Below are 122,293 nucleotides of genomic sequence, written 5' to 3'. Positions count from 1 at the left end.
TCCTTACTAGTGGTCAAGGTGGCCTCTGTAGACCCCACTTTCATAGACAGGCGGATCCTCACCGGGAAGTACTTGTACAGCAATTCAAGAGTTCTGCTGAGTGGTGAAAATTAAATTATTTTTTTAAGAAATAAATCTTGCCCTGGCCAGATGGCTTGGTTGATTAGAACATTGTCCTGAAGCACAGAGGTTACTAGTTCAATCCCCAGTCAGGCACATACAGGAACAGATCAATGTTCCTGTCTTTCTCTCCCTCACTCCCTCCCGTCCTCTCTCACTAAAATCAATAAATAAAAAAATTTTATATAAAAAAAGAATCTTTCCTGCACAACATTGCAACTTTGTATGGTTTTATTTATTTATTTTTAAAGATTTTATATATATTTTTTTGATTTTGTATTTTTTAAGATATTGTATTTATTCAGCTTAGAGATGAGAGAGAGAGAGATGGGAGGAAGAGAAGGAAGCATCAGCTCCCATATGTGCCTTGACCAGGCAAGCCCAGGGTTCCGAACCAGCAACATCAGCATTCCAGGTTGGTTTTATCCACTGCGCCACCACAGGTCAGGCCTTTGTATGGTTTCATAATGAGCTTATAGTTGTGAGACCAATAAAATCTACCCCCTTTCCAAAAAAAGAAAAAACCCTGGTTGGAGAAAGATTCTACTGGCTATGCTATGGTGGCAATTCCTCTCCACATCCAACCCCCCCACGAAAACACACAGTATACTTGGAGATCAGTATGGGAGTCATCGTGCTGGAGCTGTACTGGAAGCAAACTCCTGAGACCTGTAAGAACTTGGTTGAGTTGGCCCGTCAAGGTTACTACAACGGTACCAGAGTCCACAGTCATTGAAGACTTCATGATCAAAGGAGGTGACCCAACAAGGACAGGTTGAAGTGGTACATCTATCATTAGCAAACAGTTTGAAGATGAACTTTATCTAGACTTGAAATTCACAGAGGCTGGAATTCTTGCAATGGTCAATGCAATGGTAATGAGTTCTTTGTGACCCTAGCTCCCACCCAGTGGCTTGATGGCAAATATAATTTTTGGCTGTGTGTGTCAGGGTAGAGGAATGGTGAAAAAAACTCCCAGGACCCCCATGTTGGCAATGTAAAGATCACCAAAGCGGCCCTGGCCAGTTGGCTCAGCGGTGGAGCGTCGGCCTGGCGTGCAGGGGACCCAGGTTCGATTCCTGGCCAGGGCACATAGGAGAGGCGCCCATTTGCTTCTCCACCCCCCCTTCCTCTCTGTCTCTCTCTTCCCTTCCCATAGCCAAGGCTCCATTGGAGCAAAGATGGCCCGGGCGCTGGGGATGGCTCCTTGGCCTCTGCCCCAGGCGCTAGAGTGGCTCTGGTCGCGGCAGAGCAACACCCTGGAGGGGCAGAGCATCGCCCCCTGGTGGGCAGAGCATCGCCCCTGGTAGACGTGCCGGGTGGATCCCGGTCGGGCCCATGCGGGAGTCTGTTTGTCTCTCCCCGTTTCCAGCTTCAAATACAAAAAAAAAAAAAAAAAAAAGATCACCAAAGCATACCCTTCTCAGTAGTCTTGCTGCTCTCTTGGGCATACCAGGTCTCCTGAAATGGCCCAGAGAACTAGCTTCCAGATGACCTACAATGACACATAACTCTAAACTTCATTTTAGCCTTGCAAATCACAAGAGGTAGGGAAGCCTGGAGTCTTTGGTGAGTTAGAGATGAAAATGTATTTTAATTGAGTGCTTCTTTTCTCTCTTCCTGAAGCCTGGGTGGATAGAGCATTTGCAGAAATGCCCATACATGAGCATATACAGGTTACTGTTCACTGCAGATGACCCATACTCTTCTTTTGTGCTGATACACCTGGAACAAAATGAAGCCAACTCTGTCATTTTGCAGTGCCTGACCAAAGTTCTTTTTGTGGAGATTTATATTCTGGACTACTCTGCAGTCTTTGGTAGCTGACAGCCATGGAATTAAAAATCAAGTAGTACCTATCACCTTTTGGAACTCTGTGCACACCCTATTTCGGTCTCCTACACTGTTTTATATTCTCTTTTTTTTTAATTTTTATTTTATTTATTCATTTTAGAGAAGGGAGAGAGAGGAGAGACAGGGGGGAGGAGCTGAAGCATCAACTCCCATATGTGCCTTGACCAGGCAAGCCCAGGGTTTTGAACCAGCGACTTCGGCATTTCCAGGTCGACGCTTTATCCACTGTGCCACCACAGGTCTGTTTTATATTCTCATATCTTAGCAATACACTGTGGCACAGAGAAAGTACATGATTAATTTCAAGATAGAAACCTCAGAAATCATTTTCAACTCATTTATCACATCCAATTTGTCATCAGGCCCTGTACATTTTTACCTCCAGCACCTTTTGAACCCATTCTCTTTGAACATTTTTATTTCTATTGCCTTCTTCCAAGCTTTATTTCTTACCCAGAGTACCACAGCAGCCTCCTAATCTACATTTCTGGTATCATCTGCCCACATCCATAGGCCCTGCCATATCTTTCAGTTTTCAAGGTCTACATATTGTGTTTTCTCTGCTTTAAGCCAGGTTTTTTCTAGACCACTGGTACCTGCTAGGCCAGGGGTCCCCAAACTACGGCCCACAGACTGCATGCGGCCCCCTGAGGCTATTTATCCGGCCCCTGCCGCACTTCTGGAAGGGGCACCTCTTTCATTGGTGGTCAGTGAGAGGAGCATAGTTCCCATTGAAATACTGGTCAGTTTGTTGATTTAAATTTACTTGTTCTTTATTTTAAATATTGTATTTGTTCCTGTTTTGTTTTTTTACTTTAAAATAAGATATGTGCAGTGTGCATAGGGATTTGTTCATAGTTTTTTTTTTATAGTCCGGCCCTCCAACGGTCTAAGGGACAGTGAACTGGCTCCCTGTGTAATAAGTTTGGGGACCCCTGTGCTAGGCGTTTCTTTCCTTTTCTTATTGAGAGGTGGGGAGGCGGAGACAGATTCCTATATGCACCCCGACTGGGATCCACCCAGCAAGGCCCCTACAGGGCAATGCTTGGCAACTGAGCTATTTCATCACCTGAGGTGGAGGCTATAGAGCCATGCTCAGCACCCAGGGCCAACTTGCTCGACCTATTCGAGTCATGGCTGTGGTAGGGGAGAAAGAGAAGGGGAAGGGGAGAAGCAGATGGTTGCCCCTCCTGTGTGCCCTGACCAGGAATTGAATCTGGGACTTCCACATGCTGGGCCGACGCTCTACTGCTGAGGCAAGTGGCTAGGGCTCTTTTCCCTCAACTGAGCTATCTGGCCAGGGCCCCGCCGCAGTGTTTGTAACTAGTGTCCAATGTTGCTTGATACCAAGGCATATTTACAGGCAACCAAAGGCATAAAGAATTCCTGGAACTGTTTTTGCACCATATTGAAAACTGGCAGCTGCTCCCCCAATAACCTAACTCAGTGGTTGGCAAACTCATTAGTCAACAGAGCCAAATATCAACAGTACAATGACTGAAATTTCTTTTTTTTTTTTTTTTAACAGAGGCAGAGATAGACAGGGACAGACAGACAGGAACGGAGAGAGATGAGAAGCATCAATCATCAGTTTCTCATTGCACGTTGAGACTTCTTAGTTGTTCATTGATTGCTTTCTCACATGTGCCTTGACCGCAGGCCTTCAGCAGACCGAGTAACCCCCTACTGGAGCCAGCGACCTTGGGTCCAAGCTGGTGAGCTCTTTGCTCAAGCCAGATGAGCCCGCGTTCAAGCTGGCGACCTCGGGGTCTCGAACCTGGGTCCTTCCGCATCCCAGTCCGACGCTCTATCCACTGTGCCACCACCTGGTCAGGCTGAAATTTCTTTTGAGAGCCAAATTTTTTAAACTTAAACTATATAGGTAGTTACCTTCCTTATTGAGGTAGCGCCCGCACATAGTGTTTTGTGGAAGAGCCACACTCAAGGGGCCAAAGAGCCGCATGTGGCTCGCGAGCCGCAGTTTGCTGACCACTGACCAACTTGACAAAGATGCTACTAGGAGAATCTTGCTGCCTGTTTAGAATGAAACATACATAATTACCCCATGGCTTCAGTGAGTTTTTATGCTTTTTTTTTTCTCTTGTTCTAAAATGGGTATGTTGTCAGTTCCTAAATTTACTTGCAAGTACTGTTAGGGGAAAGGTCCTGGTATTTGTTTGAGGATGACATATCGTATTTTCTCATGTATAAGATGCACCTTAATTATGGGGCCTGAAATTTGAAAAAAAAAATGTATTACATAAATTATTGAATTCAAGTTTTATTCATCATAAAATTCATACAACTTCTCATCACTATTAAAACTCCCATCGATAAGCTTGTCCTTAGCTGTGTCTGATGACAAATCACTACCTTCATATATTGCCTCATCCTCAGTTCCATCTATGGCATTTGAAATGCCGCACCTTTTTGTGTGTGTGACAGAGACAGAGATAGAAACAGAGAGGGGCAGATGGGGACAGATAGACAGGAAAGAGAGAGATGAGAAGCAACAAATCTTTGTTGCAGCTCCTTAGTTGTTCATTGATTGCTTTCTCATCTGTGCCTTGACCAGGGGGCTCCAGCAGAGCGAGTGACCCCTTGCTCAAGCCAGTGACCTTGGGCTCAAGCTGGTGAGCCTTGCTAAAACTAGATGAGCCCATGCTCAAGCTGGCGACCTTGGGATTTCAAACCTGGGTCCTCTGTGTCCCAGTCCAACGCTCTATCCACTGTACCACTGCCTGGTCAGGTAGTAACTTCTTTTTCATCAGCAATTCTTCTTGCCTCATGCTGAACCATCTTTGTGGACACAGGAATTCCAACTGCCCTTTGCTCTTCAACCTATATCTTCAATTTCCTCTCTGAATCAGGCCATTTTGCTGACTTGCCTCTCATGGCCTTCTCCGTGGCATTTTCAGTAGGGTTTCTTCTTTCCGTATCCAGGCTTGGACTGATTTCTCAGTTGGAGAAGGACCAAACTTACATTCAGCAGCACGATTTCCATTCACTTTTGCAAACTAGATCACTTTTAACTTGAATTCAGCACTGTACAAAAATCTTTTCTGAGCCATTTCTGGGCAGAACGTGGCAAAACGTAACCTACCATAATATACCAGTAACAAGTGTGAAACAATGAACGCAAAGACAAGTGCAAAAAAGCGGGAAATGCACGTAAAAATACCTATGACAATGAGCGCAAAAAAAGGGGGAAATGCAAATAAAAAAACCTACAACCACTGTATAAGACGCATCCAGTTTTCAGACCCCAAATTTTCAAAAAATGGTGCATCTTATATAATATACATGGGGAAATACAGTATGTATTGTAGTAAAAGTGAAGACATAAACAGTTTAACAAAAGTATGTTCCATTTCTTGTGGAATATCTAAATGCATCCTGCCTCATGTGCAGCCGATATTATTATTGTTTTTAAAATAATATCGTGAAATGCAAATGTACTTGTTTAACAAGTTAAAAACACTAAGTTCCAGCCCTGGCCAGGCAGCTCAGTTGGCTAGACTAGCATTGTCAAGATAAGCCAAAGTTGCGAGTTAGTTCCTTGTTAGGGCACATACAAGAATCAGCCAATGAATGCATAAATAAGCAGAACAAAAAAATTTATGTTTCTCTCTCTGTTTCCCTTCCTCTCTCTCTCAAATCAGTAAGTAAAAGTTAAAAATTAAACAGTCCAATCCATTGTGGCACTGTGGATAAAGAATTGACCTGGGACTCGGAGGGATTTTTCTTTTTTTTAAGAGAGATAGAGAGATAGGAAGGGAAAGAGATGAGAAGCATCAACTCATAGTTGGCAGCACTTTAGTTGTTCATTGATTGCTTTCCAGTGACCCCTTGCTCAAGCCAGCGACCTTTGGGCTTCAAAGCCAACAATTCCACACTCAGGCCGATCAAGCCCAGACCCACGCTCTATCCACTGTACCACCACCTGGTCAGGCTGGTGTCCCGGTTTTGAAACACGGAGGTTGCCGGCTTGAGCACAGGTACATGGACATGATCCCATGGTCACTGGCTTGAGCCCAAGGTCGCTGCTAGCTGGGCTGGAGCACGCCCCCTCCCTCAGCCACGTATGTGAAGCAATCAATGAATAACTACAACTAAGTGCCGCAAGTATGAATAGATGGTTCTCACCTCTCTCCCTTCACCCCCTCTCTCGCTGCTCCCTGAAATTAAAAAATAAAAGCCCCACTGAGCTCCAAAGAAGTTTCTTTCTTATAATGACCAAGCGGCCTACTAAGCCTAATCTCCAGCCCATAGGAAGTGTTCTGTGGCGGTCTGAAAACCCCCCCGAAAGCACAGACCCTGACACGAGTTCTGGGTTCCACTTGTAGCTTTGACCAACTTGACGACTCACACCTCGCTGGATCTGTTTCCCTTTTGTAAAATGCGGTGGAGACAGGGGCTGGATCTGGAAGGTGTATCAGACGCTAAGTAGCCTCTGCCTCCCTGAGTCGAATTACAGAAGTCACGGAAAGCACGCTGGAGCTCCCACCTTTCCGGTAAGGACGGCCACGAGGAGGAGCTGCCCCGGAGTCGAGCCGCCTTCCTGCGGGCGCAGGCGCAGGCGCACCAGCGTAAGGCATCCGCCGCTCTCCGCCCCCGGCACTCTGGTTCCCGGGCTGCCCCGGGGAGCGCGGTTGGTGGAGACACCGAAGAGGGGCGGGTCAGGAAGTGGGGGCGCGGCGGCGGGGAGCCGGCCTTGAGTGACGGAGTGGTCCGTGCACGCGGAGCGCTAGAGCCGCATCGGTGCCCCCGGCCTCCGCGGAAACGATGGCGGTGGAAGAAGGTGACGGCTTCGGGATCCTGCCCGCCGACTCCCCCGCGGTGGTGGGGAAGGGTCAGGGGTGCGAGGGGCCCCGAGGCCTGGGCTATAGGCGACCGCGCGGGGCGGAGTGGGGAGGTTTGTGGGGAAATTCAGAGGGAGCCGAGGGAATGGCCCGAAGTTTGTCGGCGGAAGTGGAAGTAAAAGTTGGGAATCGGATGTGAAAAGCGAAAGCTGTGGGGGAAGTTGTTGAGAGGGAGGTCTGTTAGCAGGTAGTTTACGGAGTGGGGACAGTGTTTTAGAAGGTGTAGGTAGAGGCACTGCGTGCCCGTTTGAAAGCGATGGCCCTTTCACCAGGTGCGCTGCGTTCTGAGTGCGCTCTTTAGTTAGGTCAGGATGCAAAGTCACCGGGTGAGGGCCGGCGCGCCAAGGGTGCAACGAGAAGCGGGGCTGGGGTAAACCAGGAGAGGTGAATTGGGAGGGGATGAACAGGCAGACACTGGAGAAAGCCAAGTTCACTTACAGGTTAGGAGGAGATGGCAGAAGTAGAAGGACTGTAAGGAGTTGGGGATTCGGAGGCCTGGAGTGCTTTGAGGGTGAAAGTGGTGGGACGGAGAAAGCTTTCCATGGCCCCGCAGGGCCAGTGCCAAGAAATGCATTCTTCCAGCAGTATTTAGTCATAGAAAATGATAGGTATGAGAGAAAGATGGGAATTGGGAGGAACTTACTTAGAGAAACCTATTATAGGAAACATTCATGGCATAATAACTTCATGATACCCATACTAGTTTCAGGAACAGTTATATATGATGTGCCACTTGACTGAGCAGTTTTCATTTTGGTGGAAAACATAGTAACTTTTTATCATATTGAGTGGAGTTTTGAATATGATCTATTTAGATTCTAAGCCTTACTGAACCAAGAGTGCAAGAGAGAGTTTCAAGAATTCAGTGGAAAGTGATTTTTTAAAAAAATTGTAAGAATTGTTAGCTGTTTGTGACTTACTGTCTCGCCTTTATGTTCACACTCGCTTCATATTTGCCTTCTGTTCCTTGACATTTCAGCGTGTTCAAACTGGTTTAAATTTAGAACACTCCACCTAAAAACAACTTCAGAAACAAAACTATTTGTGGTTGATAACAAAGAATGTAATTCCATTTGTTGCTTTGGTTTTATCTTTGGTTGCAGTATATTATTAAAACACTTTTTTTTCTTTTCTGACTAATTGCAAATCTCTGGGAGTAGGTTGATAGCTTGTATGTTTCCATGAGCCCTTTTCATGCTTGTTAAAGCAGTGATATTCAATGTGTATGTGGCAAAAAGTTTAAAAACATGCCAATACCTGACTATGTAGTCAAGGACACTGACCTCTTTTCTCTATTGTCAAATAAAAAAAATGAGAACAGCCAACACAACACACAACATTAGCCATCCTGTGAATGAATCAAAATTAAACCATTTTTTTGGTCAGATTAGCTATATATATGAGATAGGAGAGATAGGAAGGGAGAGAGATGACAAGCATCAACTCCTAGTTGTGGCACTTTAGTTATTCATTGATTGTTTCACATACCTGCCTTGGGGGAGGGGGCTCAAGCCAAGCCAGTGACCCCTTGTTCATGACCCTGGTCTCAAGCTGGAAGAGCCTGTGCTCAAGCTGGAAACTTTGGGGTTTCAAACCTGGGACTTCAACAGCCTCGGCCAATGGTTCTCAAAGTGTGTGCCAGGGCGCACTGGTGCGCCCTAGAAGATTTCCAGGTGCGCCCTAAGGTATTCCAGAGAATTATGTGCCTGTTGGGGACCAAAAAACCAACAGGGTTTTTAGAGTTTAGATTTTTGAGGGACAAGTGTGGGGAATTGGCTGTAAGCTGATAGTCTACCTAACACCCCACCTCACTTGCCTGATTAGGTTGCAAAAGGCTGTTAAACTGTGGTGTTGGATTGTTTACACTACCCCCCATGTTCCCCAGAAAGACTGGAGGCAAGTTTCTTCTATCCTTTGTTTAATGTCAAGTTAAGATATGTATGGTGGGGGTTTTCTGTACTCAACACAATTAAGAGTAAAAAGAGAGGAATTCTTCAATGTATTACGAGGAAATGAGAGTTTGCCTTTTAAATATATGCCCAAACATTGAAGAAATCGCTAGGACACATCAGGCTTATGTTTCTCATAAACACAAGAATGAAAAAACTTAACACATTCGCGCCAGGACCTGCCAAATTTACTAAATCTCACTATGAATGTATCTATATATGTATATATAAAAGATAACATTTTGCTGTTTTTAAATTTTTTAACCCCTCTTTTTTACAAATTCTAAAAAGCATAACAAAAAATGTAACAAAAATGTTTTTTTAATGTCAGAATAAATTTAATTTTGTCGTATTTATTTTGTTTACCATAAAAGCACGCTTGGACTTTATATTTTTTCTTAAATATTTGACTTATTATAAGATATTTCTCAGAAATTTGTATTTGTAGGATTTTAAATGTGTCCCAGCTTCAAAAGGTTTGAGAACCACTGGCCTAGGCCTATGCTTAATCCACTGTACCACCACTGTTCAGGCCAAAAAATATATTTTTTGGTGTGCTGCAAAATTTTAGGAATTAGTTTATGTGTGCCATTAGATGAAAAGGTTGAAAATTGCATAAATTAATACTGGATACTAAAAGTCTTTAATATTGTATGTTATATAAAATGACAGGTTGTTTTAGGACATTACAGTTTTCACGTAATTAATTGAATAGATATAATACGAAACCAATTATTTATTTATTTATTTAGAGACAGAGGGATAGATAGGGATAGACAGGAACGCAGAGAGATGAGAAGCATCAATCATCAGTTGTGGCACCGTAGTAGTTCATTGATTGCTTTCTCATATGTGCCTTGACTGCGGGCCTTCAGCAGACCGAGTAACCTGTTGCTCGAGCCAGCGACCTTGGGTCCAAGCTGGTGAACTTTGCTTAAACCAGATGAGCCCGCGCTCAAGCTGGCGACCTTGGGGTCTCGAACCTGGGTCTTCTGCATCCCAGTTCGACGTTCTATCCACTGCGCCACCGCCTGGTCAGGCAATACGGAACTAATTAAAAAGACCATACCATTGTGTGAAATTCACTTATATGATATAAAATGAATAATGAGCCCTAGCTCAGAATAGCTTGGTTGGTTCGAGTGTTGTCCCTATGCACAGAGGTTGCCGGTTCTATCCCTGGTCAGGGTACATACAGGAACAGATCTTTGTTCCTGTCTGCATGTCTGTCTTACTCCCTCTCACTCCCTTTCTCCCTCCCCCCTCCCTTTCTCCATCTCTTTCTCTCCCTTCTTTCTTCTCTCCCTCTCTCTCTTTCCCTCCCTCTCTTTTTCTCCCTCCTCTCTTCCTCTCCCTCCCTCTTTCTCTCCCTCTCTCTCTTCTCCTTTCCTCTCTTCTCCTTCCCTCTCTCTTCTTCTCCCTCCCTCTCTTCCTTCCCTCTCTTCCTCTCCCTCCCTCTCTTCCTCTCCCTCCCTCTCTTCCTCTCCTTCCCTCTCTTTTTCTCCCTCACTCTCTTCTCCCTTCTTCTCTTTTTCTCACCTCTTTTTCTCCCTACCTCTCTCTTTCTCCCTCTCTTCCTCTCCCTCCCTCTCTTTTTCTTCCTCCCTCTTTTTCTCCCTCTCTCTCTCTTCCTCTTCCTTCCTTTCTTCCTTTCCTTCACTCTCTTCCTCTCCTTCCCTCTCTTCTTCTCCCTCCCTCTCTTCCTCTCCTCCTCTCCTGCCTTCCCTCCCTTCCTCCCTCCCTCTCTCCCTCCTCTCTCCCTCTCTCCCCTTTTCCCTTCTTTTCTCTATAAAATCAATCAATTAAAAAAATTGAGAAATGATTTTTGGTTGCAGAATTACAGATATTTCAAAGGAATTACATACAGCTTACATGAAACATAATAGATTGCAGTTTATTATAGTTTCAACACAATTTTTTAAATGTAACAATATTTTTAATGTCAGAATAAATTTTATTATTATTATTATTATTTTTACAGGGACAGAGTGAGTGTCAGAGAGAGGGATAGATAGGGACAGACAGGAATGGAGAGAGATGAGAAGCATCAATCATCAGTTTTTCATTGCTGTTGCGGCACCTTAGTTGTTCATTGATTGCTTTCTCATATGTGCCTTGACCACGGGCCTTCAGCAGACCGAGTAACCCCTTGCTGGAGCCAGCGACCTTGGGTTCAAGCTGGTGAGCTTTTTGCTCAAGCCAGATGAGCCCACGCTTAAGCTGGCAACCTCAAGGTCTCAAACCAGGGTCCTCTGCATCCCAGTCCAATGCTTTATCCACTGCGCCACCGCCTGGTCAGGCTCAACACATTTTTAAGTTTCATAAATATTTGGGTCCCTGCTGTGGTAGGTATTAGGGTATAATGATCAACAATGAATAATTAAATTCTTATTTATTATAATAATGCTAGTAATGATAATTTATAGCAAGCAAATCTGTGTCCCAGTACATGTTATCTTGTATTGACTGTATTAAAATTAGACTAATTTTACTTGTATCCACATGTTCTATATTCCTTCTTGCTTATTCATATTCACTTGGGTCCTCTTTATTGTCCCAACTTTTCTTTAAACAAATACTATTTAGGAATCTAATCTTCCAAAAAATGTCTTCCTTTATGCTATAGAAGGTCAGGGTGTATTTACTTCTTGAAAGAAATGTTAAAACACAGAAAGACGTGGCAACTTTTTGTAGAGCAGTATTAATACTTCACTTGGAAATTGCTATGTATTGTCTGAATGGATATGTGCAGGTCTCTTTGTAGCCCTGCTGTCTCATATGAAGATCTTTTGACCAGAAATACCAGGTATTTTTGTGGCTATGTTATCGTTTTCATTTAGTTTAACATTTTCTTTGCAATGCTAAAAATGTAAAATAGTGAAAGGAAACTTGGATTCTATTCTAGAGCTTTTCTATCAGAATTAATAATCTAATTTGTCTACTGCTTTGGCCTTTGTTACTTATCCACTTACAGATTCTTAGCTTTGTTTATCAGTTATCAAGTTGAGATCAATATAAAGAAGACAAGGTGATACATGCATCGAATCAGATTGATTACATGGGATGGGTCAAGTAACAAATTAGGGACAAAGTTGAAGAGATTGGCTAAAATGAATACTATATTTCCCAAGTTGTACTTTCTGCTCCCTGAAATCATGTTCACTTTTTTTTGCTTACTGAAATTGGCATGTTAAAATCAGTGCATGAATTTAATATGATAATTTTTTTCCACTTAAAAATCTTACTAGAGTCTGACCAGGCAGCGGTGCAGTGGATAAAGCGTCGGACTGGGATGCGGAGGACCCAGGTTCGAGACCCCGAGGTCACCAGCTTGAGCGTGGGCTCATCTGGTTTGAGCAAAGCTGACCAGCTTGGACCTAAGGTCGCTGGCTCGAGCAAGGGGTTACTCGGTCTGCTGAAGGCCCACGGTCAAGGCACGATATGAGAAAGCAATCAATGAACAACTAAGGTGTCGCAACAGCAACGAAAAACTGATGATTGATGCTTCTCATCTTTCTCCGTTTCTGTCTGTTCATTTCCCTCTCTCTGACTCTCTCTGTCTCTGTAAAAAAAAAAAGAAAGAAAGAAAATCTTACTACACAATATCTTAAAATGTATTACTTATTAGCATTAAGAAAATAAAGCATTATAGATCCTTTGTAGTATATTTATCTGTATGGTCTTTATCATTACTAATACAGACTTTTTTTTCTTTTTGTGACATAGAGAGGGAGAGAGGAACAGACAGGAAGAGAGAGATAAGAAGCATCAAGTCTTCTTTGCTGCTTCTTAATTGTTCATTGATTGCTTTCTCATATGTACCTTGATGGGGGGGGAGCGCTACAGCAGAGTGAGTGCCCCTTGCTCAAACTAGCAATCTTGGGCTCAAGCCAGAGACCTTGGGCTTCAAGCCAGTGACCTTTGGGCTTAAGCCAGTGACCATGGGGTCATGTCTATGATCCCACGCTCAAGCCAGTGACTCCATGCTCAAGCTGGTGAGCCTGCGCTCAAGCCGGGTTTCAAACCTGGGTCCTCTGCATCCCAGTTCAATGCTCCATCCACTGTGCCACCACTTGGTCAGGCACTAATACAGATTCTTGAGAGATGACTGTTAAGATTTGTGTGCTTTATAAATTATTTTAAAACTGAAATTTTTGTCTAAGTTGTACTTTTATAAATAAAAATCCATGTATGTGCACAGAGAACACTTTATTAAAGTCCCTATAAAGTGATTTATTTTATAAAGAATTTTTTAAAAAGGAAAATGATAGCTTTTTGTAAAGAATACTTTTTTTTATGTGAATACTCCCTTTTCCCAGTTTATCTTTATCTTAAATGTGTACTTTTAGATTCTGTCTAGTAAAAAGACTTATCTAATCTATTGGTCACCATACTTTCGTTAACTACCTCAATATATTTGTTAACTTGATTTCTGAACTTACCCAATTAAGTTTACTTTTTTTTTTTCTTTTTTACAGGGACAGAGAGAGGAATAGATAGGGACAGACAGACAGGAACGGAGAGAGATGAGAGAGGCATCAATCATCAGTTTCTCGTTGCGACACCTTAGTTGTTCATTGATTGCTTTCTCATATGTGCCTTGACCATGGGCCTTCAGCAGACCAAGTGACCCCTTGCTCGAGCCAGTGACCTTGGGCCCAAGCTGGTGAGCTTTTTGCTCAAACCAGATGAGCCCGCTCTCAAGCTGGCAACCTCGGGGTCTCAAACCTGGGTCCTCCGCATCCCAATCCGACGCTCTATCCACTGCGCCACCGCCTGGTCAGGCCATTTAAATTTACTTTTAAATCCAGTACTATTAATGTGTTTAACATGCACATGTAACTACTAAGTAAACTTCTTATGGCTATTTTTTCCTTGTATGCTTTTTAAATAAAATTAATAACTATGTGAAGACTTTATTTGGCTTTACATAAACTTCATTCTTGTTAGTCTAACATTTGCTTTAATTCTTAGAAGGGGAAAATTAAAAGAGCCTCAGGAAGAAGGAATATAATGGATATTAGTTGACCCAGATTTGTATGCAAAACAACCTCAAAATTGACAGTATAAAAAAAATTGACAGTGTGGCTTTTCTAATAATATCATTTTATGATATTTTCAGTGGCTTCACTACTTAACGTGACTACATAATAAATGATAGTATAGAAATTGTTAAAAATTAGACTAGTCAAACTTAAGCCACAAAATATATAGTTTTCTCACTATGCCAGTGTTTAAAGATATTTTGGTGAACACGAATTTACTTTGATGCTATTTTGAAATATATATATATTTTGTGTGTGTGTGTGAGAGACAGAGACAGATAGGGACAGGGAGAGAGATGATAAGCATCAATTCTTCATTGCGGCTCTTTAGTCTCCTTCATTGTTCATTGATTGCTTTCTCATATGTGCCTTGACCCTGGGAGCTACAGCAGAGTGAGTGACCCCTTGCTCAAGCCAGGGACCTGGGCTCCAGCCACCAACCTTGTGCTTCAAGCCAGTGGACTTTGGGCTCAAGCCAGTGACCATGGGGTCATGTCTATGGTCGATGCCATGTTCAAGCTAGCAACCCTACGCTCAAGTTGGTGAGCCCCCACTCAAGCCAGTGAACCGGTGACCTCAGGGTTTGGAACCTGGGTCCTCCGCATCCCAGTCCAATGCTCTATCCACTGTGCTCCCACCCGATCAGGCTGAAATATATTTTATTCATTTTCTACAGTAAAGTTAGAGAACAATCCATCTAATCAGCAACAGTAGCTGATTTATTCCTCCCTTTTTTTTAGTGAGAGATAGAGAGAAAGAGAGAGAGAGAGGGAGGGAGAAAGAGAAACAGATGGAGACGGAGAAAGACCCGTAGGGAGAGAGATGAGAAACATCACCTTGTAGTTGTGACACTTTAGTTTGTTGATTGTATCTCACACGTGCCTTGACCAGGGGATCCAGCCAAACCAGTGACCCCTTGCTCAAGCTAGCAACCTTTGGGCTGAAACCAGTGATCATGAGGTCGTGTCTATGATCCCACGCTCGAGCTGTTGACCCCGCGCTCAAGCCACTGACCTCAGGATTTCAAACCTGGGTCCTCAGCGTCTTAGGTCAGTGCTCTATCCAGTGTGCCACCACCTAGTCAAGCCATTTCTCCTTTTTTGACTTCTCTCTTAGGCTCATATTTCATTGCCAAAAACTATCACTAAAAGTAAAGACAAGAATCTGACCAAGTGGTGGCACAGTGGATGGAGCATTGACTTGGGATGCTGAGGACCCAGGTCCGAAACCCTGAGGTTGCCAGCTTGAGCGCAGGTTTACCAGTTTGAGAATGAGGTCACTGGCTTGAGGAAAGAGTCATAGGCTCAGCTGGACCCCCTCTCCCCACAGTCGAATCATGTTTGAGAAAGCAATCAATGAACAACTAAAGCGATGCAAAATAAAAAAAATTTCTTAGCCCTGGCTGATAGCTTGATTGGTTAGAAGAGCATTGTCCCAAAGGGTAGAGGCTTTCAGTTCAATCCTGATCAGGGCACATACAGGAACAGATCTGTGTTCCTATCTCTCTTCCTCTTTCTCTCACTAAAATCAGTAAATGAAAAGACTACTTCTATAAGGAGATAAATTCTTTTTCTTTTTTTTTTTTTTTTTTGCATTTTTCTGAAGTTGGAAACGGGAGAGACAGTCAGACAGACTCCCACACGCACCCGACCGGGATCCACCCGCCATGCCCACCAGGGGGGCGACGCTCTGCCCCTCCAGGCGTCACTCTGTTGCGACCAGAGCCACTCTAGCGCCTGGGGCAGAGGGCAAGGAGCCATCCCTAGCGCCCGGGCCATCTTTGCTCCAATGGAGCCTCGGCTGCGGGAGGGGAAGAGAGAGACAGAGGGGAAGGAGAGGGGGAGGGGTGGAGAAGCAGATGGGTGCCTCTCCTGTGTGCCCTGGCCGGGAATCGAACCCGGGACCTCCGCACGCCAGGCCGACGCTCCACCACTGAGCCAGAGATAAATTCTTGTACCACCTTATAAACTTTACAAGACACTCTGTAACTACACAACAGCAAATTCTACCTCATAAGATAATTAGTTCTAAGGAGGAAAAGTAGTTATGTTAACTATAGTAAATTTCTATTTAATTTGGAATTAGTTACCTGGTTTGAAAGTACTTTATTACATTTTTTTAATTGGCTATATAAAGGATAGATAGTTTAATATTGGGAAATTTTATGAGATTTCCCCAATATAGGGATATTTGTAGGTTCTGCCTATTTTGTTTTTTGGGTTTTTTTAGATTTTTATTTTATTTTTAGAGAGAGGAGGGAGAGAGGGAAATGGAGGAGGGTGAAGCGGGAAGCATCAACTCATAGTAGTTGCTTCCTGCATGTGCCTTGACCGGGCAAGCTCAGGGTTTTGAACTGGCAACCAGTGTTCCAGGTAGATGCTTTTTTTTTTTTTTTTTTTTTTTTTTTATTTTTTTATTTTTTACAGAGACAGAGAGTGAGTCAGTGAAAGGGATAGACAGGGACAGACAGACAGGAATGGAGAGAGGTGAGAAGCATCAATCATTAGTTTTTCATTGTGCGTTGCAACACCTTAGTTGTTCATTGACTGCTCTCTCATATGTGCCTTGACCGTGGGCCTTCAGCAGACCGAGTAACCCCTTGCTGGAGCCAGTGACCTTGGGTTCAAGCTGGTGAGCTTTTTGCTCAAACCAAATGAGCCCGCGCTGAAGCTGGCAACCTCGAGGTCTCGAACCTGGGTCCTCTGCATCCCAGTCCGATGATCTATCCACTGCACCACCGCCTGGTCAGGCATGCTTTTTTTTTTTTTTTTTTTTTAATTTTTCTTAAGTGAGGAGTGGTAGACTCCCACATGCTCCCGACCAGGATCCACCTGGCAAGCTCACTAGGGGACAGTGCTCTGCCCATCGGGGCTGTTGCTCCATTGCAACCACAGCCATTCTAGCACCTGAGGTGGAGGTCATGGAGCAGTCCTCAGCGCCCGGGCCAACTTTGCTCTAATAGAGCCTTGGCTGCAGGAGGGGAAGAGAGAAATAGAGAGAAAGGAGAGGGGAAAGATTGGAGAAGCAAATGGGCGCTTCTCCTGTGTGCCCTGGTCAGGAATCGAGCCCAGGACTTCCATACACTGGGCTGATGCTCTACCACTGAGGCAACCAGTCAAGGACCAGGTCAATGCTTTATCTACTACACCATTGCAGGTTAGGCTCAGCCTATTTCTTTTTCTTTTTCTTTTTCTTTTTTTTTATTTGTAAATACTTTATTTTAATTTCTTTTTATATTTATTTATTTTTTAATAATTTTATTTTTTTAATGGGGTGGCATCAATAAATCAGGATACATATATTCAAAGATAACAAGTCCAGGTTATCTTGTCGTTCAATTATGTTGCATACCCATCACCCAAAGTCAGATTGTCCTCTGTCATCTTCTATCTTGTTTTCTTTGTGCCCCTCCCCCTCCCCCTTTCCCTCTCCCATTCCCCCCTCCCCCCTGTAACCACCACACTCTTATCAATGTCTCTTAGTTTCACTTTTATGTCCCACCTACGTATGGAATAATGCAGTTCCTGGTTTTTTCTGATTTACTTATTTCGCTTCGTATCATGTTATCAAGATCCCACCATTTTGCTTTAAATGTTCTGATGTCATCATTTCTTATGGCTGAGTAGTATTCCATAGTGTATATGTGTCACATCTTCTTTATCCAGTCATCTATTGACGGGATTTTTGGTTGTTTCCATGTCCTGGCCACTGTGAACAATGCTGCAATAAACATGGGGCTGCATGTGTCTTTACGTATCATTGTTTCTGAGTTTTTGGGGTATATACCCAGTAGAGGGATTGCTGGGTCATAAGGTAGTTCCATTTTCAGTTTTTTGAGGAACCACCATACTTTCTTCCATAATGGTTGTACTACTTTACAGTCCCACCAACAGTGAATGAGGGTTCCTTTTTCTCCACAGCCTCTCCAACATTTGCTATTACCTGTCTTGCTAATAATAGCTAATCGAACAGGTGTGAGGTGGTATCTCATTGCCGTTTTGATTTGCATTTCTCTAATAGCTAAAGAAGATGAGCATCTTTTCATATATCTGTTGGCCATTTGTATTTCTTCCTGGGAGAAGTGTCTGTTCATATCCTCTTCCCATTTTTTTATTGGATTGGTTGTTTGTTTGTTGTTGAGTTTTATGAGTTCTTTGTATATTTTGGATATTAGGCCCTTATCTGAGCTGTTGTTTGAAAATATCATTTCCCATTTAGTTGGCTTTCTGTTTATTTTGTTATCAGTTTCTCTTGCTGAGCAAAAACTTCTTAGTCTGATGTAGTCCCATTCATTAATTTTTGCCTTCACTTCTCTTGCCTGTGGAGTCAAATTCATAAAATGCTCTTTAAAACCCAGGTCCATGAGTTGAGTACCTATGTCTTCTTCTATGTACTTAATTGTTTCAGGTCTTATGTTTAGATCTTTGATCCATTTTGAGTTAATTTTTGTACAGGGGGAGAGACTGTAGTCCAGTTTCATTCTTTTGCATGTGGCTTTCCAGTTTTCCCAGCACCATTTATTGAAGAGGCTTTTTTTTCTCCATTGTGTGTTGTTGGCCCCTTTATCAAAAATTATTTGACTATATATATGTGGTTTTATTTCTGGACTTTCTATTCTGTTCCATTGGTCTGAGTGTCTATTTTTCTGCCAATACCATGCTGTTTTGATTGTCGTGGCCCTATAATAGAGTTTGAAGTCAGGTATTGTAATGCCCCCAGCTTCATTCTTTTTCTTTAGGATTGCTTTGGCTATTCGGGGTTTTTTATAGTTCCATATAAATCTGACGATTTTTTGCTCTATTTCTTTAAAAAACGTCATTGGAAGTTTGATGGGAATTGCATTAAATTTGTATATTGCTTTGGGTAATATAGCCATCTTGATTATATTTATTCTTCCTAGCCAAGAACATGGTATATTTTTCCATCTCATTATATCTTTTTCGATTTCCCTTAACAATGGTTTATAGTTTTCATTATATAAGTCCTTTACATTCTTTGTTATGTTTGTTCCTAAGTATTTTATTTTTTTGTTGCAATCGTGAAGGGGATTATTCTTTTGAGTTCGTTCTCAATTGTTTCGTTGTTGGCATATAGAAAGGCTATTGACTTCTGTATGTTAATTTTGTATCCTGCGACCTTACTGTGTTGACTTATTGTTTCTAGTAGTCTTTTTGTGGATTCTTTGGGGTTTTTGATGTATAGGATCATAGCATCTGCAAAAAGTGATACCTTTACTTCTTCTTTTCCGATATGGATGCCTTTTATTTCTTTGTCTTGTCTGATTGCTCTGGCTAGAACCTCTAGTACCACATTAAATAAGAGTGGAGAGAGTGGCTCAGCCTATTTCTAATACCTAAATCTATAAGACTGTTGAGTGATAATAGTACCACAGCATTGTGAAATTCTGCAGAACTTCAGAATTATTTAAAAAATGAAGTGTAGTTTTATGATCGATGTATTTTATTATATTTTGATTTAAAAAATTGTTAGTCCATGAATTATGCATGTAGCTAATAGGTGACGAGTAATATTTGATTAGTTACATAATAGTTTGTTTCCCAATCATAGAAAAAAGTTTAATTATTCTAACTTATTTTGAAAATAGGATCATCTCAAAAGGAGTTAATGGGTTTATCAATAAGACTGAAAGCACATATTGGAGGCAGAACCTATATTGTCTTTTTGTAGGGAAGCAGTTTTATGATGAGTGCTAAAATAATTATGGAAAAAGTTATCTTTGTTATTAAAAGGTCTGTGTGATTTTTTTCTTAGTATAATTAAAGTTAATCATTTGAGTTACAGACAGAATAATTTGATACACATTGCAATAACTTTTCAAATATTTTAAGGATCAGCTATAGAACTGCGCCGAAGAAAAATGCCAAAGTCTTCAGAAGATAAAGAGTCTGCCAAAGAAGAGAAAATTGATGACATTCTAGTTCCTGAAAGACCTCCAAAATGTAAGTTTAATATTTTAAATGTATAAAAATATTTTGTGAATAAAATGTGGTGTAACCAGTCAACTTATTAGGTTTTACTCTAGAACAGCCTCTAAGTCTCACTCATTTACCACAGACATTTATTTCTGATTAACATTACATGGCTGAAGGTTGGCTGATTTAGCTTTATGTGTCAAAGGAACAGCCCCTATATATGGGGCATGTGTTTCTTGTGGCCAAAGAAAAGAGCAGGCTAGCAGGCAGAGCCATGTGGTGCCTCTTAAAGTTTCTGCTGAACTGGCACACTGACACTTGCAGTTATATTTTATTGGCCCAAGGAAGACATATAATCAATCCAGAAAATGGAATTGGGAAAGTATACTCTTGACTACATGGAAACATTGCAAGTCATGGTGGACAGGGATGAATAATCTTTTTATAGGAAAGGACAAAATAATTTGGAATAATAGCAATCTACTGTATTTTGTCTTTTTGGTCATAAATATTTTCTTTTCTTTCTCAGACAAAATATATTTGCTACCTCCCCTACCCCAAAGAAGACACTCAGTCTTATCCAGTCATGGCATCAATCTCAAAGGCCAAGTTCTTATCTACATCAGGGTCCAGTATGACTCATTCTGATCCGGACATTTATAAATTAAAAAGACAAGTTATCTGCTTTGTGTCTGGGATCCCCAAGACCACACCCATGTTCTGAAATTAACTAGAAGGACTCACAGGTGTCAGAATAGAGTCATAGTCACAGCTCTGGTTTACTCTCATTTCTATGATTTACTACAGGGAACAATACAAATCAAAGTCAGTAAAGAGAAAAGGATTATGGGCTGAAGTTTGTAAGAAACTGGGTACAAGCTTCCAAAGTTTCTCTCCAAATGGAGTCACACAAGATGTTCTTAATTCTTTCAGCGTTTCAAATTTTAACATTGGTAGTCTTGTCTACCAGGGAAAGCTCATTAGTCATTCTGCTCAGGGTTTTGGTTTTTTTTTTTCTGAAGCTGGAAACGGGGAGAGACAGTCAGACAAGACAGACTCCCGCATGCGCCCAACAGGGATCCACCGGCACGCCCACCAGGGGGCGATGCTCTGCCCCTCCGGGGCGTCGCTCTGTTGCGACCAGAGTCACTCTAGTGCCTGGGGCAGAGGCCAAGGAGCCATCCCCAGCGCCCGGGCCATCTTTGCTCCAATGGAGCCTTGGCTGTGGGAAGGGAAGAGAGAGACAGAGAGGAAGGAGAGGGGGAGGGGTGGAGAAGCAGATGGGCGCTTCTCCTGTGTGCCCTGGCTTGGAATCGAACCCGGGACTTCTGCACGCCAGGCCGACGCTCTACCACTGAGCCAACCGGCCAGGGCCCTCAGGGTTTTTAATGGCAGCTGGTCTTGTACCTTCTGCCTACTCCATACCAAAATTCTAGACTCCCAGAAGGAAAGTAGTAGCATGAACCACATTAAATTTTTTTTGTTTTTTGTTTTTTTTGGACAGAGACAGAGAATCAGAGAGAGGGATAGATAGGGACAGACAGACAGGAAGGTAGAGAGATGATAAGCATCAGTTCTTCATAGCAGCATCTTAGTTGTTTGTTGATTGCTTGTTCATTGATTGCTTTCTCTTGATCGGGGGCTACAGCAGAGCAAGTGACCCCTTGCTCAAACCAGTGACCTTGGGTTCAAGCCAGTGACCTTAGGCTTCAAGCCAGTGGCCTTCGGGCTCAAGCCAGCGACCATGGGGCCATGTCATTGATCCCACGCTCAAGCCAATGACCCCTCACTCAAGCTGGTGTGTCTGTGCTCAAGCTGGATGAGCCCGTGCTCAAGCCAGCAACCTCAGGGTTTCGAACCTGGGTCCTCCGCGTCCCATTCCGACGCTCTACCGACTGCGCCACTGCCTGATCGGGCTGAACCACATTGTTTGTACAAACAACTTAGGTAGAGTAAACAGCTTTTATCAGTTAAAGAATGTTGGAAACCCTCCTGAAATCCAAGTTCCCAGATACCAGCCAAGAGTCTGTCTACCTTGCAAGCAGGTCTTTCTTAGCAAAGCAATTACAGGCTTGCTATGTTAATTTTTTTCTGTACATGCCCCCGTTCCCAATATACATGTTTTCTATTATATATATTGGACAGGGATAAGATAACCAAAAAATAAATGCTTTCATTCAGAAAGAGAAAGAATGAGACACGTCAACCACTGGTCCATAGCAATTCTGAAATCCTACTAAGTAAATAGGAGGCCTCAGTACTGTGGGGTGGGGGATTTTATTTTTAAAGCTTTTATTTATTGATTTTAGGAGAGGAAAAATAGCAGGGGGTGGGGTGAAGGAACAGGAAGCATCAACTCATAGTAGTTGCTTCTTGTATGTACCTCAATCTGGCAAGCCTGGGGTTTCAAATCAGCAATCTCAGAATTCCAGGTCAGTGCTTTATCTACTGCGCCACCACAGGTTAGGTGGAATGTTTCTTGATTAGGCCTCAATTGTTTTCCTTGGGAGTAGGTTTCCAGTTTATTGTTCTCTGTGGCTTCTCTCTGGAGATTCTTGCTTTTGAACTATATCTAAAGATAGCTTTAGAGAATATTTCATTCTCGAGAATTGAACAGCTTTCTCAAATTGTTTACTGTCCATACTGAGTTGAGAGCCTGTTTATAAATATTTGCTCAAATAAGATAAAGGCAATAGGTCATCTACAGATTTAATCAGAGGCTAGCATGGAGAAAACTTTTTTGGGAGCTGGAAAAATAATCATAATAAACAGTGACAGAACATTTTATAAAACTTTCCTGTGAATAGTTACAATTTTAATACTAACTTCTTATTATTTTATGTAACCAGATTGCAAGGCAGTGTTATTATAGTGTCTTGGTTGTCAGCTGCATTTGATTACAGGAAAGAGATGAATTTAGAACAGAATTGGCTTATTTGCAGGCAGGCAGGAAGAGGAATATAGAGAATCCAAAATTTTGGGGACTTGGATTGAAGTTAGAACTGTGTGCCTTCATATGGGAGTTGATGCTTCCTGCTCCCCCCCCTTCTCTATAATAAATAAAAAATAAAAAATAAAAAAAAAGAACTGTGTGCCTTTTTCAACCAGGAAATAAATAGAATTGGGAAATACTTGTAAGTAACAAAGGTTGAGTAAGAAATATTATTAGGGAAATGACCAAATCAAGGGCATGGCTTTCACACAATTTATTCAAATGTATGAATGGATTAAGGTAGTTTCTAATAAGCTGGACAAAGCACTCAGGGCAAAAGAACAAAGGATGTGGTTGCACAAAAGCTTGATAAGCTCAAAATACATGTAGTGAATGAAACCTTTGAGAGAGACATGTAGAAAAAAATTACCTGACCTGTGGTGGCAAAGTGGATAAAGCGTCAACCTGGAATGCTGAGGTGGAACACTGAGGTCGCTGGTTCAAGACTCTGGGCTTGCCCAGTCAAGGCACATATGAAGCAACTACAAGCTCCCCACTCCTCTTCCCACCTATCTCTACCCCTCTCCTCTCTCAAACATCAATAAATTAAATCTTTGAAAAAGAAAAAATTGTGGTTATAGTGTCTGACCTGTGGTGGCACAGTGAATAAAGCGTCAACTTGAAATGCTTAGGTCACAGTTTCGAAACCCTGGGCATTCCCGGTCAAGCCACACATGAGAAGCAACTACTAGATGAATGCTTCCCACTACTCCCCCCACTTTCTCTCTCTCTCTCTCTCTTCTCTCTCTAAAATCAATGAATAAAAATTTGTGGGTGTAGTTGGAATATGGAGCTGACTGGAATCAAATAAGCAAAAAGCCAACAAAATTGTTCTTTTCTTTGCAAAAATGAGTAATTTAATTTTTTCAAATTAAGATATAATTAACATAACTTAGAATCTTAGATGTTTAATTAAATGAGCTTTGACACTTAAATACAGCTGAAACAAGATATAGAACATTTCTGTCGTCCCAGAAAGTTCCTTTGTATCTCTTTCCAGTAGGTTTCCGTTGTACCCCCCAAGATGACTACTCTTCTTATATTTTTAGTATTGATTAACTTTGAATATATAGAATTTCATATAAATGAAATCATACAACATGTGTGCTTTTGTGTCTGGATTCTTTCACTTAACATAATATGTTGTCCTATATAATGATTCTGAGATTCTTTCATGTTGCTATAATTGCCTATTCCTTATCTTTTTGTTAGACAACGTGAATAGTTTCCAGTATTTACCTATTATGAATAAGGCTACTGTGAACATACTTGTACACATCTTTTTGTAGACATCTGTTTTTATATCTCTTAGGTAAATACATATGAGAATTGCTACCTAAGCTTGTGAGAGAGACATACTATCAAAAGAATTGCCAGCCTAGAATAAAACACAGCTATTTAGGTCGTTTTGTTGCGGGTTTTTTTATATTTGTTTATTTACTTATTTATTTTAGAGATAGAGGAATGGAGAGAGAAATATTGATTTGTTGTTCCATTTACTTATACATTCATTGGTTGATTATTATTACTATTTTTTTTGTGACAGAGACAAAGAGAGGGACAGTTAGGGACAGAGAGACAGGAAGGGAGAGAGATGAGAAGCATCAGTTCTTCATTATAGCACCTTAGTTGTTCATTGAGTGCTTTCTCATATGTGCCTTGACCATTGGCTACAGCCGACCAAGTGACCCCTTGCTTACACCAATGACTTTGGGCTCAAGCTGGTGAGCCTTACTCAAACCAGATGAGCCCACATTCAAGATGTTGACCTTGGGGTTTCGAACCTGGGTCCTCGGCGTCCCAGTCCGATGCTCTATCCACTGCACTTCCACATGGCCAGGCTCATTGGTTGATTCTTGTATGTGTCCTGACCCAGGATCAAGTCTGCAACCTTGGCATATTTGGAAGATGCTCTAACTGAGCTACCCGGCCGGAGCCATTCAGGTCTGAAAATGATATATAATTCCCTAACTTTCTTAATGCAGGAAGCAGGCTCTTAGAAGGATATTTTTCTTAAGAAGTGAGTCTGTTTGTTTTGTCTGTGGGGGAAGTGAATATTTGATTAATATGACAGACACTAGTGGACCCTTTTATTGCTCCCAAATGTTTGCTCCCTTCCCTGAAAATAGGTTATACTTTTCCCATTTTCATGTGATTTGGAGTCTCTCTCTAAAGTATACTTTCCTACCCTGTTATCAGCCTTGTCATTATGACTTGTCTGGGCCAGAAGAATGTGAGTAGAAGTAGCAGTGTACTAGTTCTGACCAGAAAGTGTAAGAGGCATTGTATGATTCTGCCTGTTCTCTTCTTCTCCTGTTATGAGAACAACATATCCCAAATAAGCAATGATCCCAGTCTGGAACTCTGAAGACGATACAAGGAGAAGAGGCACAGCTAATTTGAAGTCTGGAATGAGGTGGAAAGTTACTACTTACTACCTGAAACCCAAAAGTAACAAGATTGAGAAATAAACCTTTATTTTATAAGGCACTGATAGTTGGGGTCACTTTTTTTTTTTAATGATAGTAAAGCTAACTAATAGAGTGGTCACTTAAAGCATTTGGAAAAATACAGGATAAGAAAGGTAATTAAACAATCCAGATATAGCTACTAAGAAATAGTATTTTAACTGTAACTATAAAAATATATTTAGGATATAAAATGTACAAAATAGATAAAAGTATAATAAGAATAAAATGTATGAATAATTCCAATAGATACAACTACTCTTAAAATTTTGACAAATAGCCCTGGCCGGTTGGCTCAGTGGTAGAGCATCAGCCTGGCATGCAGAAGTCCCGGGTTTGATTCCCGGCCAGGGCACACAGGAGAAGCGCACATCTACTTCTCCACTCCTCCCCCTCTCCTTCCTCTCTGTCTCTCTCTTCCCCTCCCGCAGCAAGGCTCCATTGGAGCAAAGATGGCCCGGGCGCTGGGGATGGCTCCTTGGCCTCTGCCCCAGGCACTAGAGTGGCTCTGGTCGCGACAGAGCGACACCCCGGATGGGCAGAGCATCGCCCTCTGGTGGGCAGAGCGTCGCCCCCTGGTGGGCGTGCCGGGTGGGTCCTGGTTGGGCACATGCGGGAGTCTGTCCGACTGTCTCTCCCAGTTCCAGCTTCAGAAAAATACAAAAAATACAAAAAAAATTTTTTGACAAATATTACTTACATTCTTTTCATCATACGTTTGCTTTTTGTGAAATTAAATACTACATTTCTTAACATGTCATTAGCTTTTTCCTGTGCTTTAAATATTACTTAATTATGCCCTATATAATTGATATTAACATTTATGTAGTGTTCTTTTTCTTTTTTGGTGCATAATCAGCATTTTACTAATGAAGGCACTGGAGCACATAGAAGTTAACTGATTAGACTGTTTTATGATGAACAGAACTTAATTGGAAGTTAGATTGTTTATATTTTAGTTTTCCAATAAAAATGATAAATTTCTGCCTGACCTGTGGTGGCACAGTGTATAAAGCGTCGACCTGGAAATGCTGAGGTCACCGGTTCGAAACCCTGGGCTTGCCTGGTCAAGGAACATATGGGAGTTGATGCTTCCAGCTCCTCTCCACCTTCTCTCTCTCTCTCTCTCTCTCTCTCTCCTCTCTCTCTCCCTCTCTGTCTCTCTCTCTCCCTTTCTCTCTCCTCTCTAAAATGAATAAAAAAAATTTTTTTTAAATGATAAATTTCTAAGGCAATAATTACCAGGGTCAGGGTCCCAAGCTCTTTATTTTTTTCTAAAATATGTCAACTTATGTCAAACACTGATAGCTTGATTCCATCTTTTACTCTTTGTAAAAAACTTTCAGAAAGAAAATATTTAATATGAACGTCAGGCATTTATATAGAGATGCTCCTTAACTTACAGTGGGGTAATATCCCATCAACCCATCTTAAGTTGGAAATATCATAACTAGAAAATTCATCACTGTAGATCGTCAGTTGTTTACCCTCATCACATGTCTGACTGGGAGCTGTGGCTCTTCTGCTGTCCAGCATTGCAAGAGAGTATCATACCACGTATCTCTAGCTCAGGGGAAAAAATCAAAATTTAAAATTTGAAGTACAATTTCTACTGAATGTGTATCACTTTCACACCATTCTAAAGTCAAGAAATTGTAAATAGAAATATGTGTCTGTATAAGACTTAGTTGAATATATTCTACTAATAGCACTTACTAATTAGGATTAGTTTGCTGTTGTCTAAGATTCAATAAAATAAAAAACACTGAAAAGATCCACGTTTAGAAACTTTGAAGAACTTTGTCGAGCTGCTGCCACAGGTAAGTTTTTTTATTATTTTTTACTGAGATCTTACTATCTTCCAGGCCAGATGCTTTACACATGCTATTGGAAACAGTAATTTAAAAAAAAAAAATTTTTTTTTAAATGTTCTCTGTTGCCTTTTTTTGGTCTTTATTTTTTTCTATTTTTTAAGTCTTTCATTTTTATTGAATCCAGAGAGAGGAAGGGGGGTAAGGGGAAGACAGAAGCATCAATCTGTTTCTGAATGTGCCCCGGCCAAGGACCGAACCAGCCACCTCTGCATTGCAGGACAATGCTCCAGCCAAGCGAGCCATCCAGCCAGGGCAAAAAAATTTTTTGTTATGCTCATAGTAATATTTGATTTATTGAGTAGTGTTTTCAACCATTTTGAATATAATTCATATTAATTGAGTGATATCTTACTAGTCCTTAATGTCTCTAGTATACTGTGCAAACTAATATTTATGAAATAATGTTCTGAAAATAGGTAATGTCCTGAAAATAGGTAAGATTTTAGTTTAGCTAAACTAGCAAATCAACAAGTTGATTTTTTGTGTGTGTATTTTTCTGAAGTGAGAAGCGGGGAGGCAGAGAGACAGACTCCCACATGCACCCAAGCGGGATCCACCCGGCATGCTCACTAGGGGGCAATGCTCTGCCCATCTGGGGCATTGCTCCATTGCAACCAGAGCCATTCTAGCGCCTGAGGTGAGGCCATGGAGCCATCCTCAGCGCCTAGGCCAACTTTTGCTCCAGTGGAGCCTTGGCTGTGGAAGGGGAAGAGAAAGATAGAGAGAAAGGAAAGGGAGAAGGGTGGAGAAGCAGATGGGCACTTCTCCTGTGTGTCTTGGCCAGGAATCGAACCTGGGACTTCCACGTGCCAGGCCGACGCTCTACCACTGAGCCAACTGGCCAGGGATGATTTTTTTTTGAGAGAGAGAGAAAGGAAGACAAACAGGAAGGGAGAGAGAGAGAATGAGAAGCATTAACTCGTAATTGGTTTCACTTTAGTTGTGCATTGATTGCTTCCTAGAGAGGAAGGAGAGAGAGAGTGAGAAGCATCAACTCATAGTTGCTTTTACTTTAGTTGCACATTGAGCTTCTCGTATGTGACTTGATGGGCCTGACAGTGTCCCCTTGGTCAAGCAAATGTCCTTGGGTTTTTATGCCAGTGACAGATGGGCTCAAAATGGCGAATTGTGGGATTGTGTGGACAGTTCCCTTGCTCAATCCAGCGACCTCATACTGATGAGCCTGAACTCAGAGCTAGCAAATGCAGGGTTTTGAATCAGTGACCTCAGTGTTCTGGGTTGACACTTTGTCCTCTTCACCATCACTGGTCAGGCCAACAAGTTGATTTTTATAAACTTTCAGTCATTAAGTAACAGAGCGCTGGGCTTTGGGCCCTTCAACCCGTACTTATACATAATCTTTTTTTTTTAATTGTATATTTAATCTTAATAGCTATAGCAGGACTAAATCATTCTGTGTGTAGAAAATCCAAATTAATTTTGTTATTTAATCAAGAAGTTGTTATATATGTAACTGTTATATATGATCTTTTAAATACATAATCAACAAAAGTCATTGAATTGTACACTTTAAATATCTATAGTTTGACCCTGGCCAGTTGACTCAATGGATAGAACATCAGCCTGGTGTATGGACATTCCAGGTTCAATTCCCATTGGGGCATATAGGAGAAGTAAACATCTTCTCTTCCCTTTCCCCCTTTCTTCCCTCTTCCCCTCCCACAGCCAGTGGCTCGATGGGTTTGAGCATAGGCCACGGGGTGCTGAGGCTAGCACCCAGGTCTGAGCATTAGTCTCAGGCACTAAAAATAGCTCAGTTGATTTGAACATTGACCCTAGACAGGAGTTGCTGGGTAGATCCCAGTTGGGGCACATGTGGGAGTCTGTCTCACTTTCTTCCCTCTTCTCACTGAAAAAAAATGTCTGTAGTTTATAGTATCTAAATTATTCCTCAATAAAGAAAAAAGTTGATAAGGAGAACATATCAGTAGTAATTCTGAATGAACCTGTTTTTTCTTTAAATATTTGGTAGTACATTTCACTTACTCCTTTTTTAAGTTAATAGATGTTTTTTAAGTTAATAGATTTTAATTTTAAAAATATGTTCAATTTATAGAAGAAATGAGCAGATAGGTTCAGAGTTCTCGTGTTACCATACCCCCACCACACAAACACAGTTTTCCTTTTATTATTTAATATTACTGTGGTACATTTGTTACAATTAATAAGCCAATGTTGATACATTATTTTAAACCAAAATCCATATTTTATTCATATTTTCTTAGTTTTTACCTAATGTCCTTTTTCTGTTCCAGGATCCCATCCAGAAGACATTACATTTAGTTGTCATATCTTCTTATTCTCCTCTGGGCTGTGACAGTTTCTCAGGCTTTCCTTGTTTTTGAGGACCTAGTCAGTGTTGAGGAGTATTTGTCAGGTATATTGTAGGATGCTCGTCTATTGGACTTTGCTGTTTTTCACAGGATTAGACTAGGTTGATGGGTTTTGGGGAGGAAAACCACAGAGTTAGAATGCCATTTCATCATGTCATATGAAGCGTACATACTACCTTTTGATTACTTTTTTTTAATAGAAGTTTATAAATATAGATATCATCTACATCTGATTACTTTTAATATGCTTTTTCAGATGTATTATTTCAGCGCTTTGCAAAGATTTTCATTGGCTGTCTTGCAGCAGTTACTAGTGGTATGATGTATGCTCTGTATTTGTCAGCATACCATGAACGGAAATTCTGGTTTTCCAACAGGCAGGTAAGAAGAAAGACTTTTAAGCATATGAAAGTTATTTTAGTATTTAATATTAGTTTAAGTAATGTGCTTTCTAGGTAGGCAAAAATCTATGTGTGATAGTGCTTTCTTATTTATAGCCATTAAAAACAAAATGATGTAAAAGCTGTTTTGAAAACACTCACAGTATCAACCTTGAAAATTTTAATAGAATTTTTTTAAGGCCATAGAATAGCGACTGTGAGGGTGCTTTTCTTCATGTAATTAATTTATCAGGGACTTTGGTGGCAGTGAAATGGTTTGGAATTTAGTCAGCTCTTTAGTTTTCAGAAACAATCTGTCAAAATTTCAGCATCAAAATATACATATTTTTTTTATTGATTGATTTTTAGATAGAGGAAAAGGGTGGGGGAGAAGTGGTAAGCATCAGCTCGCAGTAGTTGCTTTCTATATGTGCCTTGACCAGGCATGCCCAGGGTTTTGTTTTTTTTATTTTTATTATTATTATTTTTTTTTGTATTTCTTTGAAGTTGGAAACGGGAAGGCAGTCAGACAGACTCCCACATGCACCCGACCGGGATCCACCTGGCATGCCCACTAGGGGGCGATGCTCTGCCCATCCGGGGCGTTGCTCTGTTGCGACCAGAGCCATTCTAGTGCCTGAGGCAGAGGCTATGGAGCCATCCTCAGCGCCCAGGCCAACTTTTGCTCCAATGGAGCCTTGGCTGTGGGAGGGTAAGAGAGAAACAGAGAGGAAGGAGAGGGGGAGGAGTGGGGAAGCAAATGGGCGCTTCTCCTGTGTGCCCTGGCCGGGAATCGAACCTGGGACTCCTGCATGCCAGGCTGATGCTCTACCACTGAGCCAACCGGCCAGGGCCAAGCCCAGGGTTTTGAACCTGCAACCTCAGTGTTCCAGGTTGACACTTTATCCACTGTGCCACCACAGGTCAGGCCCAAAATATATTTTTATATTACATGATTAGAATGGTTTTTTTGAGGAGGAATGACTAACAAGCATAACAGTATTTACTGAGATGTTGCTTCATATTAGTATGTTCAGTGTTTGGTTTTAAGTCATGTCTATTCCACAGACTCTTTAATCACTGTAATTCATAATTCATTTGGCTTTTGATAAGTTTGTTTTTAGCTTACTGTCATAATCAGATATATCTGTATTATGCATTGACAATGTTCATGGTGTTACCATTTGACTCTAAAGAGGTTTTTTTGTTTTGTTTTAGCCCAAACTGTTCTGTTGTTGTTCTTATTTTTGAGCAAGTAGTCACATTGACTAAATATTTGTAAGCCATTGATTTACCTAGTACCACCAAAACATTTAACTGAAAAATCACATATATTGGTTTGACAAAAGCTGTTATTATAGCATATCCTGTTTCTTTAAAAATATTATGCATATTAACTGTTAGTGGTTCTCAATACTGGATGTACAATAGAGTCATCTGGGAGCTTTCAAAATATAACCTCTCTAACAGATTTGTAGATGGAGGGGAGGTGGAGTATCTAGGTTCAGTATTGAACAAAATATTTCTAAGTGATTCCATGTGTAGGCAGCATTGAGAACAACAACTCAATGTTGACAATATAGAGAGAGCTGCAACTCGCTCTTGAGTTGGCCTGCCTCCACTCAGATGTGCACTTTGTGCTTCTTTCATAGTAGTGCCCTCGCCCTGGCCTCTTTCTTTTTCTTTACCTGAATAAAACTTGCTGTATTCTCAAAGAAAAATAAAAGAGGAAGAATAAAGAAGGAAGGAAGAAAGAGAAAGAAAGAAAATTATAGAAGACATTTACCAAGAACATTGTTTTTCAAAGTATTGTGTAAGAGCCAGGAGCATTATCTGCGAGCGTTTTTAGAATTGTGGATTCTCAGCTCTACTTTTAATTGGAATATACATTTTAATACAATTTCTAGGAGTTTCATGTGCACATTAAATCTAAGAAACACTGATTAGTGTTTACACCTTTGAAATCTTAGAAATAAATCTCTTTCCATTTACAAATCATTTTTAAGGAAATATATTTAGATTAATATGCTCTAAATGAGAAAAAAGTATTCACTGGTCAAATACATCTGGGAAAGATTTCCTCTTGGACAGTCACAATGTGTAATATATACTGAAATTCTGAAATTTCTTGCAGTAAAAATACCCATTTAACTTTAGCCTTTTGCAAAATTTAACTGTAGGATTCTTGCTCGGTATCATCCATTATATCTTAGGAAGTCCTGTTGATCAAACTTTGAGGAAATTGCTCTGATAGCTTTTGTTTTTGTATTAATTTTTAATATTATGCATGAAAATAAATTTATTTATTTATGTTTAATTTAAAAAAATTTTTATTACAGAGACAGAGAGAATCAGAGAGAGGAATAGATAGGGACAGACAGACAGGAACGGAGAGAGATGAGAAGCATCAATTATCAGTTTTTCATTGCAACACCTTAGTTGTTCATTGATTGCTTTCTCATATGTGCCTTGACCGTGGGGCTACAGCAGTCCGAGTAACCCCTTACTTGAGCCAGCGACTTTGGGTCCAAGCTGGTGAGCTTTTGCTCAAACCAGATGAGCCCACGCTCAAGCTGGCAACCTCGGGGTCTCAAACCTGGGTCCTGTGCATCCCAGTTCGATGCTTTATCCACTGCACCACCGCCTGGTCAGGCGAAAATAAATTTCATTTTAAAAGATAGATTTTTGTAATTTCCATCCAACCCCTCCCCTTTGGCATCCATCAGCCTGTTCTCTGTATCTGTGGATCTGTTTGTTTTGTTTTATTTTTTTAGATTCCACATATAAGCTAAATCATACAGTATTTGTCTTTCTCTTCTGACCTATCACTTAGCATAGTACTCTAGATCCATCTATGTTGTCACAAATGGCAAGTGGCCATATGTAGAAGTGGCCTCTGTAGACGTGTGCTGGGTTATTCTGGCAGTCTTGTAGGAACCCAGCTGGTGCTTATGGTTTTCAGAGCAGTGGCATATGCATCAGGACCAGCTCTAGGTGGGATGGCCAGATGCATGTAGTAATGCCCTACTGATCCTGCTTGCTCCCTTCGTCCTGGGGCGAAACTGGGTTTAGTTGATGAGTCTGGGAACATGCTACAGCAACCTTGCAGGTAGGCCAGAGCACCTGGATAGAGTCCCTTCCTACTTTGTAGATTTAGAGGGGTCATTGACAATGGCACTCACCAGCACCTAAGGTTTTCTAGTCTTCTCTTTTCATTTCTTTCTCTTGTTCAGAAGCTGTTCAATCAGTCTTCAGTTGTCTTACAGGAGTAATTGCTCTCTATATACATGTATATTAGAGTTTGCTCATGGGAGTGGGAGAGCTCAGAGCTCAGCATCCTTCTGTGCAGCTACCTCTCTAAAAGATTGTAGAGTTATGAAAGCCTGACTCAGCAGGAAAGCACAAGGGTTCTTGGTTCTCTGTAGCCTAATTTTCTGAATTTTAAGATTTACTTCTATTTCTAGAAAGTCATTTGAAAAGCACTGCTTAATTGTCTGCTGCTATTGAAAAGTACTATTAACGGCTTGTTGTAATACACAGGGAAGTGTAATAGCAATAGAAAATTCTACTTTCTTGTTAAACTTAACTTTTTATTATGGACTTCTAACATCTCAACCATTATTTTTTATTATCTGCCTTATTATTTTAGTAGTTCTAGGACATTTCTTTTGGTTTTCCTTCCAGATTTTCCTTATATATAATAGGTAAATGACTTAACAAGTTATAATCCATTTTCAACCTTAGATGTTTTATTAAAATGACTTCCAGATTATTAAAAAGTTTAACCTTATTAACATGGTCACTAGTGAATGAAGGGAAATTCATATATATCTTTGATTAAAAAGATAAATAAATAACATTAGTTTAGAAAATGAGAGAGAAGGAAGATAGAAGTTGAAATTTAGGATGCTGGTATTTACATAATCGTTGTATTTTCTTTTAGGAGCTTGAACGGGAAATCACATTCCAGGGTGACAGTGCCATATATTACTCTTATTATAAAGATATGTTAAAGGCACCCTCATTTGAAAGAGGTATGAAAACTACATTTGTATTTTTAATTACAATATTTTTCTAAAGTAAAACATTGTTCTGTTTTGGAACCTTTGAATATGGAGATTTGTCTCAGAATATAGGTACTGCTCTTTCTTTTTTTAAATCATTTTTTATTTTTCAATTACAGTTGACATATATGATATTATTATTATTTTAGTTTCAGGTATATACCCCAATGATTAGACATTCCATAACTTGACACTACACATATTTATTAAAATATTATGGACTCTATTCCCTATGCTGTGCTTTACATTTTCATGACTGTTCTGTAACACCCAATTTGTACTTCTTAATCCTCACCTTTTCACCCATCCCCCAACTCCTCTCCCATCTAGCAACTGTGAGAATGTTCTCTGTATCTATGGATTTGTTTCTGTTCTGCTTGTTCATTTATTTTGTTTTTTAGATTCAATTGTTGATAAACTTATTGCCATTTTATTGTTCATATTTTTTATCTTTTTGTCTTAGAGAAAATACTGGTTTGGTGATGATGAATTCCTTTAGTTTTTTCTTATCTGGCAAGCTCTTTATCTGTTCTTTGATTCTAAATAATAGTTTTGCTGGGTAGAGTAATCTTGGTTGTAGGTCTTTGTTTTTCATCACTTTGAATATTTTTTGCCATTCCCTTCTGGCTTGTAAAGTTTTTGTTGAGAAATCAGCCGACAGTCTAATGGGAGCTCCCTTGTAGATAACTAACTGCTTTTCTTTTGCTGCTTTTAAGATTCTCTTTGTCTTTGCCTGTCCAGGCTGTGGCACAGTGGATAGAGCGTCAGACTGGGATGCAGAGGACCCAGGTTTGAAATTCTGAGGTTGCTGGCTTGAATGTGGGCTCACCAGCTTGAGCATGGGGTCGCTGGCTTGAGCAAGGGGTCACTCGCTCTGCTGTATCTCCCCAGTCAAGGCACATATGAGAAAGCAATCAATGAACAACTAAGGTGCTGCAATGGAGAATTGATGCTTCTCATCTTTCTCCCTTCCTGCTTGTCTGTCTCTATCTGTCCCTCTCTCTGTCTCTGTCACACACACACACACCCACGCACACACAAAAAATTCTCTTTGTCTTTAACTTTTTGCATTTTAATTATGATGTGTCTTGGTATAAGCCTCTTTGGGTACATCTTATTTGGGACTCTCTGTACTCTCTGGGCTTGTATGTCTAGTTCATTCACCAAATTAGGGAATTTTTCTGTCATTAAATTTTCAAATAAGTTTTCAATTTCTTGCTCTCTGTCTTCCTCTTCTGGCATTCTCATGATATGAATTTTTGTATGCTTGAAGTTGTCCTAGAGGCTCCTTAAACTGTCTTCATTTTTGGGAGTTCATTTTTTATTTTGCTGTTATAATTGGATGTTTTTTCTTCTTTATGTTCCAAATCGCTGATCTGATTCTTGGCTTCATCTACTCTATTATAGATTCCCTTTAAATTATTCTTAATTTCTCTTAGTGTAGCCTTCATTTCTGACTGGGCCTTTTTTATGCTGTTAAGGTTTTCAGTAAGTTAACTGAGCATCCTTATAACCATTATTTTGAACTCTGCATCTAGTAGATTGCGTGTCTTCATTTTGTTAATTCTTTTTTTTTTTTACAGAGACAGAGTGAGTCAGAGAGAGGGATAGACAGGGACAGACAGACAGGAACGGAGAGAGATGAGAAGAATCAATCATTGGTTTTTCATTGCGCGTTGCAACACCTTAGTTGTTCATTGACTTCTTTCTCATATGTGCCTTGACCGCGGGCCTTCAGCAGACCAAGTAACCCCTTGCTGGAGCCAGCGACCTTGGGTTCAAGCTGGGGGGCTTTTGCTCAAACCAGATGAGCTCGTGCTCAGGCTGGCGACCTCGGGGTCTCGAACCTGGGTCCTCTGCATCCCAGTCCAACGCTCTATCCACTGCGCCACCGCTTGGTCAGGCCATTTTGTTAATTCTTTTCTGGAGTTTTGTTCTGTTCCTTCATTTAAATATATTTCTTTGTCTCCTGATTTTGGCAGCCTCCTTGTGTTTGTTTCTATGTATTAGATAGAGCTACTATGTTTCCCAGGCTTGATAGAGTGACCTAATGTAGTAGCTGTTCCGTAGGGTCCAGTGGCACAGCCTCCCTAATCACCCAAGCTGGGCACTCGTTGTGCACCCCCCCGTGTGGGCTGTGTGTATTCTCCTGTTGTAGTTGAGTCTTTTTTTTTTTTTTTTTTTTTTTTTTTAGAGGCAGAGATAGACAGGGACAGACAGACAGGAACAGAGAGAGATGAGAAGCATCAATCATCAGTTTCTCGTTGCGCCTTGCGACTTCTTAGTTGTTCATTAATTGCTTTCTCACACGTGCCTTGACCACGGGCCTTCAGCAGACCGAGTAACCCCCTGCTGGAGCCAGCGACCTTGGGTCCAAGCTGGCGAGCTCTTTGCTCAAGCCAGATGAGCCCGCGCGCGACCTCTGGGGTCTCGAACCTGGGTACTTCCGCATCCCAGTCCGATGCTCTATCCACTGCGCCACCGCCTGGTCAGGCTGTAGTTGAGTCTTGATTGCTATTGGCATATTAATGGGAGGTAACTTATTCCTAGGCTAGTCAGCTGAAAGGACTGGCTATGACCACTGACCACCATAGATTAGCTGTGCAGCGGCCCACCCCACAGAGCAGCAGGAATTATTTCAGTGGGGCTGTGTCACCACTTGAGTGTATCACTTTTATGGATGTGGTTGGTTGGGCATGCTTTGATGGGGTCTGAAGCTGTCCATGTTTGGGAGCCTCCCAGGAGGTGCAGGCCAAGGTCAGCTGCCATTTGTGCTCTGCCTGGGGCCACTGGGCATGAGTTACAGAGTGATCTGCAGATGGATGCTGCTTGTGCTGGGCTTGGAATTGTCAAGATAAGGCCAAGCTGTGAACCAAGACAGGCTGCTGCTAGTGCTGGGCCTGTGGCCAGTTAGCAACAAGTATGAGGCTCACTGAGGCCAGATGCTGCTTGTTGAGAGATTCTAGGAAAATCTGAAGCCTGAGCCAAGGCAGGCCAATTGTATGGAAAAGCCACTGGGAACAGCTTGGATGGGCAGAAAGATGGGTAGGGCGGATCACCAGGGTGGACCAATAGTATTAGCCAGGTTGATGGAGACTCAGATATGGCACCTGCCTGCTGGCTTTTTAGGAAGAGAGCTCAGAAAAGGAACAATAGCCTCTGCCAGCACATTTTGTTTAGGAGAAAGCTGCTTCCCTGGCTCTCATCCTGATGACAGCAATTCAGTTCCTCCCTGTGTGTCCCTGGTTCCTTTCAAGTTGCTGCCCCAGCACTGGAGTTTAGAGGGAGTAAGTTCGAGTCAGTCCATGCATGCTGCCTAGGACTCCAGCTATTCTCTGTCTCCCTTAGCCGCCATCCCTGTTGGTTTTTACAGCCATAAATTATGGGGACTTCTCTTCCTGCTACTGGAATTCCTGCGCTGGGAAGCCTGGTATGGGGCTGGGATCTCTTGTTCTTCAGGGGGTCCTGTGCAGCCAGGATATTCCTACCGATCTTTATCTGCTCTGTGTGTCTGTTTGTGTCACCACCTCTACCTCTGTTCCAGGTCTCCATTCCTCCTACCAGTTTTGATGTGGCTTCTTTAATTCCCTAGGATTTCCTTTCAGCCAGATTTTATGCTGTCCTGAGTGATGGTTCTATAGATTAGTTGTAATTTGGATGTGGTTGTGGGAGGAAGTATTGTGTTTATCTATGTCATCATTTTGACCCTCTCTTTCTTGTACTTAATAAAATAATTGAAAAAATGAGGCAGAGAGTGTTATTCTGAGGTCTTTCTTGATAATTTAAAATATGTAACAACTTCTGAATGACAGGTTCAGTTATAAAAGCAGAATAAATAATCTAAAGAAATTTTTTTTTTGTCTTTAGGTGTGTATGAACTAACACATAATAACAAAACTATATCTCTGAAGACTATAAATGCAGTGCAACAAATGTCTCTATATCCAGAACTTATAGCCAGCGTTTTATATCAAGCAACTGGTAGCAACGTATGTGTTTTTCTTTTGTCTATAGTATTTATTATCTCACATACTTATGAATCCTTAAAATTACTTAATTTCATCCTATTCTCTCCTCTCTCTATTTTGTCCTATTAGGAAATTATTGAGCCAGTATATTTCTATATTGGTATTGTTTTTGGATTGCAAGGAATATATGTTACTGCTTTATTTGTTACAAGTTGGCTTATGAGTGGAACCTGGCTAGCAGGAATGCTTACTGTTGCGTGGTTCGTTATTAACAGGTAAGAAAGATGTTTTTAATTGTTTCACACCTTTTTGTGTCTGCTAGTCAGTTCTAAAAATGCTGCCCCACCCCCAATATTCCATACCCTAATCCCCACCTGGGAATATGATAAGATACCATTCCTGTGATTATGTTATTTTGTGTGGCACAGTTGATCTTAAGGTAGTAAAATCACCCAGTAGGCCTGATCTAATGGTATAAACCAGGGGTAGTCAACCTTTTTATACCTACCGCCCACTTTTGTATCTCTGTTAGTAGTAAAATTTTCTAACTGCCCACCGGTTCCATAGTAATGGTGATTTATAAAGTAGGAAAGTAACTTTACTTTATAAAATTTATAAAGCAGAGTTACAGCAAGTTAAAGCATATAATAATAATTACTTACCAAGTACTTTATGTCGGATTTTCGCTAAGTTTGGCAGAATAAATCTTTATAAAACAACTTACTATAGTTAAATCTATCTTTTTATTTATACTTTGGTTGCTTCGCTACTACCCACCATGAAAGCTGGAACACCCACTAGTGGGTGGTAGGGACCAGCTTGACTACCACTGGTATAAGCTCTTAAAAGTGGAAAGCTTTGCCTGACCTGTGGTGGCGCAGTGGATAAAGCATCAACCTGGAACACTGAGGTTGCTGGTTCGAAACCCTGCACTTGTCTGGTCAAGTCACATATGGGAGTTGATGCTTCCTGCTCCTCCCCCCTTTCTCCCTCTCTCTCTCTCTCTCTCTCTCCTTTCTAAAATGAATAAATAAATTAATTAATTAAAAAAAAATAGTGGAGAGCTTTCTCCAGCTGGTGCAGAAGAGGAAGTCAGAGAAATTCGAAGCATAAGAAGAGTTTGCTGTTTTGTTGCTGGATTGAAGTGAGGAGGAAATGACTTCTCCCAAAAACCAGTGAACTCATAAAAGGACTACAAATCTGGATGAGAACTGCAGTCCTGGCTGATGCTTTGATGTTAGTTTAAGGAGCCCCTGAGTGGAGAATCCATACTCTACTGTGTTTGTGAGCTCATAAATCTATGCTGTTTTAAGACACTACATTAGTGGTACGGTGTATACAGTTTGCCAGGGATGCTGAGGACCCAGGTTTGAAACCCCTTGGCTGGTTTGCTCAGTGGTAGAACATCAGCCTGGCATGTGGATGTCCCAGGTTCGATTCCTGGTGTGGGCACACAGGAGAAGCACCCATCTGCTTATGTACCTCTCCCCCTCCCTCCCCCCCCCCCTCCTCTCCTCCTATAGCCATGGCTCTGTTGGAGCGAGTTGGCCCTGGGCACTGAGGATGGCTCCATGGCCTCTGCCTCAAGTGCTAAGAAGAGCTTAGTTGCTGAGCAATGGAGCAGTGCCCAGATGAGCAGAGCATTGCCCCTGCTGGGCTTGCCAGGAGGATTGTGGTTGGGACACATGCGGGAGTCTGTCTCTGCCTCCCCTTCTCTCACTGAATTTAAAAAAAAAAGAAAAAAAAAGAGTGGGCCCTGGCCAGTTGGCTCAGCAGTAGAGTGTCAGCCCAGCATGTGGAAGTCCTGGGTTTGATTCCCAGTCAGGGCACACAGGACAAGTGCCCATCTGCTTCTCCACCCTTCTCCTTTTCCTTTCTCTCTGACTCTCTTGTCCCCTCCCGTAGCCAAGGCTCCATTGGAGCAAAGTTGTCCCGGGCACTGAGGATGGCTCCAAGGCCTCCACCTCAGCGCTAGAATGGTTACGGCCACAATGTAGTAATGCCCCAGTTAGGCAGAGCATCGCCCCCTGGTGGGCATGAGGGTGGATCCCGGTCGGGTGCATGTGAGAGTCTGTCTGAGTGTCTCTCCGCTTCTAACTTTGGAAAAATACCAAAAAACAAAACAAAACAAAAAAAAGAGCGAATGCCAGTTTTCCTATACTAAACTAAATCATCATATTCTTTCTTTCATTTTTAACTGTTCTCTATTTCTGTACACATGATAGGTTTGTTCTGATCCAACTACTGCCTCCATTGTGAGTTTTCTAAAGCCTAGCTGGAATTAGAAAAGTATGGTCGTTGAATAGAGCTAGTTGACCCACATGAAATAAGAAACCACAAATTAATTTACTGTTAGTAAAAATTGGTTTGCATTTTCTAGAATTTTATATAAATGGAGTCATAGCTGTATGACTCCATACAGCTATGTATCTCTCTTTTTTTTTGGTCTTATTTTTTTTCACTCAGCATAATTATTTTGAGATTCATGTACAGACATGAATCTCAATCAGTACATCAGTAATTCGTTTCTTTTTATTGCTAAGTAGTATCCTATTGCAGTGATTCTCAACCAGTGTGCTGCAAGAATTTTAAAACATGCAATACCTGACTTTAGTCAGGGGCACTGATCTCTTTTCCCTTAGATTGTCAAATACGTAAAAGAATGGCAGCACTCAACGAACAGTGACTGGTGTGAATGAATCAAAATTATACCTATTTTTTTGGTCAGATCAGCAATGATAATATTTTTTGGTGTGCCACAGAATTTTAGTAATTTTGTGTGCTATGTGATTAAAAAGGTTGAAAATCGCTGTCCTATTGAATATAATTGTGTTCTATTGTACACAAATATAATGTCTTGCCATTTTGCTTTTCATCTGTGATTTATTTTAGGGTGGATACAACGAGAATTGAATACTCCATTCCTTTAAGAGAAAACTGGGCACTACCATATTTTGCATGCCAAGTTGCTGCACTTACAGGCTATTTAAAAAGCAATTTAAATACTTATGGAGAGGTAAGATTTTTTTTTTGCCACAAGTTATGATTTATTTCATTAATCATAGAAATCATTTTTTGTGGGGTAAGATACAAATTTATTTCTCACAATTCTGACATATTACAAATCTGGTACAAAATTTTAAAGCTAATCATATTGAGTTAAATTCAGTGAAGCCTAGTTACTACATAACAAAGGATATAGTTAGGTAGTCTTGTTATAAACAACACTGTTACTCTGCAATCTGATTGACAGTAAATTATCTTTGGGAGAAAGGCGATGTTAAATTGTTTTAGTGCAATTACTTGAAAAATCTATGAAGAATATTATTTTGAAAATAAATAGCTCATTATTTTCCCATTTCTCTCATTTCTGGAACACTGTTGGCCATTAGTCATCACAAGTTAAAGAAGCACTGTATTAATGAAATAGAAGGAGTGACTAGAAATGACAAGCAATGATAACTATTATGTTAGCACTTCATATTTTTCTGTTCATCTTCTGTTTCTGAGGTATAGGTATGTTATTGAGCTTCAGGAGATTGTCTCAGATAGTTTAGAGTTTTTCTTTTTTTGTTGTTGACATAAATCCTTTTGTCAGTCAGATGAAGTTTATAGACACTAACTCAGAGTAAGGATTTTAAATATATAAAATGAGGCCCTGGCCGGTTGGCTCAGTGGTAGAGCATCGGCCTGGCGTGCAGAAGTCCTGGGTTTGATTCCCAGCCAGGGCACAGAGGAGAAGCGCCCATCTGCTTCTCCACCCCTCCCCCTCTCCTTCCTCTCTGTCTCTCTCTTCCCCTTCCGCAGCCGAGGCTCCATTGGAGCAAAGATGGCCCGGGCGCTGGGGATGGCTCCTTGGCCTCTGCCCCAGGCGCTAGAGTGGCTCTGGTCGCAACAGAGCGATGCCCCTGGTGGGCAGAGCGTCGCCCCTGGTGGGCGTGCCGGGTGGATCCCAGTCAGGCGCATGCGGGAGTCTGTCTGTCTCTCCCTGTTTCCAGCTTCGGGGGGGGGGGGGGGGGATAAAAAAATATATATATATAAAATGATTATAAAGGTAACCAATCATATTGAAATTAACTGAAATATAGCCGTCTTTTGACAATCTGCCTATCTTGGGTTAAGAATTCCTAGCTAGCCAAAGAGATCATAGGGACCAAGGATAGGCTTTTACTGAACGCAGTTGGCGGGAAATATGATGCACTTATGGTTTTTTCTTAAAATCTGAGAAAAATGCACTGTTCTCTCCTACTTTTAATGATGACAAATGTTCTAAGCATAGCAAAATTTTAATTTCATTTTTATAACTGGTATTTCTCTTTTTATGTAAAATAACAGTAACACATTTCAGATTTGTAAGTTTCCTTTGTTGTGTTTGTCTAAAGAGCTTTCTGAATAAGAGTATTTTCTTTAATAGTCAGGGTGTCTGTAATTTAGTGTTCTGTTAGATTGTGCAGCCTTCTCCAAGAGAATAGTACTGAATTTTTTAATAAAAGAGTTTATTATAGCAAAATGAACTGCCTAAGCTTGTTTATTGATTTTAGAGAAAGAGAGCAAGGGAAGGAGGGTGTATGAGGAAAGAGAGAAACTTTTCGTTCCATTCTTTTGTGTACTTATATGTTGACTCCTGCATGTGCCCTGACCAGAGATCAAACCCACAACCTTGATAAATTGGGATGACATTTCAACCAATGAACTACCTGGCTAGGGCTAAAACAAAATTTTTGTTGCCTAAAAAAGATTTAAGCCCTGGCCGGTTGGCTCAGCGGTAGAGCGTCCGCCTGGCGTGCGGGGGACCCGGGTTCGGCCAGGGCACATAGGAGAAGCGTCCGTTTGCTTCTCCACGCCCCCTCCTTCCTCTCTGTCTCTCTCTTCCCCTCCCACAGCCAAGGCTCCATTGGAGCAAAGATGGCCTGGGCGCTGGGAATGGCTCCTTGGCCTCTGCCCCAGGCGCTAGAGTGGCTCTGGTCGCGGCAGAGCGACGCCCCAGAGGGGCAGAGCATCGCCCCCTGGTGAACAGAGCGTCGCCCCTGGTGGGCGTGCCGGGTGAATCCCGGACGGGCGCATGCGGGAGTCTGTCTGACTGTCTCTCCCCGTTTCCAGCTTCAGAAAAATACAAAAAGAAAAAAAAAAAAGATTTAAGTATCTCTTTAATCATTATTGTTTTAAAAGAAGGAGTTTCAGAAAAGGTAGTGGAATGTTATAAACTTGTTTTTTTCCATTCTATACTGTATTTGATATTTTATTCATTTATTATTATTGCTGTGTTATGTATTTATTCTTTCTAATTATTTTATTCTCATTTTTAAATTCAAAAAGTAATACATACATATTATATATATGGTAAAATAATTTATAAGTATACATAGATATACAGTAAAAAAATGTATTTTTGTTCAGTTCACTTTTGTTTGCCAAGGAGCCTGTACTTTTTGAAAGGATCCAAGGATAGCTTATACTCTTTTAGGTTGTATTTTGTTTCTTCTTTTTTATTTAACCATAGTTATCTTTCTCTATTCTCAAAGTATTCATAACATTCTCCCTTTTCCCTCCCTCCTCTGTTAATGTTAATATAAAGGGGGAAAATTGTATTTATCAGTTATTTGATTATTTATAACTAGCCACTCATCTGGTACTCAACAGTACACAACAAAAGCAAAGTATCTATATACAGATATTAAAGGGATAACACCATTAAGGATTTTCATTTTTAAAATGGCAGGAAAAACAAATCAAGTTAACTGTGATATATTCTTTGCCCTTCAGTTTTATTCAATGTTTTAAAAACCAGAACTTCCCCGTCCTTCAGTTATATTCACACCTCCATCCTGCATGTACACACACATGTATGTGTGTATGCACGTGTATTTTAAAATCTAAAGGAGAGCTCTACCTGAATTAATAGTATTGTATCAATCTCAGTTTCCTGGGTTTGACAATGTATTATAATCATGTAAGATACTGTCATTGGGGCCTGACCTGTGTTGGCGCAGTGGATAAAGTGTCGACCTGGAAAGCTGAGATCGCCGGTTCGAGACCTTGCACTTGTCTGGTCAAGGCACATATGGGAGTTGATGCTTCCTGCTCTTCCCCCCTTTCTCACTCTCCTCTCTAAAATGAATTAAAAAAAAAAAAGATACTGTTAGAGCGTTGGACTGGGATGCGGAGGACCCAGGTTCGAGACCCCCGAAGTCGCCAGCTTGAGCGTGGGCTCATCTGGCTTGTGCAAAGCTCACCAGCTTGGACCCAAGGTCGCTGCTTAAGCAAGGAGTTACTCGGTCTGCTGAAGGCCCACGGTCAAGGCACATATGAGAAAGCAATCAATGAACAACTAAGGTGTCGCAACAAAAAACTGATGATTGATGCTTCTCATCTTTCTCCGTTCCTGTCTGTCTGTCCCCATCTGTCCCTCTTTCTGACTCTCTCTCTGTCTCTGTAAAAAAAAAAAAAAAAAAAAAAGATACTGTCATTAGGGGAAGTTGGGTGATGGAATTCTCTAAACTATTTTTGCAAATTCTTATAAACTAATTATCTCCTTTTCATTGCTGAGTAGTATTCCAGCAACATGTATATTTTAACCACACATTTTGTATTCTTGAGGCTAGATCTCATGGTTCCAGTTACATCAGGGTAGCCATGCTCAGATCTTTTGTGTGGTTTCTGGAGCCATCCAGAGACATCTGTGGTTGATTACTGAAACCTGTTTGAGCCTGACCTGTGGTGGCACAGTAGATAAAGCATGACCGTGGATACTGAGGTTGCTGGTTCAAAACCCTGGGCTTGCCTGGTCAAGGCCCATATAGGAGTTGATGCTTCCTGTTCCTCCTCCTTCTTTCTCTCTCCCCCCTCTCTAAAATGAATAAAAGTTTTAAAAAACAAAAAGGAAACCCATTTAATGTGTCACTTAAATTATATGTACATATAAAAAGGTTCATAATAAAGGCATAATTGAAAATGAAGTAAGCAAAGTAAGAAGCAGTAGGCAAGATTACACAGAATTTTGAAATGTTCAGAGAAAGGAAACATTTAGCTAATTGTCCAGATTGTGTTTGGCATGTATTTCTCTTATTTTCACTGTATGCTCTGAATAGTTTTGAGAATAAATCCTTGGAATTAGCAAGGGTTTCTTTATAGTGTAAACTTTTCTCCAGCATACCTCAAGTATTCTCCAAATGACCAGTAGGTTAGTTAGGCTGGGTCTAGATCGGAGCCTTCATTGGCTTCTCTAACTAGTTTCTCTGTCAATGATGTTTTCAGGTTTGGTTATTACAGTTCTGATTGTTCCATCTTAGAAGATTTCCAGAACTTTCTCTTACAGCAGTTGTGATAGGAAGAACAGAGGCTTATGTGTTCTACAGAGCTGAGTCCATGTGGGCCTTGCAGTTGGTATTCTTTGACCAACTAGTGGAAAATTTTCATCTCTTATGTTTTGTTCTCTGGTCTTAATCTTATTGAGGATGCTGGAAAATTCTTGTGTCTGCTGATGGCTTGAGGTATTTCTGACTCTAGAATTTATCACTGAGTGTAGTTAGCTGAGTCTGAATAATTTAGTTGTAGAGTACACGATTCATATCTTAGATTTCTTGAACTGACCTTTTCCTTTACTGTTCTTATGAGAATAAAGTCATTTGACACCATGGCCGATGGAGGACTTGGGAATGCAAAAGTAGATCCCTATAGGAAGTAGAGACAGTTGTTAGAAATACGCTGAGGGACAGTGGAATTCTCACAGACTTGGTTTCTCACTAAGGGATCACTTGGGAGATGACATTTGGAAGGACAAATGGATTTTAGCCAGACATATTTTGGGCAAGGGCAATTCACAGAGGAAAACAACTAAGAGTTTTATATGGTTGATGGTACAAGCTTTGGGGAAAGGTGAGGCTACCCCAAATGTTTCTTTCTTTTGCTGAGAAGAAACATAAAAAGCATTGGACTTTTTCCATGGCCACTGTAGTAGGCTAAGGTGTAAACACACTCATTAAAGGGAAGCTTATTTAAGATTTCATTTATTGGTGTTGGTGGGGGGAATGAATGAGAATTATTTGTATGTGCCTTGACTGGGTAAGCCTGAGGTTTCAAACTTGCGACTTCAGTGTTCCACGTTGACACTCTATCCACTGCATCACCACTGGTCAGGTGAGTTACTTTAAGATTTTATTGTTTATGTAAGGATTTACTAATAATTATGTTATTTAAAAATAAGATGTTGAGAATTAAAGTTGATCCAATAACAATTGCCACTTTGAGGTAACACCCTCATAGATTTTCAAGTAATAAAGTTACTTATATTTAGTTTCTTTCTTTGTTTTCCCTAGAGGTTTTGCTACTTATTGATGAGTGCTTCAACTTACATGTTTATGATGATGTGGGAGTACAGCCACTACCTCCTGTTCCTTCAAGCAGTGTCTCTGTTCTTGCTGGATAGTTTTTCCCTGAAACAAAGTAACAAGGTATCATGGTATTTTGAAATGGTGATTTTAAATCCAGAGAATTAATGTTTTTATAGTGTATTTTAAAACCATTTAGCTTTTAAGCTTCATTTTCAGATGTTTTAATAGGCTCTGATTTATCCTTCTCAAAGATTGTTAAATTCATCTCTATCCTTTTTAGAAGCATTTCAAAATTCCTTTAAACATGATCTGCTTAACCAGGGTCACCCTGTTCTTCCACCCCATTTCTAGCCACTTCTCCTTTTTCTGTTTCTTTTTTCCTTTAAAAAGAAAGAAAAGTGAAATATAGGATATGTACAAAAGAGTATATGTACAGTGTATATACAGCATTAGGATGAAAAATGAATATTTGACCACCCAGACCAAGAAGTATAGCTTTGGAATACCCTAGAAGCTGCTGCTCTAACTCTTCCCAGTCACATCCAGTTCCCTTCCCAACATAGGCTAACTGTCCAAATTTTGTTAATTCTCCCCCCCTTTTTATGTTTTTTTCTATCTATCTATCTATCTATCTATCTATCTATCTAATGTTGTAAATAATGTATTATGTACTTTTGCCTGATTTACTTTTCAGACTCATCCATGGTGATACATCGAGCTGTATTTCATTCACTGTGTTTATTTGTACATTCTATTATTGATAGACAGTTAGGGTTTTTTCAGTACATTGTTCATGTCTGCCGTGAGCATTTTTAGGTATGTCACATAAGTGAAAGATTTCTCTAGAAGATTTCTCTAGAAAGATTTCTACCTCATAACAAATTACCAGTCAAAGGATGAGTGCATATGCAACTTAACTAGATACCAAGCCTTTCTCTAGAATGGCTATTAGTTTATACTCTTGCCAGAGGTCATTAAAGGTTCCCATCAACATTTGGTTCCTTCTGTTTATTTATTTTTTTCTTTTTTGCCATTTCTTTTCTTTATTTTAAACCTTTATTAAGTATTTAATACCACTGCTCACTAAAATTAGGGGATATGTTATCATTTTATATTCATTTTGAAATATCCCCTAATTTTTGTGAGCAGTATATATGTATTGTCTGTCTAAGCCAGATTTTAAGTTTGGAGCTAAGGAACTCAATAACTGTCGAACCAGCATAAAAAACAAACAAACAAAAAACAACAACAACAACAAAAGCATTATCGGCCCTCAGATGATTCTGTTGTACCATTTCCCAGTCATTGCTTCAGCCTCCCAACAGTGAGATATCTTTTTTTTTTTTTAATGGTCTGGCCTGTTAGGGATTTTTTTCTTTCTGTTTTTTGTTTTTTATTTTTTACTTTTAATACTTTGCATTTTTATTTTTCCCCCCTAATGCCTAGTGTTTGTCTTAATTTTTCCTTTCTAAAATGAATTAAATTTATGATAGATTAAATTATTTTACTATTGAATTAAAGAAAATAAATCTACTGCCTGACCAGGTGATGGCACAGTGAATAGAGCGTTGAACTGAGATGCAGAGGACCCAGGTTCGAAATCCCAAGGTTGCTGGCTTCAGCGCCAGCTCATCTGGTTTGAGCAAGGGGTCATTCGGTCTGCTGTAGCCCTCTAGTCAAGACCCATATGAAAAAGCAATCAATGAACAACTAAGGTGCCGCAGCGAAGAATTGATGCTTCTCATCTTTCTCCCTTCCTGTCTATCCCTATCTGTCCCTCTCTTTGTCTCTCTCTGTCTTTGTAACACAAACACACAAAAGAAAGAAAATAAATCTACTAAGACATAGAACTCCCCCCCCACAAAATTCAAGTTTACTTTTATTTGATTAAATCGGTAGCATTTAAATGAGTTTATTATTAAACACAATAGCAACTGCACACTCAAAAAATAAAACAGTACAGAAATGTGTCATAAAATTTGGCACCTGAAACCTTTATAATTAATTATGTTAACCATTGTCACTCCAATAAATTTAACTGAAAACAAAAAAGAAATAAAGATATGAATATGACCTGTAGAAAAATAACACAAAAATATGTAGGCCACATTATTATTTAGTTCACATGTCTCTGTGGTCTAGGTTCCACGGATTGGGAATCATTACTTGCTCTTTATTTTTTCCTTTTATTTTGCATTGATGGGGTTTTATTTATTTAGTTCATTTTATCGGGGTGACATTGGTTAATAAAATTACATAGGTTTCAGGTGACATATCTTTCCTGGGAGATCTTCTCTTAGCACATTGAATTTAACTTTCTTGTGCTTACTGTTAAATGGACGGAATGCAAAAATACTTTTTTCTGATGCTACATACATCTCATGGCAGTATTTTTTTTTTTTTTTTGTATTTTTCTGAAGCTGGAAACGGGGAGAGACAGACAGACTCCCGCATGCACCAGACTGGGATCCACCCAGCACGCCCAGCAGGGGGCGACGCTCTGCCCACCAGGGGGCGATGCTCTGCCCCTCCAGGGTGTGACCAGAGCCACTCTAGCGCCTGGGGCAGAGGCCTAGGAGCCATCCCCAGCGCCCGGGCCATCTTTGCTCCAATGGAGCCTCGGCTGCGGGAGGGGAAGAGACAGGAAGGAGAGGGGGAGGGGTGGAGAAGCAGATGGGCGCTTCTCCTGTGTGCCCTGTCCGGGAATCGAACCCGGGACTTCTGCACGCCAGGCCGACGCTCTACCACTGAGCCAACCGGCCAGGGCCTCATGGCAGTATATTTTGATATTTTATTAGAACTGCTGCTAAAGATTATGATTTTGGATTTATATAGTTTGATGTTGCATTGATGAATTTTAATAACAAATAAGACTAATGAAAATATGTACAATAAAGTTTATTATTCATTTTATTTTTGTCAACAGGTTCATGAAGTTTATAAAATCTATATATTTTCTCTCTTTCTGGGATATTTACTGCAGTTTGAGAATTCAGCTTTATTGGTATCTCCTTTATTAAGCTTAGTAGTAGCCTTAATGCTTGTTAAGCACCTTCAGGTAATTAGAATTGCCTTTTTATAATTTTATGATGAATTTTTAATTGTTAATTTTTTATACCTCACATTTTTGTTCATTTGATTTTTCCTGACAGATAAATGTGAAGAAAGGAACTTTTATAGCTAAAATAATAAAAGTTATTAATTTTTATTTGGTGTGGACTCTGACCGTGACATTTACTGTTATAATGAAGGTAAGTACTCTGTGTCTGAGATTCATGTAGCAGAACAAATTAAATAATGAAATATAGTGGAGTAAATTTTAATGAGTAATGAGATAGCAAGATAATAGAATTTGTAAAGTAAAATTTGTTTACCAATGCGAATGCCTAGCATATTAAGTGAGAAAATAGGATTATGATTCTTTTCTAGACATACTTTAAAAGTACATCTACTTTGCTTGGCCGGTGGTTGCACAGTGGATAGAGCATCGACCTGGAATACTGAGGTGGCTGGTTTGAAGCCCTGGGCTTGCCTGGTCCAAGGCACATATGGGAAGCAACTATGATCTGATGCTTCTTGCTTCTCCCCCACCTTTCTCTCTCTTCTTCCTCTAAACTCAGTAAATAAAGTTTTTTAAAAATAAAAATTCATCTACTTTATTTTCCATTTAATTTAAAATGTCATCATTTTAACCCCTTCACCTTCTTTGACTAGATCAAAGAAGGTAAAGGGATTAGCCAAAAAGGGGTTATATTTAAAACACGTATACAGACAGCAGAGTAGCAATAGCCAGAAGGGAAGAGGGGTGGTAGGGGGAGGAGAAAAAAGTGGGAACAAATTGGGGTGGAAAGAGACTTTCATGGGGCTGGGTGAGCACAATGTGGTGGGTAGATGGTGATATATTGAGAGGGACACTTGAAACCATGTCAACACAATAGATTAAAAAATAAAGAATAAAATATCCACAGGGATATAAAGTATAGCATAGGAAATATAGTTAATAATATAATAAACATGTATGCTGTCAGGTGGATACTAGATTTATTGGGGTGATCACATCGTAAGTTCTATAAATGTCTATTCACTGGGTTGTACACTTCAAACTAATACAGTGGTACCTTGAGATACGAACAGACTAACATGAATTTTTTTAAGATACAAGCTGCAACTCAGTCCATATTTTTGTTCGAGATTCAAGCAAAATTTCGAGATACAAGTTATGATTCTGGAAGCTGCCACTAGTTGGCGTGGTTGCGCTCTGGTCCAGTATCGGCAGTTTGATATACGAGTTGACTGACTTACGAGCTCGGTTACAGAACGAATTAAATTCGTATCTCAAGGTACCACTGTATAGCATAATATTGTATTTCAGTGGTAATTGAAAAATAAAAAATTATTTAAAAACAAAAAATAAGGAAGAAAAATAAAATATTATTATGCAATTAACATTAAGTAATATATGGAATAAATTGTGATGAGTCAAAGTTGATTGGAAGAGTGGGTAAGTTACTTAAGCCAGGTGGGATAAAGTTGAAATCTTACAACCCCATTACAGTTTTATGCTTTAGTATAAAGTAATACGATGGATTTATGCCACTAGATCTCCTTGCTTCACAGTTATATCATACATTATTTCATGTATATATATATATGAAATACATATATGTATGTGTTGTGTGTGTGTATATATATCATATATTTTTTTTGTGTGTGTGTGTATTTTTTTAACCAGAGAGTGTCAGAGATAGTGGACATACAGGAAGGGAGAGAGATGAGAAGCATCAATTCTTCCTTGTGGCACCTTAGTTGTTTATTGATTGCTTTCTCCTATGGGCCCTGATGGGGTAGGGAGCAGTCTCTAGCCAAGTCAGTGATGACTTGCTCAAGTCAGTGACCTTGGACTTCAAGCTAGTGACTTTTGGGCTCAAGCCAGCAAACATGGGGTCATGTTTATGATCTCATGATTTCACACTCAAGCAGGCAAGCCTACACTCAAACTGGCGACCTCTGGGTTTTGAACCTGGGTCCTCTACATCCCAGGCCGATGCTCTATCCACTGTGCCATGACCTGGCCAGGCTCATTTATATTTTTTTGTTTCCTAGTCCTGCTGTGTTTTCTGTTTGTAAGAATAGCTAATTGTTCTTTCTTATAACTAGTATTTTTCCCCTACAGACGTTTGTACCACACAAAGAAAATGGGCACATGCTGAAATTCCTTGAAGTAAAACTTGGAATAAATATGACTAAGTAAGTTATAGATTCTGTAAGTTTACCTAATCTTGTATCACATAGAAGATGAAGGTGAAGAACAAAAATAATCAAACGAGGAAGTATATAGCTAATTAAATACCATTTAGAAAATAAATAATTTTATATACTGTATCTAGAACAGTGGTTCTCAACCTTTCTAATGCCATGACCCCGCAATACAGTTCTTCATGTTGCGGTGACCCCAAACCAAAAAATAATTTTGGTGGCTACTTCATAACTGTAATTTTGCTACAGTTATGATTCGGAATGTAAATACCTGATATGCATTATGTATTTTCCGATGGCTTTAGGCGACCCTGCTGGGGTCGCGACCCACAGTTTGAGAACCGCTGATCTAGAAGAAATCTGACATTAATATTTTCTCTCATTAAAAAAGTTCTGGCCCTGGCCAGTTGGCTCAGTGGTAGAGCGTCGGCCTGGCGTGCAGGAGTCCCCGTTCGATTCCCAGCCAGGGCACACAGGAGGAGCGCCCATCTGCTTCTCCAACCCTCCCCCTTTCCTTCCTCTCTGTCTGTCTCTTCCCCTCCTGCAGCCAAGCCTCCTTTGGAGCAAAGTTTGCCCGGGCGCTGGGGATGGCTCTATGGCCTCTGCCTCAGGCGCTAGAATGGCTTTGGTCGGGGCAGAGCAGCACCCCCTGGTGGGCATGCAGGTGGATCCCGGTCAGGTGCATGCGGGAGTCTGTCTGACTGCCTCCCCATTTCCAGCTTCAGAAAAATACCAAAAAATACAAAAAAAAAAAAAAAAAGTTCTCATTTAGGTCTTTTAGAAATTTGATAGACTTAAATCTCAATAGCATCAAAGTGTTTTGAGGTTACTTTCTTCCTTGATGAGGAACAATGATATCATCTAAGGTCAGAATAAATGAAGGATTTAAAATGAATAAAGAGCCCGACCTATGGTGGCACAGTGGATAAAGCGTCGACCTGGAAATGCTGAGGTCACCGGTTCAAAACCCTGGGCTTGCCTGGTCAAGGCACATATGGGAGTTGATGCTTCCAGCTCCTCCCCCCTTCTCTCTCTCTGTCTCTCCTCTCTCTCTCTCTGTCTCTCCTTCTCCTCTCTAAAATGAATGAGTAAAATAAAATTTAAAAAAAAATAAATAAAATGAATAAAGAACTAAGGTAATTTAACCACTACATCAGCACAATGTTTACATTAAAAAGGGTATGGGCATAGAAAAGGGGTAGGCAGTAAGATATTTATTTCATAGCAATGAATCTTATAATAGTGGGATGAATAAGAAACTGATTTTGTAAATTAAAGAATAGTGTTGTGGCATTTTTGTTTGATAAATGCTTTTTTTTTTTTCAGAGAAAAAGGATGGAAGAGAGATCTAAGCATCAACTTTGTAGTTGCAGCACTTTAGTTGTTCATTGATTGCGTTTTTTTTTTTTTAAGATTTTATTTATTTTAGAGAGAGAGAGAGGTGGGGAAGGAACAGGAAGCATCAACTCCCACATGTGCCGTGACCAGGCAAGTCCAGAGTTTCCAACTGACGACCTCAGCATTCCAGGTCAATGCTTTATCCATTGCGCTACCGCAGGTCAGGCTGATTGCTTTCTTATACTGTACGTGCCTTAACCAGGGGGCTCCAGCTGAGCCAGTGACCCCCTTGCTCAATCCAGTGACCTTTGCTCAAGCCAGGATCTTCCGCTTCACGCCAGTGATCTTTGACTCAAGGCAGCAACAATGGAATTATGTTGATCCCATGCTCAAGCCAATGACCCTACAGCCAGATGAGCCTGTGCTCAAGCCAGTGATCTCAGGGTTTCAAACCTGGGGTCTCAGCATCCCAGGCCAGTGCTCTGTCTACTGCGCCACCACCTGGTCAGGCTGTTAAGTGCATTTTTAAAACCTAGAATGAAATACATGATTTTTATGTACTGACAGCCTTTTGCATAATGGGACATATATTTTACCTACTCATTTCTATAGTCAATATAATATAACTTCGAACTTTATTATCACTTGCTATGATTACATGAGATTTTAGATACTGTGCATGGAATTTCATGTTGAGACATATCACAGTTAACAAAGTTTGTTTTGTTGGGTTTTTTTTGTATTTTTCTGAAGTGAGAAGCAGGAAGGCAGTGAGACAGACTCCTGCATATGCCCAACCAGGTTTTACCCAGCAAGCCCACTAGAGGACGATGCTCTGCCCATCTGGGGCATTGTCTACATTGTAACCAGAGCCATTTTAGCACCTGAGGTGAGGCCATGGAGCCATCCTCAGCGCCCGGGCCAACTTGCTCCAATGGAACGTTGGCTGTGGGAAGGAAAGAGAGAGGTTAGAGAGAAAGGAGAGGGGGAAGGGTAGGGAAGCAGATGAGCACTTCTGCTGTGTGCCTGGCCGGGAATTGAACCCAAGACATCCACATGCTGGGCTGATGCTCTACCACTGAGACAACCAGCCAGGGCACAGTTAACAAAGTTTTTGATATGGATTAAACACTGGAGAAATCTACTGAAGTGTAAGTTATATATGTATGTCTAAGATAAAAGGATCCTTTAAAAGGCCGTGTGTTCCATAAAGGTGCATACCCATGTATTTCTGAGAGGTATGTGTAGGCCTGACACATAATGGGCAATTAGTAAAAATTAGTTGTAGACCTTCATGATTATCTGCCCTTTTCACTGACTTTCTATTTAACCTTGGGAGACTCTAGGATGAGCCTAGGATAAGAGCTGCTTTTGTTCAGTGTTTCTTCATTGGTTATGTCAGGAGTTGGGAACCTATGGCTCGTGAGCCAGATGTGGCTCTTTTGATGGGTGCATCTGGCTCGCAGACAAATCTTTAATAAAATAATAACAGTAAATATATAAATCATTCTCATGTATTACAATCCATTCATTTCCTACTGCTCATGTTCATGGTTGCGGGTGGCTGGAGCTAATCACAGCTGTCCTCCGGGACAACAACAAATTTTTATTGGATAATGCGTAACGTACACGGGTTGTTGTGAGGTCAGGAAGTAAACTTCCCTCCTTTTAATCAAGTAGTCAGCTAGCTAATTACAGAAACCTTTTTGACAAAGAAGATGGCTAAAAGAAAAAAGATGAAGAGTATCGTACTTTTCAGCTGGAATGGACAGAGGAATTCGCCTTTGTGGAGAGAGCAGGTTCTGCAGTGTGTCTAATATTCAATGATAAAATTGCATAGATGAAACGGTCAAATATAAAGTGGCACTTCGACACACACCATACTACATTTGCATCAAAATATCCAGTGGGGGACAGCAGGAAGAAAGCATGTCAAGAGCTACTGTGCAGAGCGCAAGCTAGTCAGCAGCAACTCCATGTTTGGACCCAAGTTGACTGGAATTCAGCTAGCTTTGCTGGTGCTTTAGCAATTGTGAGAAACGGAAAGCCATTCACAGATGGGGAGTATATCAAAACATTCATGCTTGATGTTGCCAATGAACTTTTTGATGACTTTTTGGATAAAGACAAGATAATCAAATGAATAAAAGACATACCTCTGTCGACAAGAACTGTTCACGATCATACCATCATGATGGCAAATCAAATTGAGGCAACACAAGTGAAGGACATAAATGCAGCACCATTCTTTTCTCTCGCTTTGGATGAGTCAACAGACGTAAGCCATTTATCCCAGTTCAGCGTGATTGCAAGGTATGCTGTTGGTGACACACTATGTGAGGAAAGTCTTGCTGTTTTGCCTATTAAGGAGACAATAAGAGGGGAGGATTTAGTCAAGGTCTTTCTTTTTTTTTTTAAATAATCTTTTTTTAATTATTTTTTAAATTTATTCATTTTAGAGAGGAGAGAGAGAGAGGAGAGACAGAGAGAGAGAGAAGGGAGGGAGGAGCTGGAAGCATCAACTCCCATATGTGCCTTGACCAGGCAAGCCCAGGGTTTTGAACCGGCCACCTCAGCATTTCCAGGTCGACGCTTTATCCACTGCACCACCAAAGGTCAGGCTAGTCAAGGTCTTTCACTGAGTTCGCTAAAGAAAAAAATCTGTTGGATAAACTTATTTCAGTGTGTACTGATGGTGCCCCGTGCATGGTGAGAGAAACAGAGCATTCAAAGTGCTTCGTCGTGAACATGAAAAGAGACCCATCCTAAATTTTCACTGCATCCTACATCAGGAGGCGCGTTGTGCTCAGATGTGTGGCGAGCAGCTTGGTGAGGTGTTGTTGCTGGTCATTCCGGTGGTCAACTTTATTGTTGCCCGAGCTTTAAATGATCACCAGTTTAAAACACTGCTGGATGAAGTTGGGAATAACTATCCTGGTCTGCTTCTGCCCAGCAATGTGCGTTGGTTGTCAAGAGGGAAGGTGCTCAGCCATTTCGTGGCTTGTCTGAGCGAAATCTAGACTTTTCTTGAAATGAAAAACATCGAGCGTCCTGAGTTAGCTAACACTGAGTGGCTCCTGAAGTTCTACTATCTTGTGGACATGACTGAACATCTGAACCAGCTCAATGTGAAAATAGAAGGCGTTGGAAATACAGTCTTATCCCTTCAACAAGCAGTGTTTGCATTTGAAAACAAGCTGGAACTCTTCATTGCTGACATTGAAACAGGTCGTTTTCTACACTTTGAAAAACTGGGAGAGTTTAAAGATGCTGCACAGCAAGTGACCCTGCTCAGCATCTTGATCTCCAGCAGCTAGCGGGCTTCACATCTAATCTGCAGTCATTCAAAGCGTGCTTTGGAGAATTTCGTGAGTGCACTCATTTTTTTAAGTTCATCACCCATCCACACGAGTGTACAGTGGACAGCACCGACCTGAGTTACATCCCCAGTGTCTCCATCAGAGATTTTGAGCTACAAGCTGCTGACCTGAAGGCCTCAGACATGTGGGTGAAGAAGTTCAAGTCACTGAATGAAGATTTGGAAAGACTTGCATGACAGCAAGCAGAGTTGACGAGCAAACACAAGTGGGGAGAAATGAAAAACTTCAACTCACGGACCAGCTGATTGTCAAAACTTGGAACGCACTTCCCGTCATATACCACACACTGCAGCGTGTGAGTGTTGCTGTACTGACAATGTTTGGCTCTATGCATGCATGTGAGCAGTCTTTTCACATCTAAGGAACGTTAAGACCAACCTATGATCACGTTTAATGGATGGAAGTCTCAACGCCTGCATGAAGCTTAACCTCACCACGTATCAACCAGACTACAAAGCCATCAGCAAAACCATGCAGCACCAGAAGCTGCGTTGGTGTTAAGAAGTACTTTATTCATCGTTGATTAGCAACAGCATAACCACGTTATTAAAAAGAATTCAGAGACTTATTGTACTTTAAAAATTTTGGTCTTACATAAAATGCACACATTTACTTGTATTTAGTGTTAAACATATTGTATGGCTCTCATGGAATTACATTTTAAAATATGTGGCATTCATGTCTCTGTCAGCCAAAAAGGTTCCCGACCCCTGGGTCATATAGTGCCCCTGTATTCAGCATTCCAGGTACTAGGTTTACTTCACAAGGTGATGCTCTGTATTTTCAGAATAAGACATGTCCCCTGTCCTTAAAAATATTACCATTTGAGCCTGACCAGGCAGTGGCACAGTGGATATAGCATCAAACTGGGACACAGAGTACCCAAGTTTGAAACACTGAGGTAGCTGGCTTGAGTTTGGGCTCAGCTGGCTTGAGCGCAGGCTCACCAGCTTGTGCAAGCGGTCACTGGCTTGAACCCAAGGTCACTGGTTTGAAGGCCAAGGTCACTGGCTTGAGCCCAGGGTTGCTGGCTTGAGCAAGAGGTCACTCATTTTGCTGTAGCCCCCCTATCCCCTATCAAGACACATACAAGAAAGCAATCAATAACTACTAAGGTGCCACAACAGAGAATCAGTACTCCTCATTTCTTTCCCTTCCTGTCTGCTTGTCCCTCTCTCTGTCTCAGTCACACACACACACACACACACACACACACACACGTATATTGCCATCTCATTAGATAGTTTTTATATAATTAATGACTTGGGTGGTTTAAATAGCAAATGCTTTATGATCAAGTGAGCCCATTGGATATTAGGATTTGGAGTTCACTAGAATTTCAGGAAACATTTCTGGTGAGACAGACTTTTAGGAACTATTACAGAAATATTAATATTTGTTGGATGTGCTGGATACTTGGCTAGGTACTCTGGATGATGGAAAAATGACTACAGTGTAACATATGGCAGGTTGCATTAAGGACTATAATGGAGAAATAAGTAAAATGCTGTGAGAATGTTGGGAAGGTAAGGTTGAGACTAGGGGATGTGAAAAGAAGACTCATTAAATTGGGATTTGAATTGTTCCTTTATGAATTAACAACTTTAATAGGCAGATGTTAAAGAGGTGCATTTGTTGTAGATACAGGATATTTTGATGGCAGCCTCTTTGATACAGCTGTTTTACACATTGTGAAACTTTAGCCTTTTATTCTAAGTCCAGTGATTAGTGAAGTAGGCAGTCTCCATCTGTCTGTGAGCACCCTGAACATCATTCCATTTCCTACCTCCTCCCCTACGACTAGGGATTACGGATGAAATGGAAGTTGGAGATGAACTAGGAGTAAAAATGCAGATATTTTATGATTTCTGTCTAGGTAATTAGGTATCTCTATTTATTTATTTAAAAAATTTTCCCATTGATTAGCGAAAGAGAGGAAGGGAGGGAAAAAAACTGAGAGAAAACTTAACTCGTTTCACTTAGTTTTATTTAGTTGTATATTCATTGATTGCTACTCGTACATGCCTTGACTGGGGGACAAACGGGGTCAACCCTGTAACCTCTGGCATACCAGGTCAACGCTTTATCCAGTGAGCCACCTGTCTAGGGCTAGATACCTCTTTTTACAAGATGTCCCAGTTGAGTTACATTAATCAATATCAATCAGGGCTGTTTAATAATGTGAGCCACATAAGTAATTTTCTAGTAGTCACATTAAAAAAGTAAAAAGAAACAAGTGAATTTAATTTTAGTAATATATTTTGCCTGACGTGTGGTGGCACAGTGGATAAAGCATCTACCTGAACACTGAGGTCGGTGGTTTGGAACCCTGGGCTTGCCTGGTCAAGGCACATACGGAGTTGATGTTTCCTGCTCCTCCCTTCTTCTTGCTCTCTCTCCTCTCTCTCTAAAAATGAATAAATAACATCTAAAATTTTTTATTTAATAAAATATATAAAAAATCTTTTAATGTGTAAGTGATATAAAAACTACTGGGATATTTTTACTTTTTTTATTATTTTTTATCTTTGACATCCAGATTGTATTTTGTACTTAAATTATATCTTCATTTGTATTCGCCACATTTCAAGTGCTAATAGCCAAATATACCTAGTAGTAGTTAACATATTGGATAGTACAGATGTGGAGGTTATCTTCCAGATAAAAATAAAAAGTGAAACTTCCTTAAAACTGTAATGGGCTTTAGAGATGGTAAAGTACTTGGTAGCAAAAAGCAACAGTTTTACATTTATTAGAACAATTCGTTGGGGAGAGTTTACTAATGCCATTATCTTCATTTGTAAAGGGTAGGATGTGGCTGTTATACGTGAATGAATTTAAGAAATATGTTTCCTTTTTTTTTTTTTGTATTTCTCCGAAGCTGGAAACGGGGAGAGACAGTCAGACAGACTCCCGCATGCACCCGACCGGGATCCACCCGGCACGCCCACCAGGGGGCGATGCTCTGCCCCTCCGGGGCCTCGCTCCGCTGCGACCAGAGCCACTCCAGCGCCTGGGGCAGAGGCCAAGGAGCCATCCCCAGCGCCCGGGCCATCCCCGCTCCAATGGAGCCTCGCTGCGGGAGGGGAAGAGAGAGACAGAAAGGAAGGAGAGGAGGAGGGGCGGAGAAGCAGATGGGCGCCTCTCCTGTTTGCCCCGGCCGGGAATCAAACCTGGGACCCCTTGCATGCCAGGCCGACGCTCTACCACTGAGCCAACTGGCCAGGGCCAGAAATATGTTTTCTTTTATCTAAGTTTCTAATGAGCCTGACCAGGCAGTTACGCAGTGGATAGAGCGTCGGACTGGGACGCGGAAGACCCAGGTTCAAAACCCTGAGGTCGCCATCTTGAGTGTGGGCTCATCTGGTTTGAGCAAGGCTCACCAGCTTGAGCCCAAAGTCACTGGTTTTAAGTAAGGGTTCACTCGGTCTGCTATAGCCCCCTGGTCAAGGCACATATGAGAAAGCAATCAGTGAACAACTAAGGTGCTGCAATGAAGAATTGATGCTTTTCATCTCTCTCCCTTCCTGTCTGTCTGTCCCTATCAGTCCCTCTCTCAGTTTCTCTCTGTCTCTGTCACAGAAAAAAAAAGCTTCTAATGAAATAAAAAGTGCTTTTATGGTCAGTAGTTTAAAACACCTGTTATTTTAATATGCTTTTTGTCTTCTATAGGAATTTTACAATGAATTGGCTTCTATGTCAAGAATCCCTGCAGACACCATCTCAAGACTTTTTTTTGCGATTGACACAGTCTTCTTTATTACCTTTCTATATTTTAGTGTTAATTATTTGTTTTATTTCTATGATGCAAGTTATTTTTAGGAGAATTAAGTAAGTATCTATGAAAATCAATCACATTACTTACCATTAAAGTAATTTATTTAGCGTCAATGAAGCTAGTAGTATAAGTGATATTATTCATCGATTGATTGATTTTAGAGAGTGGAGTGAGAGAGAGAGGTGGGGGGAGGAGCAGGAAGCATTAGAAATATATTATGGAATTATGTAACAATACTTATTTTTAATATTCTTTCAATATTTGTATTGTTTTAGAGCTTCTAATTTTATTCTCCATCAGTATGTAAAATATAATTATAAGTTAATCAGATAAAATTTAAATTTAAGTTCATATATCTAAACATGTAATGTCCAGATTTAGTGTAGGAATAATATTTAAATAATCAGATAAACTTTCAAAAACTGTTTTACTAACTTAGATTTTCACTTACTATTAAAGTAATTTATTTAGCGTCAATGAAGCTAGTAGTATAAGTGATATTATTCATCGATTGATTGATTGATTTTAGAGAGTGGAGTGAGAGAGAGAGGTGGGGGGAGGAGCAGGAAGCATCAACTTATGGTAGTTGCTTCTCATATGTACCTTGACTGTTCAAGCCCGGGATTTCAAACCTGCAACCTCAGCACTTCAGGTCGATGCTTTATCTATTACACCACCACAGGTCAGGTGTATAAGTGATTTTAAATTATAAAGTTTAACTAGTTTTAAGTATATTTATTTATTATATTTGAAAGGAAGTTGCATGTAGGGTCTTGATTTTTAGAACTTAGTTGTTTACATTATGATTTAAGTATATTGACTTACCAATCACTAGTCGAGTGATAATTAATCTTAGAAAGGATCCTAAAGTATTATTTATTTATTTATTTTGTGACAGAGACAGAGAGGGACAGATATGGACAGACAGACAGGAAGGGAGAGAGATGAGAAGCATCAATTCTTTGTTGTGACACCCTAGTTGTTCATTGGTTGCTTTCTCATATGTGCCTTGATGGGGGGAGAAAGGGGGGGGATATAGTAGACCAAGTGACCCCTTGCTCAAGCCAGCAACCTTGAGCTCAAGCTGGTGAGGCTTGCTTAAACCAGATGAGCCCATGCTCAAGCTAGCGACCTTCAGTTTTAAATCTGGGTCCTCCAAGTCCCAGTCTGACACTCTATCCACTGCGCCACCACCTGGTCAGGCCTAAAGTATTTTTTTAGTTATATTTCTGAACTTTTATTTTTAGTCTTCACTGAGTCAGTTACATTCAGGTTCTAAAAGCCAGTTTCAAAGACTTGGAGGTAGGAAAGTTAATATTTGACTAGCAGAATATATTTTTAAATTTTAAGAACTATCTGTATTTCCTTTTATCAAATTTAACATCTTTGATTTTCCAAATACATATTTTAGTAAAAAATATGTTCCTTTTCTGTAGTGGTGAGTCCCTTAAAGAAACTGTTACTCTTGAAGATGGACAAATTGGAGAACGGCCAGAAATAATTTATCATGTGATTCACACTATTTTATTGGGTTCTTTTGCAATGATTATAGAAGGGTAAGTGTACTTTATTTGATCTACTTGTTTTTATAAAGATTTGTTTTTTCTACCCTGGGCAGGTAGCTTAGTTGGTTAGAGCATCATCCTGATCACCAACGTTGTGGGTTTGATCCCTGGTACCATGGAATGCATGAATAAGTGAAACAACAAGTCAGTGTTTCTGTCTCTCTCCCATCCTTTCTCTAAAAATTAAAAAAAAAAGTCCTTCCTAATGGTAATAGGTAGAAACTTTTAAGAATACATTTGTTAAACTATTTTTTAAATTTTTTTATTTATTTTTTTGTATTTTTCTGAAGTTGGACATGGGGAGGCAGTCAGACAGACTCCCGCATGCGCCCGACCAGGATCCACCCGGCATGCCCACCAGAGGGTGATTCTCTGCCCATCTGGGGCGTTGCTCTGTTGCAACCAGAGTCATTCTAGCGCCTGAGGCAGAGGCCACAGAGCCATCCTCAGCGCCCAGGCCAACTTTGCTCCAGTGGAGCCTTGGCTGCTGGAGGGGAAGAGAGAGACAGATTGGAAGGAGAGGGGGAGGGGTGGAGAAGCAGATGGGCGCTTCTCCTGTGTGTCCTGGCCGGGAATTGAACCCAGGACTCCTGCATGCCAGGCCGAGGCTCTACCACTGACCCAACCGGCCAGGGCTTTTTTTTTTCTTTTTTTTTTAATTTATTTTTTACAGGGACAGAGAGAGAGAGAGAGGGATAGATAGGGACAGACAGACAGGAATGGAGAGAGATGACAAGCATCAATCATCAGTTTTTCGTGGGACTCCTAGTTGTTCATTGATTGCTTTCTCATATGTGCCTTGACCATGGGCCTTCAGCAGACCGAGTAACCCCTTGCTAGAGCCAGTGACCTTGGGTCCAAGCTGGTGAGCTTTTTTTTTTTTTGCTCAAGCCAGATGAGCCTATGCTCAAGCTGGCGACCTTAGAGTCTCAAACCTGGGTCCTCGGCATCCCAGTCTGATGCTCTATCCACTGTGCCACCACCTGATCAGGCACATTTGTTAAACTTTATAAAAACTGGCCCCGGCCAGTTGGCTCAGTGGTAGAGTGTTGGCCTGGCATATGGATGTCCTGGGTTCTATTGTTGGCCAGGGCACACAGGAGAGTGCTCATCTGCTTCTCCACCCCTTCCCCTCTTGTTTCTATCTTTGTGTGTGTGTGTGTGTGTGTGTGTCTCTCTCTCTCTCTCTCTCTCTCTTTCTATTCTTCTTCCCTCCTGCAGCCATGGCTCGACTGGAGCAAGTTGGCCCCAGGCGCTGAGGATGGCTCCATGTCCTCTGCCTCAGGCACTAAAAAATGGCTCCAGTTGCAACAGAGCAACGGCCCAGATGGGCAGAACATTGATTGCCCCCTGGTGGGCTTCCCAGGTGGATCCCAGTCAGGGCACATGTGGGAGTCTTGCTCTGCCTTCTCTCCTCTCACTAAATTAAAAAAAAGAAATTATAAAAACTAAAAATCTATAAACTTTTAAAATCTAATTGGAATTTACTAAGGCATTTATAGTACAGCGAATTGACATTTACTGATTCGTTAATTTGTTCAAAAACTACTGAATGTCTTCCAAGGGCCAAACATTGTGCTAGGTGCTGGAGTGCAGTGGTGAAGACACGTGGATACACAGTCTCTAACCTTATGTAACTTATGCCTAATGGAGGTGACAGATGTTAATTACACAAAAATAAAATTATAACTTTGATAAGTGAAGGAGAGGCATATGGTGCTGTGAAAACATATAAAAATTGAATTTGACTGAAGAAATCTTGAGGAAAGGCTTTCTAAGAAAAAGATACTTCAGTTGGGGCCTAAAGCGTGAGTAGCAGTGAAGTAGGCGAACAGAAGGAGGAGTACTCCAGGTAGAAGATATCCGTATGCAAAGCCCTGTGATAGGAAGAAACGTGGCTCTTTTTTGGGAGGGACTGTGAGGGGTGAAAATGAGCTCATTGTGGCCGAAGTACAAAGAGCATGCATAGCACCTTATAAGTCTTGTTAAGGAGTTTGGAGTAGTTGTATTTTCCTTTTATCCTTTTCGTCACATAAGTTCTTTTTTTGCTTTTAATTGCAATTGAGCTCTTACAAAGTACATGTCGAACTCCATTTAATGTTCAATAAAGTGAAATTTTCCATTTTATTAGCTTGATCATTTTAATGTTCTATATACCTTCTTAAATTTAAGCAAAATGGATATCCATATATTAATATCCAGATAAGGTATAGTGGTTTAGGTAGTGTGTTTCCTTTTAAGTCTTTAGTTTTCAAATTTGTTTTATTCTTGCTTCTACACAAAACCATGCCACCTCATTAATAAACATTATAAACATATATTTATTTAGCAGCAGTTTTTAGTTCGTTCATATGTCACTATTTTAGCAATGATGGAAGTTATAGAAATGTACAGGATATAATTCTCCAGAAACTCACAGCAGTTCCAACATCACCCTCAGTCTGACATCAACTGCAAGTGTGGGGTTCCCAAAACTGCTATCAGGTTCAGTAACTCACTAGGATTCACAGAACTCAGGAAGTTGTTATATTCACAGTATGGTTTATCACAGGAACAGGATAGGGGGAAGAGGCATATAGGACAGTGTCCAGGAGAAATCAGGCACAGAACTGCCAGTGTCCCTGCCAGTGGAGCCACCTGGTTCTCTCAGAAATGATGTATGACGCTATGCATGGAGTGTTGCCAACCAGGGAGACTCACCTGAGCTTTGATATTCAAAGTTTCTTTTTTTTTTATTAATTGATTTTTAGAGAGTGGGGGGTGGAGCTAGAAGCATCAGTTTGTAGTTGCTTCTTGTAAGTGCCTTGACTGGTCAGGCCTGGGGTTTCGAACTGGCAACCTCAATGTTCCAGGTCAACAATCTATCCACTACGTTACCACAGGTCAGGCAGTAATTATAGGTTTTATTGAGGCTCAATGATTTATGTATATGTGGCTGACCTTAGTCTCCAGCCCCTCCAGAGGTTTAACTGATAACCTTGTGGCCCAAGGCCCCCATGATAAGTCACATTCTTAGCATAAACTATCAATCATGAACCCAAGTAAACAAAGCTACTCTTGTCACATATGACTTCTAAAGGATTAGAAGTCACCTCCCAGAAGTTGGGGATAAGAGCCAAATCTTTTTTTGGGCAAGGTTAATCCTTCACTGCACAGTGAATAAGGTACATGAAAATAAATATACCGTGGTCAGAGGCAGCCATTGTTCAGCGGGTCACGCGGGCTGTTCAGGGGCTGGGCTGGTCCTACCCCCCTTTCCAAGCTCCCTGGCCATCCTTAGAGCTGGGAGAGGGGGCCAGTCCCTGGCTTTGCGCACCCTATGGTTCTCGGGTGCAGCCACCATGAGCAAACAGAAGGCACCACAGGAGACTCTCAACGGGGGGATCACCGACATGCTCACAGAACTCGCAAATTTTGAGAACGTGAACCAGGAGATCCACAAATACAATGCTTACAGAAAAGCAGCATCTGTGATAGCAAAATACCCACACAAAATAAAGAATGGAGCGGAATCTAAGAAATTGCCCGGAGTAGGAACAAAAATTGCTGAAAAGATTGATGAATTTTTAGCAACTGGAAAATTGCGTAAACTAGAAAAGATTCATCAGGATGATACTAGTTCATCCATCAATTTTCTGACTCGAGTTACTGGCATTGGTCCATTTGCTGCAAGGAAATTTGTAGATGAAGGAATTAAAACATTAGAAGATCTCAGAAAAAATGAAGATAAATTGAACCATCATCAGCGAATTGGGTTGAAATATTTTGAGGACTTTGAGAAAAGAATTCCTCGTGAAGAGATGTTACAAATGCAAGACATTGTACTAAATGAAGTTAAAAAAGTGGATTCTGAATACATTGCTACAGTCTGTGGCAGTTTCAGAAGAGGTGCAGAGTCCAGTGGTGACATGGATGTTCTTCTGACCCATCCAAGTTTTACTTCTGAATCAAACAAACAGCCAAAGCTATTACATCGTGTTGTGGAGCAGTTACAAAAGGTCAGCTTTATTACCGATACTTTGTCAAAAGGTGAAACAAAATTCATGGGTGTTTGCCATCTTCCCAGTAAAAATGATGAAAAGGAATATCCACACAGGAGAATTGATATCAGGTTGATACCCAAGGATCAGTATTACTGTGGTCTCTATTTCACTGGGAGTGATATTGTCAATAAGAATATGAGAGCTCATGCCTAGAAAAAGGCTTCACAGTCAACGAATACACAGTTCGCCCCTTGGGAGTCACTGGAGTTGCTGGAGAACCCCTGCCAGTGGATAGTGAGAAAGACATCTTTGACTAGTCCAGTGGAAATACCGAGAACCCAAGGATGGAAGTGAATGAGGCATCCTTCCTCCCAGGCACAGCCCAACAAGAGTCTTAATTTATTTCTTAACCTTTGCTATGTAAGGGTCTTTGGTGTTTTTAAATGAATGTTTCTTCTTCTTGCACTGTAGTCAATAAAACCTCTTATACTATTATTTAAAAAAATAAAAATAAATATACTGCTCACAAAAATTAGGTGATTTTTTATCACTTCATATTCATTTTGAAATATCCCTAATTTTTGTAAGTAGTATATAATAAGCAATATATGAGACTGTATATTAATTAAAGTACTTATTTATTTATTTTAAAGTGAGAGGATGGGAGATAGACTCCTGCATGCACTCTGACCAGGATCCATCTGGCAACCCCCATTTGGGGCTGATGGTTGAATCAACTGAGCTATTCTTAGTGCCCGGGGCCGATGCTTGAATCAATCAATCCACTGGTGATGAGAGTAGAACAGAGAGAGAAGGGGGAGAGGCAGAAGAAGAGAAGCGGATGGTCACGTCTCATGTGTGCCCTGACCAGGGATCAAACCCGGGACATCTGCATGCCAGGCCAACACTATCCACTGAGCCAACCAGCCAGGGCCGCCTAAAGTAATTATTCTTAAATTGTAATTCATACCAGAACATTCCTTCTTTATTTTTTAGATGAAAGAAGTATTACCATCTTTAGAAGTTTGTAGTTTTTTAACCATCTCTTTATTAGATACTGTAAATTGCTTATATGCAGAATGAATGCTTAATAGGATGCAGATCATTATGTTTAAGTTGTGTTTTATTATTGTGGTAAAAAAGTATAACATATGGCCCTGGCCGGTTGGCTCAGTGGTAGATCATCAGCCTGGCGTGCGGAAGTCCCGGGTTTGATTCCCAGCCAGGGCACACGGGAGAAGCGCCCAGCTGCTTCTCCACCCACCCCTCTCCTTCCTCTCTGTCTCTCTCTTCCCCTCCCGCAGCCAAGGCTCCATTGGAGCAAAGATGGCCCAGGCGCTGGGGATGGCTCCATGGCCTCTGCCTCAGGTGCTAGAGTGGCTCTGGTCGCAACAGAGCGACGCCCCAGATGGGCAGAGCATCGCCCCCTGGTGGGCGTGCTTGGTGGATCCTGGTCGGGCGCATGCAGAAGTCTGTCTGACTGCCTCCCGTTTCCAGTTTCAGAAAAATACAAAAAAAATTAAAAATTTTTTTAAAAAAAGTATAACATATAATTTACCATCTTAGACATTTTTAAGTGTGTGTGTGTATATATATATACCTCAGTATTAAATATATTAACATTGTTGAGAGACAGACCTCTAGAACTTTCTCACCTTATATATCTGAAACTCTATACCCATGGAACAATAGATCTCCCTTTGTCCCTCCCACCAGCCCCTGGTGACTCCCATTCTACTTTCTGCTTCTATGATTTGACTACTTCAGGATACCTCATACAAATACAATCATATATATAGTATGTATCTTTTTGTGACTGGCTTATTTCGCTTTACCCAGTGTCCACAAGGTTCATCCATATGTGACAGGAATAATACTCCATTACATATATATCGCATTATGTTTTGTCCATTTATCTATTGATGGGCATTTGAGTTGCTTTTATTTTTTGGCTGTTGTGAATAATCCTGCTGTGAACATGAATGTGCAAATACCTCTTTGAGACCCTGCTTTTTATTCTTTGAGAATATACCCAGAAGGGGGATTGCTGGATCATATGGCAGTTCTATTTTCCCTTTGTCTTTTTCTTTTATTTTTTTAAGATTTTATTTATTGATTTTCGAGAGGGGAGAGAGACAGAAAGGTGGTGGGAGATGAGCAGGTATGTGCCTTGACCAGGCAAGCCCAGGATTTCAAACCTGTACCTCAGCATTCTAGGTTAAGACCTTATCCACTGCACCACTGTTGGTCAGTCAGTTCTAATTTTAATTTTTTGAGGAACCTCCATACTGTTTTCCATAGTGGTTACTGTATTTCCCCATGTATAAGATGCATCCTTTTTCGAAATGGGGTCTTAAAACTGGTTGCATCTTATACAATGGTTGTACGGTTTTTTACTTGCATTTCCCACTTTTTTGTGCTTGTTTTTGCACTTGTTGAAGACAGTGATTGATCATCAGAGACAGATGAGGACAAGCTAATGGATGGGAGTTTTGACAGTGATGAGGAGTTGTATGAATTTTATGATGAATAAAACTTGACTTCAATAACTTGTGTAATACATTTTTTTTTCAAATTTTGGGCCCTCAAATTAAGATGTGTTTTATACAGGGGGACATACAATACATTTTTAATCTCATCAACAGTGTACAAGATTCCATTTCTCCACATTCTTGCTGACATTTGTTATTTGTATTTTTTAATGGGTGTGAGATGTTGTTTCATTGTGGTTTTGATTTGCATTTTCCTGATTATTAGTGATGTTGAGCATCTCTTCGTGTGCCTGTTGGCTATTTGTATATTTTCTTTGGGGAAACTTCTATTAAGCCCTTTGTCCATTTTTAAATTGGGATATTTGATTTTTTATTGAGTTGTAGGAATTCTTTATATTTTTTTGATATTACTACCTTATATCAGCTATATTATTTGCAAATACTTTTTCTTACTCTGTACGTTACCTTTTCACTTTATTGCTTGTATTATATCATATTTAAGTTTTGGTATATCCACATATTGGATGTATGTAGCTATTCAAAATTATGTTCTTAAGATTATTTAAGACTGCATAATACTATATAAATATATAGTAGTAAATGAAAAAGCAGGTTATAGCATGATCACAATTTTGCTAAATAAAGTGATATTTTTTTTAAGAGAGAGAGAGATGGAGGGACAGACAGGATGGGAGCAAGATGAGATGCATCAACTCAGAGTTGGGGCACCTCAGTTATTTATTCATTGCTTCTCATATGTGCCTTGACTGGGGGGCTACAGCTAAGCCAGGACCCCTTGCTCAAGCCAGTGACCATGGGGTCATATCTGTGATCCCATGCTCAAGTTGAATGAACCCATGCTCAAGCCAGATGAACCCATGCTCAAGCCAGTGACTTCGGAGGTTTGAAACTGGGTTCTCAGCATCCCAGGCCAGCGCTCTATCTGTTGCACCACTACGTATCAGGCTCAAAGTGATTATTTTTGAGTGACTAGATTATGTGTAACTTTAAAAATTTATGTGTCTAAAAAAAAAATTTATGTGTCTATACTTTTTGGGTATTTTTCAATTTTTTTTTCAATCAGAATAAAATCAGAAAGAACAAAAGCAAAATCAGAATGACTACCCCAGAATAAATACTGCGTATTATTTATAAAGTCAATATGCCAATTATGATTGAAATGTATTTAGGATTATCTGAGAATACTGAAAGAAAAGTTTTTCCACGGATTAACATCTTATTAGTGTAAATTACTTTTATTTATACTGCTCACAAAAATTAGGGGATATTTCAAAATGAATATGAAGTGATAAAATATCCCATAATTTTTGTGAACAGTGTCTATAAATGCTATGACCCAACTTGTTATTAATTTCTGGGATTTCTAAAAGTAACTTGATTTGCTTAATTAGTTAACACTGGAGCTTTTAGGGTAAGGTTCAATAAACAATACTCTGTTCTTTGAAGTTTGTATTCAGACGAGAAATAATATATAGGAGTAAGTTAGCCAGAGATGAAAAATAATAATTTTGATTCTGATAATAGTATATTGGAGAACACTTCTTTGAGTGTGATCAAAAGGGCTTCTAGCATCTTCTACCCCAAATTGAGTTTAGTACCAAAATCTCAAGCCTTACTTCTTAAATGAGCAAAGCCCCCAGGTAATTCTACTGTACATACGTATACACATACAACCTGCAGGAGAAAGAGACAAAATATAAAAGCCTAGAAGTGTTTGAGCTGGTTGAGTTTAATTCTTTCTCTCAGATAAATCTGAGGAGGAGCAAGTAAGGTTCTGAGTAGAGGAATGACAGTTGAGGTAGATAAAGGTAAAGAACATGAATCCAGTGTAAGATTTTTCTAAGTTAAATTTATTTAAATTATAAATATAGGTACTAAATCACAGTAATTTTAGAAGTACCTGTGGTGCTGTTTTCTAACAGAAAACATGGCTATTTCCTCATTTTAAAATTTTACAGATATCTTAAAATAATATTTTTATACATCACTACTTCAGAAAGTATAGTTGTTACCAGACCTGCATTTAATGTATTACTAAAGAAGTACAAATATTCTATTATAAATGTACTTTTATTATTTGATATCAGTATTTCAGTATAATTGGTTTCCTTTGTAAGCCCATATATTCTTTCTATGCATTTAGAAATGTTTTCTTATGAGGAATTCAAATATTTTATCAGACAGCCAAACCTATGATTAGTGGGAATCTCTTTATGGAAACATTAAAACAGTAATAGTGGTTCACTCTAATAGGTAGCATCCCATAATGCCTAGTAAGGAGGGTGAAGAAAGTTAAACCAAGTGTATTTTAAGTGATTTATGTTTCAATTTTCATCTCATTGCTTCAAGAGCCTTTTTTTTCATGTCCAGTTTGCATATTCTATCATTCTTCTTCAACTTACTCACTAGGCCTATAAGAGCATGATCATGTACATGTAAATAAGATGCATGGTCACCTAGTAGGTGCTAGACATTCTGCTAGGTAGGCAGTAAAGATTAAAGAGAGAAGATTGAGGCTTTCTTCTCAGAGAATTCCTATTATAGATAAATAAACCAAGAGTGAAAATAAAGCTGGAACTAGCAGAAAAGTATACATAGGGTGCTTTGGTTACCCAAAAGGAAGGTACTAAACATGTTGTTGAGGGTGGGTAGGAGAGTCCAGTTTAAGGAGTGTTTTCTAGCTGGGGTGACAATGTTGAGAGAGAAATAGGGATTGACTCGACTGTCACTTTTCTTCTGTGTATATAATCTGGGCAGAAGTATTCTAGGAATTAGAAGAGGGACCAGATTAAGTGTTTTAAAACAGAAATTTGACATGCTGATTATATATATATAATATATATATTTATATATATATATATATTTTTTTTTTAAGAAAGATCTCTCTGGCAGCAATAATTTAAGAAAGGTTTCAGGAAAAACAAGATTAGAAAAAAATAAACCAGTTAAGAAGGTGTCACAATAGAATTTAGAAGAGAATAGCAATGGATATGGAGGAAAGGGGCCAAAACTAAAATATATAAGAATTGGAAACTGCATGAGTGTAGTAGTAGGGATTGTGATGGAGGAACCCTAGGAAGAGCTGCAACTCAGAGCCAAAGGAGGAATTTTTTTTTAAGTGAGAGGAGGGGAGATAGACTCTCGCATTGTGCCCCAATTGGGATTTACCCAGCAATCCCCATCTGTGGTGAATCAACTGAGCTATCCTCAGCGCCTGGAATCGATGCTCGATGCTTGAACCATTTGAGCCACTGGCTACGAGAGGCGAGGAGACAGTGAAGGGGGAGAAGTAGAGGAAGGGAAGCAGATGGTCACTTCTTGTGTGGACCCTGACAGGGAATTGAACCCAGGATGTCCGCATGCTGGGCTGATGCTCTATCCACTGAGCAAACTGGCCAAAGCCCAAAGTAGGAAATTTTTTTTTTTTAAGGACCTATGGCCTTTTTATTTATTTATTTATTTATTTATTTATTTATTTTTACAGAGACAGAGAATGAGTTAGAGAGAGGGATAGACAGGGACAGAAAGACAGGAATGGAGAAAGATGAGAAGCATCAATCATTAGTTTTTCATTGCACGTTGCAACACCTTAGTTGTTCATTGATTGCTTTCTCATATGTGCCTTGACTGCGGACCTTCAGCAGACCGAGTAACCCCTTGCTGGAGTCAGGGACCTTGAGTTCAAGCTGGTGGGCTTTTTGCTCAAACCAGATGAGCCCGTGCTCAAGCTGGCAACCTCGGGGGTCTCGAACCTGGGTCTTCTGCATCCCAGTCTGATGCTCTATCCACTGTGCCACCGCCTGGTCAGGCCCAAAGTAGGAATTTTTAAAGGAAGACATGATCAGAGAGAGTAGAAGGTGAGGAAGAAAGAGATGACTGTGGACTTTAGGGAGTCTGGCTAAAAAGGGAATCAGAGTCTAAGGTGGCAACTAGAAAGGGGTATATTTGTACCAAGAGCGAGAAACTTATGTATGTTATGGGATAGAAGCATTGAGATTGTTCTGCAAACTGTTTGGAACACTTAATCATATAGAGAAGTAGTAGGAGAAAACCACTGGAAAGGCAAGTCATGGGCATATTTCAGAAGGCCCTGAAAACCATTTAGATGTTTTAGCTATAAATCAGATTGTAGTATTGATTCAGCTGACTGGAAGGATAGGTTGATATTATCAGAAATGGAGAAGTTAGGAGGAGATATTGGTTGACCAGAGGAAACTAAAGCAATTCCTCAGTTTTAGCAATGTGTATTGTATATACATCCACAACTTCTCTCAAGGCTCAAGTCAGTGTTCATTTATTAAAAACCATCATTAAGCCCTGGCCGGTTGACTCAGTGGTAGAGCGTCGGCCTGGCGTGCAGGAGTCCCGGGTACAATTCCTGGCCAGGGCACACAGGAGAAGCGCCCATCTGCTTCTCCACCCCTCCCCCTCTCCTTCCTCTCTGTCTCTCTCTTCCCCTCCCGCAGCCAAGGCTCCATTGGAGCAAAGATGGCCCGGGCGCTGGGGATGGCTCCTTGGCCTCTGCCCCAGGCGCTGGGGTGGCTCTAGTCGCGACAGAGCGATGCCCGGGAGGGACAGAGCATCGCCCCCTGGTGGGCAGAGCGTCTCCCCCTGGTGGGCGTGCCGGGTGGATCCCCGTCGGGCGCATGCGGGAGTCTGTCTGACTGTCTCTCCCCGTTTCCAGCTTCAGAAAAACAAAAAAACCAACAAAAAAAAACCATCATTAAGTACATTTTTCTCAAATTGGTTATTTTGCTTTCACATCACCTTAGAGTCCTTACATAAATTTTTATATTTATTATCTAATTGTTTCCCATGTGTTCAGTTTGCTTTTTTTTTTTATCTTGATAAACCTGAGGGCTGTAGCCATATCTTGTTTTTCTTTTTTCCTCTCTAGTGCTTTGGCCATCCTACAGTTTGTGGTTAATAAATGGTTATTATCCTGACCATTGGTGGTACAGTGGATAGAGTAGGGGTCCCCAAACTTTTTACACAGGGGGCCAGTTCACTGTCCATCAGACCGTTGGAGGGCCAGACTATAAAAAAAACTATGAACAGCCCTGGCCAGCTCAGTGGTAGAGCGTAGGCCCGGTGTGCAGGAGTCCCGGGTTCGATTTCCAGCCAGGGCACACAGGAGAAGCGCCCATCTGCTTCTCCACCCCTCCCCCTCTCCTTCCTCTCTGTCTCTCTCTTCCCCTCCCGCAGCCAAGGCTCCACTGGAGCAAAGATGGCCCGGGCGCTGGGGATGGCTCCTTGGCCTCTGCCCCAGGCGCTGGAATGGCTCTGGTCGCAACAGAGCGACGCCCCAGAGGGGCATAGCATCGCCCCCTGGTGGGCAGAGCGTCGCTCCCTGGTGGGCGTGCCGGGTGGATCCCGGTGGGGCGCATGCGGGAGTCTGTCTGACTGTCTCTCCCCATTTCCAGCTTCAGAAAAATACAGAAAAAAAAACAAAAACACAAAAAAACACTATGAACAAATCTCTATGCACACTGCACATATCTTATTTTAAAGTAAAAAACCAAAACGGGAACAAATACAATATTTAAAATAAAGAACAATTGAATTTAAATCAACAAACTGACCAGTATTTCAATGGGAACTATGCTCCTCTCATTGACCACCAATGAGAGAGGTGCCCCTTCCGGAAGTGCGGCGGGGCCGGATAAATGGCCTCAGGGGGCCGCATATGGCCCTCATCGGGCTATAGTTTGGGGACCCCTGGGATAGAGCATCAACCTAGGAAGCTGAGGACAGAGGTTTGAAACCCAAGTTTGCTGGCTTGAGCACAGGCTTACCAGCTTGAGAGTGGGATCAAATCATCCCATGGTCGCTGGCTTAAGCAAGGCTCACCTTGAGCAGGTCACTGCCCAAGACATGTATGAGAAGCAATCAGAGAACAACTCAAGTGTCATAACTATGAGCTGATACTTCTTGTCTGTCTCCCTTCCTGTTTCTCTCACTAAATAAATAAATAAATAGTTATTAGATGAATGAATATTACTTTATTCCATAGCTCTGCTTTTTTATAAAACCATGATAGTTCACATGTATACTCTGGCCTTTGGTTCTTCTGGTCTTTCGAGTTTAACATCAAGGAATATGCCATGCAAAGATCTCATTGTTCTCCCTTGTACTAATTATAAAAATTATCTCCTGATATTTATACGGATGTTTATAAATTCTTCGTCTTCCATCTTCAACTTTTACCACTACCTAGGGTGATGGGTTCCTTGTGTTTCCACTACAATATACAACATAAAAGTAATGTACTGTCTTTTATTTGCACAAGGTCATTCTTACATGCACCTGGGTTTTTAATAATTTTAAAAGCCCCATTTTATTTATTTTTTAGAGAGAGGAGAAGGGGAGGAGAGAGAGATGAGAAACATCAACTTGTAGTGGCTTCACTTTGTTTTTATCGATTGCCTCTCAGCCTGGGGCTCAAGCTAAGCCAGTGACTCCTTGTTCAAGCCAGTGACCTTTGGGCTTTAGCCACCATCCTTGGGATCATGCCGTTGATCCCGTGCTCAAGCTGGCAAATGTATGCTCTAGCCCACAAACTCCAGTTTCAAACTGGGACCCTCAACCTCCTGGCCGATGAGTATCACACCGCCACCACTAGTCAGGCAAGAGCCCCAATTTTTTAATCCTTGTTTTAAAAAAATTAATCTCAAAAGTTATAATTCAGATCATGACAAACCCAAATAATGTAGAAATATATGAAGTAACAAGTGAAAATTCTTCCATTCCATTCCTCAGACATTACCACTATTAACAATATCTTTCCAAAATTTTTTTATTAATTTTAATGGGGTGACATCATTATAATTATCTTTACTGCCAGCAATTCTAGTAGAAAGAATGCTTATCCCTCCATCACCAGCAAGAACCCCAGGTGCTGCTTTCACCGGCCTATCTGGAATCAGGTGCTCATTATCATTCAACCAATCAGTGCCCAGGAGAAGAACTGCTCTGATTGGGTAAACCAGCTCAGGGTGTGGCCAGCCCCAACCAAATCAGAATTACTGAGAGTGGGGGAGGAGCGGCTAGGCAAAGGAACGCAGCCCCACAAAGCAGCCAACAGGAACCTGAACAGGAAAAGCAGTCGGCAAACTCAGAGCTGTTTAATCTTGTCAGATTAACCACACATTAAATAAAATACAATAAATAAAATAAAATAAAAATAAAAAAATATCTTTCCAAAATTTATTTTTGGCTGTCCCATATATCTATATTCAAAACAAAACAAAACTAGGTAAACAGTATACATGAAACTTAACTTTTCTGTTTTTATAATATTTATTTTAAAAATACCTATTAAAGAATAGTTGGGGCTCTAAGTTTTAAAAATCTGTGATATATTGATTTTAGAGAGGGAGAGAAAGAGAAACATTGATTTGTTGTTTCATTTATTTGTGCATTCATTTGTTGATTCCTATATGTGCCCTGACTAGGGATTGAACCCGTAACCTTGGTGTGTTCGGATGACACTCTAACCAACTGAGCTACTCCACAAGAGCTTGGCTCTAATTTTTTTCTATTCAAACAACATGCATTTAAAACTATTGTATGTATATATTTATACACTAATGCTAACATATCTGTAAACTAGATTACTAGAAATGAGATTGTCTTGAGGTATTTAAAATTTCTATAGCTTATGCCAAATTGCCTTCTGAAAAAGTAATGATTTTTTAAAAAAATTACATTTTATTTTATTTATTGATTTTAGAGAGAGGAGGGAGAGAGAATAAGAAAGGGAGGGGAAGCAGGAAGCATCAACTCATGGTTGTTTCTTGTATGTGCCTTGATCGAGCAAGCCAAGGGTTTTTGAGCCAGTGACCTCAGCGTTCCAGGTCAATGCTTTATCCACTGTGCCACCACAGGTCAGTCAGAAAAAGTATAATTTATATTCACTGCAAGAGTACAATTGTGCTACACTCTCACTATATTAATGCTATTTCATCCTCATTTTAGTAAACCTACACGTCTTCTTGGTCACTTAAGAAATGAATAACAATCTGTTGCAGAAAATTAGAGGCTAAGATTTTTCATTCTCCTTAGCAATATGGTATTTTTATGGAGTAGAAAAGAACTCAAAAAAGAGAAATCAGATAATAATTATTCATAGGATAAATCGTATGTGACTCCTTTTGTCTTTTCCAGCTTAAAATACCTCTGGACTCCTTATGTATGCATGTTAGCAGCATTTGGTGTATGTTCTCCTGAACTTTGGACGACACTTTTCAAGTGGCTTCGGTTACGAAATGTACACCCAGTATTGTTGGTGAGTTATTATTTTTTTTGGTTAAGTATTAGTTTCCCTTCTAGTTATAGAAATGGAAACCACACTGAATACCACTGAAATAGCATACATAAATCATATTATGACTTGTGGGTAGAAAAAGGGGTCCTGTGACAAACATTTTAAAAGTAATTTGTCATTATAAAAGAAATGAATTTTAATTCAGACAACTTAAAACATAAAAGGTAAAGAAAGTGAATTAATGTGCGAAGCTATCAAAAATTAATTTTATACTTTTTTATATTTAATATTTAATATTAAAATTACTACTGAACATTTATACATAGTTTATTTCTTTTTTATTGATTTTAATTTATTGTGTTTACATAGATTCAAGTGTCCTGCTGAATATATCTCCCCTACAACCCCTGTGTTCCCCTTGATACCCCTTTTGCCCCCTTCCACCAACGCCTTCCCCCCTTCCCTCCAGGATTTGCTGTCCTGCTCTCTATAACCCTGTGTTATGTATATATAATTTCACTAATCTCTTTCCCTTCTCTGATCCCATCCACTCATCCCCTTTCCCTCTGTCTACTTTCTTCTGGTCCCTTTGATCCCACCTCTGCCTCGATTCTGTTCCTTAGTTCACATTGTTCATTAGATTCCTCATATGAGTGGAGTTATATGATATTTTCTTTCTCTGCCTGGCTTATTGCACTTAACATAATCTCCAGGTCCATCCATGTTGTCGCAAAAGGTACGATTTTCTTTTTTTTCATGGCCATGTAGTACTTCATTGTGTATATGTACCACAGTTTTTTAATCCACTCGTCCACAGATGGACACTTGGCCTGTTTCCAGATCTTGGCTATTGTAAGCAATGCTGCAATAAACATGGGGGTGCATTTCTTCTTTTGAATCAGTGATTTGGTATTCCTAGGATATATTCCTAAAAGTGAGATAATTGGGTCAAAAGGCAGTTCCATTTCTTTTTTTTTTTGTATTTTTCTGAAGCTGGAAACGGGGAGAGACAGTCAGACAGACTCCCGCATGCACCCGACCGGGATCCACCCGGCACGCCCACCAGGGGCAACGCTCTGCCCACCAGGGGGCGACGCTCTGCCGCGACCAGAGCCACTCTAGCGCCTGGGGCAGAGGCCAAGGAGCCATCCCCAGCGCCCGGGCCATCTTTGCTCCAATGGAGCCTTGGCTGCGGGAGAGGAAGAGAGAGACAGAGAGGAAAGAGGGGCGGGTGGAGAAGCAAATGGGTGCTTCTCCTATGTGCCCTGGCTGGGAATCGAACCCAGGTCCCCCGTACGCTAGGCCGACGCTCTACCGCTGAGCCAACCGGCCAGGGCCTCCATTTCTAATTTTTTGAGGAATCTCCATACTGTTTTCCGCAGTGGCTGCACCAGTCTGCATTCCCACCAGCAGTGTAGGAGGGTCCCCTTTTCTCCACATCCTCGCCAGCACTTATTTTGTGTTGTTTTGTTAATGAGTGCCATTCTGACTGATGTGAGGTGGTATCTCATTGTGGCTTTAATTTGCATTTCTCTAATGATTAGTGATGTTGAACATTTTTTTTATATGCCTATTGGCCATCTGTACGTCCTCTTTGGAGAAGTGTCCATTTCTTTTGCCCATTTTTTAATTGGATTGTTAACCTTCCTGATGTTGAGTTTTACAAGTTCTTTATAAATTTTGGTTATTAACCCCTTACCAGACATATTGTCAAATGTGTTCTCCCATTGTGTGGTTTCTCTTTATTTTGTTCATATTGTATTTAGCTGCGCAAAATCTTTTTAGTTTGATATAGTCCTCTTTGTTCATCCTGTCCTTTATTTCACTTGCCCATGGAGATAAAATCAGTAAATACTGTATACTGCTGCGAGAGATGTCGGAGAGCTTACTGCCTAAGTTTTTTTCCAAGATGGTTATGGTTTCATGGTTTACATTTAAGTCTTTTATCCATTTTGAGTTTGTTTTTGTGAATGGTGTAAGTTGGTAGTCTAGTTTCATTTTTTTGCAAGTACCTCTCCAGTTTTCCCAACACCGTTTGTTAGAGACTGACTTTACTCCATTGTATGCTCTTACCTCCTTTGTCAAATATCAATTGTTTATATAAGTGTGGGTTTATTTCTGGATTCTCTGTTCTGTTCCATTGATCTGTATGCCTGTTCTTATGCCAGTACCAAGTTGTTTTGAGTACAATGGCCTTGTAGTATACCTTCATATCAGGAAGTGTGATACCACCCACTTTATTCTTCTTTTTCAAGATTGCTGAGGCTATTCCTGTTCTTTTTTGGTCCCATATAAATTTTTGGAATATTTGTTGTATATCTTTGAAGTATGCCATTGGTATTTTAATAGGAATGGCATTGAATTTATAAATTGCTTTGGGTAATATAGACATTTCAATGATGTTTATTCTTCCAATCCGTGAACACGGTGTATGCTTCCACTTGTTTGTATCTTCCTTGATTTCTTTTATCAATGTTTTATAATTTTCCGAGTACAAGTCTTTAACCTCCTTGGTTAAATTTACTCCTAGGTACTTTATTTTTTTTGTTGCAATAGTGAAGGGGATTATTTTCTTAATTTCTCTTTCAGACAGTTCATTGTTGGTGTATAAAAATGCCACTAATTTCTGAATATTAATTTTATATTCTGCCACCTTGCTGAATTCATTTATCAGGTAGAGTAGTTTTTTTTGACTGAGACTTTAGAGTTTTCTATGTATAGTATCAAGTCATCAGCAAATAATTATAGTTTTACTTCTTTTCCAATTGGGATGCCTTTTATTTCTTCTTGTTGTTTGATTGCTGTGGCTAGGACTTCCAGAACTATGTTGAATAAGAGTGGTGAAAGGGGCACTCCTGCCTTGTTCTTGATCCTAAGGGGATTGCTTTTAATTTTTGCCCACTGGGTATGATGTTGGCTTTGGGTTTGTCATAGATTGCCTTTAGGTATGTTCCCTGTATTCCTGCTTTGATGAGAGTTTTGATCATAAATGGGAGCTGGATTTTATCAAATGCTTTTTCTGCATCTATTGAAATTATCATGTGATTTTTCTCCTTCCTTTTTTTAATGTGATGAATCACATTCATTGGTTTGCGAATATCGTACCAGCCTTGCCTTCCCAGAATAAATCCCACTTGATCATGATGTATGATTTTTTTTAATGTATTGCTGGATCCAGTTTGCTAATATTTTGTTGAGAATTTTAGCATCTAAGTTCATCAGGGATATTCGCCTATGTTTTCTTTCTTTATAGTGTCTTTGCCTGTCATTGCTAGTCTTTTTCTGGAGAAATTATTACATTTTTATTTTAGCATAATAGTATATTGATATCTATTAGCTATTTTTTCGGTGTTATTTCATTGTCTTTTTGTTGTTATTAGTGTTTTAGGTAGCAGTTCAATAATTTTTTGTGTATTGTTTGTAACTTAAGTTCCTGGCAATATTGTCAAATATTGATTTGCTATTTGAAATAATGACATGAATGTTAATATTTTATGTTCTGACTTAAATTTATATTGTAAATATATATGTCTCACTTTTCTTTCTGTTTAATAGGTCTTTAACTTATTAGTTAGTCTTTACCCATTTCACTTCATGAACTAGGTTTCATAATGACTTAAATTTCTCTGACTAAAATTTCTATAATTATATTGATATGTGCTTGGTCATAGAATCAATGTCTAGTACTTTAAAAGTACAGTCTGAAATGTATTTATTCATAACCTTTTTGCTTTAATATTTTAGGCTCTTACTCTGAGCATGGCTGTGCCTACTATAATAGGTCTTAGCTTATGGAAAGAGGTAAGAAAATCAAATTTTTATATTAAAAAGTACTTAATCTATAACATTGATATATATGTATATAGGATACTTATTGAAATACTATTCTAACAAAATGAAGTGTGATATTCTTAGTAATGCTTAACATTTTTTTAGCATTACAAACATGATAGAAAAGCTATGCCTGACCTGTGGTGGTGCGGTGGATAAAGTGTCGACCTGGAATGCTGAGGTTGCCGGTTTGAAACCCCGGGCTTGCCTGGTCAAGGCACCCTGTTTCTTCCCCCTTCTCTCTCTCTCTCCCTCTCTCCCTCTTCTCTCTAAAATAAATAAAATCTTTTTTCTTTTTTGGGTGTGTGACAGAGACAGAGAGAGACAGATAGGGACAGACAGGCAGGAAGGGAGAGAGATGAGAAACATCAACTCTTGGTTACAGCACTTTAGTTGTTCATTAATTGTTTTCTCATATATTTCTTGACCAGGGGGCTGCTGCCAAGCCAGGACCCCTTACTCAAGCCATGACCTTGGGCTTAAGCCAGCGACCATGGGGTCATGTCTATGATCCCACACTCAAGCCGGCAACCCCAAACACAAGCTGGTGAACCTGTACTCAAACCAGATAAGCCTGTGCACAAGCCAGTGATCTTGGGATTTCGATCCTTGGTCCTCTGCATCCCCATCTGATGCTTTATCCACTGTGCCACCTGTCAGGTTAAAATGAATTAAAAAAATTTTTTTTAAAAGCTAAAACATTTTTTAAATGCCATCTGATGCAATTTTCTATTGTCTAATATTTTCATTAATTCAATTTATAATTGTTGAAGGGAATTTCTGAATAAATCAGTCTCTTTTTTTTTTGTATTTTTCTGAAGTAAGGAGCTGGGAGGCAGAGAAACAGACTCCCACACATGCCCGACCGGGATCCACCCAGCATGCCCACTAGGGTGCCATGCTCTGCCCATCTGGGGCATTTCTCTGTTGCAACCAGAGCTATTCCAGCATTTGAGGTGAGGCCATGGTGCTGTCCTCAGCACCTGGGCCAACTTGCTTCAGTGGGGCCTTGACTGCGGGAGTGGAAGAGAGAGATAGAGAGAAGGGACACAGGGAAGGGTGGAGAAGCAGATGGAGGCTTCTCCTGTTTGCCCTGACTAGGAATTGAACCTGGGACATCCACACGGTAGACAACACTCCACCAGCCCACTAGCTAGGGCTGTTGAATAAATCAGTCTTTTTTTTTTAATTTTCTTTCTGTATTTTGGTCGTTTGACCCCAGCCGGGGTCGCGACCCACAGGTTGAGAACCGCTGCTCTATACACGGCTCCACCACCTGGTCAGTCGAATAAATCAGTCTTAATATTAAAAAGTATTTTGGGGCCTGACCTGTGGTGGCACAATGGATAGAGTGGAATGCTAAGGTTGCCATTTGGAGCTCCAGGCTTGCCTGGTTAAGGCACATACAAGAAGCAACTATGAGTTGATGCTTCCTGCTCACTACCCACAGCTCCCGCTGCCTTTCTCTCTCTCTTCTCTTTCTCTTCTAAAAATAAATAAGTAAAATTTAAATATATATAAAATAATATAAATATTTTTATTTATAACATGAAACTACCAATGATAATTATTTTATTCAAAACTAATTTATTTATTATATATGCATAGAGGATACAAGTGATGGTTAATTGTTTGGTAGTTATAAAATTATTTGTTAAGTGTAGCTAGTAAATTAACCATAAATTTGTTGATGTGGACTGAGAAGAATGAGCAGGTCACTGAAAGAAAATAAAGATGCCCTGGCCTGATGGCTCAGTTGATTAGAGCATCGTCCCAAAGCACAGGCATCGCCAGTTCGATCCCTGCTAAGGGTACATACAAGAAGAGATCGATGGTTCTGTCTCTCTTGCTAAAATCAATAAAAATAAGAAAAAAAAGTAAAAGGAGCCCTGGCCGGGTGGTCAATAAATAAAAGTGTCATCCTGGCTCTCTGAAGTTTGCGGGTTCAATCCATGGTCAGGCCACCCAGAAGAAGCAATCAATGAGTGCATTAACTAAATGGAGCAAGTTAATGTTTTTTTTTTCTCTCTCTCTCTCCCTCCCCTCCTACCTTCCTCTCTCTCTGTCAAATCAGTGGAAAAATTAAAAAAAGAAATTATTTATTTATTTATTTATTTTTACAGAGACAGAGAGTGAGTCAGAGAGAGGGATAGAACAGGGACAGACAGACAGAAATGGAGAGAGATGAGAAGCATCAATCATTAGTTTTTCATTGCGCGTTGCAACACCTTAGTTGTTCATTGATTGCTTTCTCATATGTGCCTTGACTCAGGGGGCTACAGCAGACCGAGTAACCCCTTGCTTGAGCCAGCAACCTTGGGTCCAAGCTGGTGAGCTTTGCTCAAACCAGATGAGTCTGCACTCAAGCTGGCGACCTCAGGGTCTCGAACCTGGGTCCTTCCGCATCCCAGTCCGACGCTCTATCCACTGCGCCACCTCCTGGTCAGGCAAAAAAGAAAGAAATTAAAGAGAGCTATGACGTTTTGTTAATAAGAACAGTGTTGTAAACTTTTGTTTGCCTTTAGTTAGTCTCTTGATGTACTCTGGAACAGTTTAAAAATGTCTGGATACTTACACTTTGGATGGATTTTGTTTTGCATTTTAGTTTTTTCCAAGACTAATGACAGAATTAACTGAACTTCAAGAATTCTATGACCCAGATACAGTGGAACTTATGACCTGGATAAAGTAAGAATGCCCAATACTATTGTTAAACTATTAATTAATCATTGTATGCTGTCTAATGGATTCATGGGAAATAATATTTTTTTCCAAATCTCATAAAATTCAGGAATTTTACATTATGGTTTTTAGGGATATTTAATTTTTTATTGGACTTATAATTCTAATTTTCTAATTGACCTTATCTCCTTTGAAAATATAGCATTTATAAGTTTGAAATTTGAGACTCTCTGCCATTTAGTCCACCTAGAAATGTGGACTAAAAAGGAACAAATATCCTTCTGTTTACAGTCAAAAGGAAGCTTCTTTTGCCCTAGGTTGGAGATGAATGAGTGGTGGATTGGTAACCAAGGTTACCAAGATTTTTAATTTCCATTTAATGCCAACTCAAGACAAAAGATGTGGTCTTAGGTCTCTGGAAGTAGAGAAATAGAATTGAGATAACTTTTTTCTTACTCCAACACACACATACATAACTAAGGGACCCTCAGAGGGTAACACTATCACTGAAAGGATAGATTAGTGAAAAGATCCATCCAGTGGTAGAGAAAAATGATAAGAAGGTATGACTCTTTGGGCCTCAGCTCCTGATTAAAAAAAAAAAAGAAGTCTCTCTTCTGAATTTGTACTAGTGGATCTAAATTCACATGACTTTGTAGTTTGATATTACACGTGACTACTCCAGGATACCCCAAATCAAGAAATCACTTGAGTACCTGATATATCCTCAACCCAGGCTACAAGGATTCCACAAATAAAGCTTTATGAAAATGTGCTCTAAAATTACAAACACATGAGAAAATAGTCATAACACAGCAGAAATCAGCTGTTTAGAATTAGACGTCCAGTAATTTCTGATATTAAAATTTGTGTCATTTAGTTCTGGTACTTAATAGACCACCATAAACTTGAGTGGCTTACAAACAATAAATATGTTACTTTGCACCATTTTGAGGGTTCAGTGGGGAGGATTCTACTGGTCTGGACCAGCTCAACTGAAATTGGATAGTCTGGCATGGCCTCTCTCACATGTCTAGTTTTGGGTGGGTATCAGCTGAAAGGATGGGATAGAATTGACTTGGCCATATGCCTCTAATCATCCTGCCCAAGTTAGCCTGGGCTTATTTACAAGGTAATGGTTGTAGAGTTCACAAGAGTAGCAAGAGAAGGCAAGTCTAAATGTCAAGTATGTTTTGTCTTTGCTCACATTATGTTTGCTATTGTTTGTTGGCCAAAGCAAGTTACATGGCCAATCAGTTTCCTCTTAGATGATAGCTATAGGGAGAAAAATCATTGTGGCCATTTTGTGACACATCTGTCTCGTGGATAGAGACTGCAATAACTACATTAAAAATTATTTAACACATAGAAGAAAAAACTGAAACATGAAAAGGAATGAAACACTATCAAAAAAGACCAGGAAATTGTGGAGGGAAAAAACAAAAATGGTTTCTAGAAATGAGGAATATGTTTATAGAATAGGTATATATGAGAATAGGGCTTATTATAAGGCCTAATGCTATAATAACACCCCTTGTAGATATAAAATTTGTTTTCTTTAGGTTACCCTTAACTATTGCCCATTAATATTTTTTGTGAATTGCATTTACCATTGTGGAACACTTACTATTTAGCTTTGTGTTGTCATTAAGAAAAGAGGGAGATACGTTTATGTGTATGATTTATCATGATATGTATTTTCAAAAACAACAAAGGCCTGAACATAGGACATTGTATATCAGACAATTGGACATTTATGTTACTGTGGTGTAATTATTAAGCTTTATGCTTGTTTCCCCATTAAGGGGTGCTCCCAGAGGACAATGGCTATGTGCCATCTCTTTACTTCCAGAACTTGTCACTATCCCTAACACTAGTGGGAGGATGCTAAATATAGAAAATGAATAAATAAATAAAGGCAATAGAGTAAATCTTTGGGACCCATTTCTGGGTTTCTTCATCTTGCAAGTGGCATCTATCTCAGACTTCGGATCATGGTTCAGGGTGGAGAAGTCCTACGGTGTTATTTGGAGACAGATACATGGTAAAGGTAGGGAAGTAGCAGAAGGATAGGTGGATCTGGCAGGAGTTATATGGTGGTTAATATTTACAAAAAGATGAGTTTGAGAATTCATGGTATCACCATTGAATTGATCACACTATATAAAGTAGTATATTCCTGTCACTACATCCCATTACCCTACATTGTTTTTTTGTTTTTGTTTTGTTTTTGTTTTTGTTTTTGTTTTTTTCTGAAGCTGGAAACAGGGAGAGACAGTCAGACAGACTCCCGCATGCGCCCGACCGGGATCCACCCGGCACGCCCACCAGGGGCGACACTCTGCCCACCAGGGGGCGATGCTCTGCCCATCCTGGGCGTCGCCATGTTGCGACCAGAGCCACTCTAGCGCCTGGGGCAGAGGCCACAGAGCCATCCCCAGCGCCCGGGCCATCTTTGCTCCAATGGAGCCTTGGCTGCAGGAGGGGAAGAGAGAGACAGAGAGGGAAAGCGCGGCGGAGGGGTGGAGAAGCAAATGGGCGCTTCTCCTGTGTGCCCTGGCCAGGAATCGAACCCGGGTCCTCCGCACGCTAGGCTGACGCTCTACCGCTGAGCCAACCGGCCAGGGCTACCCTACATTGTTTTTTAACTCTTTGAGTAGTATGAACATTCATGTACGTTCTGACCATCCAGAGTACAATCGATTTCTGTTAAAAATGTGTAAGGCAACATTTTAAAAAGGCAAATGTATGTTCTTCTTGTTTCCATAAATTGGTTATCAAAAAAACATGATTTTAAGTTAATAAAACTGTAACTGGAACTACTTTCAATTAAAAAAAAACAACTCACTCCCGGGTGTCAGTAAGCATGAAAATAACTCAATACTGAAAGGGTTAATAGCATTATTATCACCTGGCTGATATATTTATTGTCTTCAAGCAAGGATCTTGTCTCCACCCCCCTTTAAAAATTTTTCTATATCTTCAGCACTCAAAATCATTCCTGGTACATAGTAGGTACTCAGGTTTTTTTTAATGAATCCATAAATGAAATGAAGTGAAAGCTGGCATTGAAACTTAAGTGAACAACACAATGTAAGTTGCCTGGTATTTCAGAGTTGATATAAATGAGTAATCTAAATAGTATATTTACTTTCCCAGTGTCTAAATCTCTGTGGTCCTTTGTAGAAGGCAAGCTCCAGTTGCAGCTGTGTTCGCAGGCAGTCCACAGTTAATGGGTGCGATTAAATTATGCACTGGATGGATGGTAACAAGCTTGCCTCTTTACAGTGATGATGATCTTCTCAAGAGAAATGAAAATGTAAGGCATTTTAGATTCTACATTTGGAGCTTAAACATCACTCTTTATTATAGTATAGTTTTGTAATGATGCATGTGTTCCTGATTAACTAGGAAAATCCGAACAATTTTAAAAGGGTTAATTAGCTTTAGTATAGATATGTTTGTTGGAGAAACATTTAGTTTCCCACAAATTTTAAAGGAAACTAATGTGTAATATTTCACAAAGAGAAACTTAATTTTGAAAATATCATTGTTCTCAATCAAATTATTGAAGGAAATCTTTCAGTGTCTTGATACATTGTATTTCCAAGCTAAAATTCTGTTACACTGTGATTTATTTTTCAGTGTGGCCTATTATATGCTTAGTATAACATTAGAATGTTAACTAGTTACTTAATGTTCAAAGAATATATTATTTTGAATGTTTGCTATAGATTTAAATGGTAGCTTTATATCTTGACTAACTAAACCTGAGTTCCAAATATTCTGTTTATCAATTTGAGAGAACTTTACATAGCTTTTAAGCATACTTTTTAAGCTCTCTAAGCTGAGGAAATACAGCAGCACGGAAGTTAACCTCCATATCTATGAGGTTAGATATTAAGAATGCAGACTCTGGAATTAGAATATCTGGACTCAAATGCTATCTCTGCCACATACTGGCTTTGTTACCTTGAGCAAGTTTCTTTCTTTGGGGGGAAGGGCAAGGGATTCCCACAATGCCTTTTTTAAAAATTGAGACATAATGGCATATAGCATTACATTAGTTTTGTGTGTATAAAGTAGTGATTTGATATTTGGATATATTGCAAAATGATCACCACAATAAGTCTAGTTAACATCTGTCACCATATATAGCTACAAAAAGTTTTTTTCTTGTGTTGAGAAGTTATAAGATCTACTCTCTTAGCAACTTTTAACTATGTAAAACAGTATTGTTAGCTGTAGTCACCATTCTGTACGTTACATCCAATTGCCTTATTTATTTTACAACTGGAAATTCATACCTTTTGACTCTGTTCATCCATTTTCCCATCAACTACCATCTGTTCTCTACGTTTGTGTGCATGTTTGTTTGTGTGTTTGTTTTAGATTGCACATATAAATGAAATATGGTATTTCTCTTTCTCTCTCTTATTTCACTTGGCATAATGTCCTCAGGGTCCATCCATGTTGTCACAGATATCAAGACTTAATTATTTTTGTGCCTGAATAATATACCAGCATATATATGTACCACGTTTTCCTTACCTGTTTATCAATTTATTAACATTATGATTATTTTCACATCTTGGTTGTTGTAAATAATGCTGTAGTGAACATGGGATGCATATCTCTATTCAAATCAGTATTTTCATCTTCTTCAAATAAATACACAGAAGTGAAGTTGCTGGATCTTTTTTTTTTAGATTTTTATTTATTCATTTTTAGAGAGAGAAAGTAGAGATAAAGAGAGAGAGCAAAGAGGGGGAGGAGCAGGAAGCATCAACTCCCATATGTGCCAGAACCAGGCAAGCCCAGGGTTTTGAACTGGTGACCTCAGCATTCCAGGTCAACGCTTTATCCACTGCACCACCACAGGTCAGGCTGAAGTTGCTGGATCTTATGGCAGTTCTATTTTTAATTTTTACATTCCCACCAACAGATCATGAGCATTCCCATTCCTCTACATCACTGCCAACACTTCATTTTTTTTTTTTTTTTGTATTTTTTCTGAAGCTAGAAACGGGAAGAGACAATCAGACTCCCGCATGCGCCCAACCGGGATCCACCCGGCACGCCCACCGGGGGCGAAACTCTGCCCACCAGGGTGCGATGCTCTGCCCCTCTGGGGCGTTGCTCTGTCGCGACCAGAGCCACCCCAGCGCCTGGGGCAGAGGCCAAGGAGCCATCCCCAGCGCCCGGGCCATCTTTGCTCCAATGGAGCCTCGGCTGCGGGAGGGGAAGGGAGAGACAGAGAGGAAGGAGAGGGGGAGGGGCAGAGAAGCAGATGGGCGCCTATCCTGTGTTCCCTGGCTGAGAATCGAACCGGGAACTTCTGAACGCCAGGCCGACGCTCTACCGCTGAGCCAACCGGCCAGGGCCTATTTCTTTCATTTTTAATGATGGCCGTCTGACAGTTGTGAGTTGATATCATGTTGTGGTTTTGATATGTGTTCCCTGATGATTAGTGATGTTGAGCATCTTTTTGCCTTTTATTTTTCTTTTTTAGAAAGTGAGAGGCAGGAAGGGAGAGAGATGAGAAGCATCAACTCGTAATTACTTCACTTTAATTGTTTATTGATTGCTTCTCATACATGCCTTGACCGAGGGGTTCAAGCTGAGCCAGTGACACCTTGCTCAAGCCAGCAACCCCACACGCAAGCTGGTGAGCCTGTGCTCAAGCTAGATGTGCCGGCATTCAAGCCAGCGACTGTAGGGTTTTGAAACTGAAACTTGAGCATCCCAAGTCAGTGCTCTATCCACTGCGCCACCACCAGTGAGGCAGTACCATGCTGTTTTGATTACTGTGGCCTTGGACATAGTTTGATATCAGGTAGTGCAATTCCTCCAACTTTGTTCTTCTGTCTCAAGATTGCTATGGCTATTTGGGGTCTTTTTTGGTTCCATATAAATTTTTGCAATATTTATTTTTAATTTTATTTGGAAAATTAAATTTAACAAGCTGACATTGATCAGTAAGAGTACATAGATTTCAATTTTTGAAATATTTGTTCTAGTTCTGTGAAATACACCAATACACCGTTAGCATCTTGATGGGAGTTGTGTTGAATTTATAGTTGCTAGAAGTAGTATGGACATTTTAATGATGTTAATTCTTCCTATTCATGAGCACTGTATATGCTTCCACTTATTTGTAATATTTTCTTACAACCCTTTGTATTTCTTTTGTGTCACTTGTTACTTCTCTTTCATTTCTCATTTTACTTCTCATTTGGGTCCTGTCTCTTTTCTTCTTTTTTAAATTTAATTTATTGGGGTGACAGGGTTAACAAAATTATACAGGTTTCATGTGCCCAATTCTACAAAACATCTCTGTAGACCATATTGTGTGTTTACCCCTCCAAGTCAACTTTTTGTTCTTCACCAGTTATCTTCTTTTATACACTCCTCTGCTCCCCCCACACCTGCCAGTAATCACTACGCTGTTGTCCCTGTTGATGAGTTTTTCTTTTTATTATTATTTTTTTCTCAATCCCTCCACCTTTGTCTCCCAGTGCCCCACCCCACCCCGACAGCTGTCAGCCAGCTATCTATCTATGAGTATGTCTTCATTTTATTAAATTCCACATATGAGTGAAATCATATGATACTTTACTTTCTCTGACTTTTCTTTCTCTGCGTTGTTTCACTTAGTATAGTGCTCTCCAGGTCTATCTATGCCAGTGGTAGTCAACCTGGTCCCTACCACCCACTAGTGGGCATTCCAGCTTTCATGGTGGGTGGTAGCAGAGCAACCAAAGTATAAATAAAAAGATAGATTTAACTACAGTAAATTGTTTTATTAAGATTTATTCTGCCTGACCAGTGGTGGCACAGTGGATAGAGCGTCAGACTGGGATGCAGAGGACCCAGGTTCGAGGCCCCGAGCTCGCCAGCTTGAGCATGGGCTCATCTGGTTTGAGCAAAAAGCCCACTAGCTTGAACCCAAGGTCACTCACTGGCTCCAGCAAGGGGATACTCGGTCTGCTGAAGGCCCGTGGTCAAGGCACATATGAGAAAGCAATCAATGAACAACTAAGGTGTTGGAACGCGCAATGAAAAACTAATGGCTGAGGTTGAACCAGGCCTGAGGCTGAGGCAGGGGCTCCAGCCAGGGCTCGAGTGGCAGGAGGAAACTTGCTGGTACTGCCAGTCTGGCCATTGTATATTCTTGACTCCTTTGTCGCAGATTTGCTGCCCATATATGTGTGGGTTTATTTCTGGGCTCCCTATTCTGTTCCATTGATCTGTGTGTATAGTTTTTATTCTACTACCATTACTTAGTAGTAAAGTAAAGATTACTATTAGTAGTAAAACTGTGAAAATCAAGGAGCGTGATACTTTCAACTTCGTTGTTCTTTCTTAAGATTGTTTTGGCTATTTGGGCTTTTTTGTGGTACCATACAAATTTCAGAATTATTAGTTCTAGTTCTGCAAAAAATGCCATTGGAATCTGTGTGTGTGTGTGTGTGTGTGACAGAGATAGAGAGAGGGACAGATAGGGACAGAAAGACAGGAAGGGAGAGAGATGCGAAGCATCAGTTCTTCATTGCAGCACCTTAGTTGTTTATTGATTGCTTTCTCATATGTGCTTTGACCGGGGCTACAGCAGACCAAGTGACCCTTTGCTCAAGCCCGCAACCTTGGGCTCAAACTGGTGAGCCTTACTCAAACCAGATGAGTATGAGCCTGCACTCAAGTCAGTGATCTTGGGGTTTCGAACCTGGGTCCTCTGTGTCCCAGTCCGACATTCTATTCAGTGTGCCACCACCTGGTCAGGCTGCCATTGGAATCTTAATAGTGATTGCATTGACTATAGATTGCTTTGAGTAGTATGGACATTTTAATAGTATTAACTTTTGCAGTCTGTGAACACAGAATATCTCCCCATTTGTATGTCTTCTTCAGTTTCTTTAATTTTAAGAAAATGTCTGAATCTAGAAATAATAGTTCTTACCTTCTAGTTGTGAAAATTAAGTGAGATGATGCACTTTGCCTGAAATACAGTAAAATTTAAATATCAGGTACCATTAAATTTTAATTGATCTGGGCTTCAAAGGGTAAGTAGTAATTTTTTGGAAAAGGAATACATATGATTCGAGTCTGAAGACATAACATGAATCATGAAATCTATATGGTCATGAAACTAGAAACTAGGACAAATTCTGAAGGAACTGGAATGTCATGCAAAAGAATTTAGACGTACCCTTGAGGCATTTGGCAGTTATCAAAACCCTTTAATAAGCCTGGTAATTGAATGCTTAAGAGTTCAGTATGGTTGTAACAGAGAGAACATATTAAAGCAGAGGGAAGGTCAGAGATGGGAGGATCTGCCTGTGAGTCATTTAGCTGATAGACAATAGCTCCCTTTAATTAGTATTTGCTGCACTTCAAAAAAAGGTAGTGTTCCATAGACAGAATATATAGAGTACTTCTTTTAATGTAATGACTGTAGTAATCAGTTTATTATATAGATTAATCATTCTTGAACGTACAATCTCCAGAGGAGCAACTGGATCTTTAAATACACACAAGTATTTCCATCAAATGAATTTTCACCCTTATATCCAGAGAAACCCAAGCAGTTAAAAACATAAGAAAAATAGGAGCTATTAGCTATGTATTAACTGGGAAACCACATACAAACCAAAGAATATGGAAGAAAGGGGGGAGCTGAAAGAACAAGGGTTAATGGGTGGGGAGATGAAAGAGGTGGGAACAAAGCCCGGCACGCTGTATGTACTAAAAGCTCCAGTCCAGTTAAACTTAGACCTTAACATACGGGATGTGGGTAGATTTCAATCTGGTTGGTCATAACTTTCACCTAAGACGTAGGTCCTTCAGCATAAAATGAATACAGAAACAGCTTCGTGTTCTTTGCCTTTTCATATCTGTTTTGAGTTTGAAAGGATTCCACTTAAAAACCATCTCCTACAGGTCAGCGGAGCTTTTCTTCCCCATCCAGGCACACACCTTACCCACCACCCCTCATCTTGCCATTATCCAAATTTAAGTCAATAGGAAAGTTTTTAGTCTCAAAGCTAGGGTACGCCTGGAGAACTGGCTTGTCACACACACACTTCTCTGCTAGGAGGCGGTGCTGGTTCAGAAGTACAGTATTTCTGGTTTGTTGTTCCAGGTATGTACAACACGCAGCACTGCTGTGTCAGGTAAACGTGCACAGGGGAAGGTGAGGCGTGGGCTCATAGAAAGCAGTCAGATGGAAATCAAAAGGACTTTCTCGTTCAGAGTTCCCCTGTCTTTATTTGTAGAGGTTATCTAATAATTTCTTTAATTATATCGCATACTTCTGAGTCCATTCCCAAGCTATTCTGTTGTACTTTTCTCTATCTGTTTTGTAGATCCAAGCAGTATCAGGCACTAAGGGATCATCTGGATTAGGATCACACAACAGAGAACAGATGGACAAGAGTACTTTTGAAATAGTGCTGGAGACCATTGTGATTGTAGAATATCAAGACAAATGGACATTATTGTTAATATTTGGATGATAAATTCTTGTTGTAAATGCAACCTTAGGTGGTTCGAAGGAGTAATCTGTTGGGAAATAAATTGTCAAAAAAAAAAATACTTCACCCTGATAGGGGCTGTCGTTTGGCCCATTATTGTAGCTTGCCAATGGAACATATCTCCAACAGGACCCGCTGAACACTGTGCTGGGGGGTCCCCTGCCAGGTCATTCAATTCCTTGTGGATTCTCTTCAATGCCATCTGGGTTGTGAGAGACGGGTGGCGGCAGCCCCCGGGGCGGGGACAGGGAAAGGGCGAGGGGGCGCAGGACCGATGGAGGGCCGAGCCCCACTCGGCTCCTGAGCTTGTGGCAGTGGTCACATCACCCGGCGGTGGCCTCTTTCTGCGCTGCCTTCCGAACAGCCGTCACCACCAACTACAGACTACAACGTATTTCTGAACTTTATTTTTATGGATTTAAACCAGCCAGCTCTGACATGGCTTATTTTCATTTTCTTTTTCTTTCTTTTTTTTTTTTTTTTTTGGTTGGTCTTTTTCCTAATATAGAAGTTCAGAAGTACTTAAAAGTAGGTCAGAGTTTTAATTAGGTGGTAGTTAAATTTAAACATTTTAGAGTTTTAAGCTTTATGTGATTGGCTTAGAGAATAGGTACCATGATTTTTTCAAACTTTTGTCTTTCTCTCTAGTGTCTGGTACATAGTAAGTACTGAATAAATTTGTTGTTAAACAAAAATCAAACCAAACTCCATAAATGCGAGACCATATCATTTGAAGTAGACACTTCTATAACACTGGGGAACAAAATTTTTGTTGCATCCACAGAAACACTTGTTCTTACCTAATATGAGTGTGCTGATCTCAAATCTGACATTAGTTTTTCTCTGTAAGCTACAGTTTTTTTTGCAATTCAAGATTTTAGATTTTCTTATTGTAAAATTTTCAACATTTAGTTTAACATAATGAAGTAGAATGTCTTCTTGGGCATCATCTTTGTGAAAATATAATAATTTGTATAATGCAATAAATACACTAATATACTAAAAGATAAGATTGCATCAGAATTTGTCTACAATTTTGAAATAGAACATATTAAAACACTTATTTTAATCATAATATTTACGCAAAACTTATTTAAATTCTATTCAGGCAAAAATTTGCATTTGTAGCTCTTACGTTTGAGTACTTGTTGAGGACAATTTCGTTTGATGCTCCAGCAATAGTCTGCTCATCACTAACAGCTCCAAGATTTTCTGGAAACTTATCAAGGTGACTGTTCAGGAAGTGAATCTTTTTGTTTGTTTGTTTGTTTGTTTTGGGTTTTTTTTTCTGTTGTGTTATTTTTTTCCTCTGAAGTTGGAAACGGGGAGGCAGTCAGGCAGACTCCTGCATGCACCCGACCGGTATCTACCCGGCATGCCCACCAGGGGGCGATGCTCTACCCATCTGGGGTGTTGCTCTGTTGCGACCAGGGCTATTCCAGCACCTGAGGCAGAGGCTATGGAGCCATCCCCAGCGCCTGGGCCAACTTTGCTCCAATGGAGCCTTGGCTGTGGGAGGGGAAGAGAGAGACAGAGAAGAAGGAGAGGGGGAGGGGTGGAGAAGCAGATGGGCGCCTCTCCTCTGCGCCCTGCCTGGGAATCGAACCTGGGGACTCCTGCACGCCAGGCCAACGCTCTACCACTGAGCCAACTGGCCAGGGCCCAGGAAGTAAATCTTAATGCTCATGTTACATCCAATGTCATGGAAAGCCAACAGCATCCTTTGAACCAGAAGTTCATAGTTTTCTGTTTTTTTGTTGCCAAGGAAGTTCTTTGTAACTACCACAAAAGACTGCCATGCTGCTTTCTCCTCCTTATTCATCTTCCTGGCAAATTCTTCATCATGTATGAGGGTTTGGATTTGAGGTCCATCGAATACACCTGCTTTTATCTTCTCGAAAGACAAGGCAGGAAAAGCAGAAATAATATGTTGAAAGCATTCACTTTCTCTATTCAAAGCCTGAACAAACTGCTTCATTAAGCCAAGTTTGATGTGAAGTGGGGGGAAAATGATCCTGTCTCAATTAACTACAAGTTCATTCACAATATTTTGCATCCCTACTTCCAGAGCTTCACGTTTTGGCCACTCTTTCTGTGTCCAGTGTTTCTTCCAAGCTCGGCTGTCCCACAAACACAGAAAACAAGGATACTTCATGAAACCTCTCTGTTGTCCTAGCAGGAAATTTACCATTTTAAGATCCACACAAAACTGACTGGGTAGTGGCACAGTGGATAGAGCATCGGACTGGGATGTGTAGGACCCAAGTTCGAGACCCGGAGGTCACCAGTTTGAGTACGGGCTCATCTGGTTTGAGCATAAAAGCTCACCAGCTTGGACCCAAGGTCACTGGCTTGAGCAAGGGGTTACTCGGTCTGCTCAAGGCCCATGGTCAAGGCACATATGAGAAAGCAATCAATGAACAACTAAGGTGTTGCAACGAAAAACTGATGATTGATGCTTCTCATCTCTCTCCATTCCTGCCTGTCTGTCCCTATCTGTCACTCTCTCTGACTCTGTCTCTGAAAAAAAAGAAAAAGATCCACACAAATGATCCAGTTATGCTCCTCATACTTCAGAAAGTTGCGGACAATTTTTATATCATTCTACTAAATCATTCAATTCCAGGTTGGCTAAACTGCTGAGGGGTTAATGGCTGCTTGGCATAAGAAAAAGACCCTTCAGATTCTACAACCATTTCCTCATGCATCTTATCAAAATATACTTGATCACCATGTTCACTTTCTTCGTCCTTAGAATAAATAAAACCATTGAAAACTGGACCGGGAGTGTCTCAGAGTGGGGGATAGGTCGTATTGCTGAAGGAATATTAGGAATGATATGTGATCATATGCCATTTTTCTTGCTGATGCCCTTTGTATGGATCAGACAGAAATAACAGTCACTGCTGTGGTCCTTAGGTTCACGCCAAACCATAGGAATACCAAAAGGTATTCCTTTTCATTTTCCTTTTGTCCAGCCATGAAGCATTTCTTCACAGTTATGACACACAATATGAGGAGCCCAATTCTTGTCTTGATCGCCAAGGGGAACTTGAAAATAGGCAATATATGCATGTGTCACAAATGATGAAATCTTGTGCCTTTCACGTTGAAGTATGTAACAGCCACATATATAACAGAAGGTGTCAGAACTATTCTTACATTTATGTCTACTTGAAGAAGCCATGATTCAATCTTAACACAAAATAAGAGGGTGTTTTTTATCAGATAATAATTTTTTACATTTAAAAACAACTACAATTATGTAAAAGTGATGTTTGTAAAACATTAATTGCCTTGTGGTTATGTTCAATCCAAGAGTCGTTGCCCTTTAACTCCAATTTAAAAACCAATGCATACCATTAACTGTAACAAAAATAAATTAAAATTGCATAAAAACTAGAGTATGCACCAAAAATCGGATTTCAGGTTGAAATCAGCGATGCAGAAATATATAGAAACAATTCTAAAACCTCATGAGACAAAAAATGAAAAAAGTTTGTTCCCCAGTGAATTCATAACACGTGGCTGATTTTTGTATGATCTCTAAGGCCAGTGATTCTCAAACCTGGGACAATTAGGGGACATTTGACAATGTCTGGATACATTATCTAATAAGGACAGAAAATTTGTTATGAAAAATGCCACAGAGCCCTGGCCGGTTGGCTCAGCGGTAGAGCGTCGGCCTGGCATGCGGGGGACCCGGGTTTGATTCCCGGCCAGGGCACATAGGAGAAGCACCCATTTGCTTCTCCACCCCCTCTCCTTCCTCTCTGTCTCTCTCTTCCCCTCCCGCAGCCAAGGCTCCATTGGAGCAAAGATGGCCCGGGCGCTGGGGATGGCTCCTTGGCCTCTGCCCCGGGCGCTAGAGTGGGTCTGGTCGCAGCAGAGCGTCGCCCCCTGGTGGACGTGCCGGGTGGATCCCGGTCGGGCACATGCGGGAGTCTGTCTGACTGTCTCTCCCCGTTTCCAACTTCAGAAAAATACAAAAAAAAAAAAAAAAAATGCCACAGAATAAAGATTTGAGTTTTAAGCAATCATTAGCTCATTTGGTATTTTGTGACAATGGTAAAATTATAATGGTAAAATTATTTTCAACCGTGCTGACTTTTATCTCATATGTAAAATGACTAAAATACTCTAATACATGGCAATAAGAAAGATTAAAGGAACTATTATAACTCAATAATAAGACAAATCAATTAAAAATGGGTAGGGATGGATCTTGAGCATGTTACATTAAGTGAAATAAATTAGAGGAAGACAAATACTAGGGATCTAATGTACAAAATGGTGATTATTGTTAGTAAGGCTCTATTATATACTTGACAGTTGCTAAGAGAGATCTTAAATGTTCTTACCACAAAAAGGAAATGGTAATTATGTGACATTATGAAGGAGTTAGCTAACATTATGGTGGTAATCATTTTGCCATATTTTAGTGTATTAAATTAAAATTAGTACAAGATACATTTTAAACTTACACCATGTTATATTTCAGTTTTATCTCAATAAAACTAAGGGAACAATGAGCAAAAGACTTAAATGTACATTTCTCCAAAGAAGATATTCAAATGGGTAGTTACATATGAATATAAACTTCCTGAGGGCAGATATCAAGTCTTAGTGGTATCTTTATTTTCCATGGATAATACTCAATACTAAGAACATAGAGAAAAAGGAACATCGTAAATGCTTAATGTATAGTTTTGATTAAGAAAAGTTTTAAATATCTTTTAAAATAACTTTTAATTATATTTTTTCAGATCTATCAAATCTATTCAAAGCGATCTGCCGAGGATATTTATAAAATATTGACATCTTACAAAGCTAATTACCTAATTGTAGAGGATGCTATCTGCAATGAGGTGGGAACCGTGAGAGGCTGTAGGGTTAAAGATTTATTAGACATTGCAAATGGCCATGTAAGTAACCATTTGGGAAATTAAGTCTTTTTGAGAAAAATGACTTTATTTAAACTTGTAATCTTTAAATTTTATTTTTGGAACTTAAGACTATATAAGTTATGTTAACAGTTGGGGGAACTTTTTAAAAATAATTTGAAGTGGTTTTTTGATGTACAAAACAAAATGGGGTTTTATTGCAAAACAACAACAACAACAATATGTGGGTTTCTTATTCATTGCCTATACTTATGCATGTTCAATACTTATAAACAAAGGATGCCCGGGGGTGTAAAGATCAGCATAGAGAATGTAGTAATACTTTGATAACTACATAGGTATGGTGCCAGGTGGGTACTGGGAATATTGGGGAACACTTTGTAAAGTATATGATTGTCTAATCACTTTACTGTTCACTTGAAACCAATATAAAATAATACTGAAAAAAATGAGCATTTATAAACAAGGTGGTATAATTTGATTTGAATTTTATTTTAACTCAGTTATCTAAATAGCAGCTGGTTGCAATGTTATATTCTTATGTTGAGATATTTCTTGTAATTAGATACATATCTAGAAAAATTGCTTACTAAATTATCATAGTTCTTACACTAAGTTCCTGTTATCCACAAAAATTAGTGTATTCAGAACCACTTTAGTTGTTAGAACTCAGTTATATATTAATTTTTCATTGATTTCAGCCATTTTACCGAACTATCTTAGCTCTTAGCCTGCAGTATAAACTGTATGTCTAGCAACTAAGAAGACCACATAGGGAGTGTGTTGTCTGTAATGGGTACCTTATTCCTGGGAAAGCTGAGGGTGGAGAACGTTAGGAAAAGTTTGTTAGGTCATGCTAGGTTGGAGTGCATATTCTATTCAGGTTGCAGCCAACATTCTTCTGTCTCATCCTAAATAATTAGCTCTGTCTTCCTAGACCAGTTTGGAGGTGAGAAATTAGTTTTTATGTTTTTCACCCTTCTTTTTCTCCATGACCCCTTAAACTTCTAATATAAACTTACTGTTTTCTGCTGCATGTATTTTGAATTTTCTCTGTTGTAACTTTATGTCTATGATCTTTAATTGGTGATAAAATGGAATTTTATTAAACATCTCAGTTATTTAATAATTACTGCTGTATTGCCTATCTGCTATCTGAAGCCTTTTTATTCTGCTTTAGCTACCTTTTTGCTTCATTTTGAAGATCAGGTTACTTTCATATAATGCCAGTCATGGACTTAAAGCTAATCTATCATTTTTATTTTTTTTGAGAGAGAGGGTATGGAGGAAAGAGAAAGAAGTATCAACTTATTGTTTTATTTAGTTGTGCCATTGATTGCTTCTTTTTTTTTCTAAAGATTTTATTTATTGATTTTAGCTAGAGGATGGAGAGAGAGAGAGTCGGGGGGAGGAATGGGAAGCATGAACTCATAGCTGCTTCCTATATGTGCCTTGACCGGACAAGCCTGGGGATTTGAACCACCAACCTCAGCATTTCAGGTCAACACTCTATTCACTGCACCACCACAGGTCAGGCTGATTGCTTCTTATATGTGCCCTGGCCAGGGCTCAAATCAGCCACCTCAGGGTCCAGCCAGCACCCTGTGATTGAGCCAGTGTCCTCAGAATCACGCTAGTGACCCAAGGAGGGAGCCGGCAGCACTGGGATCGAACCGGTGATCTCAGTGCTCTGGGACAATACTATCTACTGTGCCACCGGCCAGGGCACATATCATTTTCCTTTTAAAGTTGGCTCTCTGAAGTCTTTTGTAAGCATTAGAATAACATTTAATGTTTTATAGAAAATCCTTCAAGTTAGCTAAGATATCTTAGTGAAAATCATTAAGGTGAGATGTAAAGGTTTATACTGGATAAGTCACAAAAATTTACTTGCTTACTAGGTAATTGTAAGACAATTCTATACCAGGAGAAGTGTTTGAATATACATTAAGAATATAATGTAAGGCCCTGGCCAGTTGGCTCAGCGGTAGAGCGTTGGCCTGGCGTGCGGGGGACCCAGGTTTGATTCCCGGCCAGGGCACATAGGAGAAGCACCCATTTGCTTCTCCACCCCCGCCCCCCTTCCTCTCTGTCTCTCTCTTCCCCTCCCGCAGCCAAGGCTCCATTGGAGCAAAGATGGCCCGGGCGCTGGGGATGGCTCCTTGGCCTCTTCCCCAGGCGCTAGAGTGGCTCTGGTCGCGGCAGAGCGACGCCCCCGGAGGGGCAGAGCATCGCCCCCTGGTGGGCGTGCCGGGTGGATCCCGGTTGGGCGCATGCGGGAGTCTGTCTGACTGTCTCTCCCGGTTTCCAGCTTCAAGAAAGATTAAAAAAAAAAAAAAAAAAAGAATATAATGTAAGGTGGGGCAAAAGTAGGTTTACAATTGTGAATTTGCAAAACAAACTTTATTCTTTTACTTATTGTACCTGACCTGTGGTGGTGCAATGGATAAAGCGTTGACCTGGAACACTTAGGTCGCTGATTCAAAACCCCTGGCTTGCCTGGTCAAGGCACATATGGGAGTTGATGCTTCTTGCTTCACCGCCTCTCTCTCTCTCTCTCTCTCCCTCTCCTTCTTTCTCCTCTCTCTAAAATAAATAAAAATTTATTTATTGTATTATTTTCTATATGAGTAACTGTAAACCTACTTTTGCCCTACCCTATATGTTAGGTTTCTCAGCCTTGATAGGCTCCTTCATCAAGTTCTTCAGAGGAATGATAATGGACTATAGAGACATAGCCTTCTGGATATTAGGACTAAATCTTTTAAAAATTGGAAACACTTTATACTGGTTTCTCAATTTCATTGGGAAGCTCAAAAGTTTAGTGTACATGGTGACTCTTATGAAGAAGCTATTGTTTTTATTTTTATTTTTTTAATATATTTTTATTTATTAATTTTAGAGAGGGGAGAGAGAGAGAGAAGGGGGGGAGGAGCAGGAAGCATCAACTCCCATATGTGCCTTGACCAGACAAGCCCAGGGTTTCAAACCGGCAACCTCAGCATTCCAGGTCAATGCTTTATCCACTGTGCCACCACAGGTCAGGCGAAGCTTCTGTTTTTAAACAGTGTGAAATGTTTGCTAAACAATGTAAGGTGGTCCGTATAATATATTTCTACATAAATATAGTCATTTGTGCATTGATTATATAACTTTTATAAGCTTAATAAACTTTTTAATATTATGTTTCATATCTTTTGATAGGTGGTGTGCGAAGAGGGTGACAAGTTAACCTACTCAAAATATGGGCGATTTTGTCATGAGGTCAAAATTAACTATTCTCCATATGTGAATTATTTCACTAGAGTATACTGGAACAGATCCTACTTTGTATATAAAATCAACACTGTGATATCCTTTCAGTCTTGAAAATAGCAGAACCTTCATTTCAAAGACATATCATCTGAAGTAAAATGTGATTTTCTTCCACCAACGTGGTGTCTTTTGGAAATCAGAGTGTGGACATTTGAAGTGTAGCTGCTGCTTTTCCCCTCCTGCCTGTAACCAGATCAACAGTTCTGTAGGGAACGGAAGATTCAGCATTACTGTCCTTTAGTAAAATGTCAAATCTTACCACTCTGCAATATTTCAGCCAGGTATTTTTCTTATTGTTACATGGTCTTTAAAGATTTCACCTTCTAAACTATTGTAAAAATTTCTTCATAAATCTTCATTTTATCATAACATTGATCTTGAATTTGAATATATTCAAGGTCTGAGTATATTTCTTAAACATAATATTTAATATATGCTTAATGTGATATAATTATAGAAGGAGAGAATTATTCTTGTCTTCAAGGCAGTTTCTAAAGGTATTTTATGGTTTATACTAGAACTGAAATATTATAATAAAAAACTTAATTTAAATGTTAGCTGAAAATATGTGACATTTAAATTTAAATGGATATAAAGGGAAGTGATTTTTTAAAAGATTTATATAAAGATATATCCAGCCTGACCAGGTAGTGACGCAGTGAATAGAGCATTGAAGTGGGATGCGGAGGACCCAGGTTCAAGACCCCAAGGTCGCCAGCTTGAGCACGGGCTCATCTGGTTTGAGCAAAGCTCACCAGCTTGGACCCAAGGTCGCTGGCTCCAGCAAGGGGTTACTCAGTCTGCTGAAGGCCCGTGGTCAAGGCACATACGAGAAAGCAATCAATGAACAACTAAGGTGTCACAACGAAAAACTAATGATTGATGCTTCTCAGCTCTCTCCGTTCCTATCTGTCTGGCCCTATCTGTTCCTCTCTCTGACTTTCTCTCTGTCTCTGTAAAAAATAAAATAAAAAATAAATAAAGATATATCCAGATTTTCCATGATACTGCTTACTCATCTTTCATTTATATGTGAGCACTTCCTTAGTAGTATATAGTGCATGATATTGCATTTTATTATTTTGTGACTATTATGTGGTTAGCTTTTGTCACTTAGGCTCATAAATTTGATACCAATTTAATAATGATAAAACAGTAACTCTTGATACCAATATACCTTTTAAAAGACATTTATAAGAATGTTTTTGGCCCTGGCTGGTTGGCTCAGCGGTAGAGCGTCGGCCTAGCGTGCGGAGGACCCAGGTTCGATTCCCGGCCAGGGCACACAGGAGAAGCGCCCATTTGCTTCTCCACCCCTCCGCCGCACTTTCCTCTCTGTCTCTCTCTTCCCCTCCCGCAGCCAAGGCTCCATTGGAGCAAAGATGGCCCGGGCGCTGGGGATGGCTCTGTGGCCTCTGCCTCAGGCGCTAGAGTGGCTCTGGTCGCAATATGGCGACGCCCAGGATGGGCAGAGCATCGCCCCCTGGTGGGCAGAGCGTCGCCCCATGGTGGGCGTGCTGGGTGGATCCCGGTCGGGCGCATGCGGGAGTCTGTCTGACTGTTTCTCCCCGTTTCCAGCTTCAGAAAAATGAAAAGGAAAAAAAAAAAAAATTTAAAGAATGTTTTTGGGTCTTTAAAAATAAGGATATGGGGTATACAGTGTATTCACATTTTCTGCTGAAGTATTAGATAAAAAAGTCTTTATCAGGATAAAACTATGTACACTAAATTGACAACAGTTACTGGAGATATGTGCAGATACTGTTAAACATTCTTTTGCATACAGATATTTATTATAGAACAAAAGTGCTATTATTTATGAAACTTGTTATAGTCTTCAACATAGAGGACAAAATGACAAATATAATTCACAGCAGTTTCATAGTCTCAGTGCTCTGTTCCTTTAAGTTAAATGTTTTCTTTTTTTTTTTAATTTTATTTAGACAATTTTAACGGGGTGACATTGATCAATTGGAGTACCTAGATTCAGAGAAAACATCTCCAGATCATTTTGACATTTGATTATGTTGTATACCCATCACCCAAAGTCAAACTGTTCTTCATCACCTTTTATTTGGTTTCTTTATGCCTCTACCCTTCCCCCACTCCTCTCTTTCCTCCCTTCCCCTCCCCCTGGTAACCACTGCACTCTTATCTATATACATGAATCTCAATTTTGTGTCCCACCTATATATATGGAATCATACAGTTCTTAGTTTTTTCTGATTTACTTATTTCACTCAGTATAATGTTATCAGGGTCCATCCTTGTTGTCGTAATTTGAACCCTGGCTGGATAGCTCTGTTGGTTAGAGCATTGTCACAAAGGTCAGAGGTTGCAGGTTTAATCCCGGTCATGACACATACAGGAACAGCTGGATGTTTCTCTCTCTCTCTTTTTCTCTCTCTCTCTTTATCCCTTCCTCTCTCACTAAAGTGAATAAAATTTTTTTTTAAGTTTTCATATTTTTAATCATTTATTAAAAGAAAATCTAAAATTATTTATTTGGCTTTATGAAGAGATTCAGGATGAATATACCTTTTTTTTTTTTTCAGGATGAATATATCTTTTTTTTTTTTTTGAGACAGAGAGACAGGAAGGGGAGAGAGAGAGATGAGATGCCTCAACTCATAGTTGGATCACTTCTTTAGTTGTTCATTGATTGGCCCCCACATGTGCCTTGACTGGGGGGGCTTAAGCTGAGCCAATGACCCCTTGCTCAAGCCAGCAACCCCTTGGATGAAGCCAGCGACCTTGGGATTATGTTGATGATCCCACACTCAAGCCAGTGACCCCGTACTCAAGCTGGCAAGCCTGCACTCAAACTGGTGACCTCGGGATTTTAAACCTGGGTCCTCAGCGTCCCAGGTCAATGCTCCATCCACTGCACCACCACTAGTCAGGCTGAATATATCGTTTTAATAAAATGAGATGCATGTATATATGTGTTTAGTGAACAGGTTTTCAAAATTTTCACTTTTCAAAGTACTGTAAAAATTGCAGTTTTATTACTCTACATGAGAAGGGAACATCTTTTCATTATCTTTATTTTCTGTAATATGTTTTAAAAATACAAAAGCACATTCATTCTAAGACTAGCGCTAGGATGCTTTGCTCTTTTGAGGCTTAAGAATTGTTTGATGGCTGTGTCATATATCTGGTACATTAGTTCTATTGGTTCTCATTTCATGCTTTTATGTAATTTTTACCAATTATATTAAGATAGGTGTAGGCAGACTATTTCAGTTTCTCTGTACATCTTAATAGTGAGTCACTAATATTTAGCTTCGAGCCTTATGAAGATATTACCTAAGTACATACTGAATAGTCATATGATAATACTCATGATTAGAACATATAAAACATCTTGATTTAAAAGTCAGCTAGCATATTTTGAAAGGGAAGTAGAACAGCCTGATTCTTCTATAGCATGAAATAACTGAATTTTTAATGATTTACATTATGATCTAATATGCTGAATTAGTTTGTTGTAGGTTTGTTTTTTTTTACATTAGTGCGTTGCTTTTGCTTTTGTCAACTTATTTTTTAAATAAAAGAGATTTGGAGAAACTTTTTTTAATTTGTTATTCTTTTTTATTAATTTTAATGCAGTGACATTGATAAGTCAGGGTAAATATGTTCTGGAGAAACTTTTAATTGAATTTTCTAAATGAATGAATTTTTCATTTAACATCAGAGGAAAGGAAAATGTGAACTTTAATGTAGAAAAAATACTGGATATGGGAGATAATATTATTTGTTTCTATATTAACTGTAGTTAAAACAATAGTACTAGAAAACTTTGAGTGAGGAGCATTTAGTTAATTTCCTTACTTATTTGTAGATTAACAAATGACCAAGAATTCTGCAAGTAATTCTATTTGAGTACCTGTCGAGTCCCTGAATAGGAACATAGAACAGGGACAGAGTTCAGTGCCCTGAGGCAAAGGCCACAGTGGTTTTACTGACAAAACTACTGAATGCAGTACTGTGCACAATAAGGATAGAATTAGCAATTCTGATTAATCAATAGGTGGGAATGTTTGAGCTACTCCCTTGCCCTTTTATCTGCTCTAAAAAAGTCCCCCTTCCTAGCTTTCTCATTCTTGTCCCTGCTTCTATTTGTGTGTATCAGTAAATACCTGTAAGGACCAGGGGTCAGGGCTGTCTTGTGAAACCTGTATGGGTGATTGTGAGTTGCTTTCCCCTAGTCCCTTGGTGCACTCTATGTGGTCTCGAGTATGTTACTGTCTCCACAACAGGTAACTTACAATTGTTAGATTTGACATAAAGATTTATGTAGAAGCAAATTTATGGTTTTTTGTGTGTGAAAGGAATTTCTTGAAGAAATACAAAACGTACTTTGCCCTTGCTGTTGCTAAACCATTGAAACAAGTGCCTTAACTTCTTTATTTCAAAGTTTACTTTTTATTTTCCAAAAATATTATCCATTTCTTTTCCATAAAAATATTTGGTAACTTTTTCCTCATCGTTAAGTACAAGAGAATCCTCACTATGCTCTTTATACTAATAAGCAAATCTTTGTTAAAGGCAGTATTGGGCAAATAAGTTTGTAAAACTTGTGTTATTTGATTTTGCTCATTTTTATTGTTAAAAATGGCCGCTGACAAGGTAATGGCTGCTACCAGGTGAAACAGCTAATTACCTTCCTGCTTGGGAAGGGGCTTTGTTATGCTAATGTGCGCTGGAGGAGGAGTTTACACGCCAAAAAAATTTAAGAGGAGGAGGAGGAGGAGGAGGACGGAAACCATATTTTTTGCAGAGAAGGCAGCCAAGATGGCAGGGTGCTGAAAGAGAAGCCAGTTTGTGCAGAGATGAGAAGGGAGAAGGAGATGGGGAACCAGAGGAGACTGAGGCTGGTGGGGGGGCCTTTGATTCTAGGAAAGCCCAGATGTGTCAGTAGCTTTGTGAGCACTGAATGAATGGGGTTTGGAGCCCTGTGTGTGTGTGTGTTTACTTGCCCGCCGGGGGTGAGGCTAGAATAAAAAATGGCCCACCAGTTTTCGGCTCCGCTGTTTCTTTACCGTCTGTCCAAATCTAATGGGAACCTGCACATGCCTGGCTGTGACAGTGGCGACTACTGGCCATGCAGGCAGTGATGGGGTTTTAACTTGCTAAATTCATTTATTTAGCTTGCAAATGTCAAACAATCAACAAATAAAACTTAACTGATAAAGTATGTGGTATTGACCCTCTCTATACTGGTTTATATTTTTTCTATCTTTGTCATCTGTGTCTTGGTGCTTTTTGTTAGAGTGGCAGGTTTTACAACCTAGGGAATACGCATTGTACTTCAGAACTTTTTTCTTTATTATTTTATGTATACAGACAGCATGTTTTTTCAGGATATTAATCCAAATCGCCAATAGCCTCAATGTTGTGGCACTCATTCACACAGTCCACATTGATTCAAGATAAAGCAGAAATGGAAATCAAAATGTGTTACAAATTAGGAGTGAAAAATATGCTTATTTTTTAAATTATGAATTTCTTGAAGGGAACAATGAATTGCCATCTAATTGAACTGTTGTTTTAGAAAAGTTGTTTTTTGGCCCTTTGTATTTTGAACTGTTAAAACATTTTGATGACTTTTGTGGATAAAACTGGTACCTCTCTATAAAATTGATGGGGTTTCTAAAAGTTGTATGTCAGTTTCTTTTTTTGGTAAATTTATTTTAAATGCATGAATATTTAAAGAGCATATGTTATGAAGTATTCTATATATTTAAGAACCTTCTATAAAGCAAATAACATCTCAATATATTCTCTCTTATTTGACCAGTTTCTTTTTTTTTTGTTTTATTGTTTTTTTGTTTTCATTTTTCTGAAGCTGGAAACAGGGAGAGACAGTCAGACAGACTCCCGCATGCGCCCGACTGGGATCCACCCGGCACGCCCACCATGGGGCGACGCTCTGCCCACCAGGGGGTGATGCTCTGCCCATCCTGGGCGTCGCCATATTGCGACCAGAGCCACTCTAGCGCCTGAGGCAGAGGCCACAGAGCCATCCCCAGCGCCCAGGCCATCTTTGCTCCAATGGAGCCTTGGCTGCGGGAGGGGAAGAGAGAGACAGAGAGGAAAGCGCGGCGGAGGGGTGGAGAAGCAAATGGGCGCTTCTCCTGTGTGCCCTGGCCGGGAATCGAACCTGGGTCCTCCGCACGCTAGGCCGATGCTCTACCGCTGAGCCAACCGGCCAGGGCTATTTGACCAGTTTCTAAAATAGTTTTTGCTGTTTGCTGATAGTTTTAAATCCCAATATGTATTAAAATCCCAGCCTTGAAAAGTTGCAAGTACAATTCAGCAATTTCTTATTGAAACAATAGCTCATTATTAAGTTTTTGAATGTGTCGAATTAACAATTTAAGTAAAATTAGATGTAAAAATTTCAAAAGAATATATTTGATTGAACTATGTTTTTCCACTAAGGTTTCTAAACATCAAACTTGTTTTCATAATTTTAAAAAAGGAGCATTTTAGGACAAGATTTGCTGGATATAAAATACAGGCATCTTTGAATCATTTCTGTTTATAAGTTCTTAGAATTTGCAATGTTTTAATCTTGACATGAATAATCCTATGTGAAATTCTATAAGAGATACATTGAACTGCTGACCCTTGTATTTAATGGAATAATAGTTTCAGAAAGAAACATATTCCCAAGTTACAGTTTGAAATATTTCCTAAAGAATCCTTCCGTATTTTATGTTAATAGTTTTGCACAGCTATTTAACAAAGATGAATACAACTAGTTTTATGTATTTTGATTCCTGAATCATATCTGTGGCAAAGAATAATTAGATTAATATGTTTGTCCTGTGACTAAGGTTATATCTTTCCAAAGGAATAAAAGTTAACTTCAATAAATATAAATCCTTTAAAAGAGTTGGGGTATCAACTAGTTTACTTCAAATTTTTGTAATATGTACTTATTATCAGGAATAAAATGATTGTATGTTTAATTATTTTTCTTGTTATGTTTCCATAATAAAATTCTTTTAAAAATTGTAGTCATTTTTTTGCCTGACCAGGCGGTGGCGCAGTGGATAGAGCGTCGGACTGGGATGCAGAAGACCCAGGTTCGAGACCCCGAGGTCGCCAGCTTGAGCGTGGCTCATCTGGTTTGAGCAAAATCCCACCAGCTTGAACCCAAGGTCACTGGCTCCAGCAAGGGGTTTCTTGGTCTGCTGAAGGCCCGTGGTCAAAGCACATATGAAAAAGCAATCAATGAGCAACTAGGGTGTTGCAACGCGCAATGAAAAACTAATGATCGATGCTTCTCATCTCTCTCCATTCCTGCCTGTCTGTCCCTGTCTATCCCTCTCTCTGACTCACTCTCTGTCTCTGTAAAAATAAATAAATAAATAAATAAATAAAATTTTTAAAAAAGAAAAAATAATTGTAGTCATTTTTTTTTATTTATACATAAACCTTTTTAGTTACTTCTCTGTGAGATAATTTACATACCATACAATTAACCCATTTAAAGTGTACAACTCAACATTTTTTAGTATATTCACAGAGTTGTCCAATTATCACCACAATTTTTTTTTCTGCAGCTGAGACAGGTAGAGTCAGAGAGAGGGACAGACAGGAAGAGAGAGATGAGAAACATCAGTTCTATGTTGCAGTTTCTTAGTTGTTCATTGATTGTTTTCTCATATGTGCCTTGATGGTGGAGGGGGGGCTACAGCAGACCGAGTGACCCCTTGCTCGAGCCAGTGACCTTGGGCTCAGGCTGGTGAGCTTTGCTCTAACCCGATGAGCCCGCGCTCAAGCTGGTGACCTTGGGGTCTTGAACCCAGGTCCTCTGCGTCCCTGTCCGACGCTCTATCCTCTGCGCCACCACCTGGTCATCCATTCTGGATGTTGGGTAAATGACTTTGTAAAACCTGTATTTTTAGGGTTTGCTCACTTTTATTGTTAAAAATGGCTGCTGCTGGCCCTGGCCGGTTGGCTCAGCAGTAGAGCGTCAGCCTGGCGTGCAGGAGTCCCGGGTTCGATTCCCGGCCAGGGCACACAGGAGAAGCGCCCATCTGCTTCTCCACCCCTCTCCCTCTCCTTCCTCTCTGTCTCCCTCTTCCCCTCCCACAGCTGAAGCTCCATTGGAGCAAAGTTGGCCCAGGCGCTGAGAATGGCTCTGTGGCCTCTGCCTCAGGCACTAGAATGGCTCTGGTTGCAACAGAGCAACACCCCAGATGGGCGGAGCATCACCCCCTGGTGGGCGTGCCAGGTGGGTCCTGGTCAGGCACATGCGGGAGTCTGTCTCACTGCCTCCCCATTTCCAACTTCAGAAAAAATACAAAAAAAAAAAAAAATCGCTGCTGCCAAGGTGAATGGCCACTGCCAGGTGAAACTACTAATTACTTTCCTGCTTGGGAAGAGGTTTTGTTATGCTAATGTGTGCTGGAGGAGGAGTTTCACGCGAAAAAGTTTTTAAGAAGAAAGGAGAAGAAGAAGGAAGCCATATTTTTGCAAAGTGAGAGCAGAAAGGCAGTGTGCTGAGGGGAAGCAGCAGCCAACATGGCAGGGCACTGAAGAAGCAGCCAGTTTGTGCAGAGATAAGAAGGAATAAAGTGTGCAGATGGGGAACCAGAGGTAACTTAGACTAGTGGGGGTCTTTGATTCTAGGAAAAAACAGAAAAGATTCTCCTGGTTGTGGAACCGGAGAAGTTGTGAGTGAGTTTTGGTGCCCTGTGTGTTTTTACTCGCCGACCGGTTGCGAGGCTGGAATAAAGGAATGACCGACCAGTTTTTGGCTCTGCTGTTTCTCTACCATCTGTCCAAATCTAATGGAAACCTGCATGTGCCTAGCTGTGATGGCTGTGACTATTGGCCATTTACTGGACATTTCACATAAATAGAATTATACAATATATGTATATTTGGTCTTTTGTGACTGGTTTCTTTAATTTAGCATGTTTTTGAAGATTCATGTTGCATGTATCCCTTTTATTGCCAAATAATATTGCATTTTATGGATATATCATTTTGTTTATTCTTGGTTTGTTTCTACTTTTTGGCTATTATCCTGCTATACTGCTTCTGTGAACATTCTTGTGTAAGTTTTGTGGGTGCTGACCTGTGGTGGCGCAGTGGATCAAGCATCGACCTGGAATGCTGAGGTCGCTGGTTCAAAACCCTGGGCTTGCACGGTCAAGGCACATGTGGGAGTTGATGCTTCCTGCTCCTCCTCCCTTCTCTCTCTCTCTCTGTCTCTCTTCTCTAAAATGAATAAATAAAAATAAATAAGTTTTTTGGGTGAACATTTGCTTTTATTCTTCTTGGGTATATGTCTAGGAGTAGAATTTTTGGGTCATATGATAGCTGTAGTAACTATTTGAGAAACTTTTGGGCTGGTTTTTAAAGTGACCGTACCATTTTACAACCCCTCCAACAGGTATGAGGTTTCCAGTTTCTTCACAGTCTCACCAATGCTTGCTATTATCTTTCTCTTTGATTATAGGCATCCAGGAGAGTGTGAAGTGGTGTATCATTGTGGTTTTAATCCACATTTCAATCATGACTAATGATGTTGAGAATCTTTTTGTGTGCCTGAAACTCTGTCCCCTGGAGCTTATTATTATATATCTTCTTTGGAGTCATTTGTATATCTTCTTGAAGTAATGTTCGTTCACATTCTTTGCCCATCAAGCGGGTTTGCTCCACTTCCTTGATAATGTCCTTTGAAGCACAAATGCTTATAGTTTTTATTGCACTGTTACTCACACTTGATGTTACTGATAAAGCATTGTTACTATGATGTGTTTGAAGTAGATCTACTTGCATGTATCTTATTTGGAGTTGGTTGAGGTTCTTGGTTATATTCCTTAAGAATTTCTTTTTTTTTTTTTTTAATTTATTCATTTTAGAGAGGAGAGAGAGACACACACAGAGAGAGGAGAAACAGAGCGAGAGAAGGGGGGAGGAGCTGGAAGCATCAACTCCCATATGTGCCTTGACCAGGCAAGCCCAGGGTTTTGAACCGGCGACCTCAGCATTTCCAGGTCGACGCTTTATCCACTGCACCACCACAGCTCAGGCTTAAGAATTTCTTAAAAATCAAACTTGGAGTTCTTGTATTCCTATATTGCGCTTATGTCGATGTGCTTAATGGTGACCCACATTTTTATTTCGGTTGTACTTTTCAATTTCAAAATTTCCATTTGGTTCTTTTAAAAAAAAATAATACCTGTTTATTGATATTTTCTGTTTATAGCAACTGTCTTCTCTTGGTAATATCATTCGTAAGGAAATACAATTAATAGTTACTGCTTACCTGAAAAATTGTGACTTTACCTATTGAATGAGGGAATGGCTGTCAGCCTGATAAATTAAATGTTTCATAAAAATATAAACAGACTCAAGTGTTTGCTGCAAATATTCACGTATAATACTATTTAGTGGACTTCATAATCATAGTGACAAAGTAAAATAAAATGAGGATAATATTTGAAACCAGAAATACTGGCCTGACCTGTGGTGGCGCAGTGGATGGGGCATTGGGCTGGAGTGCTGACGTCGCTGGTTTGAGGCCCCTGGTTGCCAGAACAAGGCACATATGGGAAGCAACTATGGGTTGATGCTTCCTGCTCCTCTCCCCACCCCCTGCGTCTCACTCCTCTAAAATCAATAATAAAAAGAAATAAGGAAACCAGAAATACTAGAGTTCATGCTGCCTGTCACCAATTCAGTCAAATAAGTAGTGACAGGGATTGAATATTTTATGGGCACTTTATTCAGATGGCCAATGATCTGAGGAGACAAGGGTTATGTTCCAAGTCATCTCAATCCCCAGCCAATGATTAGCACAAAAGCTGTGTAGACCCCTGGGTCACAAAGGTGGGTCTCTCCAATCTCCTGGGGCACAAAAGTGTATTACTTGAATATCTTGGTTAAGTCATGTAGGCCCACTCAGGCATCCCAAATCCTGGAACAAAGCCTCTATCTGCATTAAACATTAAGCCCACTGACCACAACCAAAGTCACCACTACGTAAGCCAAAATTTTAACTCTAGTACTCCATATCATTCCCCACTGTTAGTTATAAACTGTCTCTTTTCTGTGAGATTAATTTGCTATAGAGGTAATAATTTTACTGCTGAACATGTTTAAAGAGAACATTTCCCATCCCTTAGAGCAGGGGTCCCCAAACTTGTTTACACAGGGGGCCAGTTCACTGTCCCTCAGACCATTGGAGGGCCAGACTATAAAAAAAACTATGAACAAATCCCTATGCACACTGCACAGATCTTATTTTAAAGTAAAAAAAGGGCCTGACCTGTGGTGGCGCAGTGGATAGAGCATCCACTTGGAAATGCTGAGGTTGCCAGTTTGAAACCCTGGGCTTGCCTGGTCAAGGCGCGTGTGAGAGTTGATGCTTCCAGCTCCTCCCCTCATCTCTCTCTGTCTCTCCTCTCTCTCTCTCTGTCTCTCCCTCTCCTCTCTAAAATGAATAAATAAAAAATTTTTAAAAAGTAAAAAAACAAAAAACAAAACGGGAACAAATATTTAAAATAAAGAACAAGTAAATTTAAATCAACCAACTGAACAGTATTTCAATGGGAACTATGCTCCTCTCACTGACCACCAATGAAAGAGGTGCCCCTTCTGAAAGTGCAGCGGGGGCCGGATAAATGGCCTCAGGGGGCCGCATGTGGCTCGCGGGCTGTAGTTTGGGGACCCCTGCCTTAGAGTTACCACAGTTAAATACCAGAGTAGGTCTTATTGACATGATGAAACAATGTATTTCAAAAGACTTTCTAAGGGAATACTAAACACCTATAAGAAATGGAGTCAAAGTTTATTCAACATAGGTTCCTTCTGTAAGACAAAGGTCAGAAATATTTAGACCCAGATTATTTTCATCCCATTTGAAAGGAATAAGCCCTCCACAACATGGGGTTAAACAAAATGTAATTTAAAAAATATAAGTCATTGTTTTTGAAAAATGACTTTCAGCTCTTATGGTTTGGTGGTCCATTGTTTGTCCAGTTCTTTCTTTACTCTGGTGTGATGAATGCAAGGTCTTATTCCTGCCAGTTCCACTGCAGTTGGGTGGTAAGGAGTACACCCAAGGTCCAGTTCACTTTTCTTCTAGTTGGCTCTCTGGGAATTCTGTGCTCTAAGTCTTGAGTGACACCTTATCTCCAGGCTTAAAGGAATATAGCAAAACTGTGGGTTGGGGGTGATCTCTAACATAAGCAAGGTAATTAATTATAGCTAAGGTCTGACTTAAGTGTACAGTTAATTACCTTTACTTTTTGGTCTAAATACATGTCTCCTACCCCAATTGTACCCTGAAATGGCCATCTGTACACAATTCATAAGGACTCTATCCTACTTTGAAGAGCCACCCTTATCCTGAGCAGGGCCATAGGCAAGTCTTGGTCTCAGTGGAGATGAGTTTCTTGACACAGCTTCGCTGTATTCTTCAAGGTGTGATTCATTTCCCCCACTTTCCTAGCAGCTGGAGGTCTCCATGCTGTATGGAGTCTCCATTTGATTCCTATAAGTTTCCTAACTTTCTTTGTAATTTCTGAAACAAAACAGGTCCATTATACCTCTGGATGCTGCCAGGTAGGCCGAAGTGCAGAATTACTTCCTTCAGCAGGACTTACACTACTAGGATTTCTCAGTTCTGCTAAGCTAGATTTCTGTCTATCCTGAAAAAGTATCAACAAAGACTAACAAATACTTCTATCCTCAGACACTCGGCATCTGGGTAAAGTTGGTCTGCCAGTCCTCAAATGAACACTGTCCTCAGTATTGTTTCCCCTCTTTCTTTTGATAGGGTCCTATCGTGGGGTGGTTCCTCTGGCATACAACACATGGAGCTATTATTTTCCCCAGGACCTGTGAGTCATGGTTTAATATAGGTGCTAATGAATCCCTCCCATAGGGAATGGTCTCATGTACATGCTGCATGACTGGCTCCACTAAATGTTCAGGAAGAAGTATAACTCATCTATTATTCTTTCTCTGTCTACTATCAGGGCCTTCTTCATCAAAAGCCCAGCTCTTAGCTTTCACTTTTCACTAAGTCTGTGGTTGAATATTCAGGGTTGAACTGTGACAAGTCTAGAGTAGGTTCCAAAGGCATTATAAATGTTCTCTTCGAGATAAAGGTCATATTTATCATTCAAATATATTCAGGGGCTTGTGGATCTAGATCAGTATATTTCCTGTAGGCCTAGGAGATTCCCTCCTCCTCTTTTTTTTTTAGGTGAGAGCCAGGATAGCGAGGCAGACTCCCACATGTGCCCCTACCAGGATCCATCTGGGGCCAATAGTCAAACCAGCCATTTTGAGTACCTGAGGCTGATGTGCTCCAATGGAGCTATCCTCAGTGTCCAAGGCCACGCGTGAACCAGTTGAGCCACTGGCTGCAGGAAGTAAAAAGGAGAAAAAGGGGGAGTGGTGGGAGAAGCAGATGATTCCTTCGCCTTTGTGCCTTGACCAGGAATCAAATCCGAGATGTCATACACCGGGTGACGCTTTATCCACTGCGCCACCACAAGTCAGGCGTGGGACATTTCTTATCCTAATAAAGTACCTAGAGCAGTGGTCCTCAACCTTTCTAATGCCGTGACCCCGCAATACAGTTCCTCATGTTACGGTGACCCCAAACCAAAAAATAATTTTGTTAGCTACTTCATAACTGTAATTTTGCTACAGTTATGATTCGGAATGTAAATACCTGATATGCGTTATGTATTTTCCGATGGCTTTAGGCGACCCCGGCGGGGTTGCGACCCACAGGTTGAGAACCGCTGACCTAGAGGTTTATTGAAACTGTATAATGGTATTGTGATAGATGGTAGTAAAATCATCTTTATTCTTCATTTGAACTCTTCTTTAGTTAAAAAAAAAACCATTTTTTTATGTAACATAAATATTTATGTCAAAATGTAAAGTTAACCTGTCCTGATTCTGCTTTTTAAAATATTAAAAATAGGCTGACCTGTGGTGGCGCAGTGGATAAAGTGTCAACCTGGAAATGCTGAGGTTGCCAGTTCAAAACCCTGGGCTTGCCTGGTCAAGGCACACATGGGAGTTGATGCTTTCTGCTCCTCCCCCCTTCTCTCTCTCTTTCTCTCTCTCTCCCTCTCTCTCTCTCTCCTTTCTATAATGAATAAATAAAATCTTAAAAAAATATATTAAAAATAGGTTTTTTTATTTGTCAGCATTAAAAATCCATATTTTAAACAAATTCTTGGACTGAGGGCTCATTTCTACTGATCTTGTTCAACTTTAGCACCTGCCTCATCCCCACTAGCTTTCCCAGGACTGCCACTTTTTTTTTTAATTTAATTATTATTTTTTTTAATTTTCTAGAGAGTGAGTCAGAGAGAGGGACAGACAGGGACAGACAGACAGGAACGGAGAGAGACGAGAAGCATCAATCATTAGTTTTTCATTGCGCGTTGCAACACCTTAGTTGTTCATTGATTTCTCTCTCATATGTGCCTTGACCGCGGGCCTTCAGCAGACCGAGTAACCCCTTGCTGGAGCCAGCGACCTTGGGTTCAAGCTGGTGAGCTTTTCCTCAAACCAGATGAGCCCACACTCAAGCTGGCGACCTTGAGGTCTTGAACCCGGGTCCTCTGCATCCCAGTCCGACGCTCTATCCACTGCGCCACTGCCTGGTCAGGCCAGGACTGCCACCTTTATCGTGAAGTTCCACAAGTTTCCCAATTCAAACTTGGGCTTCTTCAGCATTCTGACTTTCTAAAATAGACATCAGGGTCAGATAAATAAATTGGCAAGCCTTTTCTATGTCTTTCCCAATGCTATCCAGAATCTATTTATAGACCACTTCTTTAAAGTCAATTTTCTGCTCTTCTAGGGTTATGATTTCCATTATCTTTTTTTCTGGATTTGACAGACCTGTTGATGATGAGAATAAGAGGTTTCTGAATCTGATTGTTACTTTTTTTAGTAAAACCAATACAAAATAGATGAAGCAAATAACCATCATAGTGTTGACATCAACATGAGCTTCTATCATAGTCTGCTATTTTTTAACCATGAATAACATTTTGTTACTGATAAAATTTAGGTCATGAAAATTAGTCAGGCATGCCTGTTTTCGCCTACACATCCTCAGTAATTGGCTTGAATTTTCTAAACAAAACTTCATCATTCTGCAGATCAGCTAGGCTTACTTCAAAAACACAACCCTTGAGTTCCTTGAGTTCTTGTAACTAGTGTTTTCCCAGTACATATTTCTTATATTGAACATAGCTATAGTGCAGGGGTCAGGAACCTATGGCTCACAAGCCAGATGTGGCTCTTTTGATGGCTGCCTCTGGCTCACAGAGAAATATTTTTAAAAAAATAATAACGTTAAAAATATAAAACGTTCTCATGTATTACAATCCATTCATTTCCTACTGCTTATGTTCATGGTTGCGAGTGGCTAGAGCCAATCACAGCTGTCCTCTGGGACAACACCAAATTTTTTTTTTTTAAGTTTATTTTATTGATTTTAGAGAGGAGAGAGAGACAGGAACATTGATCTGTTCCTGTATGTGCCCTGACCAGGGATCAACTGACAACCTCTGTGCTTCAGCATTGATGCTCTAACCAACTGAGTTATCCAGTCAGGGCAAACAACACCAAATTTTTTTTTTTTTAAATAATTTCTTTTTTTTTTTTATTTATTCATTTTAGAGAGGAGAGAGAGAGACAGAGAGAGAGAGAGAGAGAGAGAGAGAGAGAGAGAAGGGGGGAGGAGCTGGAAGCATCAACTCCCATATATGCCCTGACCAGGCAAGCCCAGGGCTTTGAACCGGCAACCTCAGCATTTCCAGGTTGAAGCTTCATCCACTGCGCCACCACAGGTCAGGCACCAAATTTTTATTGGATAATGCGTAAGGTATATGGGTCATTGTGAGGTCAGAAAGTAAATTTCCCTCCTTTTAATCAAGTAGTCAGCTAGCTAATTGCAAAAACCTTTTTGACAAAGAAGATGGCTAAGAGAAAAAAGATGAGAAGTATCGTTCTTTTCAGCAGGAATGGACAGAGGAATTCACCTTTGTGGAGAGAGCAGGTTCTGTAGTGTGTCTAATATGCAATGATAAAATTGCATCGATGAAATGGTCAAATATAAAGCGTCACTTCGACACACGCCATATTACATTTGCATCAAAATATCCAGTGGGGGACAGCAGGAAGAAAGCATGTCAAGAGCTACTGTGCAGAGTACAAGCTAGTCAGCAGCAACTCCGTGTTTACAGACCCAACAAGGTGACTGGAATTCAGCTAGCTTTGCTGGTGCTTTAGCAATTGTGAGAAACGCAAAGCCATTCACAGATGGGCAGTATGCCAAAACATTCATGCTTGATGTTGCCAATGAACTTTTTGATGACTTTTTGGATAAAGACAAGATAATCAAATGAATAAAAGACATGCCTCTGTCGGCAATAACTGTTCATGATTGTACCATTATGATGGCAAATCAAATTGAGGCAACACAAGTGAAGGACATAAATGCAGCACCATTCTTTTCTCTCGCTTTGGATGAGTCAACAGACGTAAGCCATTTATCCCAGTTCAGCGTGATTGCAAGGTATGCTGTCGGTGACACACTATGTGAGGAAAGTCTTGCTGTTTTGCCTATGAAAGAGACAACAAGAAAGAGGATTTATTCAAGTCTTTCACTGAGTTCGCTAAAGAAAAAAAATCTACCAATGGATAAACTTATTACAGTGTGTACTGATGGTGCTCTGTGCATGGTGGGGAAAACAGGATTTGTAGTGCTTCTTCATGAACATGAAAAGAGACCCATCCTAAGTTTTCACTGCATCCTACATCAGGAGGCCCTTTGTGCTCAGATGTGTGGTGAGCAGCTTGGTGAGGTGATGTCGCTGGTCATTCAGGTGGTCAACTTTATTGTTGCCCGAGCTTTAAATGATCGCCAGTTTAAAACACTGCTGGATGAAGTTGGGAATAATTATTCTGGTCTGCTTCTGCACAGCAATGTGCGTTGGTTGTCAAGAGGGAAGGTGCTCAGCCCTTTTGCAGCTTGTCTGAGCGAAATATGTGCGCTTTTTTTTTTTTTTTTTTCCTGAAGTTGGAAACGGGGAGGCAGTCAGACAGACTCCTGCATGTGCCCGACCGGGATCCACCCGGCATGCCCACCAGGGGGCGATGCTCTGTTGCGACCAGAGCCATTCTAGCACCTGAGGCAGAGGCCATGGAGCCATCCTCAGCACCCAGGCCAACTTAGTTCCAGTGGAGCCTCGGCTGCAGGAGGTGAAGAGAGAGACAGAGAGGAAGGAGAGGGGGAGAGGGGGAGAAGCAGATGGGCGCTTCTCCTGTGTGCCCTGGCTGGGAATCGAACCTGGGACTCCTGCATGCCAGGTCGATGCTCTACCACTGAGCCAACTGGCCAGGGCCCGGACTTCTCTTGAAATGAAAAACATCGAGCATCCTGAGTTAGCTAACACTGAGTGGCTCCTCAAGTTCTCTATCTCATGGACATGACTGAACATCTGAACCAGCTCAATGTGAAAATGCAAGGTGTTGGAAATACAGTCATATCCCTTCAACAGCAGTGTTTGCATTTGAAAACAAGTTGGAACTCTTCATCACTGACATTGAAACAGGTCGTTTACTACACTTTGAAAAACTGGGAGAGTTTAAAGATGCATGCACAGCAAGTGACCCAGCTCAACATCTTGATCTCCAGCAGCTAGTGGGCTTCACATCTAATCTCCTGCAGTCATTCAAAGCGTGCTCTGGAGAATTTCATAAGCGCACTCGTCTTTTTAAGTTCATCATCCATCCACACGAGTGTGCAGTGAACAGCGCTGACTTGAGTTATATCCCTGGTGTCTCCGTCAGAGCTTCTGAGCTACAAGCTGCTGACCTGAAGGCCTCAGACATGTGGGTGAAGAAGTTCAAGTCACTGAATGAAGATTTGGAAAGATTTGCATGACAGCAAGCAGATTTGGTGAGCAAACACAAGTGAGGAGAAATGAAAAAACTTCAACCCGCGGACCAGCTGATTTTCAAAACTTGGAACGCGCTTCCCATCACATACCACACACTGCAGCGTGTGAGTATTGCTGTACTGACAATGTTTGGCTCTACATATGCATGTGAGCAGTCTTTCTCACATCTAAAGAACATTAAGACCAACCTACGATCACGTTTAACGGATAGAAGTCTCAACGCCTGCATGAAGCTTAACCTCACCACATATCAACCAGATTACAAAGCCATCAGCAAAATCATGCAGCACCAGAAGTTGCATTAATGGTAAGAAGTACTTTATTCATCATTGGTTAGCAACAGCGTAACAACATTATTAAAAAGAATTCAGAGACTTATTGTACTTTAAAAGTGTTGGTCTTATATAAAATGCATACATTTACTTGTATTTAGTGTTAAATATATTGTATGGCTCTCACGGAATTACATTTTTTAAAATTTTTATTTACTTTTTATTTATTCAATTTTTTAGAGAGGAGAGAGAGAGAGAGAAAGAGAGAGAGAGAGGAGAGACAGAGAGAGAGAATGGGGAGGAGCTGGAAGCATCAACTCCCATATGTGCCTTGACCAGGCAAGCCCAGAGTTTCGAACCGGCGACCTCAGCATTTCCAGGTCGACGCTTTATCCACTGCACCACCACAGGTCAGGCATGGAATTACATTTTAAAATATGTGGTGTTCATGGCTCTCTCAGCCAGAAAGGTTCCCAATCCCTGCTATAGTGCTTACATATCATACCAATCTTTCTTAGAAAATGGATCATCCACTTTATTCCTGGCTCCCTTTTTGCCACCATTCTTAAGGTACTTGGTCTTGCTGACCATCAGTGTGCTGCTCATAGAGCCAAAAGATATCTGTACTGATTTCTTAAACCTTAATGACATACAGGATTATTATAATCTTTTGAACATATTTATTTGTATGGACCACAGTGGATGGCCATGAACTTTATGTATTCTGATATTTTAGCTGACTTTATGACTTCTTCTTCTTGTTATAAGTGGGCAGAATTTTAAAAATTCTAATATTTGCTAGCTATCTTAACTAATATAAGGAAGCTCTCCTAACTAGTGTTTATGTGAGCACATTTTGAGTTGCTCTTGTTTTAGCTCACACTTTGTTAGTAAGCCTCTATCTGAAGATTTGGAGAGAAAGACTTTTACAATTGTCATACATTCTTTCCTTTCCTGTTTTCTTCTTTCAGTTTTGTTATTCTTTTCTGTTTTAGAGATAAATTCAAGTTACTATTCTCTAGAAGGGGAGATAATTCATGGCTCTAGTCAAAATGTCATGGCCAAGGAATGCAGGAATAGGCTGTGGGGCTCTAGACAAAGAGGAGTTATCTCAGAGAAAATAGAAGCCTTCTGAAGGCAACCTTCAACTACCCAACAGCAAAGCTGAAAACTCCCCTGAATCTCACTGCCTCCTTTCTTTCTTCTCATTCCAGTGGAAGATATGTCTTTCTTATCAGTAGTCAGTCCTACATCAGTGCGTGTCTTAGGCATCCTGCCTTCATAGATGATCTCCTCACACTCTTGTGTCTTTGACTTTCCCCTCTCTATTGCACTTTTACCATCAATAGCCAAACATATTTGCCTGACCAGTGGTGGTGCAGTGGATAGATCGTGTTCCCAGAACATTGAGGTCACTGGTTTGAAACCCCAAGCTCTCCAGTTTGAGTGCAGGGTCTCTTGTTTGAAAAAGCTCAAGGTCACTAGCTTGAGCCCAAAGGTCACTGGCTTGGAAAAGGATCGCTGCCTCACCTTGATCTCAAGGTCTGATTTCTAGTCAAGGCACATATGAGAAATAATCAATGCACAATTAAAGTGAAGGAACCATGAGTTGATGCCTTTCACTCTATTTCAAAACAAACAAACAAACATACATCTAGCTCTACTAAAAAACAAAAAACCTAAACATATTTGTATCTTTCCTATTAAACAATAAAAATGTAGCCCTGGCTGGTTTGCTCAGTGGTAGTGTTCAGCCCAGCATGTAGATGACCCAGATTCAATTTCTGGTCAGGGCACAAAGAAGAAGCGACGATCTGCTTCTCCACCACTTCCCTTCTCTCTCTCTCTCTCTTCTCTTCTCACAACCATGGCTCGGTTAGAGCAAGTTGGCCCAGAGCACTGAGGATGGCATGACCTCACCTCAGGCACTAAGATAGCTCCATTGCTGAGCAATGGAGCAATGGCTGAAGATGAGCAGAAAATTGCCTGGTAGGGGGCTTTCCAGGTAGATCCTGGTTGGGATGCATGTGGGAGTCTTTCTCTCTGCCTCTCTGCTTCTCACTTAAAAAAAAAACTAGAAAAAAAATGAGAAAATGAAGTAAAAAAATTCCCCTTAATTCTTCCTCTAATCTTAACATGGACAGTAATTTGTTTAAAATATCAAACCAATCCTGTCATGCCCCTTTTAAAAATCTCCCAATGGCTTCCTATTTCCTTCAGAATAAAATTCCAAATTCTTACCATGATGTATGAGCTCTGCAGAATTAATCCCTCTCCTATCTTTTTTTGTCTTCTCTTTCCTTGACTAATTGGGCTCCAGTATACTGGTCTCCTATCTGTTTCTGGAACTTGTGGGACGCTTTTTACTATTTCCCTTCCCTGACCTGTTCTCTATTTTGAAGCCATAATGGACCAGAAAAAACAAGTCCAAAATCTTAACATGGCCTATTTGGCATTAGACAGTTTAGCCCCTACCGACCTTTCTATTCTTTCCCCATACCATTCTATTCCTTTCTCTTCGTGGTCTGGTTGTATTAGAATTATTTTGATTCTTCTAACATGTCAGTCTTTCTCCTACCTCAGTACAAATGTCATAAATTCTTCTGTGTACGGTCCCCCTTCACATTCTGACCCCAGCAGTATTTCCTGCCCTAACACTTTACATAAATTCTACTCATTTTTCAGATTTTCGCTTAACATGTCCACACTCATCATTTTCACATTTCTTTGCTACTCAAACTAGGCTATCTTCTTGCTAACCATAATATCTGGTGCTTCCCCTTTTTTAGGATTTACCAACTTTGGGATTTATATTTAATGACTGGCTTTCCCATTACACTGTGACTCCACAAGGACAGGGACCATAATGGCTCTCTTATTTTACCATTGTGTCTTCAGCATCTAGCGTAGCCATTCTAAACATTTGTTGATTAATGTGTTCTTTTAATCACCAATATGGTAAAATAGGTAAGTTATAGTTGAAATATGGGGTACTTGGCTCAGAGTGCTATATGCACGGATGCATGCGCACTTGCACACATACACACACACACACCCTACAGACTTTTTTTTTCTTTTTTTGTATTTTTCTGAAGCAGGAAACGGGGAGAGACAGTCAGACAGACTCCCGCATGCGCCCGACCGGAATCCACCCGGCACGCCCACCAGGGGGTGACGCTCTGCCCACCAGGGGGCGATGCTCTGCCCCTCCGGGGCGTCACTCTTCAGTGACCAGAGCCACTCTAGCGCCTGGGGCAGAGGCCAAGGAGCCATCCCCAGCGCCCGGGCCATCTTTGCTCCAATGGAGCTTTGGCTGCGGGAGGGGAAGAGAGAGACAGAGAGGAAGCTGGGTGGGGGTGGAGAAGCAAATGGGCGCTTCTCCTATGTGCCCTGGCCGGGAATCGAACCCAGGTCCCCCGCACGCCAGGCCGATGCTCTACTGCTGAGCCAACCGGCCAGGGCCCTCAGACTTTTGTTCTCCAGTAAAGGGGCTCCAAGGATACTTC

The 122,293-nt window shown here is 40.3% G+C and overlaps 1 protein-coding gene, 1 long non-coding RNA gene and 1 pseudogene across 10 annotated transcripts; 2 read left to right on the top strand and 1 right to left on the bottom strand.

Moving 5' to 3' along the window:
* Positions 1-2,083: 2,083 nt before the first annotated feature.
* On the bottom strand, positions 2,084-6,495 carry LOC136328506 (uncharacterized). Its single transcript, XR_010730062.1, has 3 exons — positions 6,291-6,495; positions 3,865-4,008; positions 2,084-2,246 (listed from the first exon to the last, which is right to left on the bottom strand). It is a non-coding gene; the product is annotated as an uncharacterized lncRNA (long non-coding RNA).
* A 110-nt stretch (positions 6,496-6,605) lies between these two features.
* DPY19L4 (dpy-19 like 4) lies at positions 6,606-107,879 on the top strand. 9 transcript variants are annotated; one of them, XM_066266033.1, is made up of 20 exons: positions 6,608-6,775; positions 19,680-19,790; positions 29,708-29,832; positions 33,775-33,865; positions 37,763-37,884; positions 37,993-38,138; positions 40,756-40,879; positions 46,179-46,313; positions 49,120-49,251; positions 49,346-49,444; positions 51,367-51,440; positions 59,840-59,998; positions 61,382-61,501; positions 76,173-76,293; positions 80,017-80,073; positions 82,709-82,791; positions 85,972-86,104; positions 97,085-97,243; positions 100,125-100,262; positions 100,427-106,344. In XM_066266033.1, the coding sequence occupies exons 1-20, from the start codon at positions 6,760-6,762 to the stop codon at positions 100,589-100,591; spliced, it is 2,310 nt and encodes a 769-aa protein (XP_066122130.1). In that variant the 5' UTR covers positions 6,608-6,759; the 3' UTR covers positions 100,592-106,344. The 9 variants fall into 9 exon arrangements, with proteins under 9 accessions (XP_066122135.1, XP_066122133.1, XP_066122130.1 ...); XM_066266039.1 differs by lacking the exon at positions 6,608-6,775 and adding an exon at positions 26,969-27,043 and having other exon boundaries at positions 19,683-19,790; XM_066266038.1 differs by lacking the exon at positions 59,840-59,998 and having other exon boundaries at positions 6,606-6,775.
* LOC136328505 (DNA polymerase beta pseudogene) lies at positions 64,792-65,912 on the top strand (annotated as a pseudogene).
* Positions 107,880-122,293: the final 14,414 nt, after the last annotated feature.

This window comes from Saccopteryx bilineata, chromosome 3, assembly GCF_036850765.1.
Source record: "Saccopteryx bilineata isolate mSacBil1 chromosome 3, mSacBil1_pri_phased_curated, whole genome shotgun sequence".
In the NCBI taxonomy this organism is placed as follows: Eukaryota; Metazoa; Chordata; class Mammalia; order Chiroptera; family Emballonuridae; genus Saccopteryx; species Saccopteryx bilineata.
This window is presented reverse-complemented; position numbering and strand designations above follow the sequence as displayed.

What these genes read in the sequence shown, in the direction of transcription:
- DPY19L4 (XM_066266033.1), top strand. An exon ending in GGCACCCTCATTTGAAAGAG is followed by an intron (nt 33,866 to 37,762) that starts GTATGAAAACTA and finishes TTTTGTCTTTAG; the next exon opens with GTGTGTATGAACTAACACAT. An exon ending in TATCCACTGTGCCACCACAG is followed by an intron (nt 100,263 to 100,426) that starts GTCAGGCGAAGC and finishes ATCTTTTGATAG; the next exon opens with GTGGTGTGCGAAGAGGGTGA.